The sequence below is a fragment of the Salvelinus fontinalis genome, chromosome 30 (genome assembly GCF_029448725.1).
Source record: "Salvelinus fontinalis isolate EN_2023a chromosome 30, ASM2944872v1, whole genome shotgun sequence".
Taxonomy (NCBI): Eukaryota; Metazoa; Chordata; class Actinopteri; order Salmoniformes; family Salmonidae; genus Salvelinus; species Salvelinus fontinalis.
The window spans coordinates 24,464,682-24,608,860 of NC_074694.1; the positions used below are offsets into that span (position 1 = coordinate 24,464,682).

The 144,179-nt window shown below is 44.0% G+C and overlaps 1 protein-coding gene across 1 annotated transcript; it reads right to left on the reverse strand.

The window, feature by feature from the left end:
• Window positions 1–44,494: 44,494 nt before the first annotated feature.
• LOC129828871 (heparan sulfate glucosamine 3-O-sulfotransferase 3A1-like) lies at window positions 44,495–100,715 on the reverse strand. The gene is made up of 2 exons (XM_055890133.1): window positions 99,608–100,715; window positions 44,495–46,544 (listed from the first exon to the last, which is right to left on the reverse strand). The coding sequence occupies exons 1-2, from the start codon at window positions 100,252–100,254 to the stop codon at window positions 45,923–45,925; spliced, it is 1,269 nt and encodes a 422-aa protein (XP_055746108.1). The 5' UTR covers window positions 100,255–100,715; the 3' UTR covers window positions 44,495–45,922.
• Window positions 100,716–144,179: the final 43,464 nt, after the last annotated feature.

A 144,179-nucleotide genomic window follows, 5' to 3' on the forward strand; every position in this document is an offset into this window, starting at 1 on the left:
CTTAGGGATGCTGCAAGGAGGCATGAGGACTGCAGATGTGACCAGGGTAATAAATTGCAATGTCCGTACTGTGAGACGCCTAAGACAGCACTACAGGGAGACAATACGGACAGCTGATCGTCCTCGCAGTGGCAGACCACGTGTAACAACACCTGCACAGGATTGGTACATCCGAACATCACACCTGCTGGGTAGGTACAGGATGGCAACAACAACTGCTCGAGTTACACCAGGAACGCACAATACCTCCATCAGTGCTCAGACTGTCCACAATAGGCTGAGAGATGCTGGACTGAAGGCTTGTAGGCCTGTTGTAAGGCAGGTCCTCACCAGACATCACCGGCAACAACGTCCCCTATGGGCACAAACCCACCGTTGCTGGACCAGACAGGACTGGCAAATAGTGCTCTTCACTGACGAGTCGCGGTTTTGTCTCACCAGGGGTGATGGTCGGATTCACGTTTATCGTCGAAGGAATGAACATTACACCGAGGCCTGCACTCTGGAAGACAGGGAAGACATTCTCCTCCCTCATGTGGTACCCTTTCTGCAGGCTCATCCTGACATGACCCTCCAGCATGACAATGTCACCAGCCATACTGCTTGTTCTGTGCATGATTTCCTGCAAGACAGTGTTCTGCCATGGACAGCGAAGAGCCTGGATCTCAATCCCATTGAGCACGTCTGGGACCTGTTGGATCGGAGGGTGAGGGCTAGGGCCATTCCCCCCAGAAATGTCTGGGAACTTTCAGGTGTCTTGGTGGAAGACTGGCGTAACATCTCAAAGCAAGAATTGGCAAATATGGTGCAGTCCATGAGGAGGAGATGCACTGCAGTACTTAATGCAGCTGGTGGCCACACCAGATACTGACTGTTACTTTTGATTTAGACCCCCCTTTGTTTAGGGACACATTATTCAATTTCTGTTAGTCAAATGTCTGTGGGACTTGTTCAGTTTATGTCTCAGTTGTTGAATCTTGTTATGTTCATTCAAATATTTACACATGTTAAGTTTGCTGAAAATAAACGCAGTTGACAGTGAGAGGATGTTTCTTTTTTTGCTGAATTTATGACTATAGGCAGCAGCCTCTGATGTGCTGGAGATGGCTGTTTAACAGTCAGTGGTGTAGTATGGAATACAATACAGTATATACAGTACATATGAAATGGGTGATGCAATATGTAAACACAATTTAAAGTGACTAAGATACCGTAGAATAGTGTGGAGTGTGGTTTATACATATAAGATGAGTAATGCTAGATACGGAACATTAGTGTCTAGTGATCCATTTCTAAATGTGGCCAGTGATTCCTAATCTATGTGTATAGGCAGCTGCCCCTGATGTGCTAGTGACGACTGTTTAGCATTCTGATGGCCTTGAGATAGAAGCTGTTTTTCAGTCTTTCATTCCCAGCTTTGATGCACCTGTACTGAACTCGCCTTCTGGATGATAAGCGGGGTGAATAGGCAGTGGTTCGGGTGGTTGATGTCCTTGATGATTTTTTTGGCCTTCCTATGGCATTCCTATGGCCCCCGAGCCACTGCCCAACGCAGACCGCACCACCCTCTGGAGAGCTTTGTGGTTGTGAGCAGTGCAGTTGCCGTACAAGGTGGTGATACAGCCTGACAGGATGCTCTTAATTGTGCATCAGTAAAAGTTTGTGAGGGTTTTAGGTGTTAAGACAAATTTCTTTAGCCTCCTGAGGTTGAAGAGGCGCTGTTGCGCCATATTTGCCACACTGGTTGTGTGGGTGGACAATTTCAGTTTGTCAGTGATGTGTACGCCAAGGAACTGGAAGTTTTCCACCTTCTCTACTGCGGTCCCATCGATGTTGATAGGGGGTTGCTCCCTCTACTGTTTCCTGAAGTCCACAATCATCTGTGACATTGAGTGAGAGGTTATTTTCCTGGCACCACACTCCCAGAGTCTCATCATTGTTGGTAATCAAGCCTATTATTGTTGTGTCGTCTGCAAACTTGATGATTGAGTTGGAGGCATGCTTGGCCACGCAGTCATGGGTGAACATGGAGTGCAGTAGGGGGCTGAGCACGAAACCCTTGTGGGGCCCCAGTTTTGAGGATCAGCAAAGAGGAGGTGTTGTCTCCTACCTTCACCACCTGGGGCGACCCTTCAGGAAGTCAAGGAACCAGTTGCACAGGGCGGCGTTCAGACCCAGAGCCTCGAGCTTGATGATGAGTGTTGAATGCTGAGCTATAGTCAATGAACAGCATTCTTACATAGGTACGCCTCTTGTCCAGATGGGACAGGGCGGTGTGGAGTGTGGTGGCAATTGCATCGTCTGTGAATCTATTGGGGTGGTAAGCAAATTGAAGAGGGTCTAGGGTGGCAGGTAAGGTGGAGGTGATATGATCCTTGACTAGTCTCTCAAAGCACTTCATGACGACAGAGGTGAGTGCTACAGAGCGATAGTCATTTAGTTCAATGACCTTTGCTTTCTTAGGTACAGGGACAATGGTGGCCATCTTGAAGCATTTGGGGACAACAGAGTTATTGAATATATCTGTGAACACACCAGCCAGCTGGTCTGCGCAAGCTCTGACGACGCGGCTAGGCATACTATCTGGGCTGGCAGCCTTACGAGGGTTAACACACTTAAATGTCTTACTCACGTCGGCCACGGAGAAGGAGAGCCCACAGTCCTTGGTAGCGGGCCGTGTCGACGGCACTGTGTTATCCTCAAAGTGAGTGAAAGAAGGTGTTCAGCCTGTCCCGATGCAAGACGTCGGTGTCCGCGACTTGGCTGGTTTTCCTTTTTTAATCCATGACTGTCTGCAGACCCTGCCACATACGTCTCGTGTCTGACCCATTGAACTGGGACTCAACTTTGTCCCTATACCGACGTTTAGCCACCTTGATTGCTTTGCGGAGTGAATAACTACACTGTTTCTGTTTTTCCATATTCCCAGTCTTCTTGCCCTGGTTAAATGTGTGGTTCGCACTTTCAGTTTTGCGCGAATGCTCCCATCTATGCACGGTTTCTGGTTGGAGTAGGTTTTAATAGTCACAGTGGGTACAACATCTCCTATGCACTTCCTGATAAACTTATTCACCGTATTGGTATATGTGTCGTATTATTTTCTGAAGCTACTCTGAACATATCCCAGTCCGCGTGATCAAAATAACCTTGAAGTGTGGATTCCGATTGGTCAGAGCAACGTTTAACAGCCCTCACCACGGGTGCTTCTTGTTTGAGTGTCTGGCTATAGAAGGGGAGGAGCAAGATGGAATCATGGTCCGATTTCCCAAATGGAGGGCAGGGGAGGGCCTTGTATGCATTCTGGAAGGTAGAATAGCAATGGTCAAGGTTTTAGCAGCGCCAGTACAACAATCAATATGGTGATAGAATTTCGGGAGCCTTTTCCTCAAATTTGCTTTGTTAAAATCCCCAGCTACAATAAATGCAGCCTCAGTATATGTGGTTTCCAGTTTACATAAAGTCCAGTGAAGCTCCTTGAGGGCCGTCGTGGTATCCGCTTTGGGGGAAATATATACCGCTGTGGCTATTATTGACGAGAATGCTCTCGGGAGATGGTACGGTCGGCATTTAATTGTGAGATACTCTAGGTCGGATGAACAGAGGGACTTGAGTTGCTTTATGTTATCACAGTTACACCATAAATCGTTAATAATAAAACATATACCTCCACCCTTCTGCTGTCGGCGCGATGTACTGAGAACCCAACTGGCTTTACAGAGTCAGACTGTATGTATATCTCGAGAGAGCCATGTTTCCGTGAAGCAGAGTATGTTTTCCATCTCTGTGTCATGATGATCAATGAAATGTAGTTCTGTAGTTCTTACAATACAGTATGTCTAAACGTCTCTTTAGTTCTTAGCAACATGACTAAACTGTCCCTCCCACCTCTTACATATTTTAAATACTTAAATCCTAGCCTCTGAAGTAGACTCTAAACATATCCCTTAAGTATGTGACTCTTGGGGTAGAAACATCCCCAGAGCCCTTAGAAGCCTGTAGATGAAACAACCTTCGACAAGAGCAGCATATGTTAGTGGTGAGGAGGAAAAGAAAAACGATAAAAATCAAGGGAAGGAGAAGTTGTTCTTCAGGAGGAGAGGAGAGCAGGTGGCTGCTGTGAGTTCAGACTGTCAGGATGAGGCTGTTTTCTTTTCTGGCTCTCTTTTTTCTCCCGCTCTCTTTTTTCTCCCGCTCTCTTTTTTCTACCGCTCTATTTTTTCTCCCGCTCTCTTTTTCTTCCCCCCATCAGGTCTTGTCCTGCTAGGCTTCCTCAGTCCTGTTCTGTCTGTCTGTCTGCCTGCTCTGCTTCAGAGTGGCGTTATTATCAGTAAAGTGCTTTTAAATCCTTCTAGTGCTCAACACCAGGATGTCTTCTGCATGCTAATCCCCCAGGATAGTGATCCGTCACTCCTCCCTCGCTCTCTCATGCCTGGCGTGCCTACGACAGCTGGGAAAGCAGTCTCTGCCCAACGATCCCCGCACCGCACACAATGGGGATCTCTCAGACAGGGTAGGCCATTGAGGCCAGGGACCAGACAGAACAGTGACTGGTCTGTACAGTGGTTTTACAGTAGGGATGTCTGTGTGCTTGAGAAGAATAACATGAACTCTGAAGAGGGTCTAGGGAGACTCTGGGGGAATCAAGGCAGGACAGGAGGGGTACAAAAGAACATACACTGATGTCCAGACCATCATTATCATCAAAAAAAGAGCCTCAGATATCAAGAAACATATAGGTGATGTCACCTCAGTAGATTTATCAGGTTATCCCCACCACTTCAGCCCGGGAACACCACTATACCTTCCTCTAGGAGTTTTCAGTCAGTGATCTGAATGTCATTGAGAAGCCTACAGCCATGAAACTTCAGAAGATGACTTTGAAGTGAGTTATCATCTACTCAGGACTCCTTAGCACTAAAAAACATCCAGAGAGAGAGAGAGAGAGAGAGAGAGAGAGAGAGAGAGAGAGAGAGAGAGAGAGAGAGAGAGAGAGAGAGAGATTCAGTGTATTAGCTGATGAATATTTCATTTAAATAATCACAAGCTAAAGCTATGGGATTTGTAATTAAAAGTTTGACTTCCCTCCCTTCCACTCTTCTGCTCTTTCTCTTCTCCTCTCTCTCATTTCTTCAGTATTAGTTTAGCGGTCTGTTGCTTATCAGGGACTCACTCTAGTCTGTAAACTCAGTGTTTGAGTTTGTCTTGAAAGCTTTGCTTGTTCATGAAACCTGGCATCCGCTCTTCAACATCAATCATCAACCAAAACAGAGACACAAACAACACTACCAAGAATGTGACCGGGGACAAGGACAAACAGATATGCAGTTCTAACTCTTTAACTTCATAAAGACAAACCAAAGAGCCCTGCGTACACAACACAGGATCCTGTTTGAGTGAAAAGATAATGCCATAATGAATCTGACAGATAGGGGGCAGTGTCCTCAAAGGCACTATCTTATAGCAGCCAAAACTTGGCTTTGATAGAACAGAACTTCAGATGGCTAAAACATTCCTTGAAGCACAAGAAGAGCATTTTATCCCATGCCATTAACACAACAGTGTGGTTAGGTGGCAACTTAAAGAGAGTATCAGCAACTTTAAAACACACATGGTAATGCTTGGAAATGGAAAAGACTCTTCCACTGCTTTACTAGACACAATGAAATGGATCATGTTTTTCTCATCACATTCAAAGGAATCTTTAGTAAAATGCACACAGTGTAAATTACATGAAATTGCTTAATATGGTCCAATGGTCCTAATTACGGTGTACATCACATGTAGAAATTGGTTTATATGAGTGTAAGATTTGGGCTTTTTCTTCCCTGCGGCAGTACGCTGAGAAGAATATCAGTGAAAAGTGCCAGACGAAATTCTGATATATCACGACTCACACAGCACCCACTTACCTACACAGCACCTATTCTGCACATGGCTGAACTGAACACATTTAGTCTGCTAATAAGGCCATTCTGCATCTTTAAAAAAAAAAAATAATCAGTATGTCAAAAAGTGGTGAATTTGCATCAGTGGACTGGCTTCCCTTTAGGCTCTGTTGAAATGCATGATGGGAGGATTTCCTTATAGAGTACAGTGCTTTGGACACATGGTATATGATATCAATGAGACTGTCGAATATGACCGTATAGGCAGAGAAATGATCTCCTATACCATTGACCTCAGATGTTCATGTGCTTGGTTAATTATTCTTCTTTTAAGATAGACTTTGACTGGCTTACACTCTTCAGTCCAGCAACAGCCTAACCTCAACGTTCAACCTACGCCTCCTCTCTCTAACCCAGACAAATCAGAACAGTGCTCCATCCTTCTCATCCTTGTTCGTCCTGTGTCTAAGTAAACAGACGTTGTTGTCTACTGTATGCCTGTCTCGCTTCTCCTACAGTAGTCAGTCGCTGTGCCTAAGGAACAGAAATAGCTCTTAATAATGAAAGATTGATGTGGAGTAAGCTTGTCATTACATGCTGCAGTAGACAATTAGGTGCCTCCTCCGCAACACGATGCTGCACTCACTTCCTGCCTCCTCTCCTTCCCTCTCTGTCTTTCTTTCTTTCTCTCTCTTTTCTTTCTTTCTATCTCTCTCTCCTCTTCTTCCCTTTCCTCTGGCTTTCTATCATCTCTCACCCTCCCTCACTCTCTCAGATTCTATCTCTCTCCCAATGTCTTTTAGATTTTTGTTGCTGTCCTCTGTCTCTCTCTTTCTGTGTGACACGTGTCCAGCCTCTCAAGGTCTCAAACACTCCAAGTCACTGAAGTCACTCGCCACTACTTATAGAACACACGCTGGCTTTGAGTTCAGCTTGGACATGTTTCCCTTCTTCTAGATTTGACTAGCCCCTCCGCTGTTATCTCCAACCCTGTGTCTCTCATCTGTAGCCTACCTCAGGTGTTCCTCTTACCCCCCAACCACAGCCCTTCATCAGACCCTCATCCCATCAACCCCACTACCTGCTGCTACTCTGGTGAACACACACACACACACACACACACACACACACACACACACACACACACACACACACACACACACACACACACACACACACACACACACACACACACACACACACACACACACACACACACACACACACACAGTCTTGTACAGCTAACCTTGTTGGGACACACAATTCAGTCCCATTCAAAATTATATTTCCCTAACACCTAACCCTAACCCTTACTCCTACCCTAACCTTAACCCTAACCCTAAACCTAACCTAACCCTAACCTTAACCCAAAAACCTAAACTTAACCCTAACCTTAAACCTAACCCTATCTGTACACCCTAACCCTAATTCTAACCTTAACCCTAAACCCCCTAGAAATAGCATTATACCTCGCGGGGACGAACATAATGTCTTTTATTTTTTTACTTCTGGTCAACACAAGTATAGTAACACACACACACACACACACACACACACACACACACACACACACACACACACACACACACACACACACACACACACACACACACACACACACACACACACACACACACACACACACACACACACACACACACACTGTCTCTATTCCCCCTGCTATCAACTTACATACTATAATCATCTTGGATCAGACTTGTCTGCCTGAATAGTCCATTGCGGCATCTGGTGCCTCTGTGTGTGTGTGTGTGTATTCATTCCTCCTCCAATAGACTAACAGACCAGGGACTCTCTGATAATTCCCATAATAAGCCTGATAATTGTGTGTATGTTGAAGGGGGAGGAGAGTTATGTTAACAGGTATGATATGCAGAAATATAGCTACCACGAGGAATACCAGGATATAACTTAGGTGAACTTATTTCTAACAGGTGCTCTGAGGCAATGCTTACCTTTAGTTTCATGCCAGTGTAACAGTATATTTGATCTACATAATAAAACTGCTTTAGGACATTCAGATAAAGATAAGCATGGATCATTTGGATCACAATAAAAGGAATAGCTAGTGATGTTAAACTATTTTCCGTATATAATCCAAATATAATTATCTTGTTTTAGATCCACATCTGTGGTGCAGTATGGTGCTAAAGAACAATACGAGATGATATACATAATATTATTTTTGATGCCAAGTAAAAGATCCTACTAAGGCTTGGGGCTCTATTCAATCTGCAAAGCTGGAGCATTACAGATTCCGTGATAGAAATGTACATTTCATTTCTGATTGAGCCAACATATGCAGCGTTTACCATGAATGCATGCGGATTGAATAGATCCCTTGATGTTTATAATGTTGAGGGGGAGCTAGGTTACATAAGGAGTTGTTTACCTAAGCCACCACAGTGTCATTGTAGTGTGGCACTGCAACACAGAGAGAAATGCCCTGCTGTCACAGGCATTGGTGCTCATTTTCATACATTCAAGTTTGGTTTGCAAATGAAAGGCAATCAGAGACATTGAATTATTTAGCTACTGAGACTAGCTACCCTCATTGAGGAGAATAAACCAAAACTAAATGACATTGATTGAAGATGTGATTGACAGACAGAGTATGAGGTTGGCTCTGTTCAATGTCATACAGACATGCACAAACCTCCTGGACCACAATGCAACACTGGAGAGGAAAACCTCTCCTCCTTTTTCAGGGACGGTATAGAAACACCTCCCAACTAAAATTAAATATTGCCTGTGGAACAGGAGATTTTACATACACTGGACCACAGCAAACGATTCCCTCACTCTCCACTTTATGTTTCAGATTTGTTATGGAAATGATGTTGCAGTCAGAGTGAGGGAGGGAGAAAAGAAGGAAGGGAGGGAAGGGTGGATGGAAATGAGAATTAAACTGAGCAGGGTGTGTTAGGGAGGAATGGTGTTACCTAATTAACCAACCAACCACCCCTGTACAGTATTGTTATTATTGAGCAGCCCCCCTCTCTCTCTCTCTCTCTCTCTCGTTCTCTCTCTCTCTCTCTCTCTCTCTCTCTCTCTCTCTCTCTCTCTCTCTCTCTCTCTCTCTCTCTCTCTCTCTCTCTCTCTCTCTCTCTCTCTCTCTCTCTCTCTCTCTCTCTCTCTCTCTCGTTCTCGTTCTCGTTCTCTCTCTCTCTCTCTCTCTCTCTCTCTCTCTCTCTCTCTCTCTCTCTTTCTCTCTCTCTCTCTCTCTCTCTTTCTCTCTCTCTCCACACCCAGTCTCATTCATTGTGTGTATGCAAACAAGTTAATCAGAAGCCTGGGCTGTGGCTGCCTGGGACCTGGCCCTGTGCTGGGGCTTCACAGCCATCAATCATCACATTAGGAATCTGGGGGAAAACCAAACAAACACACGCACAGGATCACGCCCAAGTCTGAGTCCCTACATAGTGCAGTACTTCCATAGGGCTCTGGTCAAAGGTAGTGTACTATGTAGGGGATAGTGTGTAATTTGGGACTCATCCCGAGTCTACTGTACTGCACGCTCCCTGCTGAACTCAGCAGCACCACAGAGCTGGCTACACTAACATTACAGCAGCCAGCCAGGGCCCAGACTAGACCCGAAAACCATCTGACATATGACAAAGATATCTACATATATTTCAGGAAATTTGTGTATCCCTAGAAATAATCAAAATTCATGTAAAAGCGTAGCAAATATATACCTAACTTGCTTACCACTTTTTCCATGTGGTTTCTTCCTTCACAGACTCTAAGAAATGATGACCTCTTCAGAATTATTTTGTCAAATGATACATTTTGTGTCTGGTTTCCTAGAATCCAGGCTGGCTCAACGTACCCCTTAGTCTCAACTTACCCCACTACCCCCTACTGTACGTTAGAGTGGTTGAGACAGCATCCACAGGCTGCAGTAGTACAGTGTAATGTATTTGGGCAGTACTGTAGTATACTTGGCTGGAAGATTTACTCTATACACCCATATTGTTTTCCATTTGTATCTACAGGCCTGAAGCGTTATCTAGAAAAGTGGTGTGGTTGATTTGACCTGCTGGTCATAGTCTCTTTATTTTGGTCACCATAACTAATCTGTTTTGTCTTCGCCTTTCTTCATTGCATGTCTCAACTCCTAGTCTGTTGTCTGTTGGTGTGGAATGGCAGGCCGAGGTAGGCTTTCTCTATTGGTTCCTGGATAGCTAAGGTTGGCTGTTGTTTCTGTGGAGGGTTTGGGCAGCGCTCTGTGTGCTAGTGGGAAAACACTCTCTCTCCTAGCAGACAGTGGTTCTTGCAGGGAACGTACCTGGCGTGCCTCTAGAGCCATCAGGCGTTCATGGCCTTCCTTTTTTAGTGCTCATATATCCATTGTTTTACAGCGCAGTAAAGTGGAACGGCTCCAAGGTATTATAGGGAGTAGGGACTGGGAAGGGTCTGCCATGAGATCTCTTTTATTTATTGTAGAAGAAACAGTGGGGGTTCGTTTTCAACTGATCCTGAACCTGTGAAACGATCCCAGTTCTGAATATGACCAAATGAAATTTGGGCTTAACGTAAATTGTTCAATGTTGGCATCCGACTGACTTACCATGGGCATTTGCCCTAACAGCGAATTGTCAAGCAGTTCTTTGTCCAGACAAAACCCTGTTTGACCTCATGTTTAGTCTTCTAAGGGGGTCATTAAGGGCTTCTCCAGCAACGTAATGAAAACGTTGTGACAACAGTAAAGGATGACGCAGCAAAACAAGGATAAAGAGACAGCTGAATGAACCTCTATTATAGACATTCCAGGGCCACCAGGGACTAAGGGGGTTTAGAGAGAGAAAATGATGGTTATCATCCCAACACCCTGAGACATTGATATTAGCCTTGAGAGCAGAGGATGGATTTAATGATAACCCTGAGTGCTAGGCTAAAGCCAGCTTTAAGGAAACCCTATCATAAAACCCTCAGGGTGTTGGCTGTGTCACTGAAGTCATGCAGATTTATATAATGATAATAAAATATGCCATTTAACAGACCTTAATTCAAAGCAACTTACAGTCATGCACACATGTAGTGCCTTCAGAAAGTATTCACACCCCTATACTTTCTCCACATTTTGTTTTTCCACAAAGTGGGGGTCAAATGGACTTGATTGTATTTTTTTTGCCAATGATCTACACAAAATACTCTAATGTCAAAGTGGAAGAAAAATTCAGACGTTTAAAAAAAAATATATATTGTATACACAAAATAAAACACTAATATCTATTGATTTAATAAGTATTCAACCCCCTGAGTCAATACTTGTTAGAATCACCTTTGGCAGAGATTACAGCTGTGAGTCTTTCTGGGTAAGTCTCCAAGAACTTTCCACACTTGGATTGTACAGTATTTGCACATTATTCTTTAAAAAAAATTCAAGCTCTGTCAAGTAGATGTTTGATCATTGCTAGATAGTCATTTTCAAGTCTTGCCATAGATTATCAAGCCAAAACTGTAACTAGGCCACTCAGGAACATTCAATGTCGTCTTGGACAGCATCTCCAGTGTATATGGCTTTGTGTTTTAGGTTATTGTGCTGCTGAAAGGTGAATCTGTCTCCCAGTGTCTGTTGGAAAGCAGACTGAACCAGGTTTTTCTCTAGGATACTGCTTGTGCTTACCTCAATTCTATTTATTTTTATCCTAAAAACTCCCTAGTCCTTGCTGATGACAAACATACGCATAACATGATGCAGCCACCGCCCCGTTTAACTGCATTTATCATCATTCTGTGGCTTGTTGTTTTTCAACCGTATGGTCGCTGGCAAGATGAAGAGTAATGAAGAGTAATTTGCTTTGTCTCAGCTCCCTCAGTCCTGTGAATAGACTCTTTCCGCAACCAACACACACACGCATGCACATTCACACACACAACCAACACCCCCCAAGCCCAAAAACACTTCCACATGCTGTAGGAACCTATGGCCTGGGTTAATTCCTCCTCCCAGCCCAGAGCTTGGACTGAGGCCTGCTCTAACTCCTCTGCTTAAGAGTTGCACCACCCTGGACTTTTCAGCACCACCACAGGTATGTAGGCGGACCAGTCTACCCCGACCCATTACACACTTAGACCAGCTCTACTGAACATGGCGGTGGAGGCTGCTGAGGGGAGGACGGCTCATAATAATGGCCGGAACGGAGCAAATGGAATGGCATCAAAACATGGAAACCATGTGTTTGGTGTATTTGATACCATTTCACCAATTCAGCTCCAGCCATTACCACAAGCCCGTCCTCCCCAATTAAGGTTTACCAACCTCCTGTGGAACATGGGCTTTGTCTCAACTAGCACACTATTCCCTATATAGTATTCACATTTTGAACAGGGCCGATAGGTCTCTAGTCAAAAGTAATGCAATAAATAGGGAATAGGTTGCCATTTGGGATGCAGACAAGAATATCCAATGATCAAATCAAATCAAACTTTATTTGTCACATGCGCCGAATACAACAAGTGTAGACCTTACCGTGAAATGCTTTCTTACAAGCCCGTAACCAACAGTGCAGTTCAAGAAGTGTTAAGAAAACATTTAGCAAATAAACTAAAGTAAAACAATTTAAATAATAAAAAGTAACACAATAACATAACAATAACGAGGCTTTATACAGGGGGTACCGAGTCAGTGTGCGGAGTACAGGTTAGTTGAGGTAATTTGTACATGTAGATAAGGGTGAAGTGATAGTCCGGTGGCCATTTGATTAATTGTTCAGCAGTCTCATGGCTTGGGGGTATAAGCTGTTAAGGAGCCTTTTGGTCCTAGACTTGGTGCTCCGGTACCGTTTGCCGTGCGGTAGCAGAGAAAACAGTCTATGACTTGGGTGACTGAAGTCTCTGACAATTTTATGGGCTTTCCTCTGACCCCGTCTATTATATAGGTCCTGGATAGCAGGAAGCTTGGCCCCAGTGATGTACTGGGCCGTACGTACTACACTCTGTAGCGCCTTACTGTCAGATGCCGAGCAGTTGCCATACCAGGCAGTGATGCAACCGGTAAAGATGCTCCCGATGGTGCAGCTGTGGAACATTTTGAGGATCTGAGGATCCATGCTAAATCTTTTAAGTCTCCTGAGGGGGAAAAGATGTCGTCGTGCCCTCTTCATGACTGTCTGGGTGTGTTTGGACCATGATAGTTCGTTGGTGATGTAGACACCAAGGAACTCTCAACCCGCTCCACTACAGTCCCATTGATGTTAATGGGGGCCTGTTCGGCCTGCCTTTTCCTGTAGTCCACGAACAGCTCCTTTGTGCTGCTCACATTGAGGTTGAAGTTGTTGTCCTGGCACCACACTGCCAGTTCTCTGACCTTCTCCCTATAGGCTGTTTCATCATTGTCAGTGATCAGGCCTAACACTATTGTGTCGTCAGCAAACTTAATGATGGTGTTGGAGTCGTGTTTGGCCACACAGTCGTGGGGGAGCAGGGAGTACAGGAGGGGACTAAGTACACACCCCTGAGGAGCCCCCATGTTGTGGATCAGAGTGGCAGATGTGTTGTTGCCTACCCTTACCACCTGGGGGCGGCCCGTCAGGAATTACAGGATCCAGTTGCAAAGGGAGGTGTTCGGTCCCAGGTCCTTAACATAGTGATGAGCTTCGTATGCGAATTGGAGTGGGTCTAGGGTATCCGGGAGGATGCTGTTGATATGAGCCATGACCAGCCTTTCAAAGCACTTCATGGCTACCGACGTGAGTGCTACGGGGCAGTAATCATTTAGGCAGGTTACCTTCACTTCCTTGGGCACAGGGTCTGCTTGAAACGTGTAGGTATTACAGTGAAAATGTCAGTGAAGACATGTCAGTGAAGACACTTGCCAGTTAGTCTGTGCATGCTTTGAGTACAAGTCCTGGTAATTCATCTGTGAATGTTGACCTGTTTAAAGGCCTTGCTCTCATCGGCTACCGAGAGCGTTGTCACACAGTCGTCCAGAACAGCTGGTGCTCTCGTGCATGCTTCAGTGTTGCTTGCCTCGAAGTGAGCATAAAAGGCATTTAGCTCGTCTGGTAGGCTCTCATCACTGGGCAGCTCGTTGCCTGGGTTTCCCTTTGTTGTCCGTAATAGTTTTCAAGCCCTGCCACATCCGACGAGCGTCAGAGCCGGTGTAGTAGGATTCAATCTTAATCCTGTATTGACGCTAAACTTGTTTGAATGTTCATCTGAGGGCATAGTGGGATTTCTTATAAGCGTCCGGATTAGTGTCCCGCTCCTTGAAAGTGGCAGTTCTAGCCTTTAGCTCAGATGTTGCCTGTAATCCATGGCTTCTGGTTGGAATATGTACGTACAGTCACTGTGGGGACGGCATCGTCGATGCACTTATTGATGAAGCCGATAATTGAGTTGGTATACTCCTCAATGCCATTGGGTGAATCGAGCAATATGTTCCAGTCTGTGCTAGCAAAACAGTCCTGTAGTGTAGCATCCACATCATCTGACCACTTCCATATTGAGCGAGTCACTGGTACTTCCTGCTTTAGTTTTTGTTTGTAAGCAGGAATCAGGAGGATAGAATTATGGTCATATTTGCCAAATGGAGGGCAAGGGAGAGCTTTGTATGCATCTATGTGTGTGGAGTAAAGGTGGTCTAGATTTCCCCCCCCCCCAGGTTGCGCATGTTACAAACTGATGACACCTGATCTGCTCTTACATCACTTAATTTCTATACATTTCACTGCATGAGTGCATAACTTGATAGCTATCTGGATAAAGCCATTAGCCACAGCACCTATGCTAATGTTTATTCTATTCTACTGAGTCATTTACTTTATATTCGTATTCTTATCTTTCTTTTTCTTATTGTTGTTGCATTGAACAGAAGGATGTCCGTTGGGTGGTGGATTATTCTTTGTACACACGGGAAACTCTTGAGCATAAAAAACCCAGCGGCATTGCAATTATACAAACTGGTGTGCCTGGCACCTACCACAATACCCCGTTCAAAGGCACTTAAATCTTTTGTCTTGCCCATTCACCCTCTGAATGGCAATACCGACAAAATCCATGTCTCACTTGTCTCAAGGCTTAAAAATCCTTATTTAACCTGTTTCCTCCTCTTCATCTACACTGATTGAATTGGATTTAACAGGTGACATCAATAAGGGACCATAGCTTTCACCTGGATTCACCTGGTCAGTCTGTGTCATGGAAAGAGCAGGTGTTCTTAATGTTTCGTACACTCAGTGTATATAGTTTTTGCTCAGAAAACTTGGGGGACAAGTAAAATCATTCCCCGGCCGAATTTGGTCCATGGGCCGCTTATTGGGGAACCCTGCAGTATACCATGTGTACACTGTACGTACAACTAATAAAACGTGGTGCTGCTCAGGTACCTGCTCCTCTATATGGACACTTTAATCACCTCTACATTGTTACATTATCATTCATTTGTTACATTGTTACTAAAAACTAGTTACATAATGCCTCAGTGTTCCCATTCCCACGCTGAATGTCAGTGCTTCATCTTCTCTTAAGCCAGTATGGAACCTATCATCACTTGAAGCCCAACCACAATACCCGGACAGACCAGAAACTGACAGGATGAGAGGTGGGACGTGAAGTGACAGGAATGAGGCGTAATCGCTGGGCTAGCTCCCATAGCAACCAAACAGAGCTAACTGAGTGAGTACCTATAGTCTACTCTCCACAGACAGACCAGAGAGGGAAACATTATACACAGTACACAGACTCCTCCATACCACTGCTACCAACCACAAAACAAGGCATTAAATACTGTCTCCCAACTGTGCAACACATGAATCATCACATCATGACATCGCTCAGCGCCCAGAGCCAGATTCTCATTCTACCCTCACTCCCTCCCTCCTGTAAATGAGCCAGTCTGCTTTACCAAAAGCAGCCAGGGAGCCTGGAGGAGAGACAGGACTATTATCTCTGTCACAGCAGAAGCCCGGCAGCAGCAGCATGTACAAGCTACAGCACCAGAGATATGAGTCTTAAACAGGCTGCTGTCCGGACCCTGATTATTATGCACACTGTTGATTTTGTCATTGCCTAGCCATGCAGTCTCCCATGAATGCAATAATGCAGTTATTTTACTGTAGACAATTGGTGATTATTCGTTTTTTTTTGTCCCTCTAAGGTTGCCGTAGTAGTCAAGGTCTTTGGGGTGCATATTGTAATGGAATTCCTGAAGAAAGATTCCTTTCTCAATGGGACTTACCTGGATAAATAAAGGATACATAAATAGAGAAAAGTGTAGTGAACAGACAGACCTGGACAATATAGCTGCAGCATTGCTATGCAGTGATCACGTCTTCTCAAGGCCCCCTTCCTTCTCTCGCTTCTGTTTCCGCTCCCAGACTGTATCCCATCATGTGATATAGCCTGGACAACAGGAGGAGAAGGAGGAGAAGAAGAGCCAGGGTAGGGGGAGGAGGAGAGCCAGGGTAGGGGGAGGAGGAGAGCCAGGGAAGAGGGAGGAGGAGAGCCAGGGAAGAGGGAGGAGGAGAGCCAGGGTAGGGGGAGGAGGAGAGCCAGGGATGAGGGAGGAGGAGAGCCAGGGAACGGGGGGGAGGAGAACCAGGGTAGGGGGAGGAGGAGAGCCAGGGAAGAGGGAGGAGGAGAGCCAGGGAATGGGGGGGGGGGGAGAACCAGGGTAGGGGAAGGAGGAGAGCCAGGGATGAGGGAGGAGGAGAGCCAGGGAAGGGGGAGAAGGAAAGCCAGGGAAGAGGGAGGAGGAGAGCCAGGGAAGAGGGAGGAGGAGAGCCAGGGAAGAGGGAGGAGGAGAGCCAGGGAAGAGGGAGGAGGAGAGCCAGGGAAGGGGGAGGAGGACAGCCAGGGTAGGGGGAGGAGGAGAACCAGGGAGGAGGAGAACCAGGGTAGGGGAGTAGGAGAGCCAGGGATGAGGCAGGAGGAGAGCCAGGGAAGGGGAAGGAGGAGAGCCAGAGAAGAGGAAGGAGGAGAGCCAGAGAAGAGGGAGGAGGAGAGCCAGGGAAAAGGGAGGAGGAGAGCCAGGGTAGCGGGAGGAGGAGAGCCAGGGAAGAGGGAGGAGGAGAGCCAGGGTAGGGGGAGGAGGAAAGCCAGGGTAGAGGGAGGAGGAGAGCCAGGGAAGAGGGAGGAGTAGAGCCAGGGTAGGAGGAGAGCCAGGGTAGGGGTAGGAAGAGAGCCAAGGTAGGGGCTGTAAAAGACTTGGTAAGCCCTCTACGAGAAACACTCAAACAAAACCGGATATCTCTTTACTGCGCAAGACGCTCCAAAGAATTGTAAAGTAAACGAAACATAAGGATTTGGCTTTTTCTCTTTGCTGAAGAATCAATAGGTTTTGCAGTGTTCTTGACAAAGCGTACTGGACCGTGCTCAGGTTAATGGTCCAGAAAGCTCCCATCTGTCTGTGAAAGAGATTCCAGCATGTCCTCTCTCTGCTGTGTGTGTGTGTGTGTGTGTGTGTGTGTGTGTGTGTGTGTGTGTGTGTGTGTTGTGTGTGTGTGTGTGTGTGTGTGTGCATGTGCGTGGGTGTGTGTGACAGATGAAACTGGGTACACACACACACAAAAATGTGATGACTTTTATTAAGAGTCGGCTGGAAAACAAGTGCAGGTCAAACACACGGCTGTTAAATCCCCCTGGAGTCCATTGACGTACCGGTGCGTCAATGTGCTGTATGTAACATTTTTTTTAAATCCCCATCAAAATCAGTCAGTTTAAGCTAGAGATATCTGTTTTTCGCATGGGCTGCGTCTCAGGCCTACCGCATCTGCGGTGGAAGGTGACCGAGCTACAGCGGTGTTTCTCAGACCATGAGACATCCCGACAAAAGTTATTCTCACAAAAACGAATATGACCACTCCACAACTGCTCTACAACTCTCACAAGCCCCATGGGATTCGTCTGAAGTCGGTTCCACCAATGTGTCCAATTCTGTCTGTAGCGTCCGAACCGTTTTGGCTACAAACTAATATGACCCCACTACAAAAAGGGGAGGTTCTCCTTTTTGTTCTACAACCCCCACAAGTGTCACAGGACTCGTCTGAAGGTAACCCGGTACCTGTTTAAGAAATGAATGGAAGTAGTTTTGTGCCACCCAAAAAAGGGGTTAAATATGCATAAAGAAATAACCAAGTCATTCCTGAGCTTCTTATATCTCCTAGATATAGGACAAACTTCAAAACCTTATTCCTTATGATGCATTTTATGATACAAGGAGAGAGGTAGCGAGAGAGAGAGAGAGAGAGAGAGAGGGTGGAGGACTGAAGAGAGCGAGAGGGAGAGAAGAAAGACAGTAAGGGGAGGAGGTAAAGAAAGGGAAGTGAGGGAGTTAGCATAATAATAAAAGTCCCCATAAAAATCTGTCGGTTTAAGCTAGCGATATCTTTTTTTGTTGTTGCATTGGATGCATCTCAATCCACCACATCTGCTGATGTTGCACTTTCACACCTGCGGTGACAGGTGACAGAGCTAGAGCTGTGTTTGTCAGACCATGAGACATCCCGAAAATTTGTCTTCTCAGAATATCGTCTGTAACATCCTAATGGTTTGGCCTACAGAGAAATGTTACGTCAATCTGTCCCTGTCCTAACTATCCATGTATCTATTTATTCCAGCCACAACACATTTGTTTCCTTTGGCACCTGCTCTTCCGATCCCCTTTCTCCATTGCTTTATACAACTTAATAAAAACTCGCCCCTTGTAAATATATGGCATTTGTGAATGTATTGACAAGCTGTTTATTGACGCTGTGAGCAGGACCAGGGGATTTGTGTAGTGATTTTGAACGTTATTTAACATTACCTGGCTGTGTCTCAAATGGCATCCTATTACCTATATAGTGTACTACTTTGGACCAGAGCCACGGTCAAAGTACATAGTGCACCATAAAGAGAAAAGTGTGCAATTTGGGATGCAGACCCTGTCCCTCACAGTGTGTGATGTAATGATGGTGTGCCACAGCCCATTCACGGGATAGACAGGCAAGGTCTGTTTACACAGGATGCAAGACGACCAGACCTGTCAATCACAGAGCAGAAAACCCTCAGACCCCAGAAAATGTGCTGTTTTATTTCAGGGCGGAGAAGATCACACACCCTGTAAACCCCCCTGCCAAAATACCATCCACAGATGACTACCAGCTCTGTAAGGTGGCTACAAGGTCTGCAAGAGTTGAGTTTTTGTTAAATTTCACATCACAGAACATCCCTCCTACCTCTCCTCACCCTAGTCCTTCTCCCTTCCCTTTATTAGTGGTTCCATTGAAAGATTTCACTCTGGCATGTTTTGAAACACAACTCCAAGTTTAGATGGAATATCCTTCAGTGACCAAGCTAATATAGACTATCCACCTCTCCCCCCCCTCCTCCTCCCCCCTCTCTCCCCCTCTTTCCCTCTCTCCCTTTCTCTCTCCCACTCTCCTATGCTGTCCCCTCCTAAGCCCCATCCTTGGCTTTTTAATAGATGGCCTCTCCCTGACATGGGGCCGCCGGCATCGCCGGCAGACACAAACTGTTTTACCAGGATCGCGGCCATTTATCTGAAAGACTTCCATTTATTCATGAGCCAGAGGCTTGGAACAGTCTGCCATCGATGAATGAGACGAGAGGGAGGGAGAGAGAGAGGGGAAAGTGGGAAAGACATTGTGGTCGCTCACCAAACAGCAAGTACGCAAAGAAAAACATGTTCCCATTGACCACATTTAGGCTTTGATGGGACCTGACTGGATGAGCTCTAATGTAAGTATCGGAGGCAGGGGGAGATAGGAAACAAATGGCTTTCTATGGGATCTTGACTTACAGAAAAGGTTGCAAAATGTTGTTAACTTTCCCAATATTCCCAGATTTTCCCGATATCTTATTGGTTGGAAGATTCCTGGAATCAGGAGAGAATAACCCGGAAATCAAGAATCCTTCAGCCAGGATTTCTGGAAAATCTGAGAAATTTGGAACCCAACTTCAAGAGCATTGTACAGCAGCTGTCTTTCAAATGCTCCTCTTAATTACATTTGAAAGGATGTAGGCTAATCAAAATGTCTGAGCCAAGGCAAAATGCCTAAGGGACAGGAGAGCACAGATTGTCTCAGATATTGACATCTCTTTGAATTCAATGAAACCATCAGAAATATGCTTAAGAGGAGATGCTTTTGGATCACCTGCAAGAGACTGTTGTTCCGCTGTTCTATTCGAGGCCCCAGGCGTCCCATCAGCCCCTTCACTTCCTCCCCGACCTCTGTGATGTCATCAGCCACTAAGCCTGCCTGGTTTATTTGGACAGGCCTTTCCAAACAGGAATGACAACGAATGAATCAGCAAACAGCATAACATGACGCAGATGTGGTGGGTCAATGGTCGATGGTCACAGGCAGGTTTGATGGTCAATTAATTAAGACCCGGTAATAACCTGGTTCCTCTGACCCAGTGGGAGGGGAAGACACTGTCTGTATCCCAAATGGGATCCCTATATAGCGAATAGGGAATAGGTGTGCCATTTGGGACGAAGACACTGTAATGGAATCGACTCCTCCACAGAGTTTTCTTTCACATCACTTAGATTTTGCAACATTAATGTGATTTGGGGGGGGGGGGGGGGGGGGGGGGGCGCTGCTTGCTTGAGTCTCCACTGTCCACCACAACTTTTTTGCTTCTCATTAAAAAAAAGATCACTTTACTCATCCAAAACAGACATTGGACTTCCGGAGAGGTTGGAGGCTCTAACCGCTAGGCTACCTGCTGCCTCCCGTGAGTTCAGCATCATAGCCACTACAGCCAACTGAGCCATCGATGGGCCGCTATCACCACGATGCATGCGACATGCTCACCCACTCCATTTTCTCTCTCTCTCCACTTATTGCGAGTTAACGGTTGTTCAGCTTTCTCTTTATAAAAGTCTTGGAACAAATTGTAACAAATACAAGTCTTTTCGATTCTAATTTCATCTTGTCGATCAAAACGTGTATCGTGTCAACTGGAAAACAACATCATCTTCCATGAAAATACATTATGAAACTCACAGATGATGAAAGCAGCAGGCCGCCCACACAGAACAGCCGATCAGTGTGCACCTCAGTGTGTAGTGTCCGTGTCATGAGGCTGGTTTCCTGGTCTGTATCCCCGGCAGGACTAATAGGATCTGTCTTAATCCATCCTCCGTGTTCAGCCCTGCTCGGCCCTGCTCGGTCTCTCACACACACACACACCGACAACCACACATGCTCACACACAAGCACGCACACTACTCCTTCAACCCACACACACACACTTGATCGCCTGCCACCACCGCAGCTCTGATGGCCCTCCACATGCTCCTCATTTCCCATGTCCAACACGTAGCCCACATGCTCCTCATTCCCCATGTCCAACACGTAGTCCACATGCTCCTCATTCCCCATGTCCAACACGTAGTCCACAGCTCCTCATTTCCCATGTTCAACACGTAGTCCACATGCTCCTCATTCCCCATGTCCAACACGTAGTCCACATGCTCCTCATTCCCCATGTCCAACACGTAGTCCACATGCTCCTCATTTCCCATGTCCAACACGTAGTCCACATGCTCCTCATTCCCCATGTCCAACACGTAGTCCACATGCTCCTCATTCCCCATGTAAAACACGTAGTCCACATGCTCCTCATTTCCCATGTCCAACACGTAGTCCACATGCTCCTCATTCCCCATGTCCAACACGTAGTCCACATGCTCCTCATTTCCCATGTTCAACACGTAGTCCACATGCTCCTCATTCCCCATGTCCAACACGTAGTCCACAGCTCCTCATTCCCCATGTCCGACACGTAGTCCACAGCTCCTCATTCCCCATGTCCAACACGTAGTCCACATGCTCCTCATTCCCCATGTCCAACACGTAGTCCACATGCTCCTCATTCACCATGTCCAACACGTAGTCCACATGCTCCTCATTTCCCATGTCCAACACGTAGTCCACATGCTCCTCATTCCCCATCTCCAACACATAGTCCACATGCTCCTCATTCCCCATGTCCAACACGTAGTCCACATGCTCCTCATTCCCCATGTCCAACACGTAGTCCACATGCTCCTCATTCCCCATGTCCAACACGTAGTCCACATGCTCCTCATTCCCCATGTCCAACACTTAGTCCACATGCTCCTCATTCCCCATGTCCAACACGTAGTCCACATGCTCCTCATTCCCCATGTCCAACACGTAGTCCACATGCTCCTCATTCCCCATGTTCAACACGTAGTCCACATGTTCCTCATTCCCCATGTCCAACACGTAGTCCACAGCTCCTCATTCCCCATGTCCAACACGTAGTCCACATGCTCCTCATTCCCCATGTCCAACACGTAGTCCACATGCTCCTCATTCCCCATGTAAAACACGTAGTCCACAGCTCCACGCACAGGGGATTGGGGTTGTTTTTCCAGTCACACCCCCTGCTCACGTTTCCCTAACCCACAAACCTCGACCTGGCTTCCCCCTACCTCCTGCATGTTCCCTTGTCCCTCCACCCTCTACTCCAGGCTTAGGCAGAACCCTGTCCTGGACCACTGTCCTGGACCACAGAGGTAAATCATGTTTTGATTAAAATGTTCCCTTATGTGTTTTGGCTTGAAGCAGTGCTGCTATTACATTAATGTGTGTGTGTGTGTGTGCAGCGAACAAATGGTTGGTATCTCAGTGCCAAGGCTCTGCACCACCCCTGCTCTGTAGCTTGCCCACCTGACTGACTGTGTGTCTATCTAACTATGGATCCACCATTCACCCCAACCTGGACCCTCTATCTATATGTCATCTGGCATTCACTGAAGCTCCTCTCAACCCCTCCATGCTCTCTTTCACCTTTCAACTATTCATTTATCCTCCGTTCACCATCCATAGCGTCATCTCTTCTCATAGCATCACTCCGTGCTCTGGCAGTCATATTGCAGAAGCAACAATTCCCAGGAGATCTCCTGTGTTTCTGTCTTATCACACTTTCACACAAGCCCACCTCTGCTCCCTCAGACAATTTGGAAATGGTGCTTTGTTCTAAGTCTGTGAAAATGGAGGAGGACGGGAACGAGGCCTCAGAGACCTAGAGAGCATCAGTGTGTTAACACAGCGAAGCTGTGGAGACTGCCCTGTGCCAAGGTGGCACCATCTGTGTGTGTGCCTGTTTGCATGCATGTCTGTGTACCAGCATGCGCTTGTGTGTGTGTTTCCGTGTGTGTGTGTGTGTGTATGGATGGATAAAGTGAATGAGTGGTTGAACATCAGCATTTCTTCCTCAGGTCATCTCTCCTAACCTACATGTGCTACATGTCACTGACCCTGCTAGTGTATGCCTGGTTGACCTCTCACCTCTGTGCATCACTGGACTTGTTGTTTACAGTGTTTACGGTGGCTGTGGAGGAATACTTAAATCATTTAAATCAATATGGTTGTTTTATTTATGGTAGAATTGACAGTCGATCCATTAGAGGTGAGAGAGAGAGAGAGATGGGGGAGAGGGGGTGGGAGAAATTGAGAGAGGGGAGGGAAAAGGAGAGAGGTAGAGAGAGGAGGGGAAAAATAGAGAGGTAGAGCGAGAGGGAGAGAAGAAAGACAACTCCATGCTGCAGCTCATCAGTTCCATAAGATAGCAATATATTCCCATAATGCGTGTCACAGAGTCATCAAAGAGAGACTAATAATTCGGACATTTGAGACATTGGAAAAGGAGCGTATGTTTCCACAGCTGGCCTCAAGCTTTGAGTGAAGTGTAGTGAACTAGATCCAGGCCAGTGGATCATTCTGACACTCAACAGGCCATTTCTGGACAACACCAATCACAACAATCACCCATCACAATCTACCTCAGAGAGACTTAACCAATCAGCAATGACCATAAGGACTAATATCATATGCCACATGGAAATGTATTTAGTTGTGTCAACAACGTGCTGAATTGGGAAACATCCAAATCACCCTATCCTTCACTTCACTCAACATCTGTACCTGTAGGTCCTCAACATAAAATCACATCAAACATGTTCAGGAATTATGAAGAGAAAAATATTATAGCTAAGCATGAAGCATTCTTCAACTATAGGACTGGTTTTCTTGTTTATATACTTGACTGACCCTTCCAGGTTACCTAAGGAAGGTTTTGAACTGGTACTTGGTTGGAATAACTCCCCGCACTAATAATATAAGCCATTTAGCAGACGCTTTTAACCAAAGCAACTTGCAGTCTTGCGTGCATAATTTTTATGAATGGGTGGCCACGGAATCCAATCCACGACCCTGGCGATTTAAGCACCATAATCTACCAACTGAACCATACAGAACCAATCAATAGTGAGGAAACAACAATCAGTAGAGGAAGGGAATCAAATCTGTAAGTGGCTTAGGCATCAGGGGTCAGTGTCGACAAATTAGTCTGTTGATGGGTCAGGGGGAAAGGTCGTGACCTACAGGAAGAAGGATCAGGGTCCGGTTTCTGCAGACACAGAGGCACAGGCTCCACGCACATGCTTCAGCCACTATCAGGAACTTTCTTAGACTTCATCCTCTTCATCTTCATCAATCCCATAGCAATCTTTATCATCATCTGGATAATGTGCAGCGATGCAAAATAGATTTAGTGGAGGCCTACCTTTTGCCTATTCAATTCACTCTGAGCTCCCTAGTCCACCGTCTACAGATAGAGGACTGAGGTATTTAAACTATGTAGGGCCTAGCTAGCCAGTCTATCGATAGGCTGACAGATAGAGGACCAATGTATTTCCACCCTCCATTACCCCCTTATTGATCGGGAGGATTTGATGTGTTAATCCCTTCACCCTGGTGAGAGATTCCCGTCTTTTGAGACACGAACCCCAAACCTACACTCTTAGCTTGAGTAGTGGATGAAAAAAAACTCCTGAATATACTCAAGCAGCATTGAGTCTGACAAGGCCTCTCATTCACCCCCACGTCTCTAGAACAGCACTTTGATCAACTAGTGCTTAGGTTTCACATTAATGTCTGGATACCTTTCAGAGAGCATGCTAAGCACATGGTTCTTTTCGGATTTAGGCTGCTTAGATGTCTGTTTTCAGAGCTCTTCACTGGGGGTTTATGTCCAACACGTTAGATGGACGGATGGTGAGTTATGCAGTGCCACACAAGATGTTTCATTGACATTACATAAAATCAATGCAATACTACTGTTTGTAGGCTGAAACATATGGTAAGACACAGCAAAACTCCAAAACTCCAACTATTGTGAAGCAAGTCTTCCATTGCAATGAATTGAACTCAATCAGCAATTCACACGTACTTTTGAGCTACATTACCAGCATGTTCTGCACTAAACTGTACCTCAAACAAGGATTTTGGCCTGGATGAGTGAAACACATTGTCAATGTCAAACACATTGCATTTGACTATACTACACCCACCGTGCTGCCCATGTTTAAAGCCCAGACTAGACTACCTAACATGACAACACTTTAAAGAAGTAGACAGATGTTAATTAGTCAGAGCCTGTTTGAAGACTTCATGCACTTCATTAACTCTCCTCTTCCATCTGTCTTTCAAATGTTCCCTCTGTTTTTCCAGGGGCATCTGTTGCTTAGCACTCACAGCACACGCATGTGTTTCCAAGGACTGATCTAGAGTGTTTTTCAAAGAAGCAAAGCTGGTGCAGTTTACATGTCTGATGAGATGGAAAGTAAATAAATGGGAGAACAAAGGGGCCCTGATGATAAACAATCACCAGCCATCTTCTAACTTGTCCCATTTGTGTGCCTTATTTTTCCCTGCCTGCATGGCTAGACGCCTTAGTTTGTTTATGAACACGTTTCCAAATCCTCTAAGTCCCATGATGTTGTGAGTGAAATGAACTGTTGAGTAATTCCATAAAAAAAACATACATGGGTAGAATGAGTGTGTGTGTGTGTGCTCTCATGTGTGTGTATTGGTTCTGAGACATTGTGTGTACGTCTGTGCTAGTGTGTACGTCTGTGCTAGTGTGTGTGTGCTAGTGTGTGTGCTAGTGTGTGTGTGTGTGTGTGTGTGTGTGTGTGTGTGTGTGTGTGTGTGTGTGTGTGTGTGTGTGTGTGTGTGTGTGTGTGTGTGTGTGTGTGTGTGTGTGTGTGTGAGTGCATGTGTGTGCATGCGTGTGCGTGCGTGCGTGCGTGTGCACTCTGTGCGTTCTGAGACATTGCTCCGTCTCATTTAAACCCTCTGCACTGGGACCTGTTTTTTATTTTTCAGACTCGTCCCACATACCACCCTACCCTGTGGTGTTGTGGTAAACACTTATAGTCAGGCAAGTGGATACTCTCTGTCTGTCTTAGGGCACTATTCAATCCACATCGTGAAAGTTCAACTTTACAGCGTGATGTAAATTTAAAGGCAATGTTCCCGCTTTAGCGGAGACTGCATTCACGGTAAACGATGGCATGTGTATGTAATCTGAAATTACCTTAACATTTATTTTGCGGAATCTGTAACACTTCAGCTTTACAGATTTAATAGAGCCCTTGATCTCTTTATTTCTTTCTTTCTTTCATTCTTTCTTTCATTCATTCATTCTTTCTTTCATTCATTCATTCTTTCTTTCTTTCTTTCTTTCTTTCTTTCTTTCTCTCTCTCTCTCTCTCTCTCTCTCACTCAATTTCAATTCAATCTCTCTCTCTCTTTCTCTCGCTCTCTCTCTCTCTCTTTAAGGGCTTTATTGGCATGGGGGAAATATGTTAATATTGCCAAAGCAAGTGAAGTAGATAATAAACAAAAGTGAAATAAACAATAAAAATGAACAGTACATTACACTCAAAGGGGAAAATCAACACACATAAATATTGGTTGTATTTACAATGGTGTTTGTTCTTCATTGGTTGACCTTTTCTCGTGGCAACAGGTCACAAATCTTGCTGCTGTGATGGCACATTGTGGTGTTTCATCCAGTAGATATGGGAGTTTATCAAAATTGGGTTTGTTTTTTCGAATTCTTTGTGGATCTGTGTAATCTGAGGGAAATATGTGTCTCTAATATGGTCATGTTTTTTGGCAGGAGGTTAGGAAGTGCAGCTCAGTTTACATCTCATGTTGTGGGCAGTGTGAACATAGCCTGTCTTCTCTTGAGAGCCAGGTCTGCTTGTCTTTCTTTTATCTTTAAAAACATTAATTTATCTTTAAAAACATTCAATGGGTAAGCAGCTTGGTTTGAAGAAATCAACTGTGGGAGCAATTATTAGGAAATGGAAGACATACAAGACCACTGATAATCTCCCTCGCTCCACGCAAGATCTCACCCCGTGGGGTCAAAATGATCACAAGAACGGTGAGCAAAAATCCCAGAACCACACGGGGGGACCTAGTGAATGACCTGCAGAGAGCTAGGACCAAAGTAACAAAGCCTACCATCAGTAATAACCAAATAGGTAAACTGTGATATGACTAAAAAGTTAATCAGGGTGATTTTTCCACAAATAGACAGGTATTTTCCTTTCCATGGTAGCAAGATTTTATCTATTTTTGCTAACTTTCTATAAAAATGTATTGGATTGAGATCAATTCTTTCTTTCGGGATTTGTATATCGAGTATGTTGGTTTTAATCCAGAGAGGTTAACAAAAGTATCTAGATCCTCTATTAGCCTGTGGAGGGAATCATCAGCGTACAATGACACTTTTGTTTTTAAGCCATGGATTTCTAATCCCTTAATATTATTGATTGATCTAATTTTAACAACTAACATTTCAATGGCAATAACAAATAGATATGCCGATAGTGGACAACCTTGTTTTACTCCTCTTGACAGTTTAAAACCTTCTGAGATGTAGCCATTATTTACTATTTTACTCCTAGGGTTACAATACATAACTTTAACCCATTTTATAAGAGATTCTCCAAAATCGAAATATTCTAGGCATTTATATATAAACTTCAGTCGTACTTTATCAAAAGCCTTTTCAAAATCAGCTATGAAAACCAGGCCTGGTTTCCCCGATATTTCATAGAATTCTATTGTTTCCAGTACTTGTCTTATATTATCTCCAATGTATTGTCCATGCAAAAAAACTGTCTGATTAGGATGAACAATATCTGACAATTCCTTTTTAATTCTATGTGCCAAGCATTTAGCTGGAATGTTTGCATCACAACACTGAAGTGTAAGAAGCCTCCAATTTTTTTAATGGACTGGATCTTTAGATATACCACTTGGATCCTGTTTCAGTAATAATGAAATCAGACCTTCTTGTTGCGTGTCCGATAATCTAGTGGTTAAAACATGCTAATAATGGTCCTCTGAGTATCAAAAAAATGTTTGGTATACTTTCCATGGTATGCCATCCAGCTTTCCAAGCATTAAAGGCTTTAATTGCATCAAGACGTTCCTCCTCTGTAATTTGGCCTTCAGTTAGTAGAGATGGAGGAGACTGAAAAAAAAACACATTCTGAAAATACTTTACTTCCTCTTTCAAAATATCATTCGGTGAATCATGCATGACTCGATCATTTGTAACAAGTTTCAATAAAACATTTTTGGCAGAATTTCTATGTTGAAGATTGAAAAATAATTTGGTGCATTTTTCCCCATATTCCATCCAGTTCGCTTTATTTTTATAATATATTACACTGTATCTTTCTTGAATAAGTTCCTCCATTTATTTAATTTTTCCTCTAACTTAGTCAAAGCTTTCCTTAAGTTTGGGTCAGTCACCGTGGTCAGGTATTCTGTCACTGTGTACTCTCTGTTTAGGGCCAAATTGCATTCTAGTTTGCTCTGTTTTTTTGTTAATTTTTTCCAAGTAATAATCTTTTAGTTTTCTTATGATTTGGTTGGGTCTAATTGTGTTGCTGTCCTGGGGCTCTGTGGGGTCTGTTTGTGTTTGTGAACAGAGCCCCAGGACCAGCTTGCTTAGGGGACTCTTCTCCAGGTTAATCGCTCTATAGGTGATGGATTTGTTATGGAAGGTTTGGGAATCGTTTCCTTTTAGGTGGTTGTAGAATTTTACAGCTCTTTTCTGGATTTTGATCATTAGGGGGCATCGGCCTAATTCTGCTCTGCATGCATTATTTGATGTTTTACGTTGTACACAGAGGATATTTTTGCAGACTTCTGCATGCAGAGTCTCAAATTGGGCGGCAGTTAGCCTAGTGGTTATTGGACTTGTAACCGAAAGGTTGCAAGATCGAATCCCTGAGCTGACAAGGTAAAATCTGTGATTCTGCCCCTGAACAAGGCAGTTAACCCACTGTTCCTAGGTCGTCATTGAAAATAACAATTTGTTCTTAACTGACTTGCCAAGTTAAATAAAGGTAAAAAAAAAAAAAAATGGTGTTTGTCCCATTTTGGGAATTCTTGTTTGGTGAGCGAACCCCATACCTCACAACCATAAAGGGCAATGGGTTCTATAACTGATTCAAGTATTTTAGCCAGATCCTAATTGGTATGTCAAATGTTATGTTCCTTTTGATGGCATGGAAGGCCCTTCTTGCCTTGTCTCTCAGATCGTTCACAGCTTTGTGGAAGTTACCTGTGGCGCTGATATTTAGACCGAGGTATGTATAGTTTTTTATGTACTCTAGGGCAACGGTGTCTAGATGGAATTTGTATTTGTGGCCGTGGCGACTGGACCTTTTTTGGAACACCATCATTTTTGTCTTACTGAGATTTACTGTCAGGGCCCAGGTCTAACAGAATATGTGCAGAATATCTAGGTGCTGCTGTAGGCCCTCCTTGGTTGGTGACAGAAGCACCAGATCATCAGCAAACAGTAGACATTTGACTTCAGATTCTAGTAGGGTGAGGCCTGGTGCTGCAGACTGTTCTAGTGCCCTCGCCAATTTGTTGATATATATGTTGAAGAGGGTGGGGCTTAAGCTGCATCCCTGTCTTACCCCATGGCCCTGTGGAAAGAAATGTGTGTGTTTTCTGCCAATTTTAAATGCACACTTGTTGTTTGTGTACATGGAATGTAAAATGTTGTAGCTTTTTCCCCCAACACAACTTTCCATCAATTTGTATAGCAGACCCTCGTGCCAATTTGAGTCAAAGGCTTTTTTGAAATCAACAAACCATGAGAAGACATTGCCCTTGTTTTGGTTTGTTTGTTTGTCAATTATGGTGTGCAGGGTGAATACGTGGTCTGTCGTATGGTAATTTGGTAAAAAGCCAATTTGGCATTTGCTCAGAACATTGTTTTCACTGAGGAAATGAACTAGTCTGCTGTTAAAGATAATGCAGACAATTTCCCCAAGGTTTCTGTTGACGCATATCCCACGGTAGTTATTGGGGTCAAACTTGTCTCCACTTTTGTGGATTGGGATGATCAGTCCATGGTTCCAAATATTGGGAAAGATGCCAGTACTAAGGATGATGTTAAAGAGTTTAAGTAGAGCCTATTGGAATTTCTCTGTATATTTGATCATTTCATTGAGGATACCATCAACACCACAGACCTTTTCTGGTTGGAGAGTTTGTATTTTGTCCTGTAGTTCATTCAATGTAATTGGAGAATTCAGTGGGTTCTGGTAGTCTTTAATAGTTGATTTTAAGATTTGTATTTGATAATGTATATTTTTTTGCTGTTTGTTCTTTGTTATTGGTTCAAAAAGATTGGAGAAGTGGTTTACCCATACATCTCCGTTTTGGATAGATAACTCTTTGTGTTGTTGTTTGTTTAGTGTTTTCCAATTTTCTCTCTCTCACTCTCTGTTTTTCTCTCACTCTCTCTCTGTCTCTCTTTCTCTCTTTCTGTGTGTCTCTCTCTCTCTCTTTGTCTCTGTCCCAACGTGTCGACACACCACACGCTGATGATTGACTGTGATTTGCATGCATGCTTATTTGCAAGGGAAAGTGGCCGCAAATCTTGTAACCAGATGCAACCTTTAATACACCTCAGGCCTCCCATGTTGCATTTCTCTCCACAGACATGTCAGTTTGACGTGCCTCAAAGCGCTAAATGATTTACTCTTTCATGCCGTCTCATTCTCTCCCTTTGTTTTGACGAGGTTATTCTTTTCCCTGAAACTGCCGATACGCATCAGTACAACCCCATGCTTCTTATTTCCTACTGTTGACATATTTCGGCCAAAATACATTTCTGGGTAGAGGGAATCCCTCCAGTGTTGTAGTGATGCTGTCAAACGAGTGAGTGCACACACACACACACACACACACACACACACACACACACACACACACACACACACACACACACACACACACACACACACACACACACACACACACACACACACACACACACACACACACACACACACACACACACATCATTATCTCCCTCTGCACACACACACACACACACAGACTGAAATGGCTGATACTCTCCAGAGCCCTCTACAGATTGACATAAAGCAACATTCACACGGGAGCTCCTCTACCCCTCTCCATGAATCAAAGAGCGGACTGGGGAAAGGTTAAAAGCTCCTGAGTCCCGCAGACACATTTTTCAGGGGTGCGGCATAATAGGATCAGGGTTTCCATAACTCTGGTGAAGAGCCAATCCTCCCTCGTTTCTGCCCGTTTAGCCTTCAAAGAGAAAGTTGGTGTGTCTGTAAAAGGCTTGGTCAGGGGGTTAAGAGGAAAAGTGATTTTTTTTCCCGTCGCAAACTCAATTTCCTTAGTGCGCTGGAGAGGCCACACTTTAAAACCCAGGCCATGAAGCTCTTTTAATTTGTCCTATATTATCCCTACTGAAGCTCTCACCCTGGTTTAGGGAGTGTGAGACCAGATTGAAGGTTCTTGAAGAACCAATAGAGGGAATGGAATCTGTGTCAAGTGCAACCCTCCAAATGTTATTTCATGATTGACTGAATTTATCCATGCAACATGTAAAAAAAATGTAGATATCCACAAACATTATTGGTGTGTATTACAGATGGTCAAGTTCCCTAAATACTGTAAAGTCCTAAAGCAAAGAGTGTGGCCCCTCATCTTTCAGCCAGGTGTTTGTGGAAGTCCAAAAGAAGTCCACACAGGGCCCCATACTCTGCTCTGCATAACAACACTCAAGGCACCTGAATCCATGGAGCAGACATATCCCCAGCCAGCTACAGACATATTCCCAGCTAGCTACTTACCTATCCCCAGCCAGCTACTGTGTGAGAATGACACAGGGTTGACCTAGACCTAAACCTTAGTCAAAACCTCTGGGAGAGCCCCATTTGTTTCCTTCTGGTTTAGGGACGCCCATTGTGCAAGTCTGTTTTGGCCTCGGCTCTGCAGCATCATCCGTCATTGTAGTGAGGGGCCTGGTAATAGGGAGTATGTGAGCTGTATAGTGGTTCACTGTGGGGGAGCGAGAGCGATGCAGCAGGCAGCCAGGTTAGCCAGACTTCCGCTGTTGAAAGAGACCTCAGCATGTTGTTGGTTATGACAAGTTGGTCCTGTAAAATGGGCCAGATAGAGTGACTAAGGCCTATATTCAATCAGATCAAGCATTAACTGGCGATAGCAGACACCCGCATAGCGGATGTTTTGGCGGTGTTGGAGGTGGAACTGCTGTGTAGCAGTCAAATTGGTGAGCAGCTGCTCTTGCGATCATTGTCAAGAAGATATACCCGCCCCGCTCAAGCTAGAAGTTCAGAAGGAGAAAGTGTAGGCAATATACACATAATTACTCTCAACTTGAAAAATCATTAAATAATGAGGGTTTCTATCATCATAATGGAGGTGTAGATTACATCTCACATTCCACTGTTTAACTTGTAAACAAGGCTGCATGGGATTTCTCTTAAATGCAATTCCGTGTAACCAATGGTAATGTCCGCTTTAGGTATAATACCAGGAGCCACTTGTGGATTTGACAGCTCTAACATAGTTCCACCTCTACCACCGCCAAAACAACAAACTGAGACACCTCCAAAACAACCGCTAGGCGGATGTCGGCTAAAGCGGATGTGATTGAATAGAGACCTAAGTAAACACAGACGATGAGAGGGAACCAGAGGGTCATTGTCTGTGGGGAATTCCAAAAGGAACTACAACTCCCATTCCTTCATATTGGCCCGATCATGGCTTATATGGCCCAGGTTCTAGATTTCTTACACGCTCCACATTTCATCGGCGATTTAGCCTGAGGTAGTTGGTAGATACTATCTTTGTCTACCAGGTCATTGTATAATCCATTCTGTCACATGATCAGTTATCATAGTACCTGACAGGCTGAATGTCTATACTGTAAGTCCCGTGACAGGGACATTCATCTCTCGCTCATCCATCTCTCCCTCATCATCACTAGAGCGAGAAAGGCCTCCATCCATTGCCCGCTAATTAAAAGAGCTCCATTGTCATGTGGACAAGCCGCTGCTCTCTTCTACGTGGCAGCTCAGATCAAATGACTATGATGACAGGCGAGGGTGGAGTGGAGCCATTGAGCCAGGGGGCTCTGTGACTGGGGGCAGGGGGGAGAAGGGTGAACTCGGGGGGTGAGGGAGGAGGGGGAGGGTCTACACTCACCACCTGTTCTCTGACACCAGAAACCCTTATGATCCACCTGGATCACTTACCTGAACTCACCTGCACCCGCCCTTCCTGACTACAAAGCTGATGTCCTGAACAGCCATTGTACAGTGTCTTGCAGTGTCTTGAAAAACGTAAACGGGAAAGAATGCGATAAATCCATTGGATTCACATACTCCTACGGTATAGAATAGCAACTTAATACAACTTTACTGATTACTATGTCAGTCATTTTCAGATTTTTTTTTTCATCACTGGCCACATACTCAGAGCTAAAAAAACACACTCCTTTGGAAAGAAATAACAAACTGCCATACCTGTTGTATTTATGAGTCTGAGGCCTGAGTTGAGAACAGTCACAGCTAATGCATGCTTCTCACAATGACCCCCTCGGGACCCTCATTTGTCATAACGATAAGTCATAACTTACCATAGAACAGCGGAGTGAGGGAACGAAAGAATGAAAGAGTGGAGAACCTGCCCAGTACAACATGTAGTGGGTGATCTGAAAGTGACGTTGGATAAACAAACATGGTGCCATACATTACTGTGTGTGTGTGTGTGTGTGTGTGTGTGTGTGTGTGTGTGTGTGTGTGTGTGTGTGTATGTGTGTGTGTGTGTGTGTGTGTGTGTGTGTGTGTGTGTGTGTGTGTGCGCGTGTGTGCATGTACGCGCATGTGTGTACAAGACGTTGGATAAACACACAGAGAGCTGCACGTTGTGGCTGTATCTGGTTGCCTGACATGCTCAGTGTTAAACCCCACCACGTTGACAAGGTGAGAGAGAAACAGGCTCACACACACACACACACACACACACAAAAACACACACACACACACACACACACACACACACACACACACACACACACACACACACACACACACACACACACACACACACACACACACACACACACACACACACACACACACACACACACACACACACACACACACACACACACACACCACCTCTACATAAAGCACAAAGATAGTAGTCATGACTAGCTTTAAACACACCTGCTTTTCCCCCCATTGGAGTTCAGATTTCTCATGCTTTTCTCCTTCCATACAGCCATCAATCCATATGTCTTTTTGATCTATGCATTCATCATTCCGTATGTATGTACAGTAGGCTTATGTAACGTTGTCTCCATCTGGAGCCGTTGTATATGTATTTCTGTTTATCAAATAAATTGATTCATTTAATTTATGTTCCAACTCCAGCAATGTCCAGTGTACATGTGGGGAGTCATGCCCACCTTGAAGTAAACACCTCATCATATTCTCATTAATGCTTCTCTGTCCAGACTTGTCTCAAACCAGACGTAACATAGTAAATGTAAATTTGAGACTAACAAATTAGACTGATATGCTATGTTTGTTATGGTTGCATGAGACAGATGGTTACTTAAGGCAAAAACAAAAGTAGGGTGGTTGGTCGGCCGTATATCACGAACGTCTAGCTAGTTCGAATCTCATCACGGACAACTTTAGCATTTTAGCTAATTAGCAACTTTCAACTACTTACTACTTTTTAGCTACTTTGCAAGGACTTAGGATGTTAACCCTTCCCATAACCCTAACCTTAATCCTTTAACCTAACTCCTAACCTTAACCCTAACTATAACCCTAACCCCTAGCCAAGCCACCTAGACACCTAGCTAGAATTTGTAACATGTCATGTTTGGCAAATTCAAAATGTATAGTACATTTTGCAAATTCATAACATAGTCTACATTTTGCAAATTCGTAACATATGATATGAATTGTAATTCGTAACATATTATACGAAATGGGTGATGGACATCCACAAATTAATATATACCATACGAAACGTAACATCTCATACTAAATGAAGTTCTCCGATTTAAGTACAGAATAATACTAATGCTTTGAGACCAGGTTGCTCCGACCCACTTTCCCCCACTTCTAAACTAACACATTACCTCAACCCACCTGCCCCCACTTCTAAACTAACACATTACCTCAACCCACCTGCCCCCACGTCTAAACTAACACATTACCCCGACCCACCTGCCCCCACTTCTAAACTAACACATTAGCCCAACCCTCCTGCACCTACTTCTAAACTAACACATTACCCCAACCCACCTGCCCCCACTTCTAAACTAACACCTTACCCCAACCCTCCTGCACCTACTTCTAAACTAACACATTACCCCAACCCACCTGCCCCCACTTCTAAACTAACACATTACCCCAACCCACCTGCCCCCACTTCTAAACTAACACCTTACCCCAACCCTCCTGCACCTACTTCTAAACTAACACATTACCCCAACCCACCTGCCCCCACTTCTAAACTAACACATTACCTCAACCCACCTGCCCCCACGTCTAAACTAACACATTACCCCGACCCACCTGCCCCCACTTCTAAACTAACACATTACCCCAACCCACCTGCCCCCACTTCTAAACTAACACATTACCCCAACCCACCTGCCCCCACGTCTAAACTAACACATTACCCCAACCCTCCTGCCCCCACTTCTAAACTAACACATTACCTCAACCCACCTGCCCCCACTTCTAAACTAACACATTACCTCAACCCACCTGCCCCCACGTCTAAACTAACACATTACCCCGACCCACCTGCCCCCACTTCTAAACTAACACATTACCCCAACCCTCCTGCACCTACTTCTAAACTAACACATTACCCCAACCCACCTGCCCCCACTTCTAAACTAACACCTTACCCCAACCCTCCTGCACCTACTTCTAAACTAACACATTACCCCAACCCACCTGCCCCCACTTCTAAACTAACACATTACCCCAACCCACCTGCCCCCACTTCTAAACTAACACCTTACCCCAACCCTCCTGCACCTACTTCTAAACTAACACATTACCTCAACCCACCTGCCCCCACTTCTAAACTAACACATTACCTCAACCCACCTGCCCCCACGTCTAAACTAACACATTACCCCGACCCACCTGCCCCCACTTCTAAACTAACACATTACCCCAACCCACCTGCCCCCACTTCTAAACTAACACATTACCCCAACCCACCTGCCCCCACGTCTAAACTAACACATTACCCCAACCCTCCTGCCCCCACTTCTAAACTAACACATTACCCCAACCCACCTGCCCCCACTTCTAAACTAACACATTACCCCAACCCACCTGCCCCCACTTCTAAACTAACACATTACCCCGACCCACCTGCCCCCACTTCTAAACTAACACATTACCCCGACCCACCTGCCCCCACTTCTAAACTAACACATTACCCCGACCCTCCTGCCCCCACTTCTAAACTAACACCTTACCCCAACCCTCCTGCCCCCACTTCTAAACTAACACATTACCCCAACCCTCCTGCCCCCACTTCTAAACTAACACATTACCCCAACCCTCCTGCCCCCACTTCTAAACTAACACATTACCCCAACCCACCTGCCCCCACTTCTAAACTAACACATTACCCCAACCCTCCTGCCCCCACTTCTAAACTAACACATTACCCCAACCCTCCTGCCCCCACTTCTAAACTAACACATTACCCCGACCCACCTGCCCCCACTTCGAAACGAACACATTACCCCGACCCACCTGCCCCCACTTCTAAACTAACACATTACCACGACCCTCCTGCCCCCAAGGCCTCTACAGCCAGCTCAGGTAATGAATAATTACTCATAGAGGTCCTGACTTTTCTTCTGGCTTGTTTGCATGTTGCCCCATTGTGCAGCACTTTGGCGCTCTAATGGCATTAAATATTGATAACTTCCTTTGCCTCTGTGAACATTCTGTGTGTTTGGAGTCTAGCTGTGTACAGAGTGGGAGTGTGGGTGTGTAAGGCTGCAATAGACTGTGGCGTCATGCAGTCAATATAACTGTCTTGCACAAACTCTTTTGCGCACACACCTGGTTGTATGTGTAAATGTGGTTTGACAGGTGAATACACTGCAGGTGTGCGTTTGTCTGTTGCTGTTTGTGTGCGTGGGTGGGTAAGTCAGGGTGTATGTGTACATGTGAGGACAGTGTGAGTGAGTGTTTGTGTTTGGATGAGAGAAGGACTGGATAAAAGACACAGTGGTTTGTTGAATTGGTGTGTGTGTAGGTTAAGGGCAGTTGGCTGTAACAATGTCTGTGTGTCTGTGTACCTCAGAGCGTGGGGGACACAGTCTGTAATGGGGGGGGGGGGGGGGGTGGGGGGTGTTAGGGGGGTAAACAGCGGTCTCCTCTTTTATTCATAAGGCAAATAGAAACTGCTCACTGAATAGGAAAAAGTGTTGATTATTAATTTACAGCTGTTTGTTTCAGACCACCAAGACTTCCTTTTGGAGCAAAAATAATACAACTATAGTCTCCTCTATGTCGATCCCTACCACCTCGTCGTTTTCTGTTGTTATACTTTCAATATATCAGGCAAGACCAGTGTACATTCAAATAACATACAATCTCAGTCTATGGTTATCCTGAGCTATGGTATTGTTGTGTAATTTCATTCTAATAGAAATACACATAGGAAAAGGACCTAAGCAATCAAATAAAATGACATTCAACCATTTTAAAATCTGTCTAGTCAAAGGTAATTCATGAGAAAAGGAAAAAGCACTCCCTTACTGTGCTGTCACCAGGACCAGTGGAATGTCATGTCAGTCAGGGCCACAGAGGCTCCGGGGAGAGAGTGGCAGGGCGAGGCAGGGCCTGACAGAGCCTTCAGCTGGCAGAGTAGGGCCCCTCTGCCCCCAGGCTTCTCTGGCCTACTTGTTTAGATTACTGTTGCCTTGGTTTTCATCCCAGGAAAGGAAAATGTGAGTTTAACATAAACACGCCTTTTATCAAGTGTCAGGAACGATAAAGCGTCTTCTGAAGAAGACCTTCGGAAGGATGCGTGAAAATTACTGCAAAAGTTGAAACGCATATGTTTGGAAATTGTCCTTCTACCCAGAAGATGTTAATTGCCCAGTTTATTGGTGTGCTGTCTTTTTTTAGGCCTACACAGGCACAGAAGTGGCAGATAAAAGTAAGAAGAAAAACCTTTTTTCCCCGGCATTGCATGCAAACCATTTGTGAAATGCTCTTTTGATCATATTCAAACAATTGGTCGTTTCATGAGAACCACCAATGCATCTTTAAATGCTAAACCAACAGTTATTTTGGCAGGGAAAGAGAGACATTTCTTATGCCTTTCACACCAGGCCACTATTCTTATTCTTCTCTTCTGTCACAATAGGGAAAATATGCTTGTGCTCAGAGCCCGGTTTCCCAGAAGCATTTTAAGGCTAAGTTCGTTGTTGGAACTTCGTAACTTTGCCCTATACATAGACTTGAAATCCCTGGCTACTTTAATAATTGGAACACTCGTCACTTTAATAATGTTTACATATTTTGCATTACTCATCTCATATGTATATACTGTATTCTATTCTATTCTACTGTATCTTAGTCTATGCCGCTCTGACGTTGCTCGTCCAAATATTTACATATTCTTAATTCCATTCCTTTACTTTAGATTGTGTGTATTGTTAGATATTACTTGTTAGGTATTACTGCACTGTTGGAGCTAGAAACACAAGCATTTCGCTACACCCGCAATAACATCTGCTAAACACATGTATGTGACAAATAACATTTGATTTGATTTTCTACACTAAATAATTTTCTCTGGGTGTGCAGCAGCTCATGCTTTTTATTACAAATATAAAGTTGCCAATGTCTTTGCAATTGATACAAACTAGTGACATATAAAACGATGATTCAAATGAAAACCGAGATGAATGCATTCAAATAAAAACAGTAGGCTATATGTCACGGCCGTTGACTGAAGTAGACCAAAGCGCAGCGTGGTGAGCGTACATTCCTGTTAATTTAGGTAAATGTCGCCAACAAAACAAAACAATGAAACGACCGCGAAGCTTAACATTGTAGAAAAAATGCATCGTCAAAACACGCCTAAGTTCTATCGCTATCGAGAAACTGGGCCCTGGTCCTTCAGACAGAGGCTTAGTCCCAAATGGCACCATATTCCCTTTAAAGTGCACTACTTTTGACCAGGGCCCATAAAAAGTAGTGACCTATCAAGGGAATATGGTGCTATATGGGACACATTCAGAAACACCAAAGAGAACAGAACAGAGAAAACAGAACAGAACCCTGTAGGTACTGTAGGACCCTCAGTCCCTTGCTGTTTTTATTAATGCTGGGTCTGGAGCATGCCTCACACAGATATTTGCTCAGACTATTAAAGGGATTTAGGGGCTCTTTCCTGACATCCAGAGAAAACAGAGGGCTGATCTCCTCCATGTCCTCTGTGGGGAAGGACCAAGCTGTGTGGCGGTGACTGTTGCACTGTGTGTGTGTGTCTGCATGTGCGTACATATCTCTGTGTGTGTGCCTCTCCCATTCAGACCACCACGACAGTCTCTCCTCCATCCTTCAAAGGGCTGTTCTCTGATCCGCCTGTCTCATCAGTTTATGTGTGGCGGCGTGGCGTGGCGTGGCATATCTGATGCCCCCGGCACGTATTTCAATGGAGCGCCACACGCAGGACCCCATTTTTCTGGGGAGCCTGGACTGTTTCTGCTCTGTTGTAGGGAAAAACAGACTCTGTGCGTGCGGATAGTGGAGCGTTTGGGTGATCAGAGAGGCTGAGAGGGGCGGGTGGCTTACTCCGGGTTCTGGGGGCTCTGGGGATAGAGGGAGGGTTAATTGTGCACAGGTGACTCTGTGCAGGTACTTCAACATACCAGCTGCTGCCCTGGCACGCACAGACACAGACAGATGGTGGGGAGAAGAGAGATGGTGTGTGTGTTTGGAGTGTGGGGTGTGTGTGTTAGAGAAAGAGAAAAAGAGAAAGACAGAGGGATAGTGAGAAGGTCAGAGTGAGAAGGAGAGAAGGATAGTAAAACAGAAATGCCTTTCTTTTTCGACAGCATCTCTCTTTCTGTCTGTTTTTTAATCAACCACATGCGGTCAAACGGTGGTCTTTATTTCTCTCTGTTCGTGCTGCTATTGATGTTGAGCTGAATATTCTCTGACTGGGGTGGTCTGTCTCTGTCAGTCTGTACAGAACATGTTTGCATCCAAAATGGCACTCTATTCCCTACACAGTGCTCTGCTTTTGACCAGGGCACATAGATCTTTGGTCAAGTGTAGTGCGCTATGTAATAGTGTGCTATTTTCTCCACAGAAGATGGTACGCTTTCATTTCCTCTTTCGTTACCCTCTCGCTTCTTCAGAAAGAGACAGGAACATGGAAAATGTGTCCCAAATGGCACCCTATTCTCTATATAGTGCACTACGTTGACATATGGATCTGGTCAAAAGTAGTGCACTATGAAGGCAATAGGGTGCTATTTGGGATGCAATTCAGTTTATTTCCCTGAAACGTCTCTGAAGAGGCTCTCTGATCCAGTAAGAGAGGAATAATAAACAACATCCAGAACGTTAATGATCTAAATCAGGGTTCACCGAATTTGGCCTGCGGATGGTTTTATTTGGCCCCCCAATTAGGAACATTTTCATTGGTGGACATGACAAATGGTAAAAACACCAGGAAATCATATCCAAGTGATTTTAATTTTGGAAATCTGTCCCAAGCATTCCCAGTTATAATAGAGAGACACATGATAGCATGCAAATGTAAGCAAGGTTTGAAATGATGATGTTTTAGTCAAACAGCTTCTTGCAGTCAATTTGCAGTCTACAAATGATTTGTAATTACGTTCTGACCCCCCGATCATCTGCTCGAAAAATAACTTGTGCCTTTAGGTCTTTTAGACTTTCAGGTCTTTTTCAATGACGATCAACACGGTTTAACGTCACAACTTAAGTCATACGCTTTGATGTCGAGAGAATTGCTCACATCTGCTGAGTGTCAGTGTCAGACAGTGACATGCTTTCATTATATATTCATCTAAATCAGAAGTGACTTGAAGGTGTAGCTATTAAGGGGTTATTAACAACTGTAACATCTAGTGGCACAGGAGAAGAGGTAGAAGTAACGCTATGATGCTGAGATTCCTTATGCATATGAAAACAAATGCATTTGGAGAAAAAATTTAAGAGAAATGGTAGCAGAGAGAGAAAGAGAGAGAGAGAGTGAGAGAGGGAGAAAGCAGGAGAAAATGAGAAAGAGAGAGAGAAAGAGAAAGAGAAAGAGGGAAAGAGAGAGAGAGAGAAAGAGAGAGAGTGAGGGAAAGAGAGACAGAGGGAAAGACAGAGAAAGAGAGAATGGCCTAGTTTCAGTCCGCATCGCAGAAGATCAGCGCTATAGTGTAATTTAAGTCTAAAGATAATGTTCCCGTGTTCGCGGAGACTGCATTCATGGTAAACACTGAATAAGTCGGCTCAATTGGGAATTACCTTTATATTTCAAAGGATCTTCTGTGATAACGACTGAATCAACCCCAAGGTCTAAATTCTAGAGGAACTCAAATAAGTGAGGGTACCAAGCGATATAGAGTGGCTAGTGTCTCTCTTGAGAGAAGACAAAACCTTCCTTCCCTGGAGCGTCATCTGTGGTTGCCAGTGCACCCTCTTAACCCATACACATTAGCGACCAGTTCACACTCAGCATTTCAGAGCCAGGGGACATGAGGAGTGCAGTCACCACACCCTTAAGGCTGTGCTCTACAAGCCCTTTGGACTAGGTCCTCAGTCCTCACCCCGCAAGGGACGCCGCAGTCCAAAAATAAGGCTTTTAGATAGAAAGCCTCTTTTAGCATCCTTGAAGCCTCTTTTGACATTCTGTCCTGGAGGCTTGGTAGAGATAAGCAGAGACAACAAGAGAAAGGGTAATGGGGGAGATGGGAGAGGGGCTATTAGCTACTGTGTTTGTACGTACTGTATGGTGGGAGAGACAGGGAGAGATCAACAGCACTCTAAAGTTCATATTATTTTTATTACATTTTGATTGAACCTTTATTTAACAAGGCAAGTCATTTAAGAACAAATTTGTATTTACAATGACGGCCTACCAAGAGGCAAAAGGCCTCCTGTGGGGACAGGGACTGGGATTAAAAATGAAAATGTCGGACAAAACTCACATCACGACAAGAAAGAGACCACAACACTACATGAAGAGACCTAAGACACTAACACAACATGGCAGCAGCACAACATGGTAGCAGCACAAACATGGTACAAACATTATTGGGCACAGACAATAACACAAAGGGCAAGAAGGTAGAGACAACAACACATCATGCATAGCAGCCACAAGCGTCAGTAAGAGTGTCCATGATTGATACTTTGAATGAAGAGATTGAGATAAAACTGTCCAGTTTGAGTGTTTGTTGCAGCTCGTTCCAGTCACTAGCTGCAGCGAACTGAAAAGAGGAACGACCCAGGGATGTGTGTGCTTTGGGGACTTTTAACAGAATGTGACTGGCAGGACAGAACATTACCTTTGTTTTGGAGGTGTTCAGATCAAGGTTAACGGCAGAGAAAGCTTGTTGGGCACTAAGAAAGCTATGTTGTAGAGCGTTTAACACAAAATCCAGGGAGGGGCCAGCTGAGTATAAGACTGTATCATCTGCATATATATGAATGAGAGAGCTATCTGAGCTATGTTGTTGATGTAAATTGAGAATAGTGTGGAACCTATGATCGAGCCTTGGGGTAATCCCTTGGTGACAGGCAGTGGCTGAGAGCAGATTGTCTGACTTTATATACTGCACTCTTTGAGAGAGGTAGTTAGCAAAACAGGCCAAAGACCCCTCAGAGACACCAATACTCCTTAGCCGGCCCACAAGAATGGAATGGTCTACCGTATCAAAAGCTTTGGCCAAATCAATAAAAATAGCAGCAGAACATTGCTTAGAAACAAGGGAAATGGTGACATAATTTAGAACATTTAGGTTGCAGTGACACATCTATAACCTGAGCAGAAACCAGATTGCATACCAAAGAGAATAATATGGACATCAAGAAAACCAGTCAGTTGATTATTATTTCACAGTTGATTATAACACATAAACAGGGCAAGATATGAATTGGCCTACATCAGTTAGGATCAGCTTGATCTCCCACTTTAAATAAAGGAGGCATCATTCTATGGTCGGGAGTCATAGGGCAAATAGTATAAATCACAAGAAAATAATAAAACGACTTGGGGCTAGCCATTGTTCAGAGTCACTTGTCCCAACAAGATAACTTGAGAGAGTAGCTCTCTATGAGTCCAGTAGGCTATAAAAGTGAGATAAAATAAATAAATAGTAGGCCTATAGTAGTTAGTTAAAGCGCTTCTGAATAAGCTCGCGTAATAAGTTAACTAGCCTACACAAGTTAATTAGTCACCACAAAATTAATATCAGTCAAAAGTCTGCGGTGTATGTATGTGTGTGTGTGCGTGTGGCTGGAGGCCAGCATAAGCTATGGAGAGAGGGGGGAGTGTGGTGGGGGTATCTGTACCAGACAGGGGGAGACAGGCCAGGGCAGACAGGGAATAGCCCGCCGGGTGGGATCCAAGCAGCAGTGCAGCAGGCAACGGGAGTAGGTGTCACACCCACTTGGGAGAAGGTTTTTTCGGGAGGCTGAGTAGGAGAGTAGGTGTTCAACCTTACCAGACAGGTGCGTGGTAGAGCAGATAAAAACGTCTGAAGCGAAAAGATTGGTGCAAAACCGTGGTAAAGTTGGCTTGAGTTTCGATATTCGCCAGACATTCGGGCCTTCTAACATCACTAGCTCGCAAATGATTTCCTGAGATGTGGATATTCTACACACAACATGGTAGGGGGGTTCCCAGTCATTACAATTACCTCAACTACCTCGTAACTCACCACATACACCACTCATCATTTTTTCGCCTCACATAAGTCAACAAAGTCAGGTGTTTCTAACATCTGTTAAGCCTCATTTATGCCCTCTGTATGTATGTACACAATGCAGGAACTCAATTGGCTTCCCAAAATGGCAATCCTGCATGCCTACTTGTGTCAAGTTTATAATTGAATGGCTAATCACATACTGTATGTTGCTATAAATCTATGCAGGATGGTCATTTTACGTAGCTAGTTGTAGTTCTTGTGTTGCGTACTGTGTAAATGAGGCTTTACTCCACATCACTTTGAAGCTGCAGTACATTACTCTAACAACCTCATAGGAATACATCTGCACGTACTTTAGTCCAGTGAATACCTGTTCTAAAGCAGAAGAACAGGCAGAATGGTGATGATCAAAAGGCAGGATCAGGATTCCACAAATGTCACTCACCAGATGTTTATATAACTGTTATCTTTTATTAAAAGTGTGCTCAATAAATCCAACATGAATTCAAATGAAATAGACAAAATCATAACTGTATGTATGTATGATAAAGACGGATGTCAGATTGCATAAAACCTAAGGATATGTTTCCCAATGAACTCCTATAGAAAACATTGACCATGATTAAGTGTCCCTTTGAGGCACATCTGCTTTGAGAGAAGAGAGGATCGTTTGGAAGCTTACAATACAACCAGGCAGATATAAATCAGAAACACAACTTCACCATTGTGCTATAGCTCTTTTTAACACAGAGAGAGAGAGACCGCCATCCACGGATGCCTCCGAGGCAAGGAAGGCAGACTGACATCAACTGTATTCAGTTCACAAGGAGGCATGTCGAAGAGGAAATTTGAGGAATCATTTGGATAGGCCCACTGGAGATCTCGTTATAACATTAGTTGACGAGTTGCTGTTGATGATACAACAGCTGACTGAATAGCCATCCAAATGGCACCCTAATCCCTATGGGCCCTGGTCAAAAGTAGTGCACTATATAGGGAATAGGGTGCCATTGGACACATCCAGTAAGTGCTATCTTTGCTCTGTCTCTCGCGCTACACTGTAATTCAATGAACTCCATTAAATGAAGGTGGGGAAACTACCCTCGGAAAAACAAACCCTCACAGGATTGGAATTGCAAGCTCAGTGGGAAAAGGGTGTAGGAACCGCATCAATGTAATCTAAAGAATATACAAATTAAAATGAATAACTTGATAAAGCAAAAAATATATTGTACAGTATAAAACAAATGTAACTCTACAGGCATATACAACATAATATGAAAGAATATTATCAGTGATGAAAGTTATTCAAAAATTGTATATTATATACTGCATGTGTACATCATCTTAAATAAATAACATGTATTTATTTTTTCAATATTTTATCGAAAAAATGCAAAGCAGCTAGGTTTGCTTTAAAGTATGGCATAGAACCACTCAGACAAGACTTTATATCCAACATCTCTCTGTGCCATTTCAAATAACATTTCAGAAACACCACTGCATATTTGTCTTTTGCAGCACTGGAAGGTTCCAAACAGAAAACACTTCACTCTGATAGTGGTGGGAAAACCTTGTAGAGATGTAGAGACAGTACCCACAGTATCTTTCTGTATTGGAACCACCACATGCATTTTCTTCAACCAGCATCTTGTAGGCTGCTGATATTGGTTTTGAGGCAGTTCAGATGGAGGAATACGTAACACAGTGAAACATATTGCATATCTGGCTTGCCAGTAAGAGCAGATTAGGCTACTTTCTTCTCTCTCATAGACAAATATTGCTTCTAGGCTTAGTATTGTGGATGTCGCACAGTCATTTGGTAGTGTCAATAGTCCTCAGGGTTCTCCACTGAACATCCAGTACTTGAGGCCCAGTCAATCGTTCCAACCAAATATCTGTCCAGTCATCTGGTAGAACTTCATGTTGAAAGGCCTGTAGAAGTCCCGTAGCCTCTGCACCACCTCTGGGTGGATGTTGGGGTGGGTCCGCCCTTTGGTTTTGCCCAGGCAGTGGGGCTTGCTGCTGCCCTCAGCCTTCTTGAGGCAGGGGAAGCCCTTGGTCTGGTTGAAGTAGAAGTGTTTGTCAGTGATGATCCTCTTGAGCCCCAGGAAGTCCTGCACCCGGCCCAGCTCTCCGGCCGGGTCGCTGATCAGGCGCTCCCCGCTCACAAACAGGATCTGACCCATGGGGAAGTACTGCAGCCAGTTGTCCAGGTGCTTGGCATAGATGCCGATCTGGATGGCGCTCCAGGACGTGTCGATGAGCCCCGTAGTCCTGTTTTTGAAGGTCAGGCTCTCAAAGGTGGGAATGTCGGGCTTCTTGGACAGCGTCTGCGTGTAGTCAGAGATGGCCCTGGTGACGGGGTCCCGCACCACCACGATAAGCTTGGTGTCCCGGGACATGGTGGAGATCCGGGCTGGTGCCTCTCTGGTCACAAAGTAGCTGGGGGTCTTCTCCATGGTGATCTGGCCCTCCAGGGTCTTGGGCATCAGCTCCCTGAGGAGAGGAGTGGAGAAGAAATGGATAGGATAAGAAGCAAATTCATGACTACATATACATTTTGACAATGATAACACAGCTCAAAACACACCAAACGTGAGACTGAGAAAATACAAAACACATGTAACACTTTATTCCTTAGCAGGTGGCTATAGTATGTTGGCAAGCTTTACTACTAGCCAGAGAAGCAGGGGTGGAATGTACAGCATCACATCAGCACCTACACTCAACCACTTCTCTGAGAGTATTGACAGTTGTGTAGAGCGAGGGAACGGATGTCTCTCCAAGTGTTTCCTAATGCAGCCAAAGGGCTACGGAAACCCAGAGATCTTCTTCCTAGGGTCCATTTGGAGGGTATCCCTCACTCTCACACACAACACGGAAAAGCGTTAAGAGGATCTCTGTCAATCTCCATCCATCTGACATACTAAGGATTAATATTTTCCTGAAAATCTACCAACTTTCAATACCTGGAATAATTGATATTTATCCCGAGAGTCACAGGAAACACCGCAAAACTCGTAATTGCCCATTTAAAGTGTTTAATACCAATATATGGTCACTATGCCAGGGTTCTCCCCAAATAAGATTTTCGTTGCACCACATTGCCAGCTTCATGGCGCCACTATGTAAAGATTTCAGAGAAAATCCAAATATTTAGTAATGATAGAGTAACTATCTTTGATCGCAAATGTCATTGTTGTGAATTGCTAAACAGGCCGTTCATAAATTCCAAGCTTTATGATCTTCCTTAATTAATTCAGCGCATGCCTAGTTAAAGAAATAGAAAATTCAGCAGTAGGCTATCTCGACACCCCGAGTAGAGCGTTGTCAAATCATACAAACTTTGTAACGTCAGTCAAACTAAAGTCAAATGACCAAAGTTGCCAAGCTTGCTGGATAACTTCCTTCAACAAATTACAGAATATCTCCTATATTTGGCAAAATCGTGTTGATGATCTATACAGATAGCAGATCAGCTCATGAAAAACGAGGATATAAAGAGAGGAAATAGTTTTAAGGTATCTTAAACTAGACCAACTGTGTTTAAAAATATATCCATATCTACTGTACTATCATCCCGTTCGTTGACCACACATTCTCTACCGAAGCTCTCATATGGGCAGCAAATTGGCATAAGAGACATCGCAGAGAATCGGGGGACACGTTATACCGGTATTTTGACATGCATAGGCGAGAGACGTGCTTTGATAATGCATTGCAAATGCATGGATTTATGGATTACAGAATAAAGTTAGGAATTTTCAAGCGAGACAGGAGTCAGGATTTTGGAATTCAGGTGAGAATGGGACTGGATAGAAAAATAGCATAGGCTCTAGGAAAGGAAAGTTGAATTTTCCCTCATGCCTCTCTGAGTTGTTAACACTTAACAGATTGAATGTCTGTGACAGAGATGCCTATGTAGTGAATTGTGCGTAGGTCTATCAAATGTGTGACTGTCTGAAGAGTCACAATGACTGCTCAAAGAGGCACACACGTTTATACTCTATACTCTAGGTTTCCTTGCAGGGTCTATTAATTGCATTTGGGTCGTGTGTGCAGTCGTTCAGTGTCAATTACACGTGTGCTTTGAATTAATGGTGACTTTGTGTGAAGTAAATATGCTAGGCTAAATGCTTCCATGCAAACAACCTGTTAGGATAATGTGATAACATTTTTGGCTAATCGGCTGCTGTGCATGTTATGTATTTTGCGGAATTGCATTAGTGCGACATTGGAGGAAAACATTTGAAGGCCTAATTTCCTGGTTCCTGTCATTTCATTTGACAGTCCCGGGATCCAGTTACCCATGTTAATCCCAATAACGTACTGTATCGCTAGTAAAAAAAACAACAACATATTAAACCTATGTTAACAACATTTCCTCAGCAGGAAAAAAACATCCTTCTTTTGTGACAAGCAGCAGTGGAACAAAATGCTTATAAAGCTTACCTGAATCCGAATTTGGAACGGCATCTAATAGAGTATTTTAGAAGCACCATTTGATTCATTGCTGCCTGGATATATTTACGCGTTGTTATTCATTAGATATTGAGAAATTACAAGTGTTAGAATTGGAACGCAGAACATTGTGATAATTGTTACGTTTTTCTTCCAATATCACATTTATTGGACACTTCATTTGGAAAAGAGAAACCTTATGTTTCAGGGCACCTTATCAACCGTCGCAGATGAGTGAACAGAACATAGCAGAGACATAGTAATCATAGCAACAGCAGTCGTAAAGGCACATTTTCCTAAATGTGTTGGACTATAGGGGTGTGTACAAATGGCACCCTATTCCCACATTTGGAACACATTTTCGGAAATTAAATCCCGGTGATAAAAGAATATCCATAAATTCCACCTCAAATATTTATAGCAAAAAAGTTCAACTGGGCAGGCAGCTCAGCCATAATATTTGGTTTAACGTTTTCTTTGGCAAAAATGTCATCTGTGCGGGCGCGTTTTTCACTGAGAACTCACACACACAAACACACTGAGGCGAGAAACAGGCTAATCTTTTCGGTCATGACACCCCACCTTTCCTGCCTCTCCCCCCTCTCCCCAATGCCCCGAGTTCCTTCAGGACAGTGACCTGAACCAAAGCAGATAAAAGCAGCCCATGAATCATTAACGTCTCCTTCTCCCCGACATTTACAGCCTCTGCAGAATACAGCTTTAAAATTCACCAAAGTACAGAATGCACACTTCAATTATTTATCCTAGCTCTCTCTATCTCTCTGCTGGTGCAATTCTGCTTAAAGCCCAGTGTATGTGTGTGTGTGTGTGTTTGTGTGTGTGTGCTGACAAAGTCGCCTACCCGCGCTGCTCCCATGGCAGGCGCAGTTTACTGGCCGTGACAGAACTACTGAGCTGTATGAGGGGAGGGAGGAGGGCCCAGCCTCTCTCAGGTCCCCTAGCTGGTCAGAATGAGGAGGAGGGGAGTAGGAGAGGAGGAGAGGGAGGATGAGAGGAGAGGAGGACAGAATGAGGGTTAGGCTACTCATCTTTTCTATCTCAGGCTCTTTATAAAGCGACAAATAGCAGCAAAATAGCAGCAAATAGGCCTCGCTACCACCATATTGAACCAAATAAAAGTGAACAGCTGTCCACCGCCAACAAACTTGTCCTTTTCCTAATGAGATGGGCACCACCGTCTTTCTGCCGGTAAACAATGATGCTCCCTTTAACCTCCATGCAGCTAAATGAGACAAGAGGCATCTGAGATGCAGCCAGAGATATGTGTTTCTCAGAGGGAGAGAGAGGGCTTCTGAGAGACGCCAACTGTCAGACTGTGTACTGGATGAATTTACTACACCCTTATGCTTCTCTCCAACATTTTCTTCTTGCACTTATACTGGAAAAGTAGATATACAGTACCAGTCAAAAGTTTGGACACACCTACTCATTCAAGAGTTTTTCTTTATTTTTACTATTTTCTACATTGTAGAATAATAGTAAAGACATAACAACTATGAAATAACCCATATGGAATCATGTAGTAACCAAAAAAGTGTTAAACAAATCAAAATAATTTGAGATTTAAGATTCTTCAAAGTAGACACCCTTTGCCTTGATGACAGCTTTGCACACTCTTGGCATTCTCTCAGCCAGCTTCATGTGGTAGTCACCTGGAATGCATTTCAAATAACAGTTGATGTTGAGATGTGTCTGTTACTTCAACTCTGTGAGGTGCAATCTGAGTTGCAGTTAATTGCCGATTTCTGAGGCTGGTAACTCTAATGAACTCTAATAACTCTGTGTCTTCCTTTCCTGTTGCGGTCCTCATGAGAGCCAGTTTCATCATAGCGCTTGATGGTTTTTGCGACAGCACTTGAAGAAACTCTCAAAGTTCTTGAAATTTTCCAGATTGACTGACCTTCATGTCTTAAAGTAATGATGGACTGTTGTTTCTTTTTGCTTATTTGAGCTGTTTTTGCCATAATATGGACTTGGTCTTTTACCAAATAGTGCTATTTCTGCATACCACACCTACCTTGCCACAACACAACTGAATGGCTCAAACACATTGAAAAGGAAAGAAATTCCACAAATTAACTTTTAACAAGGCACACCTGTTAATAGAAATGCATTCCAGGTGACTACCTCATGAAGCTGGTTGAGAGAATGCCAAGAGTGTGCAAAGCTGCCATCAAGGCAAAGGGTAGCTATTTGAAGAATCTCAAATCTCAAATATATTTTGATTTGTTTCTACATGATTTCATATATGTTATTTCATAGTTGTTATGTCTTTACTATTATCCTACAATGTAGAAAATAGTAAAAATAAAGAAAAACTCTGGAATGAGTAGTTGTGTCCAAACTTTTGACTGGTACTGTATATGTAAATATCCAGTCTGAAATTAGAGGACTTGGTTTCACACAAAACATTACCACCTTCAATTTGGGCAATGTCTTCTGAGTTCCGCCATGATACCTAATTATCTGCCAAGATCTATACAGATGTAGGAACTTAATTTGAGCCAGTTTGCTAAAGCTGGAAAAGTATCTTGCAGCAAAAGGAAATGTGATTTATAATTAATGGACATTTTTATAGGGGTTGATACAGATTCAAAATCTATTCTGACATTTTAAAGCTGCAATATGTCACTTTTTGGATGACCTGACCAAATTCACATAGAAATGGGTATTATAGATCTGTCATTCTCATAGAAAACAAGTCTAAGAAGTGGTAGATCAGTTCGATGTGCACTATTTCTATGCTTCACATTCTTAAGTTTTGTTTTTGTGTCTTTTACTTTTGGTTTTGTACACCAGCTTAAAAAAGCTGAAAATACAATCTTTTCCATGGAAAATATATTTCACAGTGGTTTAGATGGTACAATGATTTACATGATACTTGCTTGTTTTGTCACATAAACTGAAATTAGGCAAACTATTAGGATTTTAGCAACCAGAAAATGGTGTAGAGATTTCTGCATAGTGCATTTTTAAAGTGGAAATAAATGGTTAATGGTGCCTCTTCTGCCTTTCTAGGCCCAGCACAGAAGTACAGGGGTGCAGATGCATCCAGGGAAAAGAGCCTGAGCATCCTGAGTGACTCTAACCTGGCAGCCTCATTTCACAAGGTCAGGGCTACCATGGTGACAGACAGAGAGACAGGAAGTGGGTTGATAAGACAAGAAGTAAGCCAACACGAGAAGGAAGTGGTTGATGGGGACAGGGAGCTACAAGGCTCTCCTGTGTTCTGACATTCGCACTGCACCCCCAACATTGACTGACACCTGACCCCAGTCCTCTCAGTGTCAATGAGAGGCAGCACACCTACAGCTGTATCAGGGGGGGAGGAGGGGGAAGGGGGGAGGGGCTAAACTGCAGGGAACAAGCTTTCTTTCCATTCACATTATCTCTGGTCCATCTCCTTTACAGGCAGAGCAATCACCCTGGTTTATGGTCTGCTCCCCTCGGAGGTGCAGAGTACAGGAATGAGACTGTGGTTCATTGAGGTTATCCACCAGCTCCTCAACTGAAGCATCAGATATAGGCTGTGTCCATAATGGCACCCTGAGCCCTATTAGCCCTGGTCAACAGTAGTGAACAGTGTAATATAAAGGGAATAAGGGGGCATTTGGAATGCAACCTTTGTGGTGATTACAGTAACAATAGTATAGGTCCCCTAACAAATATAGTCATGTGAACAGACACCTATTAGCCATAACCATGTTCTTCTTCTTCTACAAAGCAGAACTTTCCAGATGTTTGGCTTCCATGAATATTTCAGAGTAAGGAGGATTTATATTGTAAATAAACTCTGCAATTCTAAAGAAATAAAGACATCTCTAAATGTATTCCCAAGGAGTGCAGACTGAGGATTGAGTGGGGAGAGAGTTTGAAGTTGAACCCAGATAGATCCATTCACAGGTCTGGGAGGACTATAAATCAAATCAAATCAAAGTCTATTGGTCACATACACATGGTTAGCAGATGCTAATGCAAGTGTAGCGAAATGCTTGTGCTTCTAGTTCCGACAGTGCAGTAATATCTAACAAGTAATCTAACAAATTCACAACGACTACCTTATACACACAAATGTAAAGGGATGAATAAGAATATGTACATATAAAGATATGGATGAGCGATGGCCGTGCAGAATAGGCAAGATGCAGTAGATCGTATAGAATACAGTATATACATATGAGATGAGTAATGTAGGATATGTAGACATGATTAAAGTGGCGTTATTTAAAATGACTAGTGATACCTTTATTAAATCCATTTATTACATTTATTTAAGTGGCCAGAGATTTGAGTCTGTATGTTGGCAGCAGCCACTCAATGTTAATGAGGGCTGTTTAACAGTCTGATGGCCTTGAGATAGAAGCTGTTTTTCAGTCTCTCGGCCCTAGCTTTGATGCACCTGTACTAACCTCGCCTTCTGGATGATAGCGGGGTGAACAGGCAGTGGCTCGGGTGGTTATTGCCCTTGATGATCTTTTTGGCCTTCCTGTGACATTGGGTGCTGTAGGTGTCTTGGAGGGCAGGTAGTTTGCCCCCGGTGATGCGTTGTGCAGACCGCACTACCTACTGGAGAGTCTTGCGGTTGTGGGCGGAGCAGTTGCCGTACCAGGCGGTGAAACAGCCCAACAGGATGCTCTCGATTGTGCATCTGTAAAAGTTAGGTGACAAGCTAAATTTCTTCAGCCTCCTGAGGTTGAAGAGGCGCTGTCTGTGTGGGTGGACCATTTCAGTTTGTCCATGATGTGTACGCCGAGAAACTTAAAACGTTCCACCTTCTCCACTACTGTGCCGTCGATGTGGATGGGGGGATGCTCCCTCTGCTGTTTCCTGAAGTCCACGATCATCTCCTTTGTTTTGTTGACGATGAGTGAGAGGTTAATTTCCTGACACCACACTCCGGGGGCCCTCACCCCCTTCCTGTAGGCCATCTCATCGTGGTTGGTAATCAAGCCACGCAGTCATGGCCCAGGAGTGTGAAGGTGAACGGAAAGGCACTGGAGCAAGAAACCGCCCTTGCTGTCACTACCTGGCTGGTTCCCCTCTCTCCACTGGGATTCTCTGCCTCAAACCCTATTACAGGGTCTGAGTCACTGGCTTACTGGTGCTCTTCCATGCCATCCCTAGGAGGGGTGTGCCACTTGAGTGGGTTGAATCACTGACGTGATCTTCCTGTCCGGGTTGGCGCCCCCCCTTGGGTTCGTGCCGTGGGGAGATCTTCATGGGCAATACTCGGCCTTGTCTCAGGATAGTAAGTTGGTGGTTGAAGATATCCCTCTAGTGGTGTGGGGGCTGTACTTTGGCAAAGTGGGTGGAGTTATATCCTGTCTGTTTGGCCCTGTCCGGGGGTATCATCGGACGGGGCCACAGTGTCTCCCGACCCCTCCTGTCTCAGCCTCCGGTATTTATGCTGCAATAGTTTGTGTCGGGGGGCTAGCGTCAGTCTGTTATATCTGGAGTATTTCTCCTATCTTATCTGGTGTCCTGTGTGAATTTAAGTATGCGCTCTAATTATCTCTCTCTCTTTTCTCTCTCTTTTTCTCTTTCTTTCTCTCTCGGAGGACCTGAGACCTAGCACCATGCCTCAGGACTACCTGGCCTGATGACTCCTTGCTGTCCCCAGTCCACCTGGTTGAGCTGCTCCAGTTTCAACTGTTCTGCCTTGAACCATGACCTGTTCACCGGACGTGCTACCTTGTCCCAGACCTGCTGTTTTCAACTCTCTACAGACAGCAGGAGCGGTAGAGATACTCTGAATGATCGGCTATGAAAAGCAAACTGACATTTACTCCTGAGGTGCTGACCTGTTGCACCCTCTACAACCACTGTGATTATTATTATTTGACCCTGCTGGTCATCTATGAACATTTGAACATCTTTGCCATGTTCTGTTATAATCTCCACCCGGGCACAGCCAGAAGAGGACTGGCCACCCCTCATAGCCTGATTCCTCTCTAGGTTTCTTCCTAGGTTTACGGCCTTTCTAGGGAGTTTTTCCTAGCCACTGTACTTCTACACTGGCATTACTTGCTATTTGGGGTTGTAGGCTGGGTTTCTGTACAGCACTTTGTGACATCAGCTGATGTAAGAAGGGCTTTATAAATACATTTGATTGATGGGTGAACAGGGAGTACCAGAGAGGGCTGAGAACGCACCCTTGTGGGGCCCCAATGTTGAGGATCAGCGGGGTGGAGATGTTGTTTCCTACCTTCACCACCTGGGGGCGGCCTGTCAGAAAGTCCAGGACCCAGTTGCACAGGGTGCGGTCGAGACCCAGGGTCTGAGGACGCGGCTAGGGATGCCGTCTGGCACGGCAGCCTTGCGAGGGTTTACACGTTTAAATGTTTTACTCATGTTGGCCACGGTAAAGGAGAGCCCAGGGAAGAGAGCAGAGAGCGGCTCTGGTTTATGTGGACTATACAAGAGTATTTATTTCCATTCCAACAGGAACCGCATGCAGTTCTTTCTAATGAAACTTTATTGTCAGCTTAGGTGATGTAACGAACGAGGCACCTTCCAAGTGCCTGAGATTTACTGCGGTTCCACAGCGCTGCTTTGATGTCTTCTTCTGCTAGAATAGGACTACTCATACACACTGATGCATGACATACAGGCAGCAGCTTTCAACTCGTGAAACAACGCGACTACAATAAAGATATACATTATGTAAGCCTAACCTTTTTTATATTTCAATTTTGATGCTAAAACGAACATAGATATAGCGGAAAATGGAAAGCAAAATGATGATTTACGGTGTCGCCCCAAAATTTGAAAATGACAAAGGTTGAGGGGTAAATTTATGGGAGTGCAAACAAATAACCAATATTGTTTTTATGAAGGTACAGTATGTGCAACAGAACATGGTATAAACTGTACTCTGAGAGAATACCCTCATATGGTTCTACTAACTAGGCAATGTAGCCTGCCAACACTCATTGGGGGGACTATTCCCTGTTATATCAGTCAATGAGTCCTTTGTAAGGTTGTCTATAAAAAGAACACTTTGGCACAAGGAGTCTGATGCATCACGGCTTACGTTTCCCCAATCCAATGTAACAAAACAACAAAACTAGCAATTGAGCAAATCCCTCTGCTTTATCCCTATATGAATCAGAAAGGTGCTGGGGAATGAAAGGGTCTGGGGTTGGACTGGGTCTAATGTCTGGCCCAAATGAATGTGTGTCTGGGGACCTGTGAAGAAGGGGGATCCCTCATTTACTTCTACAGATGTAGGATCTTACTTTGATTATTCTTTTGTTGCTGAGATTTACATAAATTCATTGAAAACCTGCTCTAACACACAGTTATATTAACAGTATTACAGTTTCACATAGCCTCATTTTGACCAGCTAATAGCCTAACCAACAATATTATGGACTTTATTTAACTAGGCAAGTCAGTTAAGAACAAATTCTTATTTACAGTGACGGATGACGTTGGGCCAATTGTGCGCCGCCCTATGGGACTTCCAATCACGGCCGGGTGAGATTCAGCCTGGATTCAAACCAGGGACTGTAGTGACGCCTCTTGCACTGAGATGCAGTGCCTTAGACTGCTGCGCCACTAGGGAATCCTAAATGTTCAAAACCTGTAGGATTATTTTGCTGCGACAATACAGGTCAAATTAAGATCCTATATCTGTACATGTCTGTCAATGGAGGTATAATGGCCAAAAGGCTAGTGGAGTGGGCATCCCGGTCCACTTCTTCCTATGTAGAAGCCTTTGATTAATTATTCCCTTCCAGTGTGGAGAGAGGCTGACAGCCAGCCAAGCATGCTGTACATCCACTCATCCACTCCCAGAGTGTTTCCCACCCGGCCACTGTGGATGGTGTTGTGACCAGATAATCATCTGGTAATTGGCTGAATATTTCTGCTGTCTGCAGGGGAGGGAAAGGGAGGGGAAGCGCTTGGCTCTCTGTCCGCAGCTCTGCTCAGCAGCCATTTTCCAGGTCACTGGTCTCGAGCTGAGGTCAGGAGGGGGATAGAGCTGGGAAGGGGGGGGGGGGGGGGGGGGGCAGTGATTTAGAGAATTGACTGCTGTGTGTGCTGGTATGTCTGCCTGCTCCTGTTCTGCTGGGTCTGCTACTTTACAGCTCTGTCAACCCCTCTGGTAACAATGTAGCACCTCAACCGGCCCTGGGGCTAGCTAACGCCCCAGGCACTGGGACTGGGCTGGGCTGGCATAGGAGATGTGATGTGAGAGGGGAGTTAAAGTAGTAGGCTATGATGTGAGATGGAGAAACAACTGTTTAACTTTATGTACTCCACTGAAACATCAGGGATTCCAACTGTAATCTCTGACAAGTGACAAAATAAAAGGACAGGTGAGCTAGCTATATAATAGAATTACTCCCCGTTTCATCCCATCCCATGGTTATTTTTGTATACTGTAGCTGCACTTGGTGACAGTGGTTGGTGTAGAAAGTAAACTGTGATACTGGGTAACGGTTGTCACCAACAGCTCCGGTGGTGAGAGATCCAGCCGTTTATCATGGTGGTTGGGGTCGGGGGATTACAGGTGTGAGACTAACCCCAAATCCTGCTCTCCGTTTGGGCTTAGTGTCCCTCCTCCTGCCCCTGTCAGCTCCAGAGCTCCATGCCCCTGGGATCTGTCTGTTCACCTGCTCTTTATTCCCCTAGCGTATTTATAATCTCCCCTGTCCATTCCCCTCCTCTACTACTAACCCTCCTGTGATCTATATCTCAAAATCCCCCTGACTGTGTTACAAAGTCCACCCTATTCACTATGGATAGTGACTATGGGCCCACAGGATGGGCCCCCTGACTATGGGCCCACAGGATTCTGGTCAAATATAGTGCACTATATAGGGAATAGGACGCCATTTGGGACACAAACCCTAGCTTCCCCTCCCGCCCGGGGTTCACATTGCCATGCAGTGTAGCTGTCCAAGCCACATAGCTATTACTGATGTCCCCTCTGCACTTTGGAAAACAACTTGAGGAAATCGTACGTCATTAAAGACTAATTATCTCATTAGATTGCATTAGGGAGATATATTCTGCATGCAGATACATCTGCTTCAAGTTGTGACACCTTGATTGTGGGTGGCTCAGTTCTACCAGATACGGTCCTTATATTGCTCATTTGAGACCAAATGTCTTTTTTCACGCGACTGACAGGCACTTTGAAGAAAACCAAATAATCTACAAACACATGAGTGATTCCATACGAAACCAGGACAAAAAAATACCATGATTTGGGGGGATTTTCACGAAATGTAATCCAAAGAATGGTCCTTTGGAGAAAAGATTGTTGACACACAGTGTTGTGTCTTTGGCTATGCCGGATTAAGTGATATGACATGCTATTCTATAAAATCTTTTCATGTAAATGTAGTTGTAATTAACTAGAAAGTCGGGGCACCACGAAATAATATTTATAGAGCTGTTATCTTCCGAATAAACTCTTAAAGACCTAGTCATATTTTACATCAATAGCAGTCAATATTAATCGTCACCTTATTTCAGTCTCATCTGAAAGTTGTAAATTCTTGGTTATCTTCACGAACCCTGGCTAACAAGTTGAATCAGCAATACAAAATTGGGTTTAATTATTTATTTACTAAATACCTAACTAATCACACAGAATTTCATATACACAGAATGAATCATACCTTGATTACAAATTACGTCATAAAGGAAAACGTCCCTAGCGGGCGGAACAGATATGACAGCTGGTTACACAAAAGAAAAGGGGGCTGGGTTTGAGTGAAAGAGCGGGAAGACTTGAGGAACCAAGGGAGAAGCCATGCTATCGTAAATACAGTATCTTATGCATTCTAAATTACCGCCCATTTGGAAAAGGAAAATGCAATAAATATTTACTCTGAGCTGCGCTTCGGTAGGTTGGTGGTAGATGGAAGGCCGTGTTGCCAACCGAGTCCTTCGTCCTTTGAAGAATGTCTCTGGTGGTAAATTGGATACGTTGTAGTAATGTCGTTGTGTGGTAGACGGGATACTCTGTCTGTTATTTCCTAGCCCACATTTGCAACTGCTGTTGCTAACTCAACGGCTAGGAGGTATCACTTCTGTAGTGAATAAGAGTTCAAAGTTCATACCATTCGCAACCAAAGCTCACGCTGAGGTTGGCTTAGTTCTGTAGTTGACATGTTAGTCCTTTTAACGCAAAAGGCTGCAGACGTACTTGGAACAGGAGGTTATATTTTCGTCAAGGCTTTATATAGTGGAGCGAGAAGGGTGTGTTTGAAAAGTTTTATAACCCATGTCTCTTCACAGTGGCGGGCCACTGATTGAGCAGAGCCCTAACCTTATGAAAACCCAAATCTCTCATTTGGAAGCTAAAATTACATTTCATCTCTTCACCAATAATTTTATGTTCAAACATTTAAATTGAACAACAATTCCATGTGAATCTGATAACTACAATGTGCAGACTTTCCACTGTAGAGTTTATGTCCTCCTATTATTGATGAGAATGTCTCAGATGACAACCGAACTGACATCATATTCATTAAGTACCACCGCATATGTTCAATTGGTCGGATTACCAGAATATAGTTCATTTCCCCCCACCTTCTGATGTTCCCAGAATCTCTATGTTAACCAAAGGATTTTCAAATGTCACATCAGTAGGGTAGAGAGAGGAAAAAGGGGGGGTATTTATGACTGTCATAAACCTACCCCCAGGTGTCACGTTCCTGACCTGTTTTCTGTTGTTTGGTATGTGTTTAATTGGTCAGGGCGTGAGTTTGGGTGGGTAGTCTATGTTATGTGTTTTCTATGTTGGGTTAATGGGTTGCCTGGTATGGCTCTCAATTAGAGGCAGGTGTTTGGCGTTTCCTCTGATTGAGAGTCATATTAAGGTAGGTTGTTCTCACTGTTTGTTTGTGGGTGATTGTTCCTGTGTCTGTGTAATCCACATGGGACTGTTTCGTTTGTTCGTTCGTTTTAGGTAGTCTGTTCCTGTTCTTGCGTCCTTCGTCTATATGTAAGTTCGTTTGTTTCAGGTCTGTTGCCTTCGTTTATTGTTTTGTAGTTTGTTCTAGTGTTTTGTCAGTGTTTCGTCTGTTTGTAATAAATCGTTATGTATTCAACACCCGCTGCGCCTTGGTCCGTTCATACACCACCAGACGAACGTTACACCAGGCCAACGTCATGACAACAGTATATTTAATATTTGTATCTAAAAGCATAATTGAGAATGAATTAACCTTTTACTGCAGTTGGCTAAATCAGGGTCACACAGAGTGTTCTTTCGGGCATGGACTCAATTCTTCCGGGCATGGACTCTACAAGGTGTCGAAAGCGTTCCACAGGAATGCTGGCCGATGTTGACTCCAAAACTTCCCACACACGGGAAACTATTGAGCGTGCATTGCAGTTCTTGACACAAAACGGTGCGCCTGCCAGCTGCTACCATACCCCATTCAAAGGCACTTAAATCTTTTGTCTTGCCCATTCATCAAGTTGGCATATTTATGACATTTTGGCCTTACCCAGACCTCCTTTAAAACTCCATAATGATTCATCAGTAGGTGCATTGCCAAAATACCGTAGTATCCATTTTAAATAATTGACAAATCCCCCCATTTCTTTTTTCATATACATGTTGGTATTTTGCAATATTCATAAATTGTTTAAAACAATGTTATTGAAATCAAAATACTACTAATATTACAGAGCAAGCATTAAAGCTTAATATGACCCATTTTTTTGCTTTGTAACACCTACAGATTATACATTATGGAGTCTTAAAGGAGGCCTGGGTAAGACCAAAATGTTATAAATATGCCAACTTTGATTATTTCTCAATTATGCTTTTCGATGTAAATGTCAACTATGTGTCAAAAATCCTTCCTCCAAAGGACCATTCTATGGATTCAGTTTAGACAAAATATTTAGTTGTCCTGGTTTCGTATGGAATCACACATGGGAATTGTGGTGGGGTTGGAGTGATGCATGGGAATTTTAAGAGGTCGGAAGTCATTTTGGAGAGTGACACAATTACTAGATAAGAGACATCTCATCTCTTCCTGGAAAAAAGGGAGGACAGGACCTCCGTTAGTCTTTCCTCTGAGAAAAATGACAAGGTTTTGATAAAAACTATGTGGGATCATGAAGGGATACCAGCAAGACTAGTGGGATAAAATATCAACATATTGGACAGCAATAACTGCTGAGAAAACTGGTAAAGGGAAACAGATTGGTACAGATGTAGGATCTTAATTTGATCACTCTTTTGTTGCTGAGACTTTTCCTGCACCACAGGAAATGTAGATGAGCTTCATGATTTAGATAAAGCGACATTATGGACTAAATGTTCAAATCCTATTTTGCTGTGATGATTTAGGTCAAATGACCTGTAAGCGATAGGAAGAAACAGTCTGAGCACAGTCAAGACAACGTCCTTCACTTAAAAGCTACAGCTGAACAAGCTGAGTCGTAGAACATGCTTTTTATTTTATTTTTTAATGTTGTTAATCCCTTTGGGCTGGCTGTCTGACTACCAAATGAGCAAAAAATAAACAATGCTCAAGTGTTTTTCGCTCCGTTTGCTCAGTTTGTCACCAAATTTAGAGGCATAACATAAACACACACACACTCCAAGGCTCAAAGTACCTTCTAGTGTCTATTCCCTCAATGATGTAAACTACTGCTGTAATCTAATAAAAAGCCAAGTGAAGCATGGGTTGCAAACCTGACATACTATATTTTTATTTATTTAACTAGGCAAGTCAGTTAAGAACAAATTCTTATTTACAATGACGGCCTAAAGTGGGTTAACTGCCTTGTTCAGTGGAAAAACATTTGTTTACATTGTCAGCTCTGGGATTCAATCCAGCAACCTTTCGGTTACTGGCCCAACACTCTAACCACTAGGCTACCTGCCGCCCGTATTCAAACCACACCAGACCAGAGAAAAGCACCATTGGAAAATCGCCATTGTCAAATGGATTTCTGATTTTCTGCACCAGTTTAGCTAAACCTTTTTGGGTTGGGTTTAGTCTGGCTACCACCTGAAATAGAAGCAAGGAAAAATAAAACAAAATGTCCCACCCTAACACATAATATTAGAAAAGTCATAAACTGTGGAGGGATATGAAAGAAAATAGAACCCTATCTGTCCTTGAGCGGGGTGTTAGAATAATACCATGCATTGAAACAAAAACAGCCTACACTTAGTCATTTTTTTCTCAATTCGTGTGCAAATACATTTCCCCGCTAGATGCTCTTTGTGCTGGTAAGAGCTGAGTGCTTTTTTGTCCCCTTTTTCTTCTTCCATATCAACTACCACCATGCGGTTTAGTAAATATTTTATAGTTAGCTTTGCAGTATGTTCTTCTAATTCATCAACAGTGTTTTAAGCAGACCACTTTTCCTGGTGCTGAGTGTAAGTCCCCAGTTCATTGCGTAAGGGTGAAAATAAGGCTTATCTTTGCAGAAACCTGCTAGTGAATTGTTCCTCACTACAATTGTTTTAGGAAGAAGATGAGAGAGAGTGAGGTGGGGAGAAATAAAACCTACATTATACACTAGAGCCATCCCATTAAAAATGGTTAGACATTGAAAAACAGAAGAGAGGAGAGTCCACATCCCAAATGGCACCTTATTCTCTTTCTAGTGTACTTTTTTTGACCAGGGCTCTTGGTATGGCTTTTGATAGGTCTCTGGTCAAAAGTTATGCACTACATAGCGAATAGGGTGCCATTTAGGATGTAGACAGAATAGAGGATAGAAGAGTCCCCCCAAGTTTAGTTCCTGTGGAGCGGGTCGAGAGTTTCAAGTTCCTTGGTGTCCACATCACCAACAAACTATCATGGTCCAAACACACCAAGACAGTTGTGAAGAGGGCACGACAACACCTTTTCCACCTCAGGAACCTGAAAATATTTAGCATGGGTCCCCAGATCCTCAAAAAGTTCTAAAGCTGCACCATCGAGAGCATCCTGACCAGTTGCATCACCGCCTGGTTTGGCAACTGCTCGGCATCTGACCATAGGGCGCAAAAGAGGGTAGTGCGTACGGCCCAGTACATCACTGTGGCCAAGCTTCCTGCCATCCAGGACCTACAGTTGAAGTCGGAAGTTTACATGCACTCAGGTTGGAGTCAATAAAATTCGTTTTTCAACCACTCCACAAATTTCTTGTTAACGAACTATAGTTTTGGCAAGTCGGGTAGGACATCTACTTTGTGCATGACAAGTAATTTTTCCAACAATTGTTTACAGAGAGATTATTTCACTTATAATTCATAATTCAGATTTTAATTCACTGTATCACAATTCCAGTGGGTCAGAAGTTTACATACACTAAGTTGACTGTGCCTTTAAACAGCTTGGAAAATTCCAGAAAATGATGTCATGGCTTTAGAAGCTTCTGATAGGCTAATTGACATCATTTGAGTCAATTGGAGGTGTACCTGTTTAGTACTTCAAGGCCTATCTTCAAACTCAGTGCCTCTTTGCTTGACATCGTGGGAAAAGCAAAAGAAATCAGCCAAGACCTCAGAAAAAAATGGTAGACCTCCACAAGTCTGGTTCATCCTTGGGAGCAATTTCCAAATGCCTGAAGGTAAACGTGCATCTGTACCAGCAATAGTACGCAAGTATAAACACCATGGGACCACGCAGCTGTCATACCGCTCAGGAAGGAGACACGTTTTGTCTCCTAGAGATGAACGTACTTTGGTGCGAAAGTGCAAATCAATCCCAGAACAACAGCAAAGGACCTTGTGAAGATGCTGGAGGAAACAGGTACAAAAGTATCTATATCCACAGTAAAACAAGTCCCATATCGACATAACCTGAAAGGCCGCTCAGCAAGGAAGAAGCCACTGCTCCAAAACCGCCATAAAAAAGCCAGACTATGGTTTGCAACTGCACATGGGGACAAAGATCGTACTTTTTGGAGAAATGTCCTCTGGTCTGATGAAACAAAAATGGAATTGTTTGGCCATAATGACCATCGTTATGTTTGGAGGAAAAAGGGGGAGGCTTGCAATCCGAAGAACACCTTCCGAACCGTGAAGCACGGTGGTGGCTGCATCATGTTGTGGGGGTGCTTTACTGCAGGAGGGACTGGTGCACTTCACAAAATAGATGGCATTATGAGCAAAGAAATGTATGTGGATATATTGAAGCAACATCTCAAGACATCAGTCAGGAAGTTAAAGCTTGGTCGCAAATGGGTCTTCGAAATGGACAATGACCCCAAGCATACTTCCAAAGTTGTGGCAAAATGGCGTAAGGACAACAAAGTCAAGGTATTGGAGTGGCCATTACAAGCCCTGACCTCAACACTACAGAACATTTGTGGGCAGAACTGAAAAAGTGTGTGCGAGCAAGGAGGCCTACAAACCTGACTCAGTTACAGCAGCTCTGTCAGGAGGAATGGGCCAAAATTCACCCAACTTATTGTGGGAAGCTTGTGGAAGGCTAGCTGAAACGTTTGACCCAAGTTTGCAATTTAAAGGCAATGCTACCAAATACTAATTGAGTGTATGTGAACTTCTGACCCACTGGGAATGTGATGAAAGAAATAAAAGCTGAAATAAATCATTCTCTCTGCTATTAATCTGACATTTCCCCATTCTTAAAATAAAGTGGTGATCCTAACTGACCTAAGACAGGGAATTTTCACTAGGATTAAATGTCAGGAATTGTAAAAAAACTGAGTTTAAATGGATTTGGCTACGGTGTATGTAAACTTCCGACTTCAACTGTATGTAATAGGCGGTGCCAGAGGAAAGCCCAAAACATTGTCAAAGACTCCAGTCACCCAAGTCATAGACTGTTTTCTCTGCTACCGCACGGCAACCAGTACCGGAGCGTCAAGTCTAGGACCAAAAGGCTCCTTAACAGCTTCTACCCCCAAGCCATAAGACTGCTGAACAATTAATCAAATGGCCACCGGACTATTTACATTGACACATTGGTTTTGTACACTGCTGCTACTCGCTGTTTATTATCTATGCATAGTCACTTCACCCCCACCTACATGTACAAATTACCTCACCTAACCTGTACCCCCGCACACTGACTCGGTACCGGTGTCCCCTATATATAACCTCATTATTGTTACTCTTATTGTGTTACCTTTTATTATTTTTTTACTTTATTTTATTTTACTCTTCTTGAACTGCACTGTTGGTTAAGGGCTTGTAAGTTAGCATTTCACGGTAAAGTCTACACTTGTTGTATGCGGCGCATGTGACAAATAAAGTTTGATTTGATTTGCTTCCATTTGACTGGAGTTCAGCATCCACTGTAGAGACTGTCCAACTCAACCGAGGTCTCACATTGACCATTCTCTCCTCTCTCTCTCCTCTCTCATGGGGAAGCTGAACTAGGCTACAGTACATGAACTGAAAGAGCATTCAACTGAGTTCAGTGTGACTGAGGACTGACAAGATCAATCCAGGTTTCATTTCTGTCAACTGTTACCCCACAACACCCTGAAAAACAAGCGGAACAAACAGGGATTGTTAGGATGTGTATAATATCTAGGTGTGTGTGTGTGTAGTGTATGTTTTTAGCAGGTTCTAAGACATGGGACGGACACACCCACACACACACACGCACGCACCCACACACACACAACTTTTTAATAGTGCTCTGACCCACTTGTTCAGAGTTGTGGGGAGTTTAAGATGGTTGAGTGGAGGGAGGCAGCGGTACAGAGCTATGGGGATCAACTTCAGTAACAGCACTACTCTTCTGTCTGTTTCTTTCCGCCAAGTCAGTTTTTAGGGTCTCAACGGCTTGAGAAAGATAAGACACCTAAAATGGAGGCTTAATGGCCAAGCTCATTTTCAAGGTATTGTATTTCCCCAGCGTCAGCTTCTAGGTGCTTCTTGTGCATGCGCTCAATTAAAATATAAGACGTCACTCTATGCACAGTCAGGTCTAAAATTACTGGCACCCTTGATAAAGATGAGCAAAAAATTATGTATAAAATAAATATTACAAATACTGAGCTATATTTTATGGTAAAAAGTAATAATATTATATTTTATACTAATACATTTGCTCAGAGAATATATATATATTTTTAACAAGGAATAAAAAATACTCTGAACAGTATCTGGAAAGATTCTGTATGGAGCAATGGTCTAATATCTCCCCCAACGACCTTTTAGAGAACAGCTCAGTGTTGTTATCCTCGCAAGGGGAGGGTGCTGGGTGTATTGGGTGTATTGATAACAGGGGTGACAATCATTTTGACCCTATCTTTTTTATTTATTTTAATGTATTTATTGTTGCGCAAAAGACATTTTTTCTGAGCAATTGTATTAATATAAAATAATTGTTTAAAAAAATGACATGCATGCATTCACTATAGTTCAGTATTTGTATTATTTATCTTAGACTTTTTTTTGTGTCTTTTTAGTCATCTTTATCAAGGATGCCATTCATTTTGGACCTGATAGCATATCCACGGATCCTGATTCTTTCTTTAGCCTCTGGAATAGTAGCTGACATTTTTAGTGGAAACCTCACAGAGATTGAGTCCCTCAAATTGAGCCTGTTTCACAGAGGGAGAGTTTTTATTTTACGTGATTTTCAAATAAAGTTGTGGCAAACGCATGGGAGCATAATTAAGTGGGAATTTGTTCAGAGCCAAAATGAAGGCTTAGTAGAAATCTGTTCCTCTATAATTACCCATGACAAAAGGACACCGCTTCTGTCTCTTGGACCATTACCATGGTGATTTCCACCCCACTCAAATATTCAATCTAAACATTCCATTCCAGTCTTTGGTGAATGTATCTAACCGCCACTATAAGCTATCAGTGAAATATATCCTTTTTAAGCCAATTTTTTGCTAGCACAGATCGTCCATCCCAACCTCCATCCGTATGTTGCTGATGTTGACACTTGTGAGAGAGAGGAAGAAAAAGAAGCAGTAAAGCGTCGGGGAAGCCCCACAAAAAGCTTGTGATTTATAAATATTAGAGCTAACTGAAAGTCCAATAGGAGATTACGCCTCTGTGAGTCAAGCTCTGCTTTCTCTAAACCTCCCTAAGTGCATTTCTAGAACACAGCTGTAAATACAGCCGTAAAATGATGGGCTGGCAAAAAGACAATCCAATCCTCCTCCTCGTCCGTTTACAATGTGATGCACTCTGGCACTTTTACATCCACAGTAGATCTTAATATTGAGAAAATACAAGTCGTATCCACTGTATGTATGCTGCTGTTTACTTTGCTGCTGCTGGACGTTGTGCTGAATGTTGTTGGGGGTAAGACTTTCCAATCATCTCTCATAGCTTCCTGTCTGACAGTGGTGGGGTTCAGTGTTATGTTTCCAGAATGATATGCATCAGTGTGGTTCAGTATGATGTGTTTCAGTGTGGTTCAGTGTTATGTGTTTAGTGTGTTTCAGTGTGGTTCAGTGTGTTTTCAGCCTTCCAGCCTCTTTGATCATCTATGTTTTAGGAGGTTCACTGAATACATGACTGGGGCGTAAGAGAGTATAAAGGCTTGTTTGGAAGTTGAATCTCAGCCAATTCTGCTCCTTTTAATGGTGCAGTAGAGGGGTTTCTACCCTGGCCACTGCTCTGTGGTTCCTCTCTCCCAACCCCTTCCTCTATGATCTAATAGGTATTCCAGCGTATAGAGGCCCTATTAAATAAGGCCTTGTAAAATCCGAGATGATCGTTTCACTGCAGTTAGCAGCGCCAGGAAACGTGAGTGGACTCTAGAAGATGTCACACACAAAGAGCATTATACGCTAGTTAAGTCTCTGGGATGTTCTTCATCTCAAGCCCTACGGATGTGTTGACCAGGTAAACCAACTCAAGCAGGATTTTATTAGCCTGGGTACCAGACCTGTTTGTGCTGACATTCCACTCCTTGCCACTCCTTAGGGTGGAATGTAGAGCAAACATGTCTGGTACCCAGGCTAGGACATTATTACCAGACAAGTATCATTCTGTATAAAATGCCTCAATCAATGGTAGAAAAAGGGCACACTCTTCATTGATTTGTCCATGTTCATATACAGTTGAAGTCAGAGGTTTACATACACCTAAGCCAAATACATTTAAACTCAGTTTTGTACAATTCCTGAAATGTAATCCTAGTGACAATTCCCTGTCTTCGGTCAGTTAGGATCACCACTTTATTTTAAGAATGTAAAATGTCAGATTGATAGTAGAGAGAAGGATTTATTTCAGCTTTTATTTCTTTCATCACATTCCCAGTGGGTCAGAAGTTCACATAAACTCAATTAGTATTTGGTAGCATTGCCTTTAAATTGCTAACTTGGGTCAAACCTTTCGGCTAGCCTTTCACAAGCTTCCCACAATAAGTTGGGTGAATTTTGACCCATTCCTCCTGACAGAGCTGCTGTAACTGAGTCAGGGTTGTAGGCCTCCTTGCTCGCACATGCTTTTTCAGTTCTGCCCACAAACTTTCTATAGGATTGAGGTCAGGGCTTGTGATGGCCACTCCAATACCTTGACTTTGTTGTCCTTAAGCCATTTTGCCACAACTTTGGAAGTATGCTTGGGGTCATTGTCCATTTGGAAGACCCATTTGCGACCAAGCTTTAACTTCCTGACTGATGTCTTGAGATGTTACTTCAATATATTACTTCAATATATCCACATCATTTTCATCTTCACAAGGTCCATTGCTGTTGTTCTGGGATTGATTTGCACTTTTCGCACCAAAGTACGTTCATCTCTAGGAGACAGAAGGCATCTCCTTCCTGAGTGGTATGACGGCTGCGTGGTTCCATGGTGTTTATACTTGCGTACTTTTGTTTGTACAGATGAACATGGTACCTTCAGGCGTTTGGAAATTGCTCCCAAGGATGAACCAGACTTGTGGAGGTCTACAATTTTTTTTCTGAGGTCTTGGCTGAGTTATTTTGCTTTTCCCATGATGTCAAGCAAAGAGGCACTGCGTTTGAAGGCAGGCCTTGAAATACATCCACAAGTACACCTCCAATTGACTCAAATTATGTAAATTAGCCTATATTTGAAGCTTCTAAAGCCATAATTTTCTGGAATTTTCCAAGCTGTTTAAAGGCACAGTCAACTTAGTGTATGTAAACGTTTGACCCACTGGAATTGTGATACATTGAATTATAAGTGAAATAATCTGTCTGTTAACAATTGTTGGAAACTATAATTTGTGAACAAGAAATTTGTGGAGTGGTTGAAAAACAAGTTTTAATGGCTCCAACCTGAGTGCATGTAAACTTCTGACTTCAACTGTAGTTGCAAATGTATAAAGAGTATCCTTACAAGAGTTTATATGATAGTAAATCCATACTATATGTGTATTGTCATGCCCTGACCGTAGATTGCTTTGTATGTTTCTATTTTTTGTTTGGTCAGTGTGTGATGTGGGTGGGCATTCTATGTTTGTATTTCTAGGTTTTGTATTTCTATGTTTTGGCCTGGTATGGTTCCCAATCAGAGGCAGCTGTCTATCTTTGTCTCTGATTGAGAACCATACTTAGGTAGCCTGTTTTCCCACTGTTAGTTGTGGGTGGTTATTTTCTGTTTAGTGTTTGTATCACCTGTCAGAACTGTTTCGGTTATTGCTTTTGTTATTTTGTATTTAGTGTTCAGTTTCGAATAAATAATATGAACACGTATCACGCGTGTTGGTCCTCACCTTCCTCTTCTGAATGCCGTTACATGTATGGTATTCACATCTGCACTACATTACATTATTTATTCAAAACATTATTAACAAACCATTATGTTAGCCTACTGTGGCCGCTATCAAACCTTGTGCACTCTCCCCATCCCCTTATAAACAGTAAACACATAATGATAAACTGCGTATCATTCAAACCCTGGCTTACCTACAATCAACAGTACTAAACTACTTTCTAACATTCATTGGATTCGGTTTTCACTTGCATCTGTTTGACATTCTACAAGGACATAACAGTAGAACCTGGAATAGCTTGCCTGCGTCCGAAATAGCACCCTGTTCCCCATACGAATCTGGTCAAAAGTAGTGCACTATCTATAGGGAACAGGTTGCCATTTGGGATGCACCTCATATGTCTTTATCACACTGGAGTAAGATTCAGTGAAGGTGAATTAAGAGTCTCGGGATCCCTCTCACAGAATAGAGAACATTGGGGTTTACAATATACTGTATCAACTGGGGATGACATGGAATCCATGGGATGTAGTCAACCTTCCTTCTGTGAGGAATGAGAGAGAGACAGAGAAAGAGAGAGAGATATGTGTGCGTCCGTGTGTGTGTGTGCGTCAAATCAAATAGTATTTGTCTTTTGCACCGAATACAACAGGTGTAGACTTTACCGTGAAATGCTTATTTACGAGCTCTTAAACAAAAATGCAGAGTTCAAAAGTAAGAACAGTTGCAGAAAATAAATAATGAAAAATTAACACAATAAAATAACAATTACGAGGCTATATACAAGGAGTACCGGTATCGAGTCAATGTGCAGGGGTATGAGGTAGTTGAGGTAAATGAGGTAATATTTACATGCAGGTAAGGGTAAAAGTGACTAAGCAATCAGGATAGATACTAAACAGAGTAGCAGCAGTCTGTGTGTGTGAAGAGTGTGTGTGTGTGTGTGTGTGTGTGTGTGTGTGTGTGTGTGTGTGTGTGTGTGTGTGTGTGTGTGTGTGTGTGTGTGTGTGTGTGTGTGTGTGTGTGTGTGTGTGTGTGTGTGTGTGTGTGTGTGTGTGTGTGTAGTACAGTATGTGTGAGTGTATTGGTAGAGTCCAGTGAGTGTGCATAGAACCAGTGGAAGAGAGTGCAAAAACAAAAAGGGTGTCAATGCATGAATGTGTGTGTGTGTGTGTGTGTGTGTGTGTGTGTGTGTGTAGCTCCAGGTTATAAATTAGACAGGGCTTCAGACTGCACTTTATCTGTTAGTCACATATGGTAGAAAGCTCAATACATTAACTTCATCCATCATTTGAATCCTCCTTTTCTCTGCCACAACCGTGGTTTGGGCTACAGGCAAATCTGCTCATAATAATCAAGTAGTTGAACAATAAGTGTTAGCTATAAATAGTCAACACACACACAAACACACACACACCACTACTGTAGTTAGCTATTTATTTTCAAAAAAATATATATACTTTCACCCCTTTTTCTACCCAATTTTTGTAGTATCCAATTGGTAGTTACAGTCTTGTCTCATCGCTGCAACTTCCGTACGGACTCACGAGAGGTAAAGGTCAAGAGCCATGCATCCTCCGAAACACGACCCAACCAAGCCGCACTGCTTCTTGACACAATGCCCACTTAACCCGGAAGCCAGCCGCACCAATGTGTCGGAGGAAACACTGTACACCTGGCGACCATGTCAAAGTGCATGTGCACAGGAGTCGCTAGAGCACGATGGGACAAGGACCCCCCTGCCGGCCAAACCCTCCCCTAATTCAGACGACGCTGGGCCAATTGTGTGCCGCACCATAGATCTCCCGGTCGCGGCTGGCTGCAACAGAGCCTGCTCCAGGATCTCTAGTGGCACAACTAGCATCTGCGATGCAGTGCCTTTGACCACTGCGCCACCTGGGAGGCCCGTAGTTAGCTACTTGACAAGAGGAAAGCCCCAGTGGTCCTGGCACCCAGAGCTCTGATTGCAAAAGCCTGGGATTCACTAAAATAGCTCGGGTCTTGTAAAAGGAACCATTGTTCTCTTCAAAAGTTAGGAGAGGAGTCCAGCATTAGTCAGGTAGCATCCCAGCCTGGAGAGGTTGAGTAAAGGAGCTGCCAAGACTCTACTGGTAAAGTAGTAGGTTACATTTAACGGTCGATGCGTCCCAAATGGCACCCTATTCTCTATATAGTGCACTTCTTTAAAATAAGCAGGTCAGGGATCATAAACTAGATTCAGCCGAGCCCCGATTTTCTCTTGAGTGGATGGTCAGGGGGCCAGAACATAATTACAAATTATTTGTTGACTGCAAATTGACCTCAAGAAGCCCAAACAGATATAATATTTTACAAAAGCAGAATAATTTCAAACCTTGTATATGATCACATATATCTCTCTGTTATGAGTGGCAATAGGTCTACTTTGGAACAGATTTTCAAAACTCAAATCACTTGGAGCTGATGTGCTGGTGTTTTTACAGTCTTTTATGTCCAACAGTAACCCGCTATCGCACACATTTGGGTTTTTTCATAAAAAATGTTTTTCCATCCTATTTTTGGGAAGATTTAGGCTTTCTGATAATGTATTAATAATATAAAAATAAATGTTTTACTCCCCACACCCATCATTTTTTTTGTGGCCTCAAGGCAACACTGTGCCATTAGGGTATTGAAACACCAAGGAAAATCTGATATTTTCAGAACAATTATTCAGTGAAATATAGTAGAAACAAGCACTCTTTTCATAAGAAAATATTTCACTGCCTCTCGAACCTGATTCTGGGGTCCATTCTTCCTCACTGTCACTGTCCTCAAGCTCACTGTCCTCACTATCAGAGGGTATGATCCTAACTGCTAATTAGGCTACTTTCTCTGATAGAATGTCCATATGTCCATTGCCTGTGAATGTCAGTGGATATGTTGGCAAAAACACTGACTAAGGCCATAATTTGACATACATGTATATGTCTTTCATTGAGCACAATATTGCCCTGAAAGGTAGCCTAACTGCACAACGTTGCCTGAGGGAATATAAATAAAAACAAAATATGCCCAAAACCTATCAAGTATGCTTCTTTAAAGGTTCCTACAAGTAAATCTATAAATTGTCAAGTTGTCTCTATTTAAACATGCTAAATAATGTATCTCACACAATGAGTTCACGTCGCTGCGCTTCCTGAAAGAACTGCTGCACCTCATTGGATTGTCATCAAGTCATCTCATATTGTCCTGTGTCGGAATAAATGTAGATTTTTTTTGCTCAGAAAACTTTATTTTTTCTTTCAGGTTTTCTGAATGATAACACGATAGTGTAAATCTACTCTGTGTATCATATGTCACAGAGCAGAGAGCATGCATGTTTCAATCCCACAGCAATCACAATGCAACATCAGATTCTAGATTTGAAGATAATATGATATTGATAAGTGAGCTTTGTAGATGTAGATGCTAATATGTATCTAGCTCAACGGAAAAACTGTTGAGATAACATATTGCACATCAGCCCATAGCCCATCTGTTCGAGTTAGTGTTTATTGAGAGAGGTGGGGGGGGGGGGCTTAGGGATGAGAGTCAAGCATCAGGCACTGCACAGGAGTGAGGGGTGTTAAACTGATTACACTGTCTTCATGATCTCTCTGTTCTCTGTCTGTTCGGGCTCACTCTTGCTCTCGCTTTCTTCTTCCCTTTCCCCCTCCATCTCTCTATCTCTCTCTTCTTCCCCCTTCCTCCTGCTGTTTCCCTCATCCCCTCTCTCTGCCCCCCCCTTCCCCCTCCATCTCTCTATCTCTCTCTCTTCTTCCACCTTCCTCCTGCTGTTTCCCTCACCCCCCCTCTCTGCCCCCCCTTCCCCCTCCATCTCTCTCTCTTCTTCCCCCTTCCTCCTGGTGTTTCCCTCACCCCCCCTCTCTGCCCCCCCCTTCCCCCTCCATCTCTCTCTCTTCTTCCCCCTTCCTCCTGCTGTTTCCCTCATCCCCTCTCTGCCCCCCCTTCTCCCTCCATCTCTCTATCTCTCTGCCCCCCCCTTCCCCCTCCATCTCTCTATCTCTCTCTCTTCTTCCCCCTTCCTCCTGCTGTTTCCCTCATCCCCTCTCTGCCCCCCCTTCTCCCTCCATCTCTCTATCTCTCTGCCCCCCCCTTCCCCCTCCATCTCTCTCTCTTCTTCCCCCTTCCTCCTGGTGTTTCCCTCACCCCCCCTCTCTGCCCCCCCCTTTCCCCCTCCATCTCTCTCTCTTCTTCCCCCTTCCTCCTGCTGTTTCCCTCATCCCCTCTCTCTGCCCCCCCCTTCCCCTCCATCTCTCTATCTCTCTGCCCCCCCCTTCCCCCTCCATCTCTCTATCTCTCTGCCCCCCCCTTCCCCCTCCATCTCTCTATCTCTCTGCCCCCCCCTTCCCCCTCCATCTCTCTATCTCTCTGCCCCCCCCTTCCCCCTCCATCTCTCTATCTCTCTCTTCTTCCCCCTTCCTCCTGGTGTTTCCCTCATCCCCTCTCTCTGCCCCCCCTTCCCCCTCCATCTCTCTATCTCTCTGCCCCCCCTTCCCCCTCCATCTCTCTATCTCTCTCTCTTCTTCCCCCTACTTCCTGCTGTTTCCCTCATCCCCTCTCTCTGCCCCCCCCTTCCCCCTGCATCTCTCTATCTCTCTCTTCTTCCCCCTTCTTCCTGCTGTTTCCCTCATCCCCTCTCTCTGCCCCCCCCTTCCCCCTCCATCTCTCTATCTCTCTGCCCCCCCCTTCCCCCTCCATCTCTCTATCTCTCTCTCTTCTTCCCCTTCCTCCTGCTGTTTCCATCATCCCCTCTCTCTGCCCCCCCGCTTCCCCCTCTCTCACTCCTGCTCCCCCTTCCCACTCTCTGAGCCCTGAGAATACAAAGAGGAACTGGCAGCATCACATCACACTCCTCATCTGTGTGCCAAAACACAGCAGGCACCGCGAGCCCTTACCATCCCTCACCCCTCTTTCTCTATCTCTCTCCCTTCATCCTCCCACTCCTCACCCTCTATAACCCCACTCCTCACCCTCCATCCCCCCACTCCTCACCCTCCATCCCCTCATATTCCATCCCACCACTCCTCACCCTCCATCCCTCCACCCTCCACCCTCCCCTCCATCCTGCCATCACTCCCTCTAAAAGATGCTCTGGAGAGGGGTTCAGATTAGCATGTCTAAAACCGGCTTCTTATCGCTTCTCTCGACATAAACTCATTACACACACGACAGGCTTGTATCCTCTCTCTAGGTTTTCACCAAGCCACCGATAGAGAGAGAGAGAGATACAGAGAGAGTGAGAGAGAGACAGGGAGAGAGAGAGAGAGAGAGAGAGAGATGGGGTAATGAGAACAACTTACGAAAATGATTTATTCTGAGATGTAAATGTAGCTAGCATTGTATGGTGGGTTGCCAGTGGTGGGGGAGACGAAAAGGGTTAACAACATGGTCGGATGCACGATTTCCATTCTGAGCCCCCTGCATTATCCATTAAGTAAATAGCCCGGGGAAAATGGAACTTAAAGCACCTCGTTTCTTTCTGTCGAGGTAGTGGGAGCTAACGGCGTCGGCGCTGTGCATAACGAACAGGTGATTATGAAGTAAGAGAGAGGGGACCTTGCTTGCTATCAGCACAAGTTGCACACAATCTAATGCTAACAGTAAGTCATGGGAATAGAGGCAGAGGACAGGGAGGAGATGAGGGAGATGGTGTTGAAAGGAGCAGAGAGAGGTGAGGTGCAGAACAAGTCTACTCTAGAATGTGGGTAAAATGACTCAAATGGCTAAAGCAGGGCCAGGCCGGTGGTGGTTGACTGGGCTCCAGCCCAACAGACAGAGTCAATAGACCCTGGTAACAACCTGGAAGCCCCAGCGCCCTGTCGGCATGCTAAACTGACCATGCATGCGTCCCAAATGGCACCCCATTCCCTATGTAGGGCCATAGGGCTCTAGTCAAAAGTATGCACAATGGGCCCTGGTCAAAGTTAGTGCACTATATTGGAAATAGGGTGCCACTTGGGGCGTAGCCAATATAACAGGGACAACACCACCGCCTCCCCAGACCAAACCTAGACTGTAGGTAACCTCAACTGGGAGTTGGGTTTGAAACTAAGAGTGTAAAATAATATGGAGTGTAAGTAACAGTGTGTGTAAATCATCTGAGAAGCTGTTGACAATATGTGCTGATGTTTCAGCCTGTCAACCCCTGTGAGATGGATATGGAAATAGAAGTGAATTATAGGGTAAAGCTTCATTGTTGTGTTCAGGGTTTAGGGACATAATGGGCATCGTGTAGAGCTGAGGTTTTTCAGGATTGTGAGTTTCTCTGCAGACCTACCACATAAAGTAGAACCCCCTGTAAAATAACCACAAAAAACAAACCAAAAAACTTACACTTTAGCTCTCATGCCCTGCACCAGAATCTAAAGGGTTAACGCTCACAGCACAAATGAAATAGAAAATGACAAGGTTCTAAACATGACCTACTAGGCTATAGATGAACAGTTATCTGCATGAGGGATGTTTCCCTTCATTCCTATAGCAGCAGTCCTGCTCTCTATTTCAGTACGGCGTTATAGAAGCAGCTAACCCTGCAGCTGTCTGCCTGTGTTATCTGTCCAGTAACTAATGTCCTAATTCTCCCCAGGCTGTCTGATTACCAACCCAGCCCACACACACCCTGATCTCTGGTGAGCAGGTGATTGTACGTGCACATACACACACACACACACACGAACAAACACTCGCACATGCACACACACACACACACACACACACACACACACACACACACACACACACACACACACACACACACACACACACACACACACACACACACACACACACACACACACACACACACACACGCAAACACTGCTCCCTATATGTTGCCAGGGGGATGCTTAATGAGGCATTCAAGAAGGAGGGGACAGCGTCTTGATGATTCATATTATCAATCAGGGTGTTAGTTTTCCATTTTTCACATCGATGTAATCATCCTAAAATACATTAACATTGAGGAGAGTCATAATGTGTGAATATTTTCAGTGTTATTGAGTCAAACTCTGCCAGCCTTGAATGACTGATGCGTCTTCCATACTAAAAAGTATACTCCCATGCCATGAATAAATATGCAGCATTAAAACTGCTATAAGAAAAAAAATGTATGTGGATGAGCTGGGTGGTACAAGATCATTGGAGTAAAATTAGGTTCCCAAGTATAGCTCGGAAAACAAGAACAGAATACATATTCCCATTAACCGTGTTCATATTCATGATAAATGAATTGACCGTATGACAAGTCGCTTTCAGTTCCATTTAGATACACATTAGTGTTCCATCCTTGAAATAGTAAACACTAAACATGCAGAATGCATACACTATTGGAAGAAGTGCTTCTGGATAGTACCTTGCATGGTAGGCTTTATCTGTGGTGTGCACCTCTCTGATTCAGAGGGGTTGGGTTAACTGCGGAAGACACATTTCAGTTGAAGGCATTCAGTTGTACAAATGACTAGCTCTAACTGGACAAATAGCATTCAGGCCGGTGGTAAGTCTTTGGGATTGTGTGCATGTGTACATGAGTGTTTACATTTGTGTTGCTAACTAGCTGTGCATGTGTTTGTACAGTATGTGCCCTAGCGTGTGTATGCACGCCCACGTGTGTACTGTATGTGTGCCTTTGTGCAAGTGACTCAATGCATCTTTTAAATGTCACTTCTGCTATAATGTCCATTGAGGTAATCGCCAGGGAGAGATAGAAATGAACAAGGGCCCTACAACATGAGCAGGAGTACCACAAAAGGTTTGTGGGCTAGGGAAAGCCTGGTGGGTTGAAGCCCAGCAGACCTCTGTTAAAGTAGAAGCCAGTTGGATAGCAGAAAGAGAAAATAAACACCACAAACAGGGCAGTGAAAGGAACTGGTGCTGTCTAAGTGGAAAATAATATGATGTAATGAATGGTATGTCAGAAACATCCCGGGCCACTGAAGCAGCCATACAACTACTGCACCTGAAACACTAGTCTGACCATGTCNGTGTGAAACGACACAAACACAATATTAAGGACTGACCAACTATGATATCACAATGATAGTTTAACCATATTTTGAGGCCATACTGTATTTGTTTACATAGTTTACAAACATTGGAGTAAAACAAGCTTATATTTTGGGTTCTGATGGGGTAAGACAGTTGAACTAACTGGTTTTAGTTCAAGTTAAAAACATACATTTATTGGTCCAAAAATGGATGTAGCAATTAAGGATTCTAGCTTTAAGGAGGTCCAACGAGAGGCACATTTTTTCACAGAAAAATCACAATTACATTTCCCAAGACCCTCACTGCTGATAAGCAATAAAAATAATCTCTCTCTCCAACCACTGTAATATAAATGTAATAACCAGCTATGAAAAAATATGCTTCATGACTAAAGATAACAATGCGAACTCAACAATTTGATTAAAAATATTCAATTTATTATTGCAAAATAATTGGATTTAGACTATTTTTTACTGTAAGCAATTCTACAGTTACCAAGGAAGTGAGAAAAATATATCTGACCTCGGCCAAGTGATTTCCTGGCTTTTATTCAGTTGCTCACTACTCACTCACTTTTAATTTCCCTTAGTTTCCAATATGAAACAACATATTGGACTTTCATACAGTGTAACTATATGCTGTTTGGCACATGGGGAGTGTTTGTAAGACTCTTTCACCATTTCTCTCCTCCTTCATTCAAATTCCACAGAAAGGGGTACATTCCATTTACTGTCAGAGAGAAATACTTATCTAAGAGATAAATAGACAGACAAATAATGAGATTCCTTCCCTCCTTACGTTCTTCCCTCTGTAGTAGGGAGTTGGTTATTAATGACCCTAGGACAAGGCCTTGCTGAAAAACAACATGAATTTCACATCAACACGTGAAGTGTTCCAAAAACATGTCTTCATGTGATGGCATATGATCTCATGTGTAGTTAATGTAAAGAAACATGTGATATCATGAAACTACACATGTGAAAAAGTGATCACATGCAATGTGAAAAAACAAAAACGTGAAATTTCATGTGAAATCGTGCGATTTTCCATATGTGAAATCATGTGGTTTTTCTGTAAAGGAATGCAAGGAACAGTGCGGAATGGTGTGTGTGTGTGTGACGTGAGGAATGACCAAGGGCCTCAACGTATGGGAACAACATGGGAACAGCAATGGAGAGCCCTGAATTCTCATTTGTGTTAATAAAACTTCTCTAAATTGTTTGTGTAATGAAATTAAGATCATCGGGGCAGGGGGGGGTCTGGGGGACATCAATTAAACAGATAAGCAAATTAAAATAAATCACTTCTGATGGTGACCCGCCGGCCGGTTGCCGTCCAGTAAACAACAGGGAGGAAACAGGAAGCAGGAAGCCATTTTGCTGAGCGATTAGAGGGGTCATAAATCGTCATGACACCAACCAGCAGCAATAAATACTATAGTCTGTCTATAGTCTGTCCTCTCTTCAGGCCTCAGGACAAAGGGAGGACTGCTATCACTACTTCCTCATCTGAGATGAACAGGGGGGCCGTACTGTGTTGGTCTCGCACGTATCTCTAAAACTTACTAGGCCTTGACTAGGCCAAGACCCATGAGGGCATGACACAATTAATGAGTTTACAGTACACAACATAATTATGAGGTAAAGGTCTATAGATGGATGTAAATGTGTGAGTATACAGATTGATGTCCTTTCCCCACTGTTTTCTTAAGGTTTGTCCAAGTAGAGACCAAGAGGACGCCATTTTGTGACGGTGGCATGTAGTATGTGACGTTTCCCCAAGGTATAGATCAATGATCAGTTTTCCCGCCCCCAATCCTAACCTTAACCATTAGAAGGGACAATTTTAAACTGACCCAAGATCAGTGTCTAGGACAACTTCACCCTACACTGTAGTATGTTTCCTGGGTGGGGAATTCTGAGATGTGTAGGAGGGAGCGGTGGACATGATCACAGCATCTAGTGAATGGGTCGTGTTCCACAGCTAAGGCGAGGCGACGCAACAACCAAAGGTTGCATGCCACGTTATCGACTGTGTCATCGATTGACAGATTGCTATAAGATATGATGTGGCTAGCTCATACTTAAACAACTATCCAGGCGCTGTAAGATCTGTCAGGCATCAGCAATGTCTAAGCTCTGGAACATGGACAATAATGCAGCTCACCTAAGTGGCTGAAGTAATAATGGACGGTGGTGTGTTTGGGGAGGTGGTGGTGGGAGCCATCACAGATCAGAATTAGAGTTGATAGGCGGAAATGTGTGAGATGAGAGAATGAATGGGACACAAGAGGGCACGTTTGCAGATTTGACTGATTTATATGTCATTCTCAAGGTGTCCAGTGTCAAGAGGATGCATAAAACCCAGCTCATAAAAACGCCCTCTCTTTCATCTCTTGGGGTCAGCACCTTAGAACCATTGTTTTACCATTCAAAATAATAGAATCAATATCAGCAGGGATATTCAAAGGATTTTCAGGTGGTTTAAAACATTTGATGTCAAGACACAAGGGGACAGGAAACGATGGAGGTCGAACACAAAAGAATAACAAAAATATTTTTTATTTCATGAGTTGGCATGTGTTCTCCATGTGTTGGCATGTATTCTCCATGACAACCAACATATTATGGACCACACCATTAAGCCATGTTAGCACTAGTCAGTGCTTTATTAACTGGTAGCTAGTTTCAAAAGGGACAACTAGTCTACACTTAATTTCGCATAATGATCATGCTCACTTGAACTATAGAATGACAATCTGTACAGAGACAACATTCCCCATACTCATTATTTTCCCTAAAGTTTTTTCTCTTCATTTCTCTGCAGTATCACAGCCAATCCAAGTCTTGCGGTCTGATCCCAGCTTCATTCATTAGCATGCAAATCCTCATCTTTAGGAGAAAGCAGAGAAGGAGAGAAGCTATAGCCCAATCACACTGGAGAAAGAACCTCTTTTGTTCTGGAACTTTGGAACATTGAAGATGTTCCTTCTCTCTATCACCGTCCAGGTACAGCTACATGCTCTTGTGACAGCAGCAATCTCCCCATGCCTCAGCCTAATGTACAGTCAGGGCTAGTTACATTAGCAATTACAGTGTTCAGGTTAAGATTAATTGAATTACTGGGTGGCTTCCCCCGTGCTTCACTGTGGGCGTATCAATCACTTCCTCGGAGCCAGATAGACCCTGAATCACCACACACACACACAAACGTGCACACACACCCTCTATCCTCCGATCCTCCCTGCTTCTTTATGCAAAATGGCCGGGCCGAGCTGCTGCACTCCATCTATCAATAAACTGGTACGGGGTGGTACACTCATTTTCTAACACTTTCCATCTCTTTAATCAAGCAGCAGTATGACACCGGTGATAGTCAGTAAAACCGGCCATATTTATTTACTGTGTCTTACAGAGAAATAAATAACACAAATAATAAAGCAGAAACAGAGCTGTTGTGATTGCAATCTTGGTTGTGTGAATGAATGTATGAGATATTAATAGTAAACGGAGCCCTATATACAAACCTCTAATATTCACTGACATACAGAGCCTTCAGAAAGTAATCATGCCCCTTGACTTAGTCCACATTTTGTTGTGTTACCGCCTGAAATCAACATTTATGAAATAGATATTTCTCTATCACCCATCTACACACATTATAGTGGTGAAAACAGAATGTATGCTCGCAAGATCAGAACGGTTCATAAGAGGCTACCCACAATACCCCATAATGACAGTGAAAACATTTTATAGAAATGTTTGCACATGTATTGAAAATTAAATACAGAATATCTTATTTACATACACAACCCTGAATAAATACATGTTAGAATCACCTTTGGCACGGATTACAGCTGTGTCTTTCTGGTTAAGTCTCAGAGCTTTGCACACCTGGATTGTACAATATTTTCAAATTATTCTTTTCAAAATTCGTCAAGCTCTGTCAAATTGGTTGTTCATCATTGTTAAGTAAATGTTGTTAAGTAAATGTTTACTCCTGAACTTATTCAAGCTTGTCATAAGAAGGTGGCTGAATTTTCATTTAAAATTATTTTGTTAAAATATAGAAAAACATAATTCCACTTTGATATTATGGGTTATTGTGTGTAGGCCAGTGACCAAAAATGTCAATGTAATCCATTTTAAATTCAGGCTGTAACACAACAAGATGTGGAAAAAGTCAAGTGGTGTGAATACTTTCTGAAGGCAGTGTATCTCATTTTTACCTACAGTATAGTATTAGGGAAAGGGAAAGGGGAATACCTAGGCAGTTGTACAACTGAATGCATTCAACTGAAATGTGTCTTCCGCATTTAACCCAAACCCTCTGAATCAGAGAGGTGCGGGGGGCTGCCTTAATCGACATCCACGTCATTGGCGCCTGGGAAACAGTAAGTTAACTGCCTTGCTCAGGGGCATTATTACAAAGCACTCAATAGGGCAGGGTCCCTAACTGGCGGCCCACGGGCTGCATTTGGTTTTATTTCTGAGCAAATGTCATTGTTGGACATAAAAGACTGTAAAAACACCAGGAAATCTGCTCCAAGTGATTTAAATTCTGGAAATATATTCCCAAGTATTCCCAGTATTCCCATGCATAATAAAGAGACGTGATCGTATACAAATGTAAGCAAGGTTTGAAATGTTATATCTGTTTGGGCTTCTTGCTGTCAATTTACAGTCTACAAATGATTTTCCGTTGCCCCGACCATTCGCTCAAGACAAAATCAGCCCGCGGCTGAATCTAGTTGATGAGCCCTACCATAGGGCTCTTAATACGACTGACTGTCTCTTATACTAAGCAGATGTATTTTATTTCAGTCCCGTACAGTAATACAATACCTATTGTGTAAAACACATGTTTGAACAGCTGGGTTCCTGCTTGAGAGAAACTCAGGTACCTCTTTTAGAAACCACAAATGTAACGATTCTATGATGCTTCTGTTCTATGAAATGTCTTTCAGGACAGATTAAACTCCGCTTCGTCTTTCTCTCCTCGTTCTCTTGCTACATTATTAGCCCATGACTGCATCCCAAATAGCACCCCTGGGATGCAGCCCGTATTAGACAATCTGCAGGGTTTCTGGCCAAGCAACGATAGCACTGCCAAACCCTAATCTCCTGCATGTTCTGTTTCTTTCACAAAAGTCCTCTCTACCGTTCTTTACTTGGCTTCTGCGCATTAGACGATTGTAAATGAGACATCAATTAGTAAAACAGGCAGGCTCAGAAGGTTCGCAACTGATTTGATGGTAGTCCAGGGTGAGCTGAATTTCAGTCACAATGAAAATAGGTTCATTGTCTCTCCAAGATGACACCAACAGTAATTAGACTGATACAGCTACGTACAGCAAGGCGAACCGGTTTGAGTGTGTCAAGAACTGATTTTTCACGCTCAACAGTTTCCCGTGTGTATCAAGAAAGGTCCACCACCCAAAGGACATCCAGGCAACTTGACACAATTGTGGGAAGCATTGGAATCAGCATGGGCCAGCATCCCTGTTGAATGCCCCAACAAATTGAGTCTGTGCTGAGGGCAAAACGGAGGAGGGGGGTGCAACTCAATATTAGGAAGGTGTTCCTAATGTTTTGTACACTAAGTGTATATACCTACAGTACAGTTTCTGTGACAAGACTTACTCCACAAGAGTCTTCCTTTAAAACCTCTGGGATATTCGGGACGCTAGCGTCCCACCTCAACAACATCCAGTGAAATTGCAGGGCGCCAAATTCAAAACAACAGAAATCCCATAATTAAAATTCTTCAAACATACAAGTATTTTACACCATTTTAAAGATAAACTTGTTGTAAATCCAGCCACAGCGTCCGATTTCAAAAAGGCTTTACGACGAAAGCAAACCAAACGATTATGTTAGGTCAGCACCTAGTCTTAGAAAAACACTGCCATTTTTCCAGCCAAAGAGAGGAGTCACAAAAAGCATAAATAGAGATAAAATTAATCACTACCCTTTGCTAATCTTCATCAGATCACACTCATAGGACTTCATGTTACACAATACATTTATGTTTTGTTCGATAAAGTTCATATTTATATCCAAAAATCTTAGTATATATTGGCGCTCAGACACAAAAACAAGCCATACAGCAACCCGCCATGTTGTGGAGTCAACAGAAGTCAGAAATAGCATTATAAATATTCACTTACCTTTGATGATCTTCATCAGACTGCACTCCCAGGAATCCCAGTTCCACAATAAATGTTTGTTTTGTTCGATAAAGTCAATCATTTATGTCCAAATACCTCCTTTTTGTTCGCGCGTACACAAATCCAAACTCAAGAGGCGCGGGCAAGTCCAGGCGAATGTTCAGATGAAAAGTCGTATTACAGTTTGTAGAAACATGTCAAACGAAGTATAGAATCAATCTTTAGGATGTTTTTATCATAAATCTTCAATAATGTTTCAACCGGAGAATTCCTTTGTCTGTAGAAATGAAATGGAACGCAGCTAACTCTCACGGGAGCGCGCAAGACTGAGCTCGTGGCACTCTGCCAGACCCCTGACTCAATCAGCTCTCATTCCCCCCTCCATCACAGTAGAAGCATCAAACAAGGTTCTAAAGACTGTTGACATCTAGTGGAAGCCTTAGGAAGTGCAATATGACCCCATAGACACTGTATACTGGATAGGCAATGACTTGAAAAACTACAAACCTCAGATTTCCCACTTCCAGGTTGGATTTTTTCTCAGGTTTTTGCCTGCCATATGAGTTCTGTTATACTCACAGACATCATTCAAACAGTTTTAGAAACTCCAGAGTGTTGTCTATCCAAATCTACTAATACTATGCATATTCTAGCTTGTAGGACTGAGTAGCAGGCAGTTTACTCTGGGCACCTTTTTATCCAAGCTACTCAATACTGCCCCCCAGTCCCCAAAAAGTTAAGGTATATCTCTGTTGTGCTCACACAGTAGGTAGAGGTTGTGCGGTGTCTGTCTGTCTGAGGTATTTGGATGTGTTCATATTTTCTCCATGCTCTGGCAGAGTCTGGTCTGCAGACAGGAGCAGGGGGAGATCTAGACTCTGCCAGAGAGCCTGTTTGGCTCTTCACATGCCCCTCTGGAGCAGGAGGGAAAAAGGAAGGTTGGTTTGGAAACATCATATCGCAACATGGACGGCTGCAGATAACACACACATGGCAAGTGTGTCAGCATTCAGGCTGCCGATCGAGCAGGGAGGCTGAGAGCAGAGAGGTAGAGAGCAGGGAGGCACCAAGAAGAGAGTGTGTTGTTTTCATGTTTGAACAGATTAATAAGTAAAGTGGAGAGGAAGAGAGCAACAAGACTTCACTGCAGAGGTGGTTAAGGACTGTGGACTTGTAACCTTTTGAGGAGTCATTATTTAACTGACCAAACCGCTGTTAATTTTGACAGGCACTCCAAAAACTGTGCCAAAAAGCTGGACATATTGGATGTGTGGCAAAGTCATTTCAGAGAAATATATTACGGTCAAAACGGAAAACAGAACACTCAAGAGTTGAGGGCTTCCTTCTTTTTATTAGTTCCCAGGCTTTCCAAAGATCTGGGTCCCCCCCTCTCTCTCCTCATCCTATTTTTTTCTCTTTTGTGGAAAACACGGCGGACGGCTCCCTGTCCTGTGATAAAGCTGTTGCCTGTGTGATGGGAGAGAGAGATCCATCATGCTAAGGCAGAGGCTATATTCCATCATTCCGCACCATTGAGGGCTGTAACATGCATGTACTCGGCATCACGCATCATTTAACCGCCCTTCTCTCTGCCCAAATAACATGGTTTTGGCTCACCTCAATCTGCAACAATATTGTGGCTTTCATGCTAAAGCTCTAAAGAAATTATCCATCTGCATACATTTTTTCAGTACTTTAGTGATTTGTTTAGTGGAGAGACCGTAGAGACCGGGCCAGTAGCCTAAAACTTGAATGCAACGGTTCTCAGTACCAAATGATAGGTTTAAGATTTCACTTTGTTTGTGGAAGAATAACACTTTACTCCCATCCCCCTTGGGCTGCCAGAAAAAACTGAAATACCAAGTAGAAGGGGGGGGCATAAATGGCAGTCAGTGAAATTACTGACATGGGTCCTTTTCATTCAGACTCATATAAAGTGGATACACTAACTTATGAGAGAAGCACCTTAAGGAGCTGTAGTAAAGCTCTATAATGTTAGAAAACATTACATGGCAAGTTTTCACAAAGGGAGCTCAAGGAGAATAAACAACATTGACATTCACAAACATTCGCTGAATACCGGTAAATCCCTATCGTTCTTTTTAGGAGTTACACCTATTGCCTTACAGTGGAACAGTGTTGCAGACTTATAGGCAAAGGCTAGAGAGGTCTAATGTTGGGATATTGCATATTTGGCCTTAAGACATGATTGAAAATTGCTTCAGTAAATTGCTTCAGCTCTATAACATTTCAAACCATAGGGGAGAGTTGCAGGCCTTGTACGTTTGTAGGCCTAAACCAAATGGTTTTGTAATCTGAATCCTTGAGCGGATACTGCTTACTACTGTTACTAATACCCCATAAAACAAGAACAGCTGTTTAACGGAAGTGTTCTTAAGATAAGAAAGGGACAAACAGGTTCCTGCCTGACTAGTGTGGACGCAAACCTCCAGAGCAAATAAACAACAAGCAGAATGCTGCAACAAGTGTAACTCCATCCCCAACAATACCATCTGCTGTCTGCTGTAGTGAACTCTGAACTCTTTTGGGTGGGACATGCTGTGTGAAGCCCTCTAGGTGGCCCTCGATGACCTAACCCTAACAATGATCAATTACCTTTCTTTCTACAGGCTCTCGGTAAAGCTCAGCTCACCAGACCTGGGTTCAAATACTATTTGATATCATTTTAAATACTTTATCTGTGCTTGATTGAGCTTGCCTGCCTTAATGAACCAATTGAATAGTCCCAAAACAGCAAAACCACCCATCTGGCACTTCAGGCAGGCTCAAGCAAAATATCAAATATCAGGTCTGCAGCTCACCATGGTCCCTGGTCGGTGAGGCTTCAGCCATTTGTACCAAAGTTACCAACTAGACCCCCACAGAAATGAACGACAGACCGACGGACAGACGCAGGCCAACAGACAACAAACAGGTTATTTTGGGTGCCTTGGTCAGTCAGGTGAAAACATCAGGTGTGAGCGTCTGGGGAATTCATGAGGTGTCTGAGGATCACCCTGCACCTGCTGCCTGACCCCATCCTCCCATCGGGGGGAAGATTCCCTGCATGCCAGGGGGCAGCTGCTGACAGCCAGTACCGTGGCCCAACCTACCGCACCTCCTCCCTCCCCAAACTATATTGGCCTCCCCAACCTTCCCCACCTCCCCAACCTGCCCTGCTCTCCCCAACCTTCCCCACCTCCCCCTCCCCAACCTACCCCGCTTCCCTACTTCCCTGTATGGGGACCTCTTAGGGTCAGCTGCTGGGGTGTGTAAGGGTGATGGTGGGGATCGAGGGCATGTGTGTGTGTGTGTGTGTGTGTGTGTGTGTGTGTGTGTGTGTGTGTGTGTGTGTGTGTGTGTGTGTGTGTGTGTGTGTGTGTGTGTGTGTGTGTGTGTGTGTGTGTGTGTGTGTGTGTGTGTGTGTGTGTGTGTAGCTCCAGGTTATAAATTAGACAGGGTGAAATTAAATCTATTCATCAAAAAACGATTTAGTAAACTGAAATATAATAATTAACAAACACGTTATTTTAAACAACAACTATACTAAAACTATTATCTTTCACTCCAAAACTAAATTAAATAAATACAAAACAAACCATTATGAATTATGTTAAGTTTTCGTTTTTTGAGGGGCAGAAATCTAATGAGGTTTCAAGCTTTTATTTCTGATGGAGTTTTCAAGCTTCTGACTCTGGCGGGTCACATTGAGATGTACTTTACAATTTAACCTTTTACTGCACTGGGCTAAATCAGGGTCACACAGAGTGATTCTTGGTAGTCTTAAATAAATGTACTTTGAAACACAAGTATACACCTCACACACATGGTTGTGGACTTCAAAAAAATAAGAGAGATGAAATGTATTACATAAATTACAAAACTATGAAATAACACATATGGAATCCTGTAGTAACCAAAAAAAGTGTTAAACAAATCTAAATACATTTTATATTTGAGATTCTTCAAAGTAGCCACCCTTTGCTTTGAAGACAGCTTGCACACTCTTGGCATTCTCTCAACCAGCTTCACGAGGTAGTCACCTGGAATGCATTTCAATTAACAGGTGTGCCTTGTTAAAAGTTAATTTGTTGGAATTTCCTTCTTAATGTGTTTGAGCCAATCAGTTGTTTTGTGACAATGTAGGGGTGTTATACAGAAGATATCCCTACTTGGTAAAAGACCAAGTCCATTTATGGCAAGAATAGCTCAAATAAGCAAAGACAAACGACAATCCATCATTATTTTAAGACATGAAGGTCAGTCAATCCAGAACATTTTTTGAACTTTGAAGTCTCTCTTTGTGAGACGCAGAGTAGGTAAACAGATGATCTTCACATGTGTGGTTCCCACCGTGAAGCATGGAGGAGGAGGTGTGATGGTGTGGGGGTGCTTTGCTGGTGACACTGTCAGTGATTTATTTAGAATTCAAGGCACATTTAACCAGCATGGCTACCACAGCATTCTGCAGTGATACACCACCCTATCTGGTTTGTGCTTAGTGGTACTATAATTTGTTTTCAACAGGACAATGACCCAAAACACACCTCCAGGCTGTGTAAGGGCTATTTGACCAAGAAGGATGATGGAGTGCTGCATCAGATGACCTGGCCAGCGAGATGACATTGCTCCGAGCAGCACCGCAGATATTGGGCACGTTTGAATGGTAAAGACTTTAGACTAACTCTCATGTACCTAACCTCATAACACACACTCACAAACTGAAATCCTAATTATAATGTTATATGTGTACACAATGTACAACCAATTAGTGAGAGAGAGACTCAAATATATAATTTACATAAGTATTCACACCCATGAGTCAATTCTTTGTAAGATAATTTGTGGCTGCTATTACAGCTGTGAGTCTTTCTGGGTAAGCCTCTAAGAGTATTCCACACCTGGAATATGCAACATTTGCCCATTATTATTTTCAAAATTCTTCAAGCTCTGTAAAATTGGTTTTTGATAATTGCTAGACAACCATTTTCAGGTCTTGCCATATATTTTCAAGCAGATTTAAGTCCAAACTGTAACTCGGCCACTCAGGAACATCCACTATTTTCTTGGTAAACAACTCCAGTGTAGATTTGGCCTTGTGTTTTAGGTTATTGTCTGACTGAAAGGTGAATTAATCTCCAAGTGTCTGTTGGAAAGCAGACTAAACCAGGTTTTCTTCGAGGATTTTACCTTAGCTTAGCTCAATTCTATATATTTTTTATACTGAAAAACAGCAGTCCGATTACAAGCATACGCCTAACTACGCAGCCACCACTATGCTTGAAAATACAGAGAGTGGTGCTCAGTAATGTGTTGTATTGGATTTGCCCCAAACATAACACTTTGTATTCAAGACAAAAAGTGAATTACTTTTCCACATTTATTTGCAATATTACTTTAGTGCATTTTTGCAAACAGGATGCATGTTTTGGAATATTTTTTATTGGCCTCATGGTGAAATCCCTGAGTGGTTTTCTTCCTCTCCAGCAATTGAGTTAGGAAGGACATCTGTATTTTGTAGTGACGGTGCATTGATACACCATCCAAAATGTAATGTAAATATCTTGACGATGCTCAAAGGGATATTCGATGTCTGTTTGTTTTTTTACCTACAGTATCTACCAATAAGTGACCTTCTTTGCGATGCATTGGAAAACCTCCCTGGTCTTTGTGGTTGAATCTGTGTTTGAAATTCCCTGCTCAACTTACAAATAATTGTACATGTGTGGTACAGAGATGAGGTAGTCATTCCAAAATCATGTTAAAACACTGTAACTTATTATGTGACTTGTTAAGCAAGTGTATATTCCTGAACTTATTTAGGCTTGCCATAACAAAGGCTTTGAATACTTATTGACTCAAGACATTTCAGCTTTTAATTTTTCATGAATTATTAAAAAAGTCAGAAACATAATTCTACTTTGACATTATCGGGTATTGTGTGTAGGACAGTAACCAAATATCTCAGTTGAATCCATTTTAAATTCAGGCTGTAACACAACAAAATGTGGAAAAAGTCAAAAGTCAAGACTACTTTCTGAAGGCACTGTAGGTGCCAGTCTGACCATTTTTATCCCCTGAATGCAACACACTTAGAAAGGCCGTGACCAACGATGGTCACAGACTTGACAAAAGTGATCTGCTCGAACGCACCCGTTGAGATGAGCATGACGCAAGACTTTGCTCTTACACAGTCACACAGATTATCTGCACAGGTGCGCTTCACGCTGCTACAACATGGTAACTACGGGACCGAAACAGTGGAAATGTTGAGCCTGGCGCTTCAACGCTCCTGGTTGACCCAGACATTGACCCACTATCTACGTCATCTCACCGAGTCTACCTTTAAACCTAACCTAACCTATAACCTGACCCATCACCTTATGCATTACTGACCCACAGTGACACGAAGTGACATTCCAAAAACACAACAACTACACAACTAATAAATGGCTTCTAGTCTCCCACACATTAGGCTACTTTCTGTCCCTAACACTAAAACGAAATAATATCAAAACGAAATAGAAACGTTTTTATAAAAGTGAAAGTGAATAAAACTAGTAAAGTAGATGTGAAAACTAACTGAAACTAAACATAATGTCAAACGAAAATCTTAGTCTAATAGAAATAAAAACACAAAACTATAATAACCTTGGTGTGTGTGTGTTTGTGTATGTGTGTGGTGATGGTGGGTTACATTCCTCCAGTGGAAGGTGAGGGGCCCCTTGTGTTACAAGTACAATTATACTCCATGATAATCACTTTCACAACCATGAGGCAGTCAGGGTCTCATGCTCATGAGCTCTCACTCTCTCTCTCTCTTTCTCTTTCTTGCTCTCTCAGGGGATCGGGTTACCACCCTGTCCAGCACTGTTCTGGGTGCTTCAATGCAGCTTTGTGTTTTCAGTAGTGCACCTTCAAGGAAAATCTGATAAATCAATTGGGCTCAGAGAAGCGAGTGTATTAAATGTACATCAAACACCTTGGTACCAGAGAGTTAGCGTACTGTACGTATGAGAGAGAAATAAAGAGACAGACCCACTGGGCACAGACGTCAATTCAATCAACGTCTATTCCACGTTGGTTCAATGTAATTTAATTGAAATGATGTGGAAACAACGTTGATTCAACCAGTGTGTGCAGTGGATTTTTTTGCCCATTTTAACTCACTCGCTCCGTTTAAAACTCTGAGAGGAAGAACATGTCATAGCTGGACTCCTGGCCAAGCCAGATCAAAGCAATGTTGACTGCCAGTGGTACACTGGGGGGATGCATGCAGCGTGGACGCATGCACACACACACACACACACACACACACACACACACACACACACACACACACACACACACACACACACACACACACACACACACACACACACACACACACACACACACACACACACACACACACACACACACACAGGAGTCTCTTTCTTTGGTATGGTTCTGCTTTCACATGACAACCAGCAGCACACACCACAATGAAGGCTAACTAATGAACTTATGAAATATGAATAGATGCAAAGTCATCTACTGTAAATGCATTGCTTCTGTGTGCCTGTATAGACTTTGCTATAATGGAAAACTACAGAAATTCCTCACACTACTCAAGGCGTCCACAGTAATATAGCTAACTGCTGGGATGTTTCTCCTCCCTACCAATAAGCTGCCAGCCTTTCCTTTCCACGTGTCCTCCAGACCTCTTCACAGGCCCAATGACGAGTGACATGTCTGAGAGCAACAAACAAGGCAGCACTCTCAACTCTGCCACCCACTTAATTGACACCTAACCCTGCCAAAATATGAACAACTTGGAAGTGAAGCTCACGGAAAATGCTGGGAATTTAGACCACTTTTCACCAACAGTTCTGACGACTGAGTCAATGTATTTTCTTTGTGCAACTTTTCATACATGGAGCAGCATCAGCGAAGCTATTTGGCTGGACGACTAGACTCATATAGGAAATCATGATAATCACAAAAGAGTTTGAAAAATGAATGTTTATGGTATTCATATATGGGACAAGGTCCAAAATATTATTCCAAATGTTTACATCTGGATCTTGTAATGTATGCCTGGCATTTGGAGTACAGTAAAAACATACTTTGATAGTGTCTTCCCCTACATCTGACGGCCTCTCACCACAGGCCACTACAGAGACAGGGCTAGCCAGAGGAACAGAGAGCAGCACTACAGAGACAGGGCTAGCCAGAGGAACAGAGAGCAGCACTACAGAGACAGGGCTAGCCAGAGGAACAGAGAGCAGCACTACAGAGACAGGGCCAGCCAGAGGAACAGAGAGCAGCACTACAGAGACAGGGCTAGCCAGAGGAACAGAGAGCAGCACTACAGAGACAGGGCTAGCCAGAGGAACAGAGAGCAGCATTACAGAGACAGGGCTAGCCAGAGGAACAGAGAGCAGCACTACAGAGACAGGGCTAGCCAGAGGAACAGAGAGCAGCACTACAGAGACAGGGCTAGCCAGAGGAACAGAGAGCAGCACTACAGAGACAGGGCTAGCCAGAGGAACAGAGAGCAGCACTACAGAGACAGGGCTAGCCAGAGGAACAGAGAGCAGCACTACAGAAACAGGGCTAGCCAGAGGAACAGAGAGCAGCACTACAGAGACAGGGCTAGCCAGAGGAACAGAGAGCAGCACTACAGAAACAGGGCTAGCCAGAGGAACAGAGAGCAGCACTACAGAGACAGGGCCAGCCAGAGGAACAGAGAGCAGCACTACAGAGACAGGGCCAGCCAGAGGAACAGAGAGCAGCACTACAGAGACAGGGCTAGCCAGAGGAACAGAGAGCAGCACTACAGAGACAGGGCCAGCCAGAGGAACAGAGAGCAGCACTACAGAGACAGGGCTAGCCAGAGGAACAGAGAGCAGCACTACAGAGACAGGGCTAGCCAGAGGAACAGAGAGCAGCACTACAGAGACAGGGCCAGCCAGAGGAACAGAGAGCAGCACTACAGAGACAGGGCTAGCCAGAGGAACAGAGAGCAGCACTACAGAGACAGGGCCAGCCAGAGGAACAGAGAGCAGCACTACAGAGACAGGGCCAGCCAGAGGAACAGAGAGCAGCACTACAGAGACAGGGCCAGCCAGAGGAACAGAGAGCAGCACTACAGAGACAGGGCTAGCCAGAGGAACAGAGAGCAGCACTACAGAGACAGGGCTAGCCAGAGGAACAGAGAGCAGCATTACAGAGACAGGGCTAGCCAGAGGAACAGAGAGCAGCACTACAGAGACAGGGCTAGCCAGAGGAACAGAGAGCAGCATTACAGAGACAGGGCTAGCCAGAGGAACAGAGAGCAGCACTACAGAGACAGGGCTAGCCAGAGGAACAGAGAGCAGCACTACAGAGACAGGGCTAGCCAGAGGAACAGAGAGCAGCACTACAGAGACAGGGCTAGCCAGAGGAACAGAGAGCAGCACTACAGAGACAGGGCTAGCCAGAGGAACAGAGAGCAGCACTACAGAGACAGGGCTAGCCAGAGGAACAGAGAGCAGCACTACAGAGATAGGGCTAGCCAGAGGAACAGAGAGCAGCACTACAGAGACAGGGCTAGCCAGAGGAACAGAGAGCAGCACTACAGAGACAGGGCTAGCCAGAGGAACAGAGAGCAGCACTACAGAGACAGGGCTAGCCAGAGGAACAGAGAGCAGCACTACAGAGACAGGGCTAGCCAGAGGAACAGAGAGCAGCACTACAGAGACAGGGCTAGCCAGAGGAACAGAGAGCAGCACTACAGAAAATCCCCAAAGAACCATTCTCTATGGGTCCCGACTGGGTCAATGCTTTTATTATCAGAACACTTTTAGTACCATTACTTAATTTCCTGTAAAATACAGCCAGTTCAATAAACAGGTAAAGGCCCTAATTTTACACAAATTTCTATTTTTTGGAGCTGAGCTTTTTCATTCATAATTCACTCCCTTGTGTCTTGTTTTTGGTACAACATACTTTTCATGCAAACAACTGAATCCAAAATAATAACATCTATTTTTCTTGTAAGACTTGGCTTAACAAGACAATAACATGGGTTTCTGGGAATATACTATGTATAGGATAGATGATGTGTTGGCAGGCAGGGACCTCAGACTGCTAGTCTGGTGCAGGTCACATGTGTTTTTATGAAGGGCAATTAACTCATTAGATGGTTTGGTCTGGCCTAATCCAGCCAGTCTGGTGATGTCAGACAGCGCACCCCCTCGGACCCCTGCAGACCACGCTCAACCCCCCCCCCCCCACCCCTCCAAATCCCCTGGCCTTGACAGGTGAAGGCTGGGTTAGAGGGTAACCCTAGTAGGTCCCAGACATAACGCTAAACTACCATCAACATGGACCTTTCATTACATCAGAGTGTTGTCTGTGACCTTGTTCACTTGGAGTACATCACATTTCCACAACAATAGCTTGTCGGGTCAAGCATGATTGTCTCGGTACAAGGTAGAGAGATGGGTAGTGAAATATAACACTGAGCCGCTGGTTTCCTGTTTAATGGCTAACAATGTAGACCTAGAACTACTTCCTGTTTAATGGCTAACAATGTAGACCTACTGTACAACTACTTACATTGTACACAGAGAGGCAGATACACACACATGTAAATGCATAAATCATACATTTTACCCAATGTATTACAAGACTAAAAGATAATGGTTTGCTGTACAAAAGGCATTAGTACAACTTCGGTGTGAATCAGATTTCACTTTGTCAGGGGAAGGAAAATACACTGGGTATGCTGAATTCACTCCAAAAACTTGGTGAACGTTATTTACAACTGTCCAGTGGCGACCCGTTAATCAGGACAGGTGGGGCTGAGACAACAGTTTTCAGCTGTGCTAACATAATTGCAAAAGGGTTTTCTAATGATCAATTAGCCTTTTAAAATTATAAACTTGGATTAGCTAACACAATGTGCCATTGGAACACAGCAGTGATGGTTGCTGATAATGGGCCTCTGTACGCATATGTAGATATTCCATAAAAAATGTACCGTTTCCAGCTACAATAGTAATTTACAAAATTAACAATGTCTACACCGTATTTCTGATCAATTTGATGTTATTTTAATGGACAAAAAAATTGCTTTTCTTTCAAAAACAAGGACATTTTAAGTGACCCCAAACTTTTGAACAGTAGTGTATATATCGAGTTAAATAATAAAGCCGCATACACACATGGTCTCTTTATTATTTTCTTGAGAAAGGCAGCTCCAAAATGCAGGTGTTTCAGCCTAGCTCAGTGCTTTCTGTGGTGGGGTGAGCCAGCCAAACATAGGAGCATTGCGCCGTGATTGGCTCAGTGTTCTGTCACTCATGGGGACGGTACGTCATTCCAAAGTCTATGTCCTTAGTAAGGGTAGACATCCAAAATTTCAGCCCTTTGGGTGCTGCCATAGAGTTATATTACAAGTGCCCTTCATAGAAGGCTTAAGGTCATTGGCCACAGATAAAATGACGTCAAATCACGTTATATGTACAGTAGCTTTGATTGGACTGATCATATCAACATCTTATTTTCAAAGTCTTTATTTATCCTACGGTTCTGACTTGGTGTACAGGGAAAATACTGTAAGAGCTGCCCATGTTCTGCATTCTGTCGCTGTATATTTCAAAAGTGCTGAACACATATATTGACTACTTCCATCGTCTATCGCTCATTAATGTAATAAATAATAATAATAAATGACGGAATGCCTCTTATCCGCTCATTGTTCCCTTTATGCCATAGTTTGATCATCTCAATTGTCACATTTGTTTAAGCAAGTCAGCCATATCAGGCTGAATTAATTGTTTCGCTGCCAGACAAGGCTCCGCTGATAGCCAGGTGTAGCGGTGGTAAGGATTCACTCCATGGTGCTGGAAAGAAAGCTCTGCAGTTGGGACAGCTTTACGTAGGCCCTAACAATTTGTGGGCACCGCTTATCGCCGTTATACTGCAATTAATACATTGTTTAGTGTTGTGTTGTGTCTTTTTGAGATTGCCCCACCAAGATTTACATACAAAAATCGCCACTGCAACTGTTGGATATATTACATAGAAAATAATATGAAAAATATTATGCAAATATTGGCAATATATCTTGGTAACTTCTACACAAAGTGATAACTTTCCTTAGGGACTTGGGGGCTACAATATGTCTGTCTATGTTTCCACTGGGAAAGCAGGAAAACACAGACCGCTGGATGTTGTTGATGCCATGTCACATTAGGACTTCGAAGTGTTAAACTATGTCCCCCACACACACATTCCCATAGACACACACAAACACACCGGAAACACACACACGTACGTACGTACGCTCGCTCGTGCGCACGCGCACACACGCTCGCTCACACACACACACACACACACATTCCCACAGGGAGAGACAGACAGGCCATAGTGATTCATGTTCAGTCCACATATCGGCCATTACTCTAAACAAAGACTCTAAGTCCCATGAGACGGATGCCTCTGCTCTCTCTGCCTTTAACTATTCACAGACACACACACACACACACACACACACACACACACACACACACACACACACACACACACACACACACACAGACACACAGACACACACACACACACACACACTAATGAAAAGAATCACGTAATTCCAGGAAATTGGATGCAGTGATTAGCTATAGAAAACCATGGCCTTGTTTCCCTCTACCACCGAGACCGCCTTTCTAGAACCAAAACCGTTTTCTAGAATTGTGAAACAATACACAAAAATGACAAGTAGCATGAATGAATAGCGCCGGACCGTTCTCTTGTTTGTTTTCTTAATGCTTAGCCATTTGCACAAATCCATCACATTGTCATGTGTGTTGTATAATCTGCAGATTGTTTTGGGCCATTCCATGCAGCAGTACAAAAGACCAAAAAAGAGAATGAAAAAAAATGTTCAGAGCTTGACAGCTGAAGCCCAGATTTAGAGGGTTTTGACGTCAAGTGAATGAACTCCGAGTGCACTGCAGTTCAGAAACACCATTTCGCTTCCATTAGCGTTTGACACTTCTTGAATAGAGGGAAAAAGAAACTTCACATACTTCAATCAAACTAAGGCCTAGATTCAATCAGATCAAGCGTTTACTGACGACAGCAGACAGCCGCATAGCGGTTCTGGAGGTTGAACTGCGTTGGAGCCGTCAAATTGGTGAGCAGCTGCTCTTGCGATCATTGTCATAAAGCCACACCCACCCTACTCGCATTAGAAGTTCAGAAGGAGAAAGTGTAGGCCATAAAGAAATGACGGTCAACTTGAAATATCATTAAACTAAATAATGAGGGTTTCTATCATCATAATGGAGGTGTAGATCACATCTCACATTCCACTGTTCAACTTGTAAACAAGGCTGCATGGGATTTCTCTTAATGCAACTCCGTGCAACCAATGGTAATGTCCGCTTTAGGTATAATACCAGGAGCCTCTTGTGGATTTGACAGCTCTATCACAGTTCCACCTCTACCACCGCCAAAACAACCAACTGAGACACCTCCAAAACAACCAACTGAGACACCTCCAAAACAACCAACTGAGACACCTCCAAAACAACCAACTGAGACACCTCCAAAACAACCAACTGAGACACCTCCAAAACAACCAACTGAGACGCCTCCAAAACAACCAACTGAGACGCCTCCAAAACAACCAACTGAGACACCTCCAAAACAACCAACTGAGACACCTCCAAAACAACCAACTGAGACACCTCCAAAACAACCAACTGAGACACCTCCAAAACAACCAACTGAGACACCTCCAAAACAACCAACTGAGACACCTCCAAAACAACCAACTGAGACACCTCCAAAACAACCAACTGAGACACCTCCAAAACAACCAACTGAGACACCTCCAAAACAACCAACTGAGACGCCTCCAAAACAACCAACTGAGACACCTCCAAAACAACCGCTAGGCGGATTTCGGCTGATTGAATCAAGCCCTATGTCTAAATGAGAGGGCTACTTCCTATCAAAAGCATATACACACAGAGGTTATTAACAGTTCAGCAACAGCATTCCACTTCCATTTGCGTGTTCGACACTTCTTGAGTAAAACAACAAAGTTTCACACACTTCAATCAAGTTCAAGTCTAAATGACTGCGTTAAAGCGTCCACACACAAAGACTATTAATAAAGGGAGTCTCTCTCAGACTTCCTGGAACAGAGTTGACAGGAGTAGACCTCTACACAGCAGATGCACTCCTTCAGGCTGACTAGTCAGTCACGTTGTTGTAACCCTTCTTTATTTCTTCTGCTCCGGCCATTTTAATTCAAGGGCCCATTCCCCATTTTAATGGAAGGCATTAAGTGTAACAGGCCCTGAGGTTGAGTTTGTTCGGCTAGTCCTTGGAGCTCATGGACCAAATTCCATGTAGAAGAATCTTGGCAACTCCTCAGGATAGATGGAACCCTCATGGATATACACTCCCACAATGGATGAATAGGTAAACAGAAGGGTGTGAAAGAGTGATGGCCAAAAGAGAGAGTGTTCACGCTCACAGAGGCACAAAGAGGGAGGTGTCTGTGTGTGGGGAGAGGGTATGAGAGCTAGGGTATGAGAGGGGGCCGAGGCTGGATGGGGGGTTTGGGGGAGTTAGAAGGAGGGGGCCCGGGTGAGAGGAGAAGTTTCTCCAAGCTTTTAGAGTGAACTGCATAGTGTTAACCCAATCAAAAGGTGAATCAAACCTCCTGAGACACTCAGGTAACCCTTCGTTATAACCCTAATCCTTCTTAAAAACAGAGCTGCAGCATCGGCAATGCCCCATTACACACAGACCCACTGAGAGGGAGAGACATGCACCCCCGAAGAGAGAACACACACAGGCATGGCGTACGCACAACCACACACACACAAACACATGGGCACGCATACAACCACACACATACATGGATGCACGCACAACCACACACACGCACATGGGCGTGTGCACAACCACACACACACACACACACGTATGCACACACAACAACGTGAACCTACTGATCACAAATCCATAGGCTTGAACACAGAGAGAGAGAAAAGTGGGATAAAATATGGTAACTCTCAAAGAAGAGAGGGGATTGAGGGGGAGAGAGTGTATGTCTGTATTTATGTGTATTTAGAGTTTGTTCAGAATATTTATTTTCGGCCAGACATTGACCCTACTCCCGCACCATTTAAAGTGCTTGTCACTTTGGAAGCAAGGCGGTACTATGCATGTTATCTAAATCTGGGCCTTTTCCCTATAATACTTATTTGTATCTCGCCATTCAACTATTGGTGATGTTGAATAGGCCTATGAAGAACAATTCGATTTTTTATATATGTTTTATATTTGATAATTAATAATTACAAGACAGCAATTAAGTGTATTTTTTACATGAAAAGTATTCACTTTATTTCATTTTAAATGCAATGGAAAGTGTCATAAATTACGTTAATACACTAATATATTTCTTTAGGATTTTGGGGAGACACATTTTATAAGGTGATATTGTGATCTGCCATGAAACCTAAAGAGAAGCCAATTTGCCAAGATACATTTTGAGTAAATAAAATATGAACTTATTGATAAGGTTATTGATAAGGTTGGCTACTTAATCATGTAAACTATCGTTACAAATGAATCCCCATCATTGGTCTTTGAAAAAGACAATAGCCTATATAATTGGTTAGGAAAAACATGTCGTTAGTCTAGTTCATATGTCATAATTACGCAGTATTAATTGTAGGCTACAGAAATACCTTTTTTAAATCTTAAATGCGTATTTTCCTAATATCAAAAATACCCAAAATATCAAATTAATCTGTAGTGAATTATAAGATATATTTAGGTGTTATGAGAGCTCTCCCACAACTTTGACACTAGTTTAACAGTTGAATAAAGTAGCCTATAGGGCACCAAGTTGTCCATGATTTATATGTAAATATCTTTGTTTATATCCTGTATATTGTAATGAAAAAAAGGACCGTATACTGTAATTAAAGCCCCTTCAAAGACAAAAAGCAACAAAGTAATAGAAAATAAGTGTGCTATAAAACTTGGTCCGTTGAACAAGTGTTGCCAGTGAGAGGCACTGGCGGTGCACAACTTTTAAAACAACGCAACAGCACAACTTTTAAAACTTGTCTAAAACAATATTTCACTCTGCACTGATGAATTTGGGATACGTAGAGGCATAGGCTTATCATAATCCAATAATAATAATACTAACAATAAGCCCACTACTAATAAAAAATAACAAAAATAATAATTTCACTTATATTCAATGTATTTATTTAAACATTTACCTGTACCACTCCAGTCCATTCTCGTAGTTTCGGTCGAAGAAGTGCGGTTCGGCTCCCACAGCTCGGATGTCTGGATGCACGCGGAGGAACTCGAGCAGCGCGCGCGTCCCTCCTTTCTTTACCCCGATGATCATCGCCTGTGGAAGCTTCTTGCTCCCGTCTCCAAGCGGACTGAGTTTACCTGTACTCCCCGTCTTCACCATAAACCGAGGTGCTAATCTCTTCGAATAAACTATATCACCCAAAGAAGGCTGCATATAATGCGACAGTTCTCGGTTCTTTTCGCTATCACTGTCCACCTGATGTCCCGGTTCGTACAAAACCTGTCCGGTATCAGCATCGTTGAACCGGGAGTACTCGGAGGTGCGTTTAGCGTCGTCGGCGCTCTCGTAGCTCAAGCCCGGCTTGGACCCTGTGGTCCATTTCTGTAACAGTCTTTTCCTCCTCAGCGACCTCAAGTCGTGTAGTTCCGAGGCGAAGAAGCCCACGACTTGGCTGGATGCTTTCACCGGCGTGGGCATGCTGCTGCAGCGGTCCGTGAGGCAGTGGAGGAGGTACAGGGAGGTGAGGAGAGAACACAGCATGACCACGAATTTCTTGAAAATTCCTCGGGACAGGGGGTCCGAATAGACTCGGCTAAAAGCCATAACGGTCCTTGGGTCTCCGGTTCAGAAGCCACAGCCATGCTAGGCAGACATTATCGGGTCTTGCCATTAAGAAATAGAGGGGACAGCTCGTAGGCTACCAGAGCTTGCTACGCATCCACCAGTGGATTAGACCTTGCACGCGGCTCACTCAAAAATAACCCTCACATGTGTCCCAGCGCTCGAGCTGTTAAAGTCTTTATAATAAATAATATTGGAAGTCTACTTCAACGTCAGAAAACAGTTGAATACGCAGTGCAATTCTAAATGTCAATGGCTGGCTATCCCGCATTAAACCAATAATGTATTGCCAAAAGAGCATTGTCAGTACTCTAGCCACGATTAGAATACAACATGTAGGCTGTTTGTTGTTTAAATTAAATGACTATGCATAAATTCAGCACCTTTATTTCATTTTAAACACGTGGCAGTTGTATTAAACTTCTGTATGACTTCAGAGAGGAAGATGGGCATGTCTTCATCTAATTAGAGTGTGTAAACGTTTTGCAAAGGTATGTGAGAGGCATGTCAGGATCCAATGAAATGGCAGTAGGGAGGGAACTTAGTCCCAAACCTGCCTTGCCTGTTGATGGGCTGTCACACACACACACACACACACACACACACACACACACACACACACACACACACACACACACACACACACACACACACACACACACACACACACACACACCTGTTTGATTAACTCATTGTTCAAATGTTTCTTAGTATGATTATATTACTGTAGTTTACCCTTATTCTGAAGCTAAAATGCTTTTTCACTGAGTCACCCTCAGAGCCATCACTCTCCTTAGATATTCCCTTTCCCAATAGTCACACATAAAGTCAACCCTCTCTCTGCCTCAGGCCACCTAAGAAGATGGCCTCCATTGTAAACATTCTTTCTCTCTGTTTTATAACACAGAGCGGAACAGCAGAAAGTAAAATAATGATAACGGGCACATTATTTCTTTACAAGTGAACAAGAACAGAACCAAATGTTTCACATCTGCTGTCATCCTTTCTGTGTATTAGCATGAGAATGTCTGGGCAGTGCTTCAATGCTGCACAGCTCACTGGTTGAGAAAGAGTACAGAGACCACAGAGGCCTTTATCACAGGGCCGTATTGCTACTGCCAGATGTCCCCGTGTTGGGGACACAATACAGGGGGCACCCCACATTTAACAAATCACACGCAATGCCTTTCTATCTCCCTAAAAGACTAGAGGCGATAGGAGGGTTCTCTCCAGCCCTCTGTGCTGCCCAGCAGACCCCCAAGGGTCAAATATTTCACATCGATGGAGGAATGCAAGGAGAAAGAGAGAAGAAAGATATGGGTCTCTTCCTCATTCATAGCTGCATGTCTTACCCAATACAGTTGTTCCTTCCTTAGTCAGGAGTTGAGTCAAGAGTTAGACACACAGATTTTGTAGTGATTCATCAGAACAATCAATCTAGTAGCTTTTCTAAAGTTTTAGCGACTTAGTCTATGTGATCCGGGGTGTGTCTGTGTAACAGCCATTTGGAGAATGTTAGATGTTTGTGCAAGGAGTGCAGGGATACACATTTTCTTCAAACACAAAAAAACAGCATTTAGAGTTTAATTATACGCCCAGACTTTGGTGCTTTAGCAAAAATGTGCAAACAGTCTAGAAGGCATGTAAAAACAAAATCCCACTTTCATCTTCGCCATTTATCCAAATGACTGTACTATGGTTCCATCGACGCAGCCTTGTTGGAATCTTGGATGCAGAGTTTAAAGGTAATGCAAAACACAAAGCTGTTTATTACCCTCAGAACAGAATTACACTTTACTGTGCATACTGAATCAATTCTAAGGGCACGGTGAGGCAAAGTTAACACTGTCCACAGAGAAGACAAATACCAAAACATTGAATAATCTGTCCTTGATTGTTGCTATAAAGTTATATTGAAATATTTTTTCTAGCGCTGTAGATTTTGACGATGTTCCACTCAAATGTACTACGTATTAACAATGAAACCTTGGTTGCTCCAACATTTCCTTGTTCGAATTATTGAATTGACCAAGTTGTCTGGGTACATAAGGAGACTAGGGGTGTGTCCAAAATGGCACCCTACAGTGCACTACTTTAGGACGAGGGACCATAGGGCTCATGGTCAAAGGTAGTGCACTTAATGGGCCTTGGTTAACAGTAGTGCACTATATAGTGAATAGGGTGCCATTTCGGATGCAGACTGGGCGTCTCAGTACTGCACTTCATTGTCAGACAGCTTTATGCTCTGAGGTTTAGGAACTATTATTGCTGCAGTTTTCTGGACTTGGAAATTCAAGGCTGTAAAACAGGAATACTAATTTCATCAAAACGTTGGGACTCCCGGGTGGGATTCGGACATGGTCAGAAGAAGTTTCCCACTATTAGAGGTTATGTTGTGAACTTGTAATACAATATTATTGACACACAGCATCATTTAGTCTGAGGCCAACACAGTACACACATTGTTAAATGAATATACTACCATTAAAAACTTTTACAAATGGACAAAGTTGACTTCGGATTTATAAAATGTTCCCTGGGGTGAGTTATGATTAGCATAAAAAAAACTTTCCCCACAAGCTCATTTTTTTCTCTCTGGCTGAAACAGAGCAACTCTTTAAAAAACAGAGCAAGTCCTAAAAACATCACATTTTTATGAGAATTGAAGTGGCATCAGCCACTTTAGAGCTCAATTAAGAGAGTAAGTAAGAGCTAAATAAAAGACAGAGTTAGATGCCACCCAGTGTGCACTGATGTCATACCCTCCTCAGCACCCAGTAAGGAACTACTTTAGATTCTCTGAGTGGTGGTTAAAGCAGCCCTGGGTTAAAATTTGAAATCCAGAGCGACTCAGATTCTCTGAGTGTGTGCATACAGCTTTATACTTTTTTTGTACTGGTCCCCCATGGGAATCGAATACACAACTCCGGCATTGCAAGCGCCATGCTCTACCAACTAAGCCACACGGGACGTCGCAAGCCCTGTCAAGCCCAGCTAAAGTATTCAAAATGATTTCAAATAGTACTGGAACCCAGGTCTGGATTAAAATAATAGGCTTCAGGGAATAAAGAAATACATCATTCCTGATACACAACATATTTATGACGTGATATAATACCAACATATCATTCACTGTGTGTCTTTGTGGGCAGGTCTGAAGCGTTGTATAGCTGAATATTGTAGGATTAATTCAATGCTTTTTCTGTAGAGACGGGGGAGAAAACGTATTTGGTTGTATATACACAGCTGTGGGCCAGTCATTGAGGTGGTGTTTTTGATATCATCATCCTGGCCTGAAGAGGAGGAAGGGTTCCTATTAAGTAACCACAGAAACACAAATAAATCCAACTCTTAAAACCTTTTCTCAATAGTGGGGCGCCATTTCGACTTTGTAAAAATTTGTTCCCAAATTAAACTGCCTCGTACTCAATTCTTGCTCGTACAATATGCATATTATTATTACTATTGGATAGAAAACACTCTCTAGTTTCTAAAACCGTTTGAATTATATCTGTGAGTAAAACAGAACTCATTTTGCAGCAAACTTCCTGTCAAGAACTGAAAAATCTCAAATCGGGGGCTCTGTTCCAGGGTCAGTTTAAATTTCCATGTAATCTATGGGTCGAAATGCACTGCATACGCCTTCCCCTAGATGTCAGTAAGCAGTGAGAATTGGAATGGTGTGTCTAGGTAGATCTGAGGCCGTATAAAAGCTCTTGGAACCGGGTGTGCACTCTTTTCAACGTTCATCATGACGCAAGACAGACCTCAGGATTGCATTCTGAAAAGCTCTCGTTATAGGCTTTAGATATATCCGGCTCTGATTTTATTCGATATAGGTGTTAAAAACATGATAATGTAGTTATTTTAAACCGAGTTATACCAGTTTATATCAGTATATTGCGATTTTCGGTATTTCATTTGTGCTGCGTTATAGTGAGTTGGGCACGTCTTCGCCACATAGCTAATGTTTACTGCTAATTCCAAAGTTGAAGACGACAATCTACAACTGAGCAACGATTCTTCTGGACAAAGGACAACTTGCACAAGATTCTGATGGAAGCTCATCAAATAGTAAGTGTAAAGGTAGTCATTGTTGTTCTCCCCCTTAGACGAGGAGGAGCATGGATAGGACCAAGATGCGGATTGAGGGAAATAAGCCATCTTTTAATGAAAACAGCAAACAAGACACTACAAAACAACAAACGTGACTAACCTTCAACCGTCCATGTGTGGACACAGGAACAAACACCCACAAAACCCCAGTGAAACCCTGGCTGCCTTAGTATGACTCTCAATTAGAGACAAACGATACACACCTGTCTCTAATTGAGAATCATACCAGGCCGAACACAAAAACCCAACCTAGAAATACAAAACATAGACTACCCACCCAAAACACACGCCCTGACCATAAACACATACAAAAACAACATAAAACAGGTCAGGACCGTTACAGTAAGAACTATTTATGATGTTAATTCGTTGTTCTGTTGAAAAATGTTAATCTACTATTCCGGCATTAATTTCGGTGCGGTCTCACTTTAACCCGCGCTGTATGTCGTAGTAACGTTAATTTAAAAGAATCTAACACAGCGGTTGCATTAAGAACTAATGTATCTTTCATTTGCTGTCCAACCTGTATTTTTTAGTCAAGTTCATGATTAGTTATTGATTAGATTAGGTGCCTCTCCCAAGATTTCTCCCGACATTTGTTTGCAGCTTGGCTGCTATTCTCATTGTATAACCACGATTTGTGCCGCTAAATATGCACATTTTCGAACAAACAATATATGTATTGTGTAATATGATGTTATAGGACTGTCATCTGATGAAGTTTTGAGAAGGTTAGTGAAAAATGTAATATCTTTTGCTGGTTTATTCGCTATCGCTAACGTGCATGAATCAATGCTGCTGTGTGGTTGGCTTTTGTAGTAAGCTAATATAATGCCAAATTGTGTTTTCGCTGTAAAACACTTAAAAAATCAGAAATATTGGCTGGATTCTCAAGATCTTTGTCTTTCATTTGCTGTACGCTGTGTATTTTTCATAAATGTTTTATGATGAGTATTTAGGTAATTCACGTTGCTCTCTGTAGTTATTCTAGTTGCTTTGGTAAGAGTTGTGATTGTGGCTGCAATGTAAAACTATGATTTATACCTGAAATATGCACATTTTTCAAACAAAACATATGCTATACAATAAATATGTTATCAGACTGTCATCTGATGAAGTTGTTTCTTGGTTATTGACTATTTATATCTTTATTTGGTCGAATTTGTGATAGCTACCTATGCAGTAAAAAAATGGTGGAGAAAAAAAAGTTGTGTCTTTTGCTATCGTGGTTAGCTAATAGAAATACATATTGTGTCTTCCCTGTAAAACATTTAAAAAATCAGAAATGATGGCTGGATTCACAAGATGTGTATCTTTCATCTGGTGTCTTGGACTTGTGATTTCATGATATTTAGATGCTAGTATTTACTTGTGATGCTAGGCTATGCTAGTCAGCTTTTTTACTGATGAGGGTGCTCCCGGATCTGGGATTGGGACCAATTAGAAGTTAATCAGATTAATGCTCAAGTGAAGTTGGTTGTTCTGCCGTGGAGTTTTGTAATGTCTAAACAAACATTTGTATCCGTGAACATTTGAACAATACATCAAAAACAATATTATTAATCTGTAAGTGAGTTATCTTGAAAGTTTGTTAATGTTTGCTGTGTGTGTGTGAGGGCGGTAGGCACTAGGCAAGGGAGTATAGAGAGGCTACTTGATCAGGAACATTCATTTTTAGATTGGAAGGATATGATGGAGTTCCGTGTCACTACGGCTGTGTTTATATAATGGGATCCACCCCTTTAAAAAAAAAAAAATCACCTAAAATGACATACCCAAATCTAACTGCCTGTAGCTCAGGCCCCGAAGAAAGGATATGCATATTCTTGATACCATTTGAAAGGAAACACTTTGAAGTTTGTGGAAATGTGAAAGGAATGTATGAGAATATAACACATTAGAACTGGTAAAAGATAATACAAAGAAAAAAACAACCGTTGTTTTGTATTTTTTTGTACCATCATCTTTGAAATGCAAGAGAAAAGCCATAATGTATTACTCCAGCCCAGGTGCAATTTAGATTTTGGCCTCTAGATGGCAGCAGTGTATGTGCAAAGTGTTAGACTGATCCAATGAACCATTGTATTTCTGTTCGAAATTTTTATTTATTTATTTATTTCACCTTTATTTAACCAGGTAGGCAAATTGAGAACACGTTCTCATTTACAATTGCGACCTGGCCAGAAATGTTGTGTCAAGGCTACCCAAATGTGCCTAATTGGTTTATTAATACCTTTTCAAATTCAAAATGATGCACTCTCCTCAAACAATAGCATGGCATTCTTTCACTGTAATAGCTACTGTGAATTGGACAGTGCAGTTAGATTAACAAGAATTTAAGCTTTCTGACAATATTAGATATGTCTATGTCCTGGAAAGTTTTCTTGTTACTTACAACCTCATGCTAATCGCATTAGCCTACGTTAGCTCAACCATACCATGGGTGGGACATCGATCTGTAGAGATCCTTAAGAGGTTTTAAATAAGCAGTTAATTTCTGATATTTCACTAATTGGTCTTTTGACCAATCAGTTCAGCTCTAAGAAAGATCCGATGTGGAAAGATCTGATGTGATTGGTAAAAAGACCAATAGTGGTAAAACAGATCAGAATTGGGCTGTCTGTGTAAACACATCCTACTTCCCATGGATACTAAAGGTCCATAGTTCATCAATATTAAGGAGACATTGATAAAGATCTAGAATGTGTAATTTACTTGTGTTTGCATGACCTGTATTACAGTGTCACGAATGCCCTGAGGAATCAAAGTAAATATTTTATGAAGCAAAGTACCCAGCAAACTTTGTCAGATGAATAAGGTTAATGAATTATTCCCAGTGTTCTGATTGGATAATATCTGGATAATATCTACCTCACTATTGCTTTTACAAAAACACGCTTTTTCAAATCTAACATTCAAATCTCAGTGTGTCTGGAGTGTGTGCGTGTGTGTCACATTCCTTCCTCTAAGAGGCAGCAGGATGCAGCGAGAGAGAGAGAAAGAGAGAGAGAGAGAGAGAGAGAGAAAGAGGAGGGTGCGGCTTAGGTAGTCTTTGCTGCACGGAGGGCCTCCATATTTCCAGGAAGCAGGACACGGTTGAAAGACAGGCTGGTTTGAGTCGCAGAAGGTTAACAACACATATGGTATATTATATATCAAAACAGGACAACAATCGTCAAAACCAATCTCCAAATGCACTCTGCAAGTCACGGTCCAAACGTCACTGTGACTTTGACTTTACTGAACTTAAAACGTTCCACGTGGGAGTTCCTAGAATATCACTGAAGCTGAATTACAATATTCTAAACAACTAGCCAATACTTAGAATAACAACATATTACTTAGCCTAATAGCATTGCCCCCAAAACATTCATAAACTAAATGGTAAATGCACAAACCAGGGCGACGTAGGTATAGGGAATAGGGTGCCATTTGGGATGCATTCTAGGTCACTGCCCTGCTTGGCCCAACTCAGCAGGGCTAAAGATAGAGATGCAGAGATGACTCTTGTATCATTAGATAGATTGCACTCCTACTTAAACAAATACATCAATATAAAATGTCCACTCTAAGACTGCTAAATAGCTAATCAAATGGCTATCCCCTGCTGCTACTGAGTATTATCTATCCCGTTGCCTAGTCAGTTTAACCCTACCTAACCTACAGTATATGTACATAGCTACCTCAATTACCTCGTACCCCTGCACATCAACTCGGTAATGGTACTCCCTTTATATAGCCATGTTATTTTTTACTCGTCATTGTTATACGTTCACTGCATATTATTCCTCGTGTAACTATTTCTTTGTAAATATGGTTTTAATCATAAGCTCTGCATTGTTGAAAAAGGACCCGTAAGTAAGCTTTTCACTGTTAGTCTACACCTGTTGTTTACGAAGCATATGACAAATAACATTTGATTTGATTTTGACCCCACTTCTTTATCTGGTAGAGAGAGCCAGAACAGAACATGGCGACACTGGAAGTGATGAGGTGTGGTGGTGGTGGGTGATATCAGATGGATCCTGACGCCTAAATGGCGCTCATTTGATGGCGCTCTCTGATGATGCGTCACATGCTACAGTACTTCATTATAGTGGAGCTGGACAGCGCTCGTGGTTCATTAAAAAGCAATATGTGGAGGTGTGATTGGCCATTTCCTGCAGATAAGTATCTCCTCATACATTTAAAGAAGACAGCCGGGCTAGACTGGGCCGTGGATTCTCTTTAGCTGCAATGTTGGGGTAACAATCGAGTTGCTGCCATACTGAATGTGAATTTGAATTAAGAATGTTTTTAACGGAGGCAGGATTTCTGTGGTATTTCAAGGGCTAGGGACTGACTGAATAGTAGCATATTTTCACGCTGTTTCGTCTCATAGGTAATGAATGAAGCCCAAAAATGATACATTCAGGCAGTAATTTGTTGAATCAGGTGTTTGTCTTCCTAAATGAAATGATTGCATAGCGTCACTGTGGCTCAAGAGTACTGTTGAATATCGCTGGTCCGGTGGGTAACATACAGCTACAGTATTCATGCTGGGTGAAGATCGTGATTTATGTAAGGTAATTTATGAAATATCATACAACATGTATGGAAATTGTATTAGTGTTAAGACAGCTGTCTTTCCCAACCAGAACAAAAGTCTAACCCACCATGGACGACATCTTGTGATTAAGCCCCATTACAATAACATATTATATTTTGATAAACATGATCTTTCCTTAGTTGGACATGGTCTTTTCTCTCTTAACTGTTTTCCTATGACCTTCAACAGGGGCCTGAGGTGTTCAGGTGAACTGTAGCTTTCACCGGTATACCTAAACTGAGGTGATAGACCAGTCAATCCCAAACTTTCTGTTGATGATGGACACCTGAGAGTCCAGACAGGCGCCAAGACAAACAAACTTCTCAATCTGTGTGATTATTGTGCCACAGTAAGAATAATTCCCTGTGAAAGCAAAGACAAGAGACTGAGGGAGAAGGGCCGGCTGCTGTCAAGCTGAAGGACTTGAACGTGTCAGATATGATATATGGGTAGAGGAGAGACCGCGGTCTGGTGCTGCTTTTTTTTGCAGGCTCACCTACCATCCCCATCCTCCCCCGCTCTCCTTCTTAATGAACTATGTGAGCAGCATGTTGCCTGTGATAGAGATCTGTTGCTGGACATGGAGGATATTGCCTTACCTCTGGTGAGTGGTCCATTCTTAATCAAATCAATCAAAATCTCTATTTCCAATATAAGAAAAAGGAAAGAAACAGTTATTGCTCTATAAGTGAGAGTATAGGATTAGAAGTCAGTCAGAGGTGTATGGGAAGAGATTACTTCCCTATACTGTTGCTTTCTTGTATGTCTCCCCAACTTCTGTTAGTCAGAACTGTTTAGAAAGTCTATGAAAATACATTATACTCACATATTTTTTCTACCAGACCTTTTTCCTTTTCCTATCTCTCTATCTCACACCCTGGAGTCGGCTGTGAAACGTAGTAGCTCCTCGGCCAGTCATTCTTTCAAGGAGGGCAGGTCTCCAGTTTGAGGGAGAACCTGGAACGCTGGAACAGAAACCCCACACTGCGAAAACACCTGAGCTCTCTCTGTCTCTGTGGACACACTGAGATCATGAGAACAGGGTTGATTGGCAGTGTGTGTGTGTGTGTCTGAGTGTGTCTGGCGTGACGTCTGGTGGGATAGCGTTACAGCTGGTGTCATCAGGCATAAGTCAACTGCTGACTGCTGTAGAGTTCCCTTGTTGCATCCATTCCATATATCACATGGGAATTTGCCTCCAAGTCCTGTCTAATTCAAATTTGTAAAATTGTTTTGGTTAAAATGACCTTAAACGGATAGACACATATCTAATGAAAAAACGTGAGGTGTTTCTAAATATTTTCAAACAGCATGGTTGTATAACTGAAAAAACCTATAACTCCATTACTTAATTACATTAGTGAATGATGTGGCCGTTGATATGTTAGAAGCTGATGTGAAAGAAATTATGTTCCAGAGGTAATTTTTCATCATCGTCAATTGGGCAATAAACTCACTATCTTTTACTGGCTGATAAGCTTCCCCTCACCATCTTTCATGTTTAAGTGTGAAGCCCGCAAACCCCTCGCCTCTTGAATCCCACTCACAATATTTACATCCTGGAGGATCCGGCCTGGTCATTCGGAAAATATTTAATGAAGACTATTTGTTAACGTCATCATCTGTGGTCTGGATATAAGCTTAGCCTTCATTTATTTACGTACTGCTAGAGACCCCAGAAGTCTAATTAAATCTCTGCCTTCAGTGAATGACTTGTTAATATCATACAGAGCGTGAAAGATACCTTGTTAGCCACAGTGCATAATCAAAGGGCAGTGACAGATTATTCCAGCTATATGTCTGTGAGGCTGAATGGGGCTGCAAAGGGTAGAATATCTGTAGTCTAGTTGATTGTTTCTGTGGCCAAGATACTGTCCAAGATGTCCCACTCCAACCAGGCTTTGAACAATGAACACATTATCACCAGTCAAAGACAAATCCCTAAGCAAATACTTACATTTGTATGCTAGAAGGAAGTGTATAAATTCATTTTTATAGCATCCACTCTACTGTACGTGTACATCTTACAGGTATATAAATCTCCTCTGTAATTGCTGCTTAGACACCAATAGGGGTAATTTCGACAAGTGCAACTGTCTCAACCAGTAATCCTGACTATATAAAAGTGGTTTGAGGTATACTATTGACTAGATACTGAACCTCCAGCAGGCTGGGATAAGAAAGAGGCATAATTTACCCTGCCAGCCTCAACTTGCGTGTCATTACAGGAGATGAAAGCCACTTGACACTGCATTGTCATTTACAGTACATTCCCCAGTACAGTGCTGATGGGTCTCCTAGTGACTCATAGGCCACAAGGGAAAACTGTTTGGTAAATGCATAAACATTTAGACAGGGCTGTCTCCATTGAAATGTGGTGGTTGGCAGATTGATTTCTAATAATGTATTGTTATTGTTTTAAATGTAATTTCACATTCTGATCATACTGCATTAGTTTTGGTACTGTATGTTAGTTTGCTGAATGTAGGATAAATGCTGTGGATGTGTATTTGATTGTTTTAATTTCATGTTAATCCCTTATTTGCTTTGAATGGATCATAAAGAAACAGTTTCTTGAAGTTCAAGAAAGCAAAAAAAAGTATTAATGGCCGGCATCCAAAGAACTAATAAATGAATCCATAAAAAGCTTTCAATCCAACAGCGAGGCCATTTGAGTGGTAAGACTACTGCTTCTCTTTGTGTCTGTAATCATTTTTCCCGTAGAGAAGTAATCACAATACAAAGTGAATAATGACAGTCATACGTGACACAAACTTAACATTGTAATTCTGCCCACCTTCTAAATTCCATGGAGTTCTTACCGCCTTCTAAACTCCATGGAATTCTAACCGCCTTCTAAACTCCATGGAATTCTGCCCACCTTCTAAACTCCATGGAATTCTAACCACCTTCTAAACTCCATGGAATTCTAACCGCCTTCTAAACTCCATGGAATTCTGCCCACCTTCTAAACTCCATGGAATTCTAACCACCTTCTAAACTCCATGGAATTCTAACCGTCTTCTAAACTCCATGGAATTCTAACCACCTTCTAAACTCCATGGAATTCTAACCACCTTCTAAACTCCATGGAATTCTAACTACCTTCTAAACCTTGGAATTCTGCCCACCTTCTAAACTCCATGGAATTCTAACCACCTTCTAAACTCCATGGAATTCTAACCACCTTCTAAACTCCATGGAATTCTAACCGCCTTCTAAACTCCATGGAATTCTGCCCACCTTCTAAACTCCATGGAATTCTAACCGTCTTCTAAACTCCATGGAATTCTAACCACCTTCTAATCTCCATGGAATTCTAACCACCTTCTAAACTCCATGGAATTCTAACCACCTTCTAAACTCCATGGAATTCTGCCCACCTTCTAAACTCCATGGAATTCTAACTACCTTCTAAACTCCATGGAATTCTAACTACCTTCTAAACTCCATGGAATTCTAACTACCTTTTAAACCTTGGAATTCTGCCCACCTTCTAAACTCCATGGAATTCTAACCACCTTCTAAACTCCATGGAATTCTGCCCACCTAAACTACATGGAATTATAACTACCTTCTAAACTCCATGGAATTCTAACCACCTTCTAAACTCCATGGAATTCTAACCACCTTCTAAACCTTGGAATTCTGCCCACCTTCTAAACTGCATGGAATTCTAACCACCTTTTAAACCTTGGAATTCTGCCCACCTTCTAAACTCCATGGAATTCTACCCACCTTCCTTCTGTTCAGGAAGACCTTGCAGAGAGTCAGGTGGACCTCGTAGAGGGTCGGGGTGTGACTGCTAAACCTATTAACGGATGGTATTCCCTGTGCCTGCAGAGCATGAAGTGAGGACACCAGGACATGGAAACACACACACTGTACACACACACAGACACAGACACACGCACTGCATTACTCAGGCCCTAGTCCACTAGACAGATGTGCCTCCCCTGACTGTAGAAACAGCCTCCACATCTGGACTAGCAGTTAGGTGTGTAGAGGTTTCCCAGGACCCCTCTATGCCCCAACCCTATCGCCCCCTCCACCTCCACCTCCACACGCATGCACGCATGCGCGCACGCGCACACACACACACACACACACACATATACCCCCATGCATGCACATACACACAGCACCACACTCATGTGTGCCTGCCCTGCTTTTTCCATTCTCTGCCCTGCGACGTGGCAAACGTTATACATTCCACACTCACACCTCAACATAAAGCTCCTCACTGAAACAGATATCCCTTCTCTCTCTGATGAGCTGCCAGGAGTAGAGGCAAATGGGAATACAACATGGAATGATAACCCACCACCTCACATCAGTGCTACCTCCCACGGGACAACAGGGTGATAAAATGTGAGTCTGGCCAAGGTGGTATAACTCTAACTCCCTTCTACATGTAATGAGAATGAGGAATGCAGATGTCCTCTTACGTGATACAGGGTTCCTCTCTCTTGGATAGTGCTAATTACTGGAATTATTTAGTTTGAGTCCCATATGGCACCCTATTTCGTAAATACTGTAGTGCACTAATTTATCAAGACAGTTGCTTCTCTTAGTTTGCATCTCTCTTTGGAGATAACCACCTTCCTACATCAGTTCATGTGCAGGAGTAACCATACTCCTTGCAGTCAACAGATGTGGCCCACAAATTATTTTTTTCTGCCGTTGTTAATTGCGACCCAGGAACCCAGGAGGAAGAGAGGTAACATCCCAAATGGCACCCTATCACATATATAGTGCACTACATTTGACCAGGACCCCATAGGGCTCTGGTCAAAAGTAGTGCACTATAAAGGGAATAGGGTGCCATTTGGGATGCAGCCTCTATTTTACATAGATACCGAAAAGCTATCATTTAATGAGAAAAAAAATGTCACATTCCCTGAGCTGAACCCTATTGGTTCTGTCTGTGACTGTGTTAGTTGAACATTTCTTCCCCCCCGCCCCCCGCCCCCTACCACCACCATCAACCCACCACCCACCATCAACCCAGCACCCTGTCAATGCCACCTCGTTTTGATGTTCAGATAGGTCCTTGCACCTCGGCCGCCGCAATTTGACACAACTAATGTAGACCAGGTCTTTAATGACACCCAGGAATATATTACCCAGCCAGGACATAATAATAATGGAGAAGCATCAATCAAAGAGGGCCTGTGCATACATTGTGTAATACACCTTATCTCTGCCTGACACAGGCAGTCTGTGACTGCGTCAGCCTGCCATGGAAAGGGAGAAGGAGAAGGAGATTGGCTGAATTCCAAAGGGCACCCTATTCCCTATGTAGTGCACTACTTTTGACCAGAGCCATAGGAGCCCTATGGGTCCTGGTCAAAAGTAGTGCACTAAATAGAGAGTAGGGTGCCATTTGGGTCAGTGGCTCTGTGTGCTGTGGCGGCTCTGCTGCCTGCCTGCCATTGCAGCCCCAGTTAGCAGTGTATAAATATGCTGTTTAAGAGTCAATGACATTTTAATAAGGTAAAGCTGACAGCTAGCTCAGGCTAGGGCTCTCACAAACACCCAGTTGTTTCAGAAAAACCTTGGCTTCAAAAAATAGGCTAGGAATAATACATGTTTGTAGAATGGTGGATTTAAGAACAATGATATTGTTTCTCCTTGAATATCTATGGCCCCTCCAGTGTTCACACACTCAAACATACACATACCCTCCAAACTGTCAACCATAGACTGTTTACCCCTCACCCCCCCTACCCCCTACTAAATATTTTCCAAACAGGCGTTAACTGGGCTCAGCTGCGAAACTGTTCTGGCTCTCATCTCCACTTTCCATATTATTTAGAGAGAGGCCTTCTTGTTGCATGTTTCTTTTCTTGTTCTGCTGACTGTTCTCACCAGCCACCAGCCACCTCTCAAAGTCCTCATTGTGCTCTTGAATGGCAGGGTGATGTCATTGGCTCCGGAACACCTGGGAAATCCTTGAGCTTATGATGTCAGAGTCTGTTTGGACAAGGCTTTTCATAGACTGTCTCCCAAATGGCACCCCATTCCCTATATACTGCACTACTTTTAACCAGAGGTCTATTCCCTATATACTGCACTACTTTTAACCAGAGGTCTATTCCCTATATACTGCACTTCTTTTGACCAGAGCCCAATGGACCATATGTACTATACAGGGAATAGGGTGCCATTTGGGACACACATAGGCTGCTTGGCGGGGAGCCTGCGTCAGACAGACTGGTAGAGGACCTGTTTGTTAGCTGTGATTAATGGTGGCACCAGCTGGGCATAGCCTACTGTATGGGTACTAGTGTTAGATTACATCCCAAATGTCACCCTATTCCCTACATAGTGCACTACTTTTGACCAAAGCTCATAGGGCTTTGGTCAAAAGTAGTGCACTACATAGGGTGCCATTTGGGACACATGCTTAAGTTAGAGCGCCAGAGTCAGCTATGTTTAAAAGTACTGAAGTTGTTATCCACCCAATGGTTGAGTTAATGGAGCCCTATGTCACTACAGTAGCTGCCACTTTATGGTGTTGTAGACGTTCATCATCTGTGTTCTCAATCAGTAACACACCAGTTATTATGACTCTACAATACAATTCAAGTGATCATTAGATTCCACTGTGTACCCCTGTAAATCATCCACCCATGTCTGTGTTTCCATTCCATTATGTCAATCAAATGGCTACTGTCACTGGGTTGGAGGCAGCCAGACAAGGATTAAGTCCTATTTTTTTTATTTAACAAGGCAAGTCAGTTAAGATCAAATTCTTATTTTCAATGGTGGCCTAGGAAGAGTGGGTTGTTCAGGAGCAGAACAATAGATATTTACCTTGTCAGCTCTGGGATTCGATCTTGCAACCTTTCGGTTACAAGTTCAACGCTCTAACCACTAGGCTACCTGCCGCCGCTATGGCTCGGGTGGTGCTGGAAAAACATCAGATCCATACACACACAGACCCAACCCAGACCATTCAACTTGCAATGCCAGACAGAACAGCAATACCTCACCAACAACACTGACAGTCAGTTATCTCTATTTGAGCCCTCCAGAGCCAATGAATCAACCAGGATTTGAATGATTATTAGTAGTATGTTTGTCTGGGTTCCCTGTATCTTCGGAAAGAATGTAGTCCCCACGTCACAGACTGAGCATCAGAGGAAAGATAAATCATTTCTAATAGACTAGTCTCTTTTTTACTCATGGGATGAGTCCCAAATGGTATCCTATAGGACTCTGGTCGTTAGTTGTGCACTATATAGGGAATAGGGTGCCATTTGGGACAACGTATAATGCCTCAGATTTAGGACAGCCTTAGCACAAGCAGCTCATGAGCCTGGCGTATTCAGAAATAAAGAGGAGTAAAGGTCCCGCTGACTTAAACCTGTGGCTCACTGTCTCTCTGCTGTCTCTCTGCTCTGCTGCATTCTCTACATTAGAGAGATCAGCCTGTTGGCCTGTTGGTGTCATGGATAGCGTCTCAAATGGCACCCTATTCCCCAAAGGTCTCTGGTCAAAAGGAGTGCACTGTATGGGGAATATGGGTGCCATTTGGGTCACAGACATGTTCAATTGGCTGTATAGTATTGTGTCCTGTTATAGCTGTCGCTCTCCTCATCCTCGGATGAGGTGAGGAGAGAAGGATCTTCTGACCAAAATGCGGAGTCAGGGAAATATGCCATCTTTATTTATTTACAACGATAACTGATGACACGAAAACAAACAAAACACTTTCAACAAACTACAAAATAAGAAAACGACGTACACGCAACCTGAACATAAACTTACATGGACAAACGTAAACTCACGAACAGGAACGTACATCAAAACGAACGAACAGCCAAACAGCTCCAAAAGTGAATACAACGAACATAACGAAGACATCACAGGAGACAATCACCCACAAACACACAGTGATAATGCCCTACCTAAATATGACTCTTGATTAGAGGAAAATGCAAACCACCTGCCTCTAATCAAGAGCCATACCAGGCAAACCGAAACCAACATAGAAACAGATAACATAGACTGCCCACCCAAAACACATGCCCTGACCATAAACACATAAAAACTAACATAAATAGGTCAGGACTGTTACAGTACCCCCCCCCCAAGGTGCGAACGCCGGGCGCACCAGCACAAAGTCCAGGGGGGGGTCCGGGTGGGCAGTTGACCACGGTGGTGGTTCCGGTTCAGGACGCTGTCCCCGTACCACCATAGTCACTCCCCTCTTCTTTCTACCCCTTCTAATGCCCACCCTAACACTACCTTCCCCTAAATAAACAGCTAGCACCAGGACAAGGGGCAGCACCGGGACAAGGGGTAGCACCGGGACAAGGGGCAGCACCAGAACAAGGGGCAGCACCAGGATAAGGACCATCACTGGAATAAGGGGCAGCACCGGGACAAGGGGCAGCACCGGGACAAGGGGCAGCACCGGGACAAGGGGCAGCACCGGGACAAGGGGCAGCACCGGGACAAGGGGCAGCACCGGGACAAGGGGCAGCACCGGGACAAGGGGCAGCACCGGGACAAGGGGCAGCACCGGGACAAGGGGCAGATCCCGGCTGAAGGACTCTGGCAGGTCCTGTTTGGACGGCTCTGGCAGGTCCATGCTGGCTGACGGCTCTCGACGCTCATGGCAGACTGACGGCTCTCTACGCTCATGGCAGGCTGACGGCTCTCTACGCTCATGGCAGGCTGACGGCTCTCTACGCTCATGGCAGGCTGACGGCTCTCGACGCTCATGGCAGGCTGACGGCTCTCGACGCTCATGGCAGGCTGACGGCTCTCGACGCTCATGGCAGGCTGACGGCTCTCGACGCTCATGGCAGGCTGACGGCTCTCGACGCTCATGGCAGGCTGACGGCTCACGACGCTCATGGCGCTCTGACGGCTCTGGCTGCTCATGGCTCTCTGACGGCTCTGGCTGCTCATGGCTCACTGACGGCTCTGGCTGCTCATGGCTCCTTGACGGCTCTGGCTGCTCATGGCTCACTGACGGCTCTGGCTGCTCATGGCTCGCTGGCGGCTCTGGCAGATCCTGTCTGGTTAGCGGCTCTGGCAGATCCTGTCTGGTTGGCGGCTCTGGCAGATCCTGTCTGGTTGGCGGCTCTGGCAGATCCTGTCTGTTTGGCGGCTCTGGCAGATCCTGTCTGGTTGGCGGCTCTGGCAGATCCTGTCTGGCTGACGGCTCTAGCGGCTCCTGTCTGGCTGATGGCTCTAGCGGCTCCTGTCTGGCTGACGGCTCTGTAGGCTCATGGCAGACGGGCGGCTTTGCAGGCTCATGGCAGACGGGCGGCTTTGCAGGCTCCTGGCAGACGGATGGCTCAGATGGCGCTGGGGAGACGGATGGCTCAGATGGCGCTGAGGAGACAGATGGCTCAGATGGCGCTGGGGAGACGGATGGCTCAGATGGCGCTGGGGAGACGGATGGCTCAGATGGCGCTGGGGAGACGGATGGCTCTGGCCGGATATGGCGCACTGTAGACCTGGTGCGTGGTGCCGGAACTGGAGGCACCGTGCTAATGATAAGCACCTTCCTACTAGTGCGGGGAGCAGAGACAGGGCACACTGAACTCTCAAAGCGTACTCTATACCTGGTGCGTGGTACCGGCACTGGTGGCACCTGGCTGAGGGCACGCACCTCAGGACTAGTACGGGGAGAAGTGACAGTGTGTACAGGACTTGGGAGACGCACAGGTGGCTTAGTGCGTGGGGCCGGAACTGGAGGCACCGAACTGGATACACGCACTATAGGGAGAGTGCGTGGAGGAGGAACAGGGCTCTGGAAATGCACTGGTAGCCTAGTGCGTAGTGTAGGCACTGTAGGTACTAGGCTGGGGCGGGGAGGTGGCGCCGGAAATACCGGACCGTGCAGGCGTACTGGCTCTCTTGAGCATTGAGCCTGCCCAACCTTACCTGGTTGAATGCTCCCGGTCGCCCTGCCAGTGCGGCGAGGTGGAATAGCCCGCACTGGGCTATGCAGGCGAACCGGGGAAACCATGCGTAAGGCAGGTGCCATGTATGCCGGCCCGAGGAGACGCACTGGAGACCAGACGCGTTGAGCCGGCCTCATGACACCTGGCTCAATGCCCAATCTAGCCCTACCAGTGCGGGGAGGTGGAATAACCCGCACTGGGCTATGCACACGTACAGGAGACACCGTGCGCTCTACTGCGTAACACGGTGTCTGCCCGTACTCCCGCTCTCCACGGTTAGCCTGGGAAGTGGGCGCAGGTCTCCTACCTGCCCTTGGCCCACAACCCCTTAGCCCCCCCCCAAGAAATTTTTGGGAGTTACTCACGGGCTTTTCGGGCTTCCGTGCAAGACGTGTCCCCTCATAATTCCGGTTACGAGCTTGAATCTCCGGCTTCCATCCACGTCTCCTAGCTGCCTCCTCATACCAGCGCCGCTCCGCCTTCGCTGCTTCCAATTCCTCCTTTGGACGGCGATATTCCCCTGGTTGAGCCCAAGGTCCTCTACCGTCCAAAATCTCCTCCCAAGTCCAAAAGTCCTTATTGCTCCGTCCATTTTTCCCATACCGCTTGGTCACATTTTGTTGGTGGGTGATTCTGTTATAGCTGTCGCTCTCCTCATCCTCGGATGAGGTGAGGAGAGAAGGATCTTCTGACCAAAATGCGGAGTCAGGGAAATATGCCATCTTTATTTATTTACAACGATAACTGATGACACGAAAACAAACAAAACACTTTCAACAAACTACAAAATAAGAAAACGACGTACACGCAACCTGAACATAAACTTACATGGACAAACGTAAACTCACGAACAGGAACGTACATCAAAACGAACGAACAGCCAAACAGCTCCAAAAGTGAATACAACGAACATAACGAAGACATCACAGGAGACAATCACCCACAAACACACAGTGATAATGCCCTACCTAAATATGACTCTTGATTAGAGGAAAATGCAAACCACCTGCCTCTAATCAAGAGCCATACCAGGCAAACCGAAACCAACATAGAAACAGATAACATAGACTGCCCACCCAAAACACATGCCCTGACCATAAACACATAAAAACTAACATAAATAGGTCAGGACTGTTACATGTCCTGACTTCATAGTGACGGAGATAAGCTTGGACTCAGACTTGACTGAATGTCGACTGGAGAGATGTTATGTGAGCCATTGTTTTTGAAACAAAGCTCCATGGTGTCAGACAGCTTTGGCTAATACAAACATTACACAGTTGTAGTGCAAGATAGGCAGTCATAACTAAAATACTGTGAGCCCACCTGTCTATACAAAAATAGAAAATCATTGGTTAGACTTGAAATCGCCCATGATGCTGCTCCTCCTCTGTGTCTGTAACAGTAACAGAAACTCTTCCTGATTTGTAAATGTGTAGTTGCCATATCTCATTGGTAGGTGACAGTCTGTCCCCTGATAAGCCGTGACTAGACAGGATGAATCCCTGCTTAACGCTTCAGACAGACACCACACCCAAGCCAGGCATCCAGTCCACACATCTCCATACACAGCTGTCACCTTTCCTATAATCAATGTACTGTCCTGTCTCTGGGTGTCAGCAGCTATAATATAACACATTCAGGAGGTGACCCTCATGGCATAGAGGCATTTGATCCACGAAGAGAGTACAATCCTATCTTTAGAAGATTCCGTTTAAACAATTAGCACCATCTTTTTACAGGGATGTTGTGTGTTACTGTGAATAGCTGTGACTACCGGCCTATAACAGTAGTAGCATTAGACTAAAAAGGAAAACAAAACACACTTCCTGTAATACTTGGCAACATATCGTACACATAATCTCAACATATAAGTCTTTAAAAAGTATTGCAATATAAGATAAATCAAAACAAATCTGTGACGAAAATTCCGCAGAAGACGAGACATGATATGAAATGTCTAATGAGAGGTAAATTTACCAACAATATTGGTAGACCGCAACGGTTGCATGGATACACACTGTTCCATCACTGTTGCTGGTTGGTTGTGACCCATAGCCTGGTTAAACCAGGCTGAATGCTGTACTCTGTGGTGAACACAACATTTAGTGTGGTTTAACCAGGCTACATGACCCAGGCAGCTTCACATTAAACGCATGTGACTGCCCGACTGCTGCTATAGGCAAACCAACCCCAGCTCATTAAAGGGGACTGGGATAGCAGGGACTAATGGAGGAGGGTGTGGTGTCAGATGTGCAACCCTGAATGACCCCAGTGCATTGTGGAGTAAACTCTGTCATTCTGAAGCCCTCAATGTCCATTAAAAGGCTTTTAAGTGTGGCTGTGTTCCGTAAATGCATGTGTATGTGAGCTAATGACAATGTATACACTGTATTTATGTGTGTGCTGTAAGGGCACCACAGTGATTTAGTAGAAGTTTCCATTGTGATCTCTGTCCAAATCTTTTATTGCTTTTCTGAACCACTTTCAACACTTATCGAGCCCTATTGAAAACAGGGATATAGTACAACAGCACACAGCCGGTCCAGCTCAAAGTGTAGTGATATGGCTGCCCTCTACACATGTCAGCTCTCCCTAAACAAACGTGAAAGCTTTCCATGAAGACTGCTGCTTCGTGTCACGTACAGCTCCCACTCATCACTGCCTATCGGCACACGGTCTTCTGTTGGGTTCTCTACTCTCCTCTTCTCCTCTTCTCCTCTCCTCTTCTCCGCTTCCCCTCTTCTCCTCTCCTTTCTCTAACATACTGGAACAAAGGTAAGCTGGTCCACTCCTCCTCCCATCTGTTAAAAGTAAGGACTCTAATATTAGTCAAGGGAACATCACAAATGGCCTCCTGTTTCCTATATGTTGCACTACTTTTGACCAAAGCCCTGATCAGTAGTAGTGCACCATGAAGGGGATAAGGTGCCATTTGGGACGCAAACTAAATCTTTGATCAATACGCAGCATATTACATGCCAGCTTTGTGGGTCCAGAGCCAGCTAATCCCTGACATCCTAAATGAGTACCTGCTTTGTTAACCTTTGATCTGCGGCGTTAGGACACGCACCGGCCCAATTACACCCCTGGGTTTATGAGAGGGCAACAACGTGCTCATGGAGACACAGAGGGATTTGGGCTTATTTATTACAATGCAAGAGTTGTTTCGGGAGACTGTCAGCACAGCTGAAACTTAAGGGGTTGAGGGGTTAGAATGTTAAAGGACAAATGGGGTTGTGTTAATTAATGTATAAAAGCATGTATAGGGTTTGGCTGCCCACCACAGTTTGACCCAAAACTCTGGCCCTGAAGGGCCTTAAAAACACACCACCACCCCTACTATCACCACACCATCACCACTACCATCACTCCTACCATCACCACTACTACCAGCACCACCATCACCACTACCACCACCACTACCATCACCACCACCCCTACCATCGCCACTACCACCAGCACCACCATCACCACTACCACCACCACTACCATCACCACCACCACTACCATCACCACTACCATCACCACCACCACTACCATCACCACTACCATCACCACACCATCACCACTACCACCACCACCACCACTACCATCACCACCACCACTACCATCACCACACCATCACCACTACCACCACCACCACCACTACCACCACCACTACCATCACCACCACCCCTACCATCACCACTACCATCACCACCACTACCACTACCATCACCACCACCACTACCATCACCACCACCCCTACCATCACCACTACCATCACCACCACTACCACTACCATCACCACCACCACTACCATCACCACCACCCCTACCATCACCACTACCATCACCACCACCACTACCACTACCATCACCACTACCATCACCACCACCACCACTACCATCACCACTACCATCACCACCACCACTACCACCACTACCACCACTACCACCACCACTACCATCACCACTAACATCACCATCACCACTACCATCACTACCACCACTACCACCACCACTACCATCACCACCACCACTACCACCACCACTACCACCACCACTACCACCACCAATACCATCACCACTACCATCACCACCACCACTACCATCACCACCACCACTACCATCACCACTACCATCACCACCACCACTACCATCACCACTACCATCACCACCACCACTACCATCACCACCACCACTACCATCACCACTACCATCACCACCACCACTACCATCACCACTACCACCACCACTACCACCACCACTACCATCACCACTACCATCACCACCACCACTACCATCACCACCATCACTACTATCACCACCACCACTACCATCACCACCACCACTACCATCACCACCATCACTACTATCACCACCACCACTACCATCACCACCACCACTACCACAACCACTAACATCACCACTACCATCACCACTACCATCACCACTACCATCACCACCACCATCACTACCATCACCACTACCATCACCACTACCATCACCACCACCAATACTACCACCACCACTACCACCACCACTACCATCACCACTACCACCACCACTACCACCACCACTACCATCACCACTACCATCACCACCACCAATACTACCACAACTACCATCACCACTACCACCACCACTACCATCACCACCACCAATACTACCACCAGCACTACCATCACCACTACCATCAGCACCACCATCACCACTACCATCACTACCACCAGCACTACCATCACCACTACCATCACCACTACCATCACCACTACCATCACCACCAGCACCACTACCATCACCACTACCATCACCACTACCATCACCACCAGCACCACTACTATCACAACTACCACCACCACTACCATCACCACTACCATCACCACCACCATCACCACTACCATCACCACCACCAATACTACCACCAATACTACCACCACTACCATCACCACCACCAATACTACCACCAGCACTACCATCACCACTACCATCACCACCACTACCATCACCACTACCACCACCACTACCATCACCACTACCATCACCACCACCAATACTATCACCAGCACTACTGAGATTTCAGCTACAATGTTTGTGGTTTTGGTTTCTGGCAATAGGCAACCGTATGGCTCCTGAAATTAGATGCCCTAGGATAGTACTTTGAGTACATAACAGCGCTTTTGATTGGAGTAAATTCAGATTTATGTAACAGATGGCTGTTAGTGGTCTGCTCTGCACTATGATTTGTCTTTGTCTTGTGCCTCTTCCCGAGGAGTGGCTAAGTTTCCACCCTGACAGCTAGGCTGCTATGGTACTAGGACACCCAGGGGTACATTGAGCTGTAATGGGCAGAGAAGTGATGAACTCTCCCCTCCCTGACAGCCAGCCAGCCCCAGTGTTGGGGTAGTGGATGTGGGGGAGGGGTAGAGGGTGGTTGGCATGGGGATAAATGTTCACTAGGGGCTCAGTCAGTCAGTTGGAAGGACAAGGCTGTAATAGGAAACCTCTCCAACCCACTGTTAAAAAATGTCAAACCCCCATTTATAACCAGCCACATTTGCGGGGAGATTAAAAAAGGCACAGAAGACCCAAAGCACCAATTTCGTTTCTAAAACTCAATCCACCAGCAGAGGGATTTGCATAGCTAATTAGAGACAGTGCCACTCCGTCTCTCTCCTCCTCTCATCGTCCTCCTCCGTCTCTTCCTTTTCTGATGGAGCTCAGCTTTGTAGTGACAGCAAAGATAGGTTGAGACTTGCACAAAGACCTTCTGAACTTGTTTTTATCTGGCTAAATAAAACACCATGTTTCCAATGGAAAGTATTACTGTAACAGGTCTTTCTCTGTCAATGTCAGCTTATATGTTCCTGGTGTTATGTTATTGTATATGCAAATACGTTTGTGCTGGCCTACATTTGTAGCAGTGCATGTTCGTTTTCTGTTGTCATGGATTGCTTGTTTGTGTTGTGTCGTAGAGACGTTTTAAATGTCACATTGTGTGGGTTGGAGCAGTGGGATTTGACGATGATGAGGATTGTATCCCAAATGGCACCCTTATTGCCTATTAAGTGCACTAATTTGTAACCAGGGCCCAAAAGTAGTGCACTATACAGGGAATGGGGTGTCATTTGGGACGTAACTAAGGTCCTTCTGTCTTCTGGCCAACTACACATACTGGCTGATTAGCTGTCTTCTGAGATGAGCCTTATGAAGAAATACGGTATGAATGTCTTTAACTGTTCCTCTATCTCCTAATCTCTCTCTCTCTCTCTCTCTCTCTCTCTCTCTCTCTCTCTCTCTCTCTCTCTCTCTCTCTCTCTCTCTCTCTCTCTCTCTCTCTCTCTCTCTCTCTCTCTCTCTCTCTCTCTCTCTCTCTCTCTCTCTCTCTCTCTCTCTCTCTCTCTCTCTCTCTCTCTCTCTCTCTCTCTCTCTCTCTCTCCCTCCCTCCCCTTGGCTCTCTCTTTCTCTTTCTCGCTCTCTCTCCCTCCCTCCCCTTGGCTCTCTCTCTTGATCGCTCTATCTCTTTTGCTCTCTATCTTTTGCTCTCTCTCTTTTGCTCTCTCTTGCTCTCTCTCTCTCTCTCTCTCTCCCTCTCTCCCCTTGGCTCTCTCTCTCTCTCTCCCCCCTTTACTCTCTCTCTCTCTCTCTCTCTCTTTCTCTTTCTCTTTCTCGCTCTCTCTCTCGATCTCTCTCTTTTGCTCTCCCTCTCTCTCTCTCTCTCGATCTCTCTCTTTTGCTCTCCCTCTCTCTCCATCTATCTCTCTCTCTTTTGCTCTCTCTCTTTTGCTCTCTCTCTCTCTCTCTCTCTCTCTCTATCTCTCTCTCTCCCCCCTTGACTCTCTCTCTCTTTCTCTTTCTCGCTCTCTCTCTCTCTTGATCTCTTTTTTTTGCTCTCCCTCTTTCTCCATCTATCTCTCTCTCTTTTGCTCTCTCTCTCTCTCTTTTGCTCTCTCTCTCTTTTGCTCTCTCTCTTTTGCTCTCTCTCTTTTGCTCTCTCTTGCTCTCTCTCTTGCTCTCTCTCTTTTGCTCTCTCTTTTGCTCTCTCTCTCTTTTGCTCTCTCTCTTTCTTTCACTCTCTCTCTCTCTGTCTTTGATTTCTCTCTTTTGCTCTCTCTCTCACACACACACTCTCTCGCTCTCTTGTCATGTGCCATGTACGATCAGCCTCTCCACAGTCAAATGGGTATAAGAACACACACCTTTAGGGAGGGGTTAGGACAGCCACATCCACCAATATCAATAGTATTAAACCAAGTGCAAGAGTGAGAAATCAAATGTATATCCCCCTATATATGGGGTTTTCTGCAGATCTTCACCCCCAATTAGACTTAACTGCCATAGAGAATGATGTGGAGTCAGGGTGTCACAATAATAATAATAGTAATAGAAACAAAAATTGCTTGAATGCATATTAATGCAGATAATGTGGGTTCAGAAGTTCAGCCTTAGCATTAGAAATAGAAAATGGTTCATACGGCTTCTAATATCAATGCCTATGAACAATGTATTTGTTATGGAAATGATATACTGCACACTTATATAATGATTTAGTAACGATTCTTATGATTGGATTAAGATAAATATAATTATACTGATCTATTTCACCATGTTAATTGTGTTAAAGAATGAGAAGTAATTTCGTGTTGTGGACATTACTCCTTGTATTGCACAGAACTTCCCGTGCCTGTAAACTTTATCTGTTGCCTATTAAGTCACTTAAACGACCCGGAATGAAACCAATGGCTGCATCTAAGAACTGTTATAGCTCCTTAGGCCAAGTTTGTAGTCTGTTCTTGTCAATTCAATTTAAGGGGCTTTATTGGCATGGGAAACATATGTTTAAATTGTCAAAGCAAGTGAAATAGATAATAAACTAAAGTGAAATAAACAGTAAAAAATTAACAGGAAACATTACAGTTCCAAAATAATACAATTTCAAATGTCATATTATGTCTTTATACCGTGTTGTAATGATAAATTAACATAAATATAGATTGTATTTACAATGGTGTTTGATCTTCACTGGTTGCCCTTTTCTTGTGGCAACAGGTCACAAATCGTGCTGCTGTGATGGCACACTGTGGTATTTCACCCAGTAGATATGGGAGTTTATCAAAATTGGGTTTGTTTTCGAATTCTTTGTGTGTAATCTGAGGGAAATATGTGTCTCTATGGTCATACATTTGGCAGGAGGTTAGGAAGTGCAGCTCAGTTTCCACCTAATTTTGTGGGCAGTGTACACATAGCCTGTCTTCTCTAGAGAGCCAGGTCTGTCTTCGGCGGCCTTTCTCAATAGCAAGGCTATGCTCAGTCTGTACATAGTCAAAGATTTCCTTAATTTTGGGTCAGTCACAGTGATCAAAACAAATCAAATCAAATTGTATTTGTCACATACACTTGGTTAGCAGATGTTAATGCGAGTGTAGCCAAATGCTTGTGCTTCTAGTTCCGACAATGCAGTAATAACCAACAAGTAATCTAACCTAACAATTCCACAACTACTACCTTATACACACAAGTGTAAAGGGATAAAGAATATGTACATAAAGATATATGAATGAGTGATGGTACAGAACGGCATAGGCAAGATGCAGTAGATGGTATAGAGTACAGTATATACATATGAGATGAGTAATGTAGGGTATGTAAACATAAAGTGGCATAGTTTAAAGTGGCTAGTGATACATGTATTACATAAAGATGGAAAGATGCAGTAGATGATATAGAGTACAGTATATACATATACATATGAGATGAGTAATGTAGGGTATGCAAACATTATATTAAGTGGCATTGTTTAAAGTGGCTAGTGGTACATTTTTACATAATTTCCATCAATTCCCATTATTAGTGGCTGGAGTTGAGTCAGTATGTTGGCAGCGGCCACTAAATGTTAGTGGTGGCTGTTTAACAGTCTGATGGCCTTGAGATAGACGCTGTTTATCAGTCTCTCGGTCCCTGCTTTGATGCACCTGTACTGACCTCCCCTTCTGGATGATAGCGGGGTGAACAGGCAGTGGCTTGGGTGGTTGTTGTCCTTGATGATCTTTATGGCCTTCCTGTGACATCGGGTGGTGTAGGTGTCCTGGAAGGCATGTAGTTTGCCCCCGGTGATGCGTTGTGCAGACCTCACTACCCTCTGGAGAGCCTTACGCTTGTGGGCGGAGCAGTTGCCGTACCAGGCGGTGATACAGCACGACAGGATGCTCTCGATTGTGCATCTGTAGATGTTTGTGAGTGCTTTTGGTGACAAGCCGAATTTCTTCAGCCTCCTGAGGTTGAAGAGGCGCTGCTGCGCCTTCTTCACAACGCTGTCTGTGTGGGTGGACCAATTCAGTTTGTCCGTGATGTGTACACCGAGGAACTTAAAACTTTCCACCTTCTCCACTACTGTCCCGTCGATGTGGATAGGGGGGTGCTCCCTCTGCTGTTTCCTGAAGTCCACAATCATCTCCTTTGTTTTGTTGACGTTGAGTGTGAGGTTATTTTCCTGACACCACACTCCGAGGGTCCTCACCTCCTCCCTGTAGGCAGTCTCATCGTGGTTGGTAATCAAGCCTACCACTGTAGTGTCGTCCGCAAACTTGATGATTGAGGCGTGTATGGCCACGCAGTCATGGGTGAACAGGAGAGGGCTCAGAACGCACCCTTGTGGGGCCCCAGTGTTGAGGATCAGCGGGGTGGAGATGTTGTTACCTACCCTCACCACCTGGGGGCGGCCCGTCAGGAAGTCCAGGACCCAGTTGCACAGGGCGGGGTCGAGACCCAGGGTCTCGAGCTTGATGACGAGTTTGGAGGGTACTATGGTGTTAAATGCTGAGCTGTAGTCGAGGAACAGCATTCTCACATAGGTATTCTTCTTGTCCATATGGGTTAGGGCAGTGTGCAGTGTGGTTGCGATTGCGTCGTCTGTGGACCTATTGGGTCGGTAAGCAAATTGGAGTAGGTCTAGGGTGTCAGGTAGGGTGGAGGTGATATGGTCCTTGACTAGTCTCTCAAAGCACTTCATGATGACGGAAGTGAGTGCTACGGGGCGGTAGTCGTTTAGCTCAGTTACCTTAGCTTTCTTGGGAACAGGAACAATGGTGGCCCTCTTGAAGCATGTGGGAACAGCAGACTGGGATAAGGATTGATTGAATATGTCCTTAAACACACCAGCCAGCTGGTCTGCGCATGCTCTGAGGACGTGGCTGGGAATGCCGTCTGGGCCTGCAGTCTTGCGAGGGTTAACACGTTTAAATTTTTTACTCACCTCGGCTGCAGTGAAGGAGAGCCCGCAGGTTTCGGTAGCGGGCCGTGTCAGTGGCACTGTATTGTCCTCAAAGCGAGCAAAAAAGTTATTTAGCCTGTCTGGGAGCAAGACATCCTGGTCCGCGACGGGGCTGGTTTTCTTTTTGTAATCCGTGATTGATTGTAGACCCTGCCACATACCTCTTGTGTCTGACCTGTTGAATTGTGACTCTACTTTGTCTCTATACTGGGACTTAGCTTGTTTGATTGCCTTGCGGAGAGAATAGCTACACTGTTTGTATTCGGTCATGTTTCCGGTCACCTTGCCCTGGTTAAAAGCAGTGGTTCGCGCTTTCAGTTTCACGCGAATGCTGTCATCAATCCACGGTTTCTGGTTTGGGAATGTTTTAATCGTTGCTGTGGGTATGACATCGTCAATGCACTTTCTAATGAACTCGCTCACCGAATCAGCGTATTCGTCAATATTGTTGTTGGACGCAATGCGGAACATATCCCAATCCACGTGATCGAAGCAGTCTTGAAGCGTGGAATCAGATTGGTGGGACCAGCGTTGAACAGACCTGAGCGAGGGAGCTTGTTGTTTTAGTTTCTGTTTGTAGGCTGGAAGCAACAAAAGTTAGGTTATCTGCCACTGTATATTCTTTGTTTAGGGCCAAATAGCATTCTTGTTTGCTCTGTTTTTTTGTAAATTCTTTCCAATGTGTCAAGTAATTATCTTTTTGTTATCTCATGATTTGGTTGGGTCTAATTGTGTTGCTGTCCTGGGGCTTTGTGGGGTCTTTCGCTCGCTCGCTCGCTCGCTCGCTCTGTCTGTCTGTCTGTCTGTCTGTCTGTCTGTCTGTCTGTCTTCTATAGCCAACTCCTATACTCTCTCTCTCTCTCTCGCCTCCTCTCAGAATATCTGTGGTGCTGAGAGACTTTGCACTGTGTGTTTTCTTAATCATGTGGAAATTAGCCCCTCGTCGCCGATAAAATCCACAAATCCCTTCGCCTTCCCTCCGTCTGTCCAGACAGTAAGAATGAGGATTGTTCAAAAACTTTGGAAAACGCTGCCTCACCGTGTGTCGTTTATTTTCATTGCCAGAGAGGAAAATATGCTGTCTTTATGCACTGTTTGTGTTTGTGTATGTTAAAGATCCTCAGTGTTTAGCTTGTAAAACCTAACTCTCTAGTCCATTATTTCCAGCAGGCCCAACATTCATTCTCTGCCTTGAGTTGTTTGTCCTTACTGTAGTTTAGTACAATGCTAGTGATCTAGTGTGACTGACCGGGCATAGAACCCCGGTGTCTTGCATGGCATAATACTGTGGTAAAGCCCACTGATCCTAAGCCTAGGCCGGGGGCTCTAACTTAGGCCCTAGCTAGTTTTCAGGTCTCAGGCAAGGTCACTTATCATACAAGCGTGGTTCATCTCCAGTACACTAGGTTCTACACGGTGTGGCAAAAGTACAGTATTGGTTTCTGTGTGGGCCAGAGCCTCCTTCCTCATCCACTCCCTCTCCATCTGTCCTCTCAATCTCCCCATCCTCTCCATCTCCCTGTCGCTCACCCACTCTCTCTTCACCCTTTCTCTTTCACCAATCCCTCGCTCTCCCTCTCCCACATCAGATCAGAGCCATGCAGCAGCTCCCTCCAGGCAGGCGAGCAGATCCCCGATCCTGAGCCACGCTGAAATAAATCACAGGCTGTTTTAATCAGAGTGAAACAGAGCAGGCCTATAAACGATGGGCGAAACTTAGGTCAACTTCCCCTCCTTGCCCTCTTTTTCTCTCTCCCTCCATCTCTCTCTCTCTCCCTATGAGTCTCGCTCTCTCTCGCTTTCCCTCCCTCGATTTGTCCCTCCCTCTCGCTCTCTAACTCTTTTCTTCTCTATCTCTCTTTATCTCTTTTTCTGTGTCCTTGACTGTGGGACGGACTCCTCCTGTAAACAAGCCAGGAATCACATTTTGGCATTCCTGAAACCACTCTGGATTTGATTTTACAACCCAATTAAAGCATGGCTGTAAATCAGCGGTGCAGCGTTCCATTTAGTTTCTCTCTCTCTCCTCTCCTTTTTTCTTCCTGTTTTCAGCGGGCACCTCGAGCAGAATTTAGTACTCCCCCGGGCCACAAACCAATATCTGAACAGGTCCCTTTAAAACCAATAAGGCAGAGAATGGGAGGCGCCTGACGAGGCTGTTTACAGGCCAGGGTAGACGCTACCCCGGGTGTCTCCTCTCCTCCCAGCTTGGTATGCCACATGCACTCACTGTTGTGATAGCCTACCACAGATCCCCTCAGTAGATCTACCTGCCAACAAAAAGTAGGCTTTTGATTCATAAGTAAAATCAATAGAGGAATACTCTGCCAGGCCAGCCTCACATTAATCTGAGGGGAGATTAATATGTCACGCAGAGTAGCAGAGGCGGCGACCGCCCGGCAACAGGAGGATTGTTTTTCATACCCGTCGTACATCCCAGACAGTAATTGCATAAGCTAATCAATCAAAAGGGATGGCACGGTTTTCATTTTTCATTAACGGGACAACGTGTTACTGGGGCCTGTCAGATGAGAGAGAAATGTATGTTAATGACTTATCAATAACTGGAGGCTGTATCTATGACGCACGGTAACTTAACAATGAATGACTGACTGGTTGACTCAAATGGCACCCTATTCCGTATATAGTGCACTACTTTAGTCTGAGGCTCAAAGAGCTCTGGTCTAATATAGTGCACTATATAGGGAATAAGGTGCCATTTAGGATGCACACAGGGACTGTCATTAAGCAGAGTTCCAGGCCTATTTTCCCTATAATTTTCCCTCTTTGAAACTAGAGCAAAGACTCCACTCATCTCTATAGGAAAGCCTGACACAATGAAATGACTGGAAATTAGATTATTTTCGACGAAGGCATTCAGTAGGCCGTCATTGTAAATAAGAATTTGTTCTTAACTGACTTGCCTAGTTAAATAAAGGTTAAATAAAATAAATAAATAAAACGTTTATTGTAACGTTTAGGCAGAAGTCGGAAATCAGTTGAAGGAAGTTGGATAGCTTTTGAAGTGGCAGTAGAAACAGACTTCTGACTCGAAAACTAAGCAGAGATGCAACAACTATTACTAGACTGACAGTGAAATTCCTATTCTGTTTCTCCCTTTGTTGATAGGCAGCATAAACTGCAGTGGGTAGTTAAAGTTATAGCACACACACCCACACACACACAGTTTTATGTACATACAGTATCTGGGATTCTTTTATTAAGTGATTAATGTGGCAGGCACCTTACAAAGACTGGATGACAAAGTTAATTTGGCCCCGGTAGACGTGTCAGAGAAATTATGTTCCAAATTGTTGCAGTGGCCTCACAAAGGCTCCATTATGCAGGACTATGTCGTTCATCCTCCCTGCTGCTAAACTGAAGGCTCCCAGCTCCCAGCTCTCTCTCACTCTCTCTCTCTCTCTCTCACACTGTATTTCAGGAATTTTTGTCGTAATGTTGGAGGCGTCACCGACTGAGGCATGAGACTAATCAACCTTCAAGTCAACTCTGAATGCCAAACAACTGCCAAGGCACTTTGACAAATAAAGGACACAGCCTTAAAAACCTATGGGTGAATTTGTGCTGTATCCATGTTATTGCTTTGTTTTGGTTTGAATAGCGAGAGTTACATGGATGAAATTAGAAATGGCAATTAGCAAAACATAGAATGAGGAGGAGGTCTGTAATGCATCAGAATTTCCGCACCCCCCATAGCAAATGAGCGAATCACTTAGAATATGAATAGACTTATTTTTTCCCTCAATTTGTAGGGGTTGACCGTTCCAGGGACGAAGTTTTTCAAATAGCCATTATGAAAAGCTTCTGCACCCATCCATCTCCATGGTAGGACTACCTATCCAGGTCAGAGGGCAGAAGAAGAGCAGAACACACACAATACACACTCTGAGACAGACATCTCAACAATGTGCTACTTTATCCTTTCTATAACAGAATGATTAAATACTAACCAGATGAACCTCAAGTCAAAGTAGGCCACATTTTTTGATGCAATGATGGACATCCATCTCATTCAAAGACTGATTCAGAGACCTAGGATTACTCCTCTGGGTTAACATGGAGTGCCATTGTTGATAACCTGCCCATGAGACGTATTGTTGACTCTACAATTCTACTGATTTCAGTGGGGTGTGAAACACCAGATTTGTTCTGTTTGTAACATGTTGTTTCAGCCAAGTCCTCACCAGAATACAATGTTTCCGTAGAGCGGAGTTTGAGACCAGCAACGTCATCTATGCATATATGGAAAGCTCCCTGAATAGTGTTAGATACATAGTTTCACAATAGTTTATAACACACTCTCTCATACATAGCAAGGTCAGCACTCTTGGCCTGAGTTGTCGTCATTGTTTGGCAAGTCTTGATGACCTTTTCAGTGAGTGAGTAATTAAGTTGAGAAGGTCTGTCAGAATGCCACTGGCAGTATGGTTAGCCATTGGTTTGTATTGGTTTCATCAGTTCTGTGCGTGCGTGCGCAGACACACACACACACACACACACACACACACACACACACACACACACACACACACACACACACACACACACACAGACACACACAGACACACACACAGACACACAGACACACACACACACATCCTGCTGTTAACACAGATCAGTCTTCCTATAACTGCTCTTCTCCCCCCTGTCACACAGATGTCCTGTTATAATCATCCCCACTCAACAGTCCCGGTGGTTTAGAGAGGAACAGTAAAAACAGATTGGGGGGAGAGAAGAGAGGAGGAGGGGGAGAGAGATGAGGGAGACAAAAAGACAGAGGAGAGAGTGAGAGGAGAGAGTGGGAGAAAGAAGAAAAAAGTGTGTGAGCGAGAGAGAGAGGAGAAAGGAGGAGAGGGATCCCAACAGAAACATGCCCTATAATGAACAGTAATAAACCAGACAGTGGGTTGCTGCATGGGCCATTATTGGATACATATGGTGACCGTGAATTTGTCCTTAGGTCTCCCTGATGCCTTCCCCAGCTGGCTGTGTGGCTCTGCTCTGCCTCTCTACTGTACCTGCTGGGTGATGGGACGCTCGCTGCCGGCCCTGCGGCAAGATGATTGGTGTAATGGCAATGGTAACTCATTGCTCAGATGGGTGGCCTGGCCCGTGTTGTCATTATCTATGGGTATTATGGGTAATGAGTCGGTAGTGGTTACAAGGATACCTCCATCGGTGGCACTATAGATCCCCACGTAAGAGACCAGAGCTGGATTCAAATACTATTCCAAATCTTTCAAATGCTTTGAGGGCTTGGTCTCGCCTGTTTTCAGACTATATTATTGGTCCATTAAGCCAGACAAGCTCAATCAATCCCAGATACAGTATTTCAGATGATTTTCGAATAGTATTTGAACCCAGGTCTGTAAGAGGGGTTGTCTGGTGAAACGTAATGGCCTCCTCTGGGGAAAGCAGCGTTAAACTGTGTGGTAGTATGAGACAAATTCAGTCAAACTGTGTGGTAGAAATTCTGTACTGGATGGATGAGGTACAGCCCACAGAGGTAGACTCTGGGGCCTGGGTGGGTTTGATGTGGTCTTTCCGGGGTTAAGGACCAGACAGGCTATTTCATCATAATGTATGCCCACCCAAACTCTCATCGGCTACAGTACACACACACACACACACACACACACACACACACACACACACACACACACACACACACACACACACACACACACACACACACACACACACACACACACACACACACACACACACACACACACACACACACACACACACACATTCCCTTTAACATACAGCCAATCTCTTTTACACTCAAATAGAGTGGAAGTATGGTTGGAGAGCTTTTTGAGGCTAATTAAATAGTTAAATGAAAGGATTGTAAAGAAGGTTTTAATCTTTATGTGAGTAATTCCTCTCTGCAAACGACCCCTCTGTTTCTCTATTGATTTGAATGTTGGTCCTTGTTTAACTTGTTACATGTTCTAGATAGGGCAAGAGGAGAACTAAAGGCCCTGTGGCCCTGTGGCCCTGTGGGGGTTGTTGTGGGTATGACAGTGAAAGGACTTCTGCTGGACTGTGTTTTACAGTATGGCTAGCATCTGCGTCAGAGACCAATTCAGTGACAGACCACATTTTCTCTCTCATCTCATGCCATGTGTTGGTTTATTTACTTGTCAATGAAGCTAATTTGAATGGGATTGGACAGCAATGTAACAGAAGGGTAACTACAGTATATTACTTCTATAGCACCTAAATTGGGTAATTAACACTAGATAAACAACTTTAAAGCCCTTAAGCCCTGTATTAACACGTCACAAATCCCTCTTCTCTCTTTCTATTCTCTAATCCTTTGCTTAGTTTGTGTACGAGACGCCAGTTTAGAAGAACGAGACCACCGGTTAGTTTAACATGGGATTAAAGTAGGTGTGAAGTTGTGCGGCTCTGGATTTGAGAGTTTTACTTGATTGCATTCTCAGTGATTTAAATAGGGGATAATGGGTTTGAAAAATCGGAGGGGCTGAATGCAAGAATGTATAGAACTTTAAAGAGAGTATACTGTTGCCTGAGAGAAGCCAGCAACACTATAACTCCCCACGTTGTATCATTTGTACTGAATCCTCACTAAGCACTATGTTATGATGACTCTGTAGTCAGTTGATATCTGATCATGGAAATATGTTTTAAATATATACTGTATATTTGCAGTCTTTAATTTAAGTAGTAGAACTATTTTGACCTGTCAAAAGGAAGACACAATCCATGTCTTTTTTACGGCAAGAGGAAAATATGCAATGTCTTGGATTCTGTTTTTCACTCCAGAAATAGCTCCATTCAGTAATTCTTAAATTGTTTTAACAAACAGATGACATATCACATACCAGGAATCCCAGTTCATGCCTAAACTGTCATGGAAGACCCAACGAGGAATTAGGTCAACAATGGAAAGATCTAAAACTCACCATCAAAAGCGTTTGCTGTCTGTAATTATTCTTTGGTCAAGCACTGAAGGACATTCTTTCTGTTTCAAGGTCTCACCGCAGAATCCTGGCTGTCGCACGACACAGAGACACACGTCATTTTCTGCTGCAGAAATTAGAAGAATGCATGGGAATAGAAAGAAAGGCTGACCTGGGTACTTTCCAAAAACAAAATGTGTTACAATGACAACAGAAAAACACATTGCCTGCCACAGTAAAGAGATGGGGACCGCATTGTAAATATTATGCTATCTGCTAGCGACTCCTCTGTGACATTCTTTCGAAATAGCCGCTATATGGTGTTATGAAAACAATGGTCTCATGTGGGATTCTGTTCACTACTAATCTACAACATTATCCTTTACACTGACACTAGATAGTAATACCTGCACTAGTGAGGGGAATTCCACATCATAACCATCATTTATTTTTTGTAAATATTGCTGCCATCAAATGGTAGGAGAGGTGTATTTTATATACTCTCTTGTTTGACTTTGTGAACACTTACATAATTGCCAGACATTATTATGGCTAAGCAGACGAGCATGTACCCAGGGGGGTATTCAAATGATCCTCTATCTACCCCCTACCCGGCCACACTCCAGGGCTGGGCACCATGCCAACCCCCTGGGGTGCCAGAGAGGCATAGTGCACCTTGACCAGGACAGATGTACTTAACACCTCCCCCTAGTAGTAGAAACATCCCCAAACAAAAGAGAAAAAAGGAGACATTTTTTCTCCTCCATCTCTATCTACTTCTATCTCCCTGTCTCCTCCTCCATCTCTCTCTACTTCTATCTCCCTGTCTCCTCCTCCATCTCTATCTACTTCTATCTCCCTGTCTCCTCCTCCATCTCTATCTACTTCTATCTCCCTGTCTCCTCCTCCGATCTCTCTTTCTCTGGTCTGCTTTCAAACAGAACAAATTATGATTCATGTTGCTTTAATTAATATACAGCCACTAGATTAGAAAACGGGTGGTACAATTTTGTCCCTGAGCAGAGGTTTGGAGAGGAGGAGTGTGATGTATGCGTTCATGTGTGTGCGTTCCTGTGTATGTGTGTGCATGCATGTCTCTCTCTGTGTGTGTGTGTGTGTGTGTGTGTGTGTGTGTGTGTGTGTGTGTGTGTGTGTGTGTGTGTGTGTGTGTGTGTGTGTGTGTGTGTGTGTGTGTGTGTGTGTGTGTGTGTGTGTGTGTGTGTGTGTGTGTGTGTGTGTGTGTGTGTGTGTGTGTGTGTGCGTGTGTGCGTGTGCGTGCGTGCGTGTACAGTGAGTGTGTGTCTAGACCAGAGCTGTGTGAGGCAGACAGGTGGTGCTGATGAAGGCTGTGTGATTCACTCTGGTCCTTATTTGCATACATATGACAACCATCTGTGCTAAAAGCCCCCTACGATGTCTCTATTAGGCTAAGCGCCACATGGCATCTCCCTCCCAGCCAGGGACATTACAGCAGCGTTGTAGCCACGTAGTAACTGCTACCGTAGCCTACCGGCAGCTTTACGTTACGAGCCAGCTGATGCCATCACCATCTAGTGAGAGGAGCTGGGCCAGGCTAGGGTTTGCTGTGATGGGCTGGGCTGGGCTGGGCTGGGCTAGGGTGTGCTGTGCTGGGCTAGGGTGTGCTGGGCTGTGCTGGGCTGGCCTGAGCTAGAGTGTGCTGTGCTGGGCTGGGGTGTGCTGTGCTGGCTGGGCTGGGGTGTGTTGGGCTGTGCTAGGCTAGGGTGTGCTGGGCTGTGCTAGGCTAGGGTATGCTGGGCTGGGCTGGGCTGTGCTAGGCTAGGGTGTGCTGTGCTGGGCTGGGGTGTGCTGTGCTGGGTTGGGTTGGGCTCCTCCTATAGATGTGATAGGGCAACATGGGGCTCCATACCAGTTCCACTGATTTCATACACAGAAACTGTCAGGATTGACAGGGCGAAGGGATGATTTCAGGAAAAGTAGCACACACACACACTTGTATAATGTTCTTTCCCAAAGCAAAATATTATTTTGTGCTTGACAAGGGCCTGGGAAAGGCACTGAGGGGGATGTACTCAGTCAATAAGGAATAGAATAGAATCTTCAGACGAAGAGGAGGAAATCAGCCGTTACAGTTGTATCCCAAATAGCACCCTATTCTCTATGTAGCGAACTACTTTTGACCAGGGCCCTTAATGCTCTGGATGAAAGTAGTGCACTATGTAGGGAATAGGATTCCATTTGGGATGCAAGCATTGCCCAGTCTTACGTTATGTTAGGGAAGAACAGGGCACAATACCAGGCATTGTCAAAGAGGACTGAGTACTGGAGGTCCAAAACACAATTATCTGCTGGTCCCCAGTAGTGAAGATAATGATGGCCATTAAGACCAGGGTTGATGTTTTCACCAGGAATTACCCACTTCACTAGACGCTTGAATCTGCTGTTTTGTCATTGCCTTGTTATTTCATACATTGCACCAGAATCAGTTTCAAGGTAGATGATATCTTCTTTTTTATCAGTGCTGTCTTTCTCTTCAAGTTGTTGAAGTGTCTCTTGTTGTTGTATGACTTTGAAGTTGTTCGACAGTTGGTGGTCGATTTCGCAAATCAATTTATTTCAAAACTATGGTGGTCGCCAGACCCCTGGTGATAACATCACAACGTCAGACTGTGAGGTTAAGGACAACACTCCACAGAAATATAGCAGACCTTTACTGTAAAGTAAGGTGTTAGGCTGGATAGGACGGGGAACCTACACCGATGGGGAAGGAGGGGTGAACTGATACTATTGAGACACAGAGCATAACCAGACCAGTGAGAGTATCAGACACAGAAAGAGATATACAGGGGTAAAGAGAAAGTTAATGAATGCCTCCTTTAAGGGACAACTGCCAACATCAGCACTCTCCCTTTACTGCAGAGACCTCACTATTATACTCAAATTTCCCTCAACTATGTATAAAGAAAACAATTTCTAACTGTATGTCTTGGAGATACATTAAAGTCCCTAAAGTGATCGAGTCTGAACTGGGATGCGTCCCAAATGGCGCTCTATTGCCTATGTACAGTAGTGCTTTTGACCAGGGCCGATAGAATTCTGTTCAAAGTAGGGCCCTACATATGGAATAAGGTAACATTTGGGACACAACCCTGAACTACGTACCACTGTCTGCTGCTAGCCTTATAACTCTCTCATGTAACAGACTGGAGGGGCTGATAAAAACTCTCTCTCTGTCCTTTATTTCCCTCAGGGATTCCCTTCATTCCACTCATCACCCAGTCAAAGGGATACGCGAGATACCACGGGTCTGTCTCAAATGGCATTCTATTCCTTAGTGCCCTACTTTTGACCAGGGACTATAGGGCTCTGGTCAAAAGTAGTGGACTAAAGGGGAAATAGGCCAGTGTGGCATTTGGGATGCACATCACCCCTTTCCATTCCTTTGGCCCTCTATTGCTCTCTCACCATAGAACGCATCTGTAAGCCTCACGGTGCATATTGCCCAAGGTTGTTTAAAATGATGGGCCCCGAAGAGCACTTTGAGCCTGAGGAGGTCACTGTGAGTTCTTTTGGTTTGTTTTGGGACAGGGAGAATGTTGAAGCAGATTAATTATTGGACGGCCATGCAGGTCTTCCCATTCTCCCTCACATCACCGTTACTTCCTCTGCTAATATCCTGGTGGGGGGCAGGACTCCCTTAATAAGCACTGAGCAGAAGAAAGGCTTTTATAAGAGATAGAGACGAGGAGAGGAGAGGAGGGGGGGGGGGGTCAAATGGCGTGCTGCACTAACTGCACAGGGATGATGGGTCAGAACAGGCTCAAGAGTAGAGAGGAAGGTACTGTTCTGTTCTGTGGAGAGACAGAGTTTGAGAGAGTGATAGAGAGAATGACAGAGACAGAATAAAACACAGTTCCAGTGAAGTTCCCACCCTTAAACTTTGTAGATTCCCTTTTATTTTCTGTATTAGATACTTTCTCAGCCATAATGTAAGTATATATATGTTTTATTTTACTAGGCAAGTCAGTTAAGAACAAATTCTTATTTACAGTGACGGCCTACCCCGGCCAAACCCGGACGATGCTGGGCCAATTGTGCGTCGCCCTATGGGACTCCCAATCACGGCCGGATGTGATGCCGCCTGGATTCGAACCAGGGAATGTAGTGACGCCTCTTGCACTGAGATGCAGTGCCTCAGACCGCTGCACCACTCAGGAGTCCTAGTATAAAGTATAAAGTATAAAGTTGTGTATAGAACGTGCCAAACATTAACTCAACACTACAGTAACATTTCAGTGATAGTCCTAGCCAGGTAGGGTGGTGGAGATTTAATTCAAGGTCTCCCCACCTATAGCACAGGCGCCCCCCAGGCCTCTCGTTGGCCCCCTCCCCAGGCCCGTCATTGGCCCTAATCCCGTTACGTAATGTTTTCTTGATGGTGTGCCCAGCTGAAAATCAATTAACAAGTACTGTAATCACCAAGTGCAGGAAGACTCCTGGACGCCATCCAGGCCACTTAATTTGTTCCTGAATGGAGGAGAATTATACTCTCCTTACACTTTCACTCTCCTCTGTTGATTTTTCTTGCGAGTCCATTGAAAAGACATACTGTGATGATACTGGTCAAACATGAAGCTGTTCCAAAAATGTTTTCAAAACCCCCTGACCCTCGTATGATCTAATCATTGATTTTCTCGGGTCTTGGGTGTCTCGTCTGGGGTGTCTACGCAATGTGCTGCTAACTCTCATAAAGTCCTTCATACATTCTCCCCTTCCCTACTCCCCCTTCGTCAAACTACTTCAAACTACTTCCCTACTCCCCCTCGTCAAACTACTTCCCTACTCCCCCTCGTCAAACTACTTCCCTACTCCCCCTCGTCAAACTACTTCCCTACTCCCCCTCGTCAAACTACTTCCCTACTCCCCCTCGTCAAACTACTTCCCTACTCCCCCTCGTCAAACTAATTCTCTACTCCCCCTCGTCAAACTACTTCAAACTACTTCCCTACTCCCCCTCGTCAAACTACTTCCCTACTCCCCCTCGTCAAACTACTTCCCTACTCCCCCTCGTCAAACTACTTCCCTACTCCCCCTCGTCAAACTACTTCAAACTACTTCCCTACTCCCCCTCGTCAAACTACTTCCCTACTCCCCCTCGTCAAACTACTTCCCTACTCCCCCTCGTCAAACTACTTCAAGCTACTTCCCTACTCCCCCTCATCAAACTACTTCAAACTACTTCCCTACTCCCCCTCGTCAAACTACTTCAAACTACTTCCCTACTCCCCCTCGTCAAACTACTTCCCTACTCCCCCTCGTCAAACTACTTCAAACTACTCCTCCTTTGTCTCTTTCTTTGACCTGCAGGTTTCCAAACGGGTTCTGTGGCTGTCCCCATAGGAGAACCTTTTTTGTTCCAGATAGAACCCTTTTTCCTTCCAGGTAGAACTCTTTTGGGTTACATGTAGAACCCTCTGTGGGAAAAGGGTTCTACCCGGAACCAAAAGGGTTATAACTGGAACCAAAGGGGTTCTTTAAAGGGTTCTCCTTTGGGGACAGCCAAAGAACCCTTTTTGGTTCTAGATAGCACCTTTTTTTCTAAGAGCATACAGGCAGCTAAAAGCAATTTTCTGTCCAAAATCTGTTTGTCACATACAGTAAAAGGAAGGAAGGAAGGACAGACAGACGGGCAGTAGATAAATCACACACATTTAACAGACATATCCCCCTCGGATTAATCAGCCTGTCTGAAAGAAGGCGAGAACAAGCTGCAAGGACATACAGAAGTTGTCCTTAAATTTCCTAACATTGGCGTCTCAAGAGAGAATACTAATGGTATGCAAATATGACAAATTGAGGATGTGTGTTTTTTTGCTAATTGACAATTAAGGCAAAGATGAGCAGTAACTAAAACATAATACGGAACAGCTAAACCAATCAATATCAAAAGCCAGACAAGCCAACACACACATAGACAAACTGGACAGACAGACAGGCGGATGCACACAGTACACGCAGTGCTGCTGATGAGTTAAATGACCCCGCTGCCTCCAAGGATGCTTTACTTGGAAGTGTCATTTTTATTGGCCAAGAGATACATGCATTAATAAAGGCTAGTGCCGAAGACTCATTACACCGTTCACTCCCAGTGCCAACTACACAGACTGTGTTACAGACAGACTGAGGGTTCACTCCCAGTGCCAACTACACAGACTGAGTTACAGACAGACTGAGGGTTCACTCACACTGCCAACTACACAGACTGAGTTACAGACAGACTGAGGGTTCACTCACACTGCCAACTACACAGACTGTGTTACAGACAGACTGAGGGTTCACTCACACTGCCAACTACACAGACTGTGTTACAGACAGACTGAGGGTTCACTCACACTGCCAACTACACAGACTGAGTTCCAGACAGACTGAGGGTTCACTCCCAGTGCCAACTACACAGACTGTGTTACAGACAGACTGAGGGTTCACTCCCAGTGCCAACTACACAGACTGTGTTACAGACAGACTGAGGGTTCACTCCCAGTGCCAACTACACAGACTGAGTTACAGACAGACTGAGGGTTCACTCACACTGCCAACTACACAGACTGAGTTACAGACAGACTGAGGGTTCACTCACACTGCCAACTACACAGACTGAGTTACAGACAGACTGAGGGTTCACTCCCAGTGCCAACTACACAGACTGAGTTACAGACAGACTGAGAGTTCACTCCCAGTGCCAACTACACAGACTGAGTTACAGACAGACTGAGGGTTCACTCCCAGTGCCAACTACACAGACTGAGTTACAGACAGACTGAGAGTTCACTCCCAGTGCCAACTACACAGACTGAGTTACAGACAGACTGAGGGTTCACTCCCAGTGCCAACTACACAGACTGAGTTACAGACAGACTGAGTGTTCATTACCAGTGCCAACTACACAGACTGAGTTACAGACAGACTGAGGGTTCATTACCAGTGCCAACTACACAGACTGAGTTACAGACAGACTGAGGGTTCACTCCCAGTGCCAACTACACAGACTGAGTTACAGACAGACTGAGGGTTCACTCCCAGTGCCAACTACACAGACTGAGTTACAGACAGACTGAGGGTTCACTCCCAGTGCCAACTACACAGACTGAGTTACAGACAGACTGAGGGTTCACTCACACTGCCAACTACACAGACTGAGTTACAGACAGACTGAGGGTTCACTCCCAGTGCCAACTACACAGACTGAGTTACAGACAGACTGAGGGTTCACTCCCAGTGCCAACTACACAGACTGAGTTACAGAAAGACTGAGGGTTCACTCCCAGTGCCAACTACACAGACTCACTACAGACATTACACCACTGGGGAGTGGGGGGAGCAAGTAATCAGAGGGAGAGAAGGAGAGGTAAAGAGGTAAAGAGAGAGAGAGACCAGTGCCAACTACACAGACAGGGTGAAGCTCTGCATAAGATTTAACTAACAGGGTCGTCAAACCACAGGAAAATACAACCTGGACTGAACCAACCCATTAAATGAAATACATTTTTAGGGACTGAACATTTCAGAAGGTAGGTATCTTCAACTCTAAACCACTGAAGATGTGTTGAAGCACATTATATTAGTAACGGTCATCAAAATTGTTAAATGGTAACAGTTAGACAATGGAAGAAGATACTCAGATATTGATTTAATTACAACACATAAAACATTTTACTAGAACGGACAAATAATGAATGGAGTTAAGTAATGTTCGTGGTAATTCAACTATTACATTTATTGTCAAATGTCTCACCCAAAAATGTTTGAATTAATTTCTTCTTGTATCAGGTAATAAAAAAAAAGATTTTGTGCAAAAATGTGCATAAATATGTGATGTGTATTTGCATATATGAATAAATTAACATAACAGGGTGGAACGGGGCTGCAACCACCAAATACTGTCTGTCTACCTACCTGCTCTGTCTACCTACCTGCTCTGTCTACCTACCTGCTCTGTCCACCTACCTGCTCTGTCTACCCTACCTGCTCTGTCTACCCTACCTGCTCTGTCTACCCTACCTGCTCTGTCTACACTACCTGCTCTGTCTA

Coding starts and splice junctions, on each gene's coding strand:
- LOC129828871 (XM_055890133.1), bottom strand. CDS start 100,254: ATGGCTTTTAGCCGAGTCTATTCGGACCCCCTGTCCCGAGGAATTTTC. Junction 46,545..99,607: donor AATGGACTGGAGTGGTACAG/GTAAATGTTTAA, acceptor TCCTCTCCTCAG/GGAGCTGATGCCCAAGACCC.